Source organism: Corvus moneduloides, chromosome 14, assembly GCF_009650955.1.
Source record: "Corvus moneduloides isolate bCorMon1 chromosome 14, bCorMon1.pri, whole genome shotgun sequence".
Lineage (NCBI taxonomy): Eukaryota > Metazoa > Chordata > Aves > Passeriformes > Corvidae > Corvus > Corvus moneduloides.
This window is the reverse complement of record NC_045489.1, coordinates 20,276,875-20,413,114: the sequence shown is the minus strand read 5'-3', so window position 1 is coordinate 20,413,114 and position 136,240 is coordinate 20,276,875. Positions and strand designations below refer to the sequence as shown.

Below are 136,240 nucleotides of genomic sequence, written 5' to 3'. Positions count from 1 at the left end.
GAGCAGAGCTGGGGGTACATACAGCTCCACACAGCCTGAGAAGAACCTCCTCCCTGCTTGTGCCCCCAGGTCTGCCCTGCACAGGTGTGACACAGGGGACAGAGACCTGCGGGTTCACAGCACTTTTCCCTACCACACACCCAGCCCCTGGGAAGGAGCTGCCTGCTCACAGTTCCAAAAACACATCTTGGCTCAGCCAGGGCCATCCAGGGGGGACTGAACCCCCCTGCAAAGGTGGGGAGCTGCCAGGTTTTCCCAGCTGGGGAACAGCACCAGCCCAGCAACCTCACCAGTCCCATCCCAGCAAGTCCCAGCCTCTTCTCCAGTGCCATCACTCTCCCCCCTCTTCCCAGCCACAGACACACTTTGGGGCGCAGGTATATATAAAAAGTAGAGTTTATTGCCATTTCTATCTAGATTTACACAACAGTGTCACCGCTTCTGACATCAAAAGCAATGTCCCATCACGTCCCAGAGAACAGGCCAGGGACAGAGGGGAGCCCAGGAGCACGGGCTGGCTCCTCCACCCCAGTGGGTTAGAGCACAGCCTGGCTTGTGGCTCTGCCCAATGGTCAGTCCAGATCCTCCCCGCGCTGCTGCATGGTTCTGTCACGTGGGATGCCAGAGAGGAGTGAATCTGTCCCCTCCTTGGTGCCACTTGCAGTAGTTGGCTGCCCACTGACAGCCGCTCACCATTCCAGTCTGCCTCCGAATGCCCTAGCTGTTCAGATGGGCATGGCTGGCCCAGAGCAGGCACCCCACAGCCTCAGAGGCACCTCTCATGCACGTCTATACACAGATACAGCTACAGAAGATGCCCAAACTAACAAAACAAGCTTTTTTTCCTTGTAATCCCCACACTGCTGTGCGTTCAGCCATGGACTATGCTGCAGCTGCCATCCCTGGTGCTGCTCAGTCCTGGTTCGGTTCCAGCAGGCTCCAGGGTGGCTTGTGGGACATACCTGCTTCGCTCACTAAACATCGGTCTCCCTCCAATGTCAGGCTTTGCCAGAAAGAGACACCCCCCTGCAGAATGCAACCACGGGCTGGGGCTTGGCGTGCACTCCTTCCAACCGCAGGTTACCATCATGGTGCCAAAGACTGCCCAGCTCTGCTCTTCAGCAGAGCCCAGGACAGGTACACAGATCTCCTCCTGGCACCTGGTGGGTGGTTGGATGGGGAGGAGGGGTCAGCTGCCCCTGTCTTCCTTGCAGAAGAGCATCCTCATGAATGAGACGGCCACTGGCTCTGCGGGCTGGCCAGGGCTGCCCAAGGGGCACGGCTCAGTGCCAGGGTCTGGCAGTCCTTCGTGTGAGATGAAGGCGGAAACGATTTTGCAGGAGATTAAGTAGAAAGAGTTCTGTGGCTCTGCCCACCCCGAGGACAGAGCCACCTTACACCGCAGAGCCCCCGGAGTGCTGGGCCGGGGCAGCCACCCCGGGGCTCTGCTCCTCAGGGCACAGAACCTCTGCTGGGAGCCGGGACTGGAACTTCTCCAGCTGCTCAGGGCTGGCCAGGGTCTTCAGGAGGCTGTTCTCACGCTCCAGCTGGGAGTTTTTCTCCAACAGTTCCTTGATTTGCTCTTTCAGGACCTCCACCTCCTCCCGCACAGCATACATCAGATGATTTTTCACAAGATCCTTCAAAAGACCATGGAAGAGACTGATCAATGGAGAGTAATGCCCTGGGGGTTGCTCCCTCCCTTTCCCAAGTCCTGAGGAAAGTGCCACATGCTGCAGAAGCTTTTTCCAAGGACTATCCCTCCCCACACCCAACCTGGCCAGTATAGTTCCCTCAGCTGCCATCTCTCTGGTATCTCAGCATCCAGAACCACTCTCCAGCCCCCTCCCCAGCCCCGAGGTTTGGGGGGCTGGAGTTCCCGAGCACCCAAGGAACCCGGCTCGGTCAGAGACCCCCAAAGTCCCCCTCCATGACCACCCTCGCTCCCTGCGCACTGCGGAGTGGCTGGAGCCAATGAGCTTCGCGGCGGTCGCAGACAAAGAGCAGCTCTGCCTGGCAGCTGAATGGGGACTGGGGACCCCCGTGGGCAGAGGGACCCCCCGCCCTCGGCAGAGCACCCACCCGGGAGCAGGAAGCCCACCCCCGGGCATAGCACCCGCGTGGTGACGAGGGAAGGTGCGGGGGGGGGGCGCAGCGCTGCAGCTCACCATCGCCTGCTCGATCTTGTTGTCGATGGCCACCACGCTGGCTCCGGAGGCGCTGGAAGAGAGTGGAGAGGCCGGGGGTCAGCACCGAACACCTCCCTTCCACAGGGGTCCGTGCACCGCGACACCTCCCCCTCACCAGTGCATCGGGGCGTCCCCCTCCCCAAGGGAATTCATGACACACCGGTCGCGTGTGCCCTTCACTCCCGGAGCAGCAATGCCCCCCCACCTCATCAATCGGGGGTCGAGTGGGCCCCCCCGGCACCGGGACGCCCCTTCCCCGGAGCTCTGCGGCGAATGGCCGAGGCACCACGGCGCACCGGGGGCTGCCCCTACCTGTTGTCGAGCTTCACGGAGACCACATCCCCCCCGAGCAGGGAGGAGAAGAAGGAGATGGAGAAGTTGTGGAGCTGGTAGACAGCCACCTCCATGGGGGACTGGTACATGCCGGTGCTCATGGCTGCGGGCGCAGGGATGCACACACACACACACGGAGTAAAACGCACTGCGGGGCCCCCGCGCCGCCCCCGCTTATATCGGCGGCGCCCGCCCTGCGGGGAGGGGCGAACGCGGCCGGGACCGCCCGGCGCCCCGCAGCGCCGCGTCGGGGGCTGCGCCGGTACTGCCCCCCGGTACTGCCCCCCCCGGTGCAGCCCCCGGTGCAGCACACTGCCCGCCGGCACTGCCCCCCGGTACTGCCCCCCCGGTGCGGCACACTGCCCGCCGGTACTGCCCCCCGGTGCGGCACCCCCGCTACTGCCCCCCCGCTACTGCCCCCCCGGTGCAGCACACTGCCCCCTGGTACTGCCCCCGGTGCAGCACACTGCCCCCGGTACTGCCCCCCCGGTACTGCCCCCCCGGTACTGCCCCCCGGTGCGGCACACTGCTCCCCGGTACTGCCCCCGGTGCAGCACACTGCCCCCCGGTACTGCCCCCCCGGTGCGGCACACTGCCCCCGGCACGGCACACTGCCCCCGGTACTGCCCCCTCACACCGTGTACTGCACCCCTCTGCAGCCCCTCCTCCCCTTCCAGTTGAACCACAGCACGGCACCATCCCAGTGCAAGAACCCCGCGCTTCAGCACTGTGTCCCCCCTACTCTGCAGCCCCACTTCACATCCGTTGTCTGTTGCAAGCACAGTCCTGGCACCCCCGGCATCCTTAGTACAACCCCCCACAGCCCACACACCTCAGCATCCCCTTCCTGTGCTCCTGGGCACCCAGGATGGGGGTTCAGTGAGGGGGACACACGCACCTGCTTGGGTGCTCGCAGAAGGGGTGAACCCGGTCTGCATTTGTAGGTGCAGCCTGCAGGTCCCTCACAGTGAGGCCTCGTGATTGTGAAGTGGGGGCATGAGGGAAAGGGGAGCCACGGGCATTCAAAATACAACCCGGGGTGCAAAACAGAAACGGGAGCGAAAACCAGAAACGGGCTGCTAAAAAAACCGGGGCGCATAACAGAAACGGGGGTGCAAAACAAACAGAAACAGGAGTGATAAACAACAGAAACGAGAGCAGAAAAACAACCCAGGCGTAAAAAACAACCCCAGGAGGGGAAACGAAAACCTGCGTGCAGAGCAAACCCGGGGTGCAGAACCAATCCAGAGTACGGAACACGCCTCCAGGCTGCAGAACAACAACTGCGGGGTGCAGAACAAACGCGGGGTACAGGACAACACCTTCGGGGTGCAGAACAGCCCCCGCGTACAGAACAAAGTGAAGGTACAAAACGAACTCGGGGTACAGAGCAAAACAACTCCAGGGTGCAGAGCCAACCCGGGGTGCAGAGCAACAAATCTAGGGTGCAGAACAATGACTTTGTGGTGCAGAACAAATTCGGGGTACAGAACACGCCCAGGGTTCATAAACAACCGCGGGATGCAGACCAAACCTGGGGTCCAGAACAAACTCGGGAGCACTAAACACCACCACCCTGGGCTGCAGAACAGTCCCGGGGTACAGAACAAACCAGGAGTACAGAATAACCACACCCTCGGGGTGCAGAACAACGACCCCGGGGTGCCGAAGAAGCTCGGAGTACAGAACCGTCCGGGCGCCCTCGGCCGCGGCGGCCCCGCCCGCCGTTGCATAACCCCGCACCGGGCGGGGGGGCCCCCCCGCGGGCACGGGCGGCACTGCAGGCGCTGGGCCGGGGTGCACGGCCCGGGAGGGGTCTGCCCGTGTTCGCGTGCAGCGGCATCCCTGTGTGTGCACACGCGTGTGCAAGCCCCGGGGTCACGACGGGTCCTTCTCGCGTCCACAGAGCGACTTACACATAGAGCGAGAGGGTCTCCTCCGAGGGGTGGAAGCAGGGCCCCTAGAACGCCCCCCGCATCCCGGGGGCTGGGGTGGCACTGCCCACGCGGTGCTGCCCCACTGCCCTTGGCTGCCCACTTATCTCTGCCCTCTGGATATGGGCCTGGGGGAACTTTGCTCAGTGGCTGCCTGCTGCCTCTGCCTCCAGGGGCTCATCACCCTGAGGCTGATGCTGGATGGCAGAGCCCGCACACGGCATAGTGTCCAAGAAAGCGTTAGTGCTGGCAGGGCATGTGCACCCCAGGGATGCTGCAAAGGACACCAAATGCCCCAATCCAGGGGGGACTGAATGTGCCTGCACTTGGCTGTTGGAAGAGGCCAAGCAGCCCTGACTAGTGGGTGTGCTGCTGTGACCCTTCCTGAAGCGGGGAGGGGGAGCAGAGTGGAATTTCCCCATCAGAAAGGGAAACTGAGGCACAGTGCAGCACGGCTGCTGCTGGGAGCAAGACCTAGCCAGGCAGCTCTCCACAAATCACAATCCCCTCCCAGGGCAGGGTGAGAATGCTGTGCCGCCTGTGGACCACAGCCGGGCGTATGCAGGTGCCCCAGGACACGCGCGTTTGATGTGAGGACGTGAGAAAGCATTTTCTCCCTGGTGGGCCCATCTGGGACCTGTGGGAGGGATGATGCACATCCCCCTCTGTCAGCACTACTCCAGCCCATGCAACGCTGCTGAGCAGGGACTGAGCAGGGTGCTGGCACTGCAGAGAGTAGGCCGGGGTCTGTCCCCCAAGCCCCGGGGCTGGCCTGTGCTCCCCCCCTCACCCACACCAGGCCCTACTTACCAGTCCCTCCTTCTGAAGAGGCTCGGGGAGTACGGCGGTGGGAAGGCCATGCCACCCCGTGACCCCGTTCCAGCCCCTCTGTTCCCAGGGGCGATGCTGGCTCTGCCTGTGGCTGCGTCCCCCCAGCTTGCAGTGGCAGAGACAGCCTGGGTGTTGGCTGCATCCAGGGGCTCCAGCCACGGGGTAAACATGCTGGGGGATGACCTCAGCTGCACTCAATTGGCCCTTTCAAGGCCGATGGCCAGTGTGCCATCCCGAGCTGCGCGGGTGCCCCCCTCCCTGGGGGGATGAAAGGCCTCTGTGTGCACTTGTCCCCAGAGTGGCTGGTGGTGGGCTTGGTGGCAGCCCCTGGGACACAGCTTTGTTCCCTTGCTGGGACAAGTCCAGACCACCCACACCAGGGGTCCCTTGACTCAGTTTCCCACTGCAGCTCATGAAGCGTGCTGGTTTCACTGTGGAGAAGACAGAAGAGATGGGGAGAGCATTTTCTCCCACAGCTGTGCCACCTTCTGCAGAGAGGTGTCAGCAACAGGGAGGTGGGGTGGGCAGACCCCAGCCTGCCCCCAGCCCTGGCAGCTGTGCCTGTTTTCCCACCTCCTGTGATCTGGCCCCCTGACTCCTGGCTCAGCCTCCTTCCCAAAGGAAGCCCTAAATCATTAGTGGCAGGGACCAAGGGCTCCAGAATGGGCAGACCAGAGCCTGGCTGGTGGTCCTTGTCTCACAGCTTGAGGTTCCCGGTCCCTGCCTGGTACCTTTCTGATGCAACACTCAGGCACCAAGGACTGAGGAAAAAACCAAGGAGTTCTGCAGCTGCTGGAGTGAAGCTGGAAAATGCTTTGGGGGGGAGATTGCTTCAGCTCTGCCACCTCCAATATTTTCCCCATGGAGCTGGGTCTATTGCAAAAATAAACCAGAGTAAGTCACTGATTTCCCTGCAGTCCCCCTGGGTCTTTCCAGCCAGCCCTGCCCACATCACTGCTCAGGGCATGGACTCCTCAGTCTGAGGCTGGGCAGGATGCTGTCGGCCTTTGAGAGGCCACAGCGCGGGATGCTCTGGAGGGATGAAGAAGCAGAAGTTTCTTTCCAGGCACTCAGTAAATGAGGGATCCCTATGCAGCCTGTGGCCAGGGCAGGTCAGGCCGGGCAGGGGGCTGCAGCCCCCTCACAGCCCCACACCCTCACGTGGGGATGTGGCTCCTGAACATTTCGCTGGGTGCACACACCCACGGCACACCTTGCAGCCCCTACAAGCGAGTCCTGCCTGCACATGCGCGTGCACACGCAGCACGCCCACACCCCCTGCATACACACGTGTGTTTGCAGCCCACACGAGCGTGTGCCCTGCACACAGGGACACACCCTGCACATGCATGTGCACATTGGTGCGCCCTGCTCACACACATGTGCAAGCACATTAGTTTAGTACCTGGAGCTGACGATCTTGGGGGTCTTTTCCAACCTGAATGTCTCTGTGACCCTGTGACACACTCTGTGTGCCAAACAAATGCTGCTGTTCCGTGTGCAGATGCACGAGCGCTGCCGGCACCCCCTGCACATGCTGCCCTAACAGCTGACACACGGCCCTGCCTGTACTCCTGGTGTCAGCGGCACGGCGCAGGACAGCTCCGCGTGCCCCTGCATAGCGGGAGGGCACCCCCAGCCCACGGGTGTCACCTGTAGCCCTGCTGGCACCTCCACAGTGGGAGCAGCAGCTCCCAGCTCTGCTGGACTCTGCTTTGTGCCAGCTCTCCCCAGGAGCCCCTCTGAGCTGCCCCAATGCCCCCACAGCAGCAGGGTCCTACATGGGGCTCCAGCTGCACCCCAAGTGGTGGGGGGGCCCTTTCCTAGCACACCATGGCCCTGGCCTTGCCAGGCTCCTGTCCCACCACCTGCTCCTGCTCCTCCAAGCAGAGCAGGGTGGGCAACACACCACCTTGCTCTTCCTAAAGAGCAGGGCGCATGGACTCACAGTTACCCTGTGGCACCAGAGGCCACAGTCATGGGTGCTTGGAGCAGGCTGGGCGAGAGGGGCCAGTGCTGTGAACTGCATCCCCAAGGCAGCAGCATGGCAGCTCCTGCATCTACACACAGTGACAGGAGGTTCATCAGGCCGGGCCCAGCTCGTGCCTGTGGTTATTTTGGTAACAGCGACAGCAGCCGCAATACAGGCTAATTGTGACACTAATTGTTGTGCTCTCTGGGGGAAAAAAAGCACCCGTGGCTGTCATCGAGCAGTGAGGAGAGGTGGTGACACCAGCCAATGATGATATCACCCAAGCAGTGGCCCTGCAGGACACCCCAAAGCTGCCAGCAGCGCCTAAACCCTTACACAGCCTGTTCCTCAGCCCAGAAGATGCCAGCCTCCCTCCTGGGTGACATTAAATGACAACCCCCTCCTCAGCAACTGGACTTGGAGTTCGGCAGGCCCAACAGAGCTCTGCCAGGCTGGAGCAAGGGAGATAGGGAGTAGGACGAGGGGATTATCTCTTGCTGCCTGGCATCCCATACCTGCATAGTGCTGTGGGTCAGGGGACATGCCCTCTCCCCACAGCCCCAGGGACAAGACGTGCTGTTGTACTGAGCCCTGTGTGTTGGACCTGCACCAGGCACTGCAGTGCCACACACCAGAGGATGCTCCTGTCCTGGCAGCGGCCGATGGAGCCAGAGGGGTGGTTGGGGCTTCAGGAGCAGCCCTGGCTCCCCAGTCTTGGCTCTCCCCCTGCTCCAGGCTGTGCTCACAGCTCCGTGGCAGCGTTCCTGGCTTGCTCTCTCCCAAGGACTCAGCTCAATGGGAGGAAGGCCCTTCAGAGGGTCTGAGGCGTGGGAAATGTTTATAGCCTGGCCTCAGAGACACTGGAGAGCAAACTGGGAAAGGCGCAGAGCCAAGGCTGCCCAGGCTGCTCTGCAGAGCCAGATCTCCTGCTCCAAGGGTCAGAGCAGAGTGGGAGAGGAAAAGCTACTGCTTGCAAACACACAGCTAAGAAAACTCTGCCTGTCACAGCCCAAAATACTGCAACTGTGGTGGTGCCAGCCAAGGGACTGGGGATGCCGGTGCCAGGGCATCCTAGCTGTGCCCTGCAGGAATAGAGGGAAGTGTGGCTGGGGACACTGGTGATGGCCGGGGCCTATGGGAGACTATGGCAGGAAGGGCTGGGTGTGGGACAGGGCTGAGGGGCTCCAGGTCTTGTCCAGCACCTTTGTCCTGGTTCTGGGAAAGGAGAGGTAATGCCAGGGGCTGCCCACAGGCAAACAGGCAGCTGGGTCATCTGCCATGCCAATCCCACCATCCTGAACAGCAACTGCCTGCCCTATGGCACTGGCATGGGGCTGTTGTGCCAGTCCCAAGGGCTGTGGGCCTAGCACTGCCAAAGTACACCACACCAGTTGTCCGATCTTGGTTTCCTCCTCCTGGAGATTCCTGGCTGAGCTGCTCCCTGAGGCCTGGCACTACCCCCCACCTCAGCTGGTGCCCTCCAGGAGCTGTGTGGGACATGCAGAAGCCTCATGCAACCAAGAGCCCTGTGACATGGAGACCCAGGTCATGCCCATCAGAGCCTTGGAGGGGTCATAAATCACCCAATCCAGGGCATGTGCTGCTCCAGAGCAGAGGGCAACTATTCCCGGGCACACCTGGAAGTGCCTGGGTAGGGATGCACCCCCTGCCTGTGGAGCCGGTGCTGCTGGCCTTGCCTGGTCCCAGTCCCAAGCCAGGAGACATCAGAGGCATGTGTGGCCCACACAGAAGCGGTGGCCTCTGCCATGCTGGGGAATCCCAGGGAGGGTATAAGTGAGGGAAGGCTGGAGGGGAACCTACCCTTGGGAAGGCTGACAGAGAACATGTCCTCCTTCCCTTCATGCCCAGTGGAGGCAGAGTGAGCTCTGTGTCCATGGGCAGGGGACACAGGTGACCCACCCTGCCAGGCAGCAGGCATGGTCAGGGATTGTTGTGTGGAGACTCCTCCAACCTGTCAGGCTGGAAGCAGTGTGGGGTGGTGGAGGGAGCCCTGGCAGGCTCCTGTGTCCAGCTGTGGGGCTGCCTGCTTCCTCTGATAAAGGTACTTGGCTGTACTCCCAGTTCTGGTTTTTTTCTAGCCTGCAAGTGCACACCCTCGAGCCAGCCTGCTGAGAGCTGCAATTTTTCTTTAACTTTGTCACCAGACCCTCTTCTTCCTCCTTTGCCCCTAGTAGAAGTTGCCTCCCAGCAGTTGTGTGAGGAGGGGAGGTCAGAGAGGACCCAGTTCCAGCCAAGTCCTTCTCGCCATGTAGGAAGCCCTCAGAGTCACAGCTTCCCCAGGCATGCTGGTGTAGGAGAGGAAGAGGAAAAACGGCTCATTTGGTTGTTACCAGCCCTGGATCATGTGGCCAAACATCCCACCTTGCTGGTGTTTGTCAACACCAGCCCCATGCTGCCGCCAACCCAGTGTGGGCCCTGGGCACCCTTGCACCTCACTGCTCCCCCCAAAGGGTCCCACAGCTGCCAAACACTGAGGTGAGGGTGCCTGGTATGGCACAGCTCAGTGAAAACCCTGCAGCTTTCTCTGAGCATCGTGGCTGGCTGTTGGGGGAGTGCAGCTAACCCCGACCATGCTACCCCCTCCCATGGACCAGGGATGCCCAGCCCCAGGGAGGACGGCAGGCTGAACCCTTGGCAGAGCTTTAATCCACAAATCTGTCCGCAGAGCAAAGCGTTTCACACCCACGGGCCGGGGCTGGAGTCCTGTCACTGAACTCGCTGTTATCGCCTCCTGGTTACTCGCGCCCTGCCCCGGGGCTCCTGCCAGCCACAGCTCTGAACTCCAGAACTGTCCTTGCTTCTTAGCGTACTGTGTCATGCTGGACAGCCCCAGCTGGATCACCCACAGATCCTGGCTGCCCTTTTCTGGTCCAGTTTCAGGGGAGTGGGGATAGAGCATAGGTGGTTGCGACACTGAAGGGCCCCCCCGCAGCACGAGGGCCACGCGGCGCCCTTGAACCCCACGGCAGGCGGGCAGGGGGCTGCCAGCCTGGGTTCTGCCTCCCCCAGCCCTTCACCCAGCTTTGCAGCGATCCCAGCCCGAGAGAGGAACCCCAAAGCAGGGCCTCTGGCATCCTCCAAAAACAATCCCAGGCCCCTTTTCAGGCAAGAGCGGGCGCTCCGAAGCCCTGCTGGGCGCCGGCAGCTGCTGCCCTGCGGCGTGCGGGAGTGCCCGCTCGCTAATTGGGAGGCAGCTCGTTATGTAATGAGGACGGAGGCAGGGGAGCTGCGAGAGCTGTGCAGCGCACCCCACGCTACCCAAATCTGCTCTTCCAGCCCAGAATAAGCCCTGTTTATGGAACCCCTCAAGCCCTTCACTGGTCCCTTTCACAGGTCCTGGTGCTCTCCTGCCTGGCCGAATGCTTGGAGGGAGCCCCAGCAAGAGCCCAAGCAGCCCCACAAGGCCCGAGGGACAGCTGGACCCTGCTGGGGGTGCGAAGCCCGGACAGACCAGAGCCGGCGGGGGCCGGGGACACAGGAGCTGTGCTCGGCTGGAGCATGAGCCAGCACCCGCAGGAGGTCAGGCAAGGACATGTAGGGCGGCACAGCTTCAGCAGAGACGGTTATTAATACCCCGCCTGGCCTTTGCAAGGAATCCCGGGGCATTTCAAATCAGGGACCTTTGCTGAAGCCCTGCCGTCCCTGACATTTCAGAACAATAACAATGTGAAAGACAATCGGTTGCTGGCAGGATGTATACCTGTGGCTCTGTGTGTGCCCGACCTCAGCAGCCAGCCCTCACCTCGCCTATGCCAACCCTTGGGGACAACCTGAAACCATCCCCTGCCTCCAAACCACCCAGAGCAGTCCTGCTCCATTTCACAGGCATATCACTGTGAAGGGCTCACTTAAGGAGATGAAAATGTCTTGTCCTGCCCCATGGCATCTGCCACCCTCTGCCAATTCGGCTGCCATCCCCAGGGAATTGTGAGTGGGGCTGGCAAGGACTGGATACCACCCTGATCCTGGAGTCTGGAGAGCCCAGAGTTTCTTCTGTGCTGCCAGAGTCATTCTGCAAAGCCCCCTCAAATAGATATATACATATATATAGAACTCCGCACACAGACAGAGGATGATCTCCTGTCCCAAAGCCAGCCATGTGCAGCACCTGGATAAATACAACTCGCAGCTCATTTGCAAAGCATCAGGATGGGTTGTAGCCTCTCTCACCTCTCCAGCCCTCTTCTCCGGGGTAAAGTTGGAGATGATGATCTCAGAAGTCTTTTCCAACCTAAAGGGTTCTGTGATTCTCTGCCCTCTACAGAGAGGGTCTCAGTCCTTCCCAAGGGCAGGATCCACCTAGAGCCTCACTCACCTTGGCAGTCCACATAAAGTGCACGGACCCATGCACGGTCATGTCCTCTGGGCACACGCACAGCTGCCAGGCTCTGACAACATATATCCCAAGCCCTTCCAAGTCCCATGCAGGTCACGGTGCTCCCCCAAAGTACAGAGTCAGCTTTAACCCTCTTTGTGCTGGACAGTGGCCAGGGAGGTGGTGTCAGGTCCCAGCAGAGACCATCCAGGATCAGGCCATGTCTCACCAGGACGGGAAAGTGTGATGCTGGAGGGAGGGGGCATGATGCTGGGATCAGGGCAGACCCCTGCAGCCTCCGTTAGCTCCAACCTCTTCCTCATTTTTACAGTTCAAAGACAGAAAAAAATCCTGGCCAGCCTTTTCCCTGTAGGGAAAGCCTTTTCCCTGTAGGGCCATGCTGACATCCCTGGCTGACCTTGGGACACCTACTTCTGCCTGTGCAGAGCCAAGTGCCTGCCCCAGCAGATGGTAGTGCAGGAGAATCCCCAGGGCAACCAAGAGGACAGGCTCCTGAGAAGCTGACGTTGGCATCACCAGACTGGCTCGGCTGTGCCAGCCCCCCTTGGCCATAGCCTTGTGGTTAGGGGCAAATGCTTCCCACCTAATGGGCTGGAGGGGCTGAGCAGGGCTCTTCTGTGCTTCAGAGAATGTTGGGAATACCCTTCTGGAGGGAGCTGGGTCTTGCAGGAGCAGGCAGGGACAGGCAATGGTGCATTGTGTGGCGCACGCTGCTGCCAGCCCTGCCAAGCCACGCTGAAACCCAGTGTGCTGTGGCAGAGCCCCCCGTGAGCCTGGTCTGCCAGGACATGGCCCCCAAGCTGCTGGGATGGGGTGGGGTTCCCAAGCTGTTGGGATGCCCATGATGGAGACCACAGCAGGCTTTAGCTGGCTGCCTGCCTGACATCTTCCTGACGCTGGGAGGATTTGGGTACACCAAGGTTGGCACCTCCCAGCAGTACAAGCTACTCCTGCCACTGAAAACAAAATCTCTCCGGCACCTCGGTGGTGTGCAGGGCTTGCAACCAACACTGCAGGCCACAGGCCATGTGCAGATCTGTCCTGTGGGAGCAAAGCAAACAAAGCCCTGGTGCATTGGTTCTGGAGGGCAGGGGGGCTCTCCTGGCCCCCTCCCTGCAGAGTTGTCCCAGGGCCAGAAGGGGGAGAGTAGGACAGCTCGGTCCCCCACCCACACCTCTCTCACGCTCATGCATGGCCCCTCTCCCCATCAATGTGTTCTTGTTGCTCCAGCCCACTCGACCAGCTGGAATGCTTGCCCTGGCCCTGCCACCCTGGGATGCCCTTTATGCCCTGGCTCCCCTCCTCCTGCATTGCTGCCGCAAAGTGACACCCGACAGATGGGAACAAGTGGTGCTGTGACACAAATGCCACCCTGGTACTGCTGCCCAGGCAGCTCTTGCTTGCTGGCCTGACCTTACAGTGGGAAGGGTAGTGCTGCCCCTGCTTTGGCCCAAATTCATGCTTCCCTCAACCACTCACACAGAGCTTCCCTGTCTCCCTGTGACTCCCTTGGCTTGCCCAGGCCTGGGAGAAGGTGGACCCCAGCTCCTTTCATGGCTCAGACCAAAGGACAGGTCACTGTCCACCCTGTTGGATGGAGCAGCAGGTCTGGCAGTGACTGCAGACGACCTGGCTATGCAGAGGTGTCCCCTCAGAGCCCAAAGCAGGATGGGCACAGGCTAGCCAGGCTGCCAGGTGTTGCCCAGGAGAGGCTGGGCATGACTGGCCAATGTGGGCAAGCAGGCTGGCACATACCTCCTCTCCCCACACAGAGCCAGGTAGGGCCCGCTTCGATCATGTGCCAGTACACACCCGGGGTGCTGCTTCCCTCGCAGTGCTGACCTTCTCCCACACCACCGGCTCCCTTCACCCCCCTGGCCCAGGGAAAGGTGCCATGTGGCCATGGGCCTGCTCTCCCTGGACCACACACAATTGGGCTTGTGTCTGGCTCTGGGACGAGCAATCTTGGGTTAACGTTGGCATTACAGAGGGATGGCAAAGACCTTTCTGCCCACTTCATTGGCACCTGCAGGGAGAAGGTGTGCCCAGCGAGGGTAGTGGCAGCTGTCCTCCCTATACCTGGTGCTTCCATGTGAGCTTGGTCCCTTGGCATTGCTGAGATCTCCCTGGAGAGCAGTTTGTGATGCCCTGTGTGAGGACATGGCGGGGAGAAGCCCTTTCCACACAGGATCCCATGCACTCCTGGAACAGCAGGGTTTTCTGCAGGAGCATCAGCCCTGGAGGCAATTGGTCCAGAGCATCCCTTCCTTGTGCATCCCTGACAACATCCCTGCTGTGAGCAAAGGGTATGGAGAGTCTGGCAGGGACCACCCAGCCAGAGAAACCCCCAGAGACAGGCTGGACATGATGAAATGTATGTTGTCTGAGATGCCCAGCACTGATCTGACCGTGACTGAGTTGTCTCCAGCCAGCCCCAGAGCCAGACTCAACTCTGGGTTTAGGATCTTGGGGATCCCGTGCTGTCCTGGATGTCAGCCACACAAAGGGATGTGTATCCACGCAACTTCCCCCTCCTCCTGTGTTGCCGTAGGAGCACACCAGCCAAAACAAGGGGCTCCAAATGGTTTGGGTTCCCTGGTGCCATCAGCAGGGTGCCCTTATCAGGCACGTTATCGGGGTGTTCCTCTGGCACCCACAATCCTCTGCTGTATAGGCTATCCCCTCTTGGATGCGTTGGCTCATTCCCAGAAGTGAGAAAGTTCAGGCTGGAGCAAAAACAACTGCAAACACAGGTGTGGGCACACCTGGCTCCAGTGCCTGGGGCCGTGCACCCAGCTCCCCCATGCTGTGCCACCTAGGGGTGACGGGGGATCACCCAGGCAGCCTCCAGACCAAGGTGCCTGGACACTGGGTGGACAGAGGGACACGGCTTTGCACCACACCATGGCACAGCCTGTCACTAACACAGTGCCCTGGAGCTCTTGGGACACATGGAAGACAGGCAGCAAGGAGTGCTAAGGGGCACTGACAGGGAGAAACCCTTGTCCCCTGGCATCTCTGCTCACTCCCTACCTCAACCAGGAGCACCACAGGTCCTGCTCCACCAGGGATGAATTCGAAGCAGCCTGCTGTACCCATATCAGTGGCCTCTGGCCCATAGGCACTGTCACTGACTGCCCCAGCGAGCAGCGCAGGTGGCTTGGCTCTGACCCCAGCCCTGGCAGCCCGTACTGGAGACAGTGTCTCGCTTCCCTCTTCACCAACGGTGCCAACTTGCTGCAGGCCCCCAGGGAAGAGGGGAAACCTCTCACTCCCGTTCCTTCCCAGCTGGGTAGGTTCACTGCTCCCCATAAGGGCCAGGTACCGGTGCCTTGCGCGGGTGTCCCAGCTCCTCCCTTCCCACCTGAGCGGCAGCTCGGCATTATGTAAGTGCAGGAAGAGCGTCTCCGTCAAGGCCGGCTCGAGGCAGCAGCCTCTCGGCGTCAGACGCTGGCTGGGCGAGGGGGCGGGCACGCCGGGGTGGCTCACACGCGTGGGGCAGCCACGTGTGAGCCCACCCGCGCACAGCCCGGGAGCGCGCCCACGGTGCATGTGCGTGTAGGGTGGGAAGGGGGTGGCGAGGTGTCTCTGAACGCGTGGGTGCTGCTCCCCCTGCGCTTTACCCTCCCACGGCGGAGCAGCAAGCCCCAGAGCCGCTGCTTGCCGTGCCAGCCATGCAGACATCTGTACCTGTCGCACTGATGGGCCACAGGTCCCCCCAAGGTGGTGGATGTGTCCCACCCGCTGAAGACACTGGCAGCCTCGGGCACCTGTGGCACTACTGGCCCAGCTCGGCTCTCCCAGGCCGAACTGGGGAGACCCAGACCTGCTAGCCCCTGTACAGGCTGCGCCCCCACAGGGTTGTCACCAGGCTCTCTTCTGTCACCAGAGCCAGCCCCACACAGCGCCAGTGCAGGACCTGAGACAGCTCTGTCCACTCCTCGCCCCTGGGGCTCACCTCATCAGGGTGGGGAGCCTGCGGAGTGGTAGCCGCTGGGACCCTCCTGTTCAGTCTCCTCTGTCCTCACTGCTAGAGAAGGGGAGCAGGGCCAGACCCCGCGGTCCTGCCTCCTCAGTCCGCCAGGGAATGGATGGGAGCAGCCCCCAGCACGCCCGGCTGTAGGGGCACAGGCAGCCTGCCCAGAGCAGCCCCGAGACCCAGCTCGGGCAGCGCAGAGAGACACTTTCCAGGGATGGGAAGTACCACTCGGGCCAAACCTGTCTCCACGCCGGGAGGGCCAGGGGAGCTGCCGAAAGGGCAGGAGCTGGCACTGGGACTCTAGGGTTCCCTACCCAGGGCTCTCACTGTACGCTCAAGATGGCTTTCGAGGCAGCACAGCTGCTTCCCAAGGAACCTGCTGCGCTCTCCACACAGGATGGGGCCGATGCCTGTCTGTCGCTGGACACTATCATGCCCCTGCGGGCACTGTCTGTGTGGACAGAGGTAGCCAGGGAGATGAGCACAGAGTCCAGCGGCCAAGACACACAGCTGGGGGCTGTTGTCACTGCCCGGCACACACAGGGCACCACAAGACGGGCACGGCGGGCATGGCGGAGCAGAGCCACCCGGACTCGCACCCAGGGATGGGCTGGCACCACGTACGGGACTCCGCTGCCAGACGCGGCCACTCGTGCCTCTCCCCACCCAGATCCCACCGGCGCTGACACCCCCCAGCCCGGGGGTCACACAAGTCCCCCCTCTCTTGCCAGTGCCACACCACTGCCCAGCTCCGAGCTCGCTGCCCCAGGGCGCCCGGCCCCGGCGACTCCCAGGCTCCCCGGCGGTGACACCCACTGTGGAGAGGAGGAGGATGGAGAGCAGGGTCTGGTCGATGTTCCTGTTGCAGATGCCCTGGTTGAAGACGGTAGCAGGGGTCCCGCACGACGGGCTCCAGGGAGTCCTGGCGCTATGATGGAGCTCAGCTTGTCGGTGTTGAGGTTCTGTCGGACCAGCTGCTCCCGCAGCTGCCGGAAGCTGCTCACGGTGGGGCTGCCCGCGGTTGTTGTTCTCGCCCCCGGCCCCCTCCTCCAGCCCGCTTCGGTTGGCCAGGTCCAGGCAGCAGCTGCAGCAGTCCAGCCCCACGGGCGACCGGCACTCCTCCGCGGGCGACGAGGACATCCCGGGTGTCCCCGCGCCCTGGCCACGGCGGCGCTGCGCGGGCCGCTCCCGGGGCCGCGGAGGGCGAGCAGCTGCAGGACGCGCCCGGTGTCGAGCGCCGCGAGCGGCCCCCCGCCCGCCCCGGCCCCGTTCCGCCCGCCCCCCCGCCCCGCCCCGGCCCCGTTCCGCCCGCCCCGGTCCCGCCCGGTCCCGCCGGCCCCGCTCCGCCCCCCGCTCCGCCCCGGCCCGGCCCCGTTCCGCCCGGCCGGCCGCGCACCTCCCGCCGCTGCTCCGCTCCTGGGCGCTCCGCCCCGGCCCCGCTCCGCCCCGGCCCCTCTCCGCCCCGGCCCCGCTCCGCCCCGGCCCGGCCTCTCTCCGCTCCGCCCGCCCACCGCCCCCCACCTCGCGCCGCCGTTGCCGCGCAGCGCAGCGCGCCCACCCCACGCGCGGGTCCGGGAGAAGTTGGCGAATTGTAACATGGGGTGGCATGGGATGACAAAGGGCCACGGTGCCCCATTCCCGGTGGGGACTCTCGCTGCGCTCTGTGCTTTCCGGGGGCGGCGTGGGGGCTCAGGAGGCTGGCGCTGCCCGCAGCATCACTCCCCGAAGCACTGACGCGGGCAGCCCGGGTGGCTCCGGAGATGGGGCAGGAAGGGGAAAAAACGGGATGAAAGGTCCCAGGACGGGGGAAAAAGCTAGGAAGGATCTGGCTCCACTGCTGGGAACGTCTGGGAGCCGCCTCGCCCGGAGCCAAGCTAGGCATGCGTGGAACGCACGAAGGCTTCGGGCTATGGATGGGCGCGTTGAGACTCGCGGCAGGTGCCTGGGGCTCGGAGATATGCGAGGAAAAATGGGGATTTCTAGGCGGAGGAGAAGTGGCTTCCCGGGCACTGTTGCGTCAGGGTGAACATTTCTGCCACCAGTGACCTGCACTGGGGGGCTGGCGAAGAGTGGCTGGGGCATATGCTGCTGTCCTGGTGGTGCTGGGGCATGGGACAACACTTCAGAGAGGTGGGGACGACTGGGCTGGGACTCTCGGAATGGGATTCGGGAAGGTGACAAGTCCCGGCTTCGAAGCACACGCAGAGATGGGTGAGAGGGGGGCCGCAGGGCTGGGCTGCCGTCGCTGCCGGTCAATGAGTCCTGAGGACCAGCCCGGGGAGCCCTCAGCCTTCAGAGAGATAAACAACCGGGAGCTGGTGGGGAAGGGCTGGGCAAGGGTCCAAGAAAGCAGAGCTGCCGAGGGGAGGAGCAGGCAGGCTGGGGAAGCCCGCTATGGGCAGGCAGGACAGAAGGGGGGCAGGACGGTCTGTACAGCGGGGTTGCAAAAGGGCTGGTGGAAGGAGGTGCAGGAAGCAGCCATCGGAGGATTGCAGCGTGTCTGAAGGGCGTGGGATTGATAAGAGATAAACCGGGTCAAAATCGCGCTGGGCAAAGCTACCAGATCACTGGAACAGCAGGGGCCCCGGTGGCAGCGCAGTGCCCGCCGGGGCTGTTAACGGGGTAGCTGCTGCCACTGAAGGAGCAGCAGGAGTGGCCAACAAACATTCCTGTTCCCTGTTCAGCATGAAGAAGGAAAATGCATCCCATGAGCATGAAGCCATTTCCAGGCCATTAGTAACCAGGGGAGTGATGAGACAGCGGCCACCACAAATCCACAGCTGGGAGAGTGGCCACAGTGACCTCAGGCACGGCTTCCCATGCCAGGCCCCATCAGACCTGCGGACCAGCAGGATCTGGCTCTCGGTGGAGGTGGCATCAGCGTAGGGTCCAGGTGTGGGCGGGGGGGAACCATCAACCCTGGGAACGATGCTGAAAACAGGTGAATTCTTGAAGGACGGACGACCCACAAGCTGCCCCAGGTCCCCTCCTTCTGTGCACTGGTGGATGCTGAGTGCTGGTTTGAGCTCCTTCCTCAGGCCTTCTCGTGGGTGATGAGGGAGGGAAGGGTAATTGAGCCTTACTCATCTGCCCTGTGGCAGGGGCCAGTGAGGGGGGTCCCTGGTGACTCCACTGTTGCTAGGACCCACGGAAACAGGAGGGTGCTGAGATTTCTTTTCTTCCATCCCTCCGGATTCAGAGCGGCCCCCGAGCGCTGGCGCTCCGGCTGCGCCCTGGGCGGAGCCGAGCCCCACGCCGGGGCTCCGGGGGCGGGCGGCCGCGGGCCCGCGGGAGGCTGCTGCCACCGCGTGGGCACAGGGGGAAGGACACGCGCCCAGGGCTGGCGCCCTTTCCTCGGCCACGGCTCCCCCAGTGGCTGTGCCCCGGGCCCGTGGGGGTTCTGCCCGGCCCCGACGGCCGCCTGGAGGTGGCTCCGGGTGCAGCTCGCTGACTCCTCCAGGCTGCTTTGTGCCTTTTGGCTGTGCCTCTTCCGCCCACGGCCCTCCAGCTGCACCAGCCGGCGCCACACAGGGCCTTGGGGCTGCTCCCCGGCCATCAGCTCCTCTCTCCTCATCTGCAGCCGGTACACATCATCTCACGTGCAAGCCACGATGAGCTTCCTAAAGCCCCAGATCCGGGAGCCACATGGTGGTTCAAGGTGATCAGCTGGTGGCCGGCAGCTGGAAAGTAGGTTTCCTATGTTTAGCTCTGGCCTTTTTGGGTCCTGCTGTTCACGGGACTGGGACAGCGCTAGTTTCTGCACAGCCGCTTCCCTCAAGGGCACCCACGTGCTCAACACCCAGGAGTGTCCATTGCAGCCCTAAGCCGCAACCGGCACAGGGTGGCATGCTGGAAGGAGTGGGGACTCAGCTGGGTCTGAGGCAGACCAGGAGGGCAGGGACAGCTTTGGCCCCGAAGGGCATTGCACTCAAAGGGGCTCCCTCGGCTCTGAAAGGGATTCTCTATTCCTGGCTGAAATGCAGGGTGCTCTGCTCCCTAGCTCAGGGCAGGGACTTCAGTCCTGCTCCAACTTCTCCTCCAGCCCCCCGGACAAGATGAGGGTAGTGGACTGGGAAGGAGAGAACAGGGGGAAAATGTGTGGGGCTGCGGGGGTCTGGGTTCAGTCAGCTCTGTGCCAGCCATGTCCCCAGCCATGTGCATCTGTCTGTCCAGCGCCTGTCCAGGTCCCGCAGCCACAGCCCCTCTCCCCAGTGCTCACTTTGGGAGGAGCCCTCTCTGTGGAGTCTGGGAGAGATGATTGTCCTGTTCTCAGGTGGTGTCCAGATCACCTCCTCGTCCTCAAATACTCTGCTTGCAGCTGGGTCAGTGCCAGGCAGGGCTCTGGGTGCAATCTGCCTGTCCTGCCTTCCCCGTTCCTTCCCTCTTGGCTCCGTGGTAGAGGCTGGCTCATGCCACTGGGCCATCTGCTCCAGGGGAGCCCGCCAGTGCCAGGCCCCTGCCAGGCGACCCCCCCTGCGCCTCCACGGCTGCTAAGAATAACCAGCACCGTCAGCAACCGTGGTATTTGCAGGCACCGCTGGTGCCACCCCCATGCCAGCCTGGTGGGCACAGGATCCATCTGCTGCCTGACGTAAGCCACCAGCCATGGGGGGAGATGGGTGGGCAGTCTTGGGGGGCCACGTGTGGCTGTGAGGAGGGGTCCTGTCCCCTTCCCCCCCCCCCCCCCCCCCCGCCTGAACAGGAGCCAGGAAGTTCTGGTGGGACACAGAGGCATTTCTGCCCAGCACCCAGCACAGGGACCTGGGCAGCTGCCTGCCTTTCTTTTGTCCTGCTTTTCCCAGTGCTCCACAAACAGACACCCTGTCCCCAGTTCTGCAGCACCCCTGGGAGATCGGGGCACCCCCAGGGCTGGTGACTGTAGCCCCGCCTTCCTGCCTGCGGAGGGATGGGGACCCAGCAGGCTCAGTCACATGGAATGGGGTCTCCATTCAGGGAGATGAGCCACCCCAGAGCGGCTCACTGTGGTGAGAGCGGTGTTGTGCAGATGGGGCAGCTGAGTTGCTGCAGAGGATACGCGAGGTGGTGGGAGCCCTCCCTCCTCCCTGCAGTGGGCTTGGGGGACACAGACTGCCAGGCACCTGTGTGCCTGAACACGTGTGTGTGTGTGCGCTTCCCTTCCTCATCCTCACCTCTGTGGGGCTTCTCTGTGCTCCAACTGGTGTTGGCAGTCACAGCAAGTATCAGGAATGTCTTATTTTTGGTGGCATTTGAAACAATGTGCAAATACTCAACGAGACACTACATCTTTCCCCTGAAACTTGTGAGCTGCCTCCTCATGGCAATAAACTCCAGTTTTGAACATTTTGAACTGTAAGAAGTGCTTTTGGCTGTGAGTCCCTCTTTCCAGCCATTTTGGAGGGAAACGCTTTATCCAGATGAAAAGGCCCAAGTAGAAGGAGGTTTGTGCACACCAAGAGGCAGTTTTGTGACAACCTATGGGACAGTCCCATCAGTGCTGCCATTTTTCCTCGTATCTGCTGGCAGCTGTACTGGGATTATCCCAAGTTGGTAGTTCAAGGCACATGTTGACGTGAGGTCAGAGGTGGCCAAAGCCTCTTCTTTATTTGCCTGTGACTTGAAAGCACGCACTCATTCACAGGGCTGTGCAGACCCTATGGGGATGATCATAGCATCCTAGACTCATGGAATGGTTTGGTTTGAGAGGGACTTTAAGGCCCATCCAGTTCCACCCCCTGCCATGGGCAGGGACACCTTCCACTATCCCAGGTTGATCCAAGCCCCGTCCAACCTGGCCTTGGACAATTCCAGGGATGGGGCAGCCACAGCTTCTCTGGGCACCCTGTGCCAGGGCCTCATCACCCACACAGAGATGAGGTTCTTCCTAATATCCAAACTTAATCTACTATCTTTCACTTTAAAGCCACTTCCCCTTGTCCCATGTAGGCCTGGAGTGTGTCTGGACACCCCTTTGGTCTCTGTGGCTGGTGAGAGTTTGCCGTTGGGAGATCAACTCCTTGGGAACATCAGGAGAGCCAAGATCTTGTGGGACATGTCTGAGGGAAGCAGACCTGTGCCCTGACCTTGGCTCCTAAGGGACAGGCCAGGTCATGGCTTCTGCTTCTCTTCATAGGAAAATCACCTCAAAAAAGACTTTGGGGCTGGAAACAGGTCCTCATGCCAGTGTTTCTCAGGAAGGGGGAACTGGATATGTGGATGCTACCCCAGGGATTGCCAACACACCCACCCTGCCAGCTCAGAGCAGCAGCAGTGGATTTAGCCTGAGGTGCTATTGTCTGGCACCTGCTGGCCCTGCAGGTAAACCCATTACTGGTGCTGCCACAGACCTGGTGCTGATGTCCCAGTCCTCTGGCAGGGCTTCCTGGGGTGCTGCTGGAGATGCAAGAGATACATCCCCCTCCAGGCTCATCTCTGGGGGCTCAAGGGTCACATGATGGGAGCACATTGGGCTGCAGATATGTTTGTTTGGAGTGACCCAAGAGCTCATTGGACTCTCATGGCTCCTCCTGGCCAGGTACCAAGCAGGTCCTCTGTCTCTGAGACTTGTCTGGAGGGATTTTGGGGATACCACGTCACTCAGACTCTTTCCTCAGCCCATTTCTTCTGCCCAACCTCCTGTACCTGTCCTCAAATTGCCATGGTGGGCACACAGCAGGTAGGCAGCCTTGGAGACCTTCTTGCCCTGGAGATCTGTGGCAGCATCTCAAGGAGCAGTGCTTGATTCAGCCTTCGCTTGTGGTCACCCTGGAAGACTCAGGAGCTTCTCCTTCAGCCCCCATCCACCCTGTGCTCCCAGCCAGGGATTAGTGTTTGCTCAAGGCTCAGCCCAAAAGAATCTCCCCCACCCCTCTCCTGGGGTCGATGAGTGCCCCCATCCCTCACAGTCTCTCCCGTGAAGGTGGAAGAGCCGCAGCATCAAAAGTTGCTGCTGGAGGAGGTGTGACACAGCAGCTGGGTTTCCAAAACCACCTAATTTGGGATATTAAAAAATGATCATCACTGCAAAGCAATTCGTTTCCCTGGAAAGCCCCTGCAGTTTCGGGATCGTTTCTTCCCTACACTTGTTAATTTATGGGAGACATTATAAGTGTTAATTTACAGGAGAGATTGTAATTTATGACAAAGCAGAAGCAGAAAAGCCGTGGTTATAATTTCCAATTCTGCCTTTTAATTACACTGGTGATGGGCTGCCCAGCTGTGGCATTGCCAGGAGCTGCCACAAGCAGTAAATCCTGGCCTGGAACATTCACTTGAGTGACTGCAGAAATGTGGGCTTTATTAATATGAATGAAGTTTCTTTATGTTCAGTTGAACATAAAGCAATTGAACAATTTAATCATGCTCAACACTTACCCAGTTGATGCCCAAGTGGGTGGACAAAGTCTTGCCCTTGCCAAGTTTTTGCATGGTCAAGGATGGAGATGGAGGCTGGTCAAGCTGTGGAGGTGAGGTAAGCCTGCTGTGGATACAGGAATCAAACACAAACCTGTGGCTCCAGCTGCCTGCCTGAATATCCCTGGGTGACAGGGATCTGTGGGGACAGTTCTGCTCTCAGCCTGGCCAGGGAAAAGTAGACCTGTCACCTCCAGATCCTTACGTGATGAGCCGGCTGGCATGGGGCAACGCCATGGCAGAGTGGAGCTGGCTGCACTGGGGCAGTCGGGGGCTCCCAGCAGCAGCAAGGGTGGACAGTCCTTCGAGGTCAGATGGAGAAGGAGTTTGTACTAATTAATGAGGTCCCCGTGCTGTTTTTGGGGGAGGGAACGAGTGGGGCTGCTTGTCCCACTGGTGCTGGGGCACTCATCCCACCTCGGAGATGCCTACAGTCATACTGGACCAGGAACTGGCTGCCGTCCCCTTGGCTATGACACCAGAATGCACTCCTTGGAAGAGGTGGTAGGAAGCAGGTGCTGGAACATGACACACACTGAGCCCTCTTCTGGAGGGTGCATCCCAAACCCTGCATCCAGCTGCAGAGTTGCTGTGGAACCAGCTGTGCTCCGAGTGACACACCACATAGCTGCCCCTGCACTGTCCCCCATCCAGATCCTTCTGGGAGAGGACATTCTGCTCCTGTACCTCGCCTCCGCACCTCACTTGTGCCCAGATGCAAGTGGTGAGATGAGCTGGGACCTAAAACACCCAGAAGGGATAGCAGGTGCAGGGAAGGTCCCTGTACCCTGTGTTCACTGCTGCTGGGGCAGGATGTCCTGATGATGGAAGCCACCAGGTCCCTTGACAGCTCGCAGGAATACCAGAGAGGGCTCTGTGGAGCAGGACATTTGGAGCGCTTCCATGCCCAAGGGAATGCCGAGCTGAGATCTCCCTCTTTCCCCATCTCTGTGCCTACAGCTGAGTGGCAGATAAATGATGTCAGATAGAAAAGGCTCCTTGTCAAACACCATTCACTGCCGTCAGTTACATGGAGGGCTTGAGAGGGAGCAAAGATGTCTCAGCACCAGTGGAGCCATGTGCTTGAAAGCAGGAGTACAGCTCTCAGCAGTTGGAACAGGACTGGTTCTCCCAACCTTCTTGTCATGGCATGGTGGGCCAAGAAAGGCACAGCCACAGTCTGAACATCCCCAAGGCTCTGCAGACCTGAGAGAAGCATCCTGAGGTGGCTCCAGAACAGCCAGACGCAAAGTATAAGGCTGATGGGGGAGGGTGCTGAGCTCTGGGATGGATTCTGGCTGCCGGGGAGAATGCGGAGCGCAGCCAGGCCAGAGTGGGATGGGTCCTGGCTGCCAGGGAAGATGCTGAGCTCCAGGGTGGGTCCTGGCTGCCCTGTTCTGCTGCCGGCTCTGCCACTCTGAGCAGTGGTGCCACGTTTCCTTCCGATCCAGCCCTGCTTCCCGCTTGCGTGCGCTGAGGCTCACTGGGAAGCGCACAGGACTGGGCGTGTGACACTGTGTGACACAGAGCCACACAGAGGGGACAGGGCAGACGCTATGAGTGTGGCTGTGGAAAGCGACGTGCTTGCGTTGTCTGCCCTCAGCTGCAGCTCCCAGACAGGCAGATAGATGCCCGTGCACACGCACACGCTCGTCCTTGCGCTGGCTGCCTCAGTCCCTTCACGGGACCGTGTCCCCGCTCACGGCACAGCCAGCGCCCGCACGGGCAGACACAGACGCGCTCCTGTGTGCAGACACTGACACGCGTGTGTGAACAGCCACGCACGGCGACACGGACACACGCGCGAGTTCCCCGTGCTGGGGCAGCCGGAGCCGAGTCTCCATCTCCGCGGCAGCAGCCACTGGATGGCAGCAAGTCCCCGGCGCTGCCGCCGGAGCCACCGGCACCAGGAGCGCGGCTGGCGGCTGCCGGGCCCCGGGCGTGGGGAGCATGTGGGGACCAGAGAGGGGGATCTGCTCCTCGGGGCGGTAGGGCTCACCCGGCAGCCGGGAGTGCCCTGGTGCCAGGGTGTCCTTTAAGGAGACTGGCGAGATCTGAAGGTGAAGGATGACTATTGGGCAGCGATAAACTGGCAGAGCCAGAGAGCTGAGGCAGGGGCAGAGGCAAGGGGCAGCCCCGAGGCCAGGTCAGACGGGGTGGGACAGGTCCTGCTGCACAGCTCTGCTGTGCTGGACGCTTCCCCAGGGGCAGGGGCACAGCACCCACCTGCCCAAAGGCGAGGGGTACAAGGTACCACAGTGTAAGGGATAGAATCATAGAATCATAATTTTTGTTGGCAAAGACATCTGAGGTCACTGAGTCCAACCATTAGCCTAGCACTGCCCTGGTGCTATTTGGCCCTCAAAGCCTCTTGAGCCTTTGGTCCTAATTATTGTAGTCGTAATGAAGGCACACTGGCTGCCATCCCTGTGGTGGCCGCTTGTGCAAACACTGCGGGGAGAACGGCCCTAAGGAATTAATCTCTTCCAGCAGATTCTGTAGCAAACGGCAGATGCCCCTTGCACAGGAGGGTGCCTTTTCGCAGGCATGAGCACGACACCCCAGCCTGATCCAGGTGTTTCACATCTCTCTGGCACTTCGGGACTTGGCAAGAGAAAATCAAGTCCTGACCTGTTGGCTGCAGGAACCCAGAGGTACATGGAGCTCCTCTGGAAACGCTTCCAGAGAATGAAGGATGCTGCTGGTTCAGCTGCAGAGGGCGCTTTGGATGGGAGAATGAAGGCTCTGTATCCATTGAAATATCCTGGAGACAGTTCTGGAGTGATGAGGTGCTCCCACAACTGGGAAGGGTTGGGAAAGCACTCGGGGCAGCTGGAGCTGAGGACAGCAAGAACGAGAAGGATCCAGGGCAGCGTGGCACAGTTGGTCCTGCTGGCAGTGGGATCACTTGTTCCCATGCTTTTGAAATCAGGAAGCCAGCCCCAGGGAGATGATGTTGAGGAAACCAGTGAGGGAGCAGCTCTGTGAGCCACTGGACCTTTGCAAAGGGCTTCTTGTTCCCCCCTGGATTTCTGGTCCTGCTTGAACTCAGGGAGGTGCTGTAGTTCTCTTTCTCGGGCGATGTCCCTATGCCCCAGACAGGAATTAATGGGCTCATGAACAGAATGTGAGTCTGAGGGGATTAGAGAAGGCTGGGAAGAATGTCACCCCTAACAGCTGGCATGGGAACCAGATACATGAGTGGCTGCAGGAAGGCAGTGGGAGGAGAGCTGGCAGAGTCCAGCCTGGCTGAACTTGTGTGGGATTCACAAATGCCCCCAAAGTGCAGATGAGGTAACTGGGGCACTGGTGGGATTGGCACATTGATAGCAGTATGGGGACTACAAATTCCAGGGCAAAGTAAACCAGGTAGCAGCAGGCCATGCTGTGATGGGCCACTATTCAACCAGCTGGGAATTGCTCATCAGAAAGCTGGGGCAGAGCAAAAGAATAAACAGCATAAATATCTTAGGAATGAGGTAAAAGTTTGTTAAATGCTTAACGTAATTAAGGTAAATGAGCCATTACATAATGGTGAGACATGGACATGTAAGGATGCCCTTCGGGCGTGTCTTATGTGTGTGGCCTTTATGAGTAAGAGCTGCTGGGATCCCTCTGTGGTGTGGGTGGGTGCGAGAAGGGGGGAGCACCCGCACCCCGAGTGATCAGACTTGTGTTCCCGAGCACGGCCTCTCTCACTCTCCAACAGCCAGGCTGGGTCTCCTCGGGGACAGGAATAGTCCCAGCACAAAGAGCAGGCAAGGCAGGATGCTTTCCTGTCAAAGCCTCATTATTCAAATTCAAGCTCCTCTTCAAAAAACAGAATGTCAAGAAACAGCACGGCTCCAGCATCGGTGGTCTCCTGGGAGAAATGTTAAAAGTGGGATCTTAAGCATCCAGTTTCTGTAGCACAGGAAAGCCTTGGGTTGGTTGTGCCCCGATGGATTCCCCAGGCTGACTTCAAAGGAACCTCTCCCCCTAGCCCCCAGCTCATCACCAGTGTGGGGTTTCATCTGAGGAGCCAAACCCCAGGGGGCAGAGGGGAGCCCCTTAGAAGCTGGGGGCCTGGGAGGCCTTGGAGGGGTGGTTTTGGTGTCAGCAGCACGTGCTGAAGCTCATGCTCAGCCCTTTCCATTTGGAATGCCGTGTAACAGCCTTGGCGCTGCCCTGCTGCCAGGCTGGCCTGAGCAGCACAAGGGTGCCTGGCCAAGGCAGTGCCCCCTAAAGATGGGCACATTGGGAAGCTGGAAAGGACCTTCCTTACCCCAAAGAGCTTCTTTCCTTGAGCACTGCTTTGGGAGATGTGTGAGCTGGTGGTGGTCAGCATGAGCAGGGAGAGACAGCCCTGTCCCTGGAAGGACAGCCTTGGTCCCAGTCACTCTCCCTGTAAGGACATCCTGCCTGCTCCCTGTTTGCTCCCTGGCCTAAAAACAGCCCTGCCTGTCTGCTGCAGCCTGCCTTGTGCTAGACATATTGCAAGGCCTCAATTTAAACAATGAGGGACCACAGATCACAGCCTGACACCAAATAAAGGACAAACCTCAGCTGAGCTGAGCTGAGCTGTATGTCCATTGGCAGTGTCCAGCCCCTGGGAGGCTGCTTGGGAGCATGGGCGTTGGGAACAGCATGGAATGGGGCTGGCTCATAGGTGGATGGTTGTCTCCACAGGAGGATCGAGTTCCCAGACCCAGACTGGTACTGGCGCTGTGGCTATCTCAGGGTTGGGTCTGGACTCAGCACGGCTGTTACCCACAGGAAGGGCCTTGTCCCCAGCTCTCTGCTCCCATATTTCAGAGCTGCTGGCCTTTAAGCCCTTGCAATTTCCCTGTGCAGGAAATCCCTTGGCACCCTGATCTTTAGCACACCTTTGAGTGCTTGGCGGAGTACCTGGGGAGGAGGGCACCTGGCTGGGAAATGAAGGTGATTTTTCTGCACTGTATTCCTGTGGGCTCATGTAAACCTGTTCTAAATTCCCTGAGGGTCCAGAGACAGGAGTGAGGGAGAAGGGCAGAATTCAGCCCTACCATCAGAAAGGGCTCTTGCTTGGATACACTACCAAGCATCCTCAGGGCTCTTCAGGGGCGGGAGTAACCTGCTTTTCCTTCTCCAGTGCTTCCTTTCCATTAGCATCAAGCTTCAGCAGTGTGCTGGCACCATGAGCTTTGGCTGCTGCTGTCTGGGACACTCCTGAGTCCATGTGAAGTCCTGCTAAGGCTGAGCTGGAGGGGACTTACTGGCAGAGCATAAGGACATGGACATGAGGTGACAGCAGACATCTTGCTGGGTGAGAGCTGCCCTTGGTCAATGTTTGTTCAGCACAGATTGTTTTGTCCATTAATTGCTGGTGCATAACCAAGGCACGCTCAGCATCAGGTGTATCCCACACAGGGGAACTCAGGTGATGCTGATGGACCTGACATATCACACACTGAGCAGAGCCAGCCTGGTCCCTCTTGCCCCTGGTGATGCTGGTGCACACTCTGGGCATGCCTTCCCGGTCTAGGACTCCTCTTGGCTCTCCCACATCTTCTGGTGCTGAGGAGGGTGTCAAGGGCCACGCTGAAGCATGGGACAGACTCCCAGTCCCCTCTGCCTCAGAGCAGTCCCTTGCTATCATCAGAGTGCCACCCTGGTGTCCCTCCTGCAGAGCTGTGTGCCCCAGCTGTGCCCAGCTCTGGGGGCAGGTGCCCCTCAGGGATGGGCTCAGGAGGAAGGAGATGGTGATGCCAGCAGGGAGACACAGCTTGTGCTGTGCCTGTTGGACACCTCAGCACAGCCAGGACATGGCACCAGCTCCCAGCTCTGTGCCCCCACCTCATCTTCTGGCTCTGCTCCAGCCTTTCCTTACAGTGTAACTTTCAGGCTTTTAATTAAATGTCCATGAAACACCCATTTGAGATGCTTAATTTAAAGTGAGAGCTAATTAATTTTATAGGCCTTGGCCACGTCTGTTTCATTTCTGAGTTAATGCCTGGGCTGTGCTGGTGGAGGTGCAGAGAGCAAGGCAGCCTCTGGCTCCTGGGACTGTCTAGACAGTCCTAGCTGTGAGTGTGGCTCGTGGCCCTGTGTGGGGCTGGTGGCCCCGTGTGGGGCTGGTACCTCACTTTACCTCCTTGCCAGGCTGTCTCTCACTCCAGCCCAACTGAGCAGGAGGAAAACAGGGCTGAGCTGGGTCTCTGTCCCATCTGGTCCTGCAGTGCTGGACCCACATCCAAGCACCACATCCCAGGGACAGGCTCTGCTCCACAGCAGTGCCCCTGTTTCCAGGGACTGGCTCAGCATGACATTGCCTCACCCTGCGTTTGTCAACCTTGCAAGAACCTTTTCCCCCCACTTCAGAGTAGAATCAGGGCCAAAGATTTGCTTTCTCATTCTGGCCTCCCCAAGGCCCCCAGCACCACTGCAATGACTCTCACAGCCATGGGAGCTTGGTGGAGTTTCTCCAGCAGCATCTGCTCAGCTTGGGGATGCTCAGAGCACTCTGCCCACCCCTCCCATCCCAGGGTGTCCCTGATTATGATCCCACTGGGAAAAACATAGAGGGGCAGCCAGCTTCCACCTGCTCCCCACACCTGTGAGCCACATGGCCACCAAGGGACAGCAGTGGCACATGGCAGAGCCCCTTGCTGCTGTGGGGAGGCTGGGAGCCAGCACATGGGACCTGGAGAGCAAAGCTCCTGCCAGGAGCAGCCCTGGTCTGAATTTGGTGAAATGAGGAAGGGAGAGAATTCCCTGCTAGAGCTGATGCCGGCCCTGAGGCCTGGCAGGGGGACGGCGGTGTCTGTCTCTCCCATGCTTCAGATTCACTGGGAAGGGGTTATGCGCGGCCCTGGTGAAGGTCTGCAGGTGCTGGGGTCCAGCTGGGCCCCTTGGCACGGTGACCCCATCCCTGCAGAGCTGCGTGTGCCGGTGCCTGCACCACAGGGAACACAGATGGGTTGTTTTTGAGGGCCTGGCAGACCTGCAGTCTCCTGCTTTATGGCTGACTGTAAAGGGCCTGCTATAAACTGTGATTGAAAACATGAATCATCTCACTAATTAAACAGAGTTACTCCATGCCAGGAAATCTGTCTCTTTTGTCAGGATCTTTGTTTTTAAATGGGCATAAATCTCAGGCAAAGCTAAAGATTGGCTCCTGGACCCTTTATCACCATGTGGCAGTGATTTATCCTGTGATTTACCCTGGCACCAGAGAAGGAACAGAATTAATAATAAATATTCATTTCTAAGCCGCAGTAAGCCTGGAAATGTCTAAACACCCACCAGAGCAGCATTACCATTCCACAAACCAAGAGTGCTTTGGCTCTGAGAGCATCTTGCCAAGGCCAGCCTGGACTGGCGGGGGAGATCAGAGCACTTTGGGTACTGTCTGGCAGGCTTGGTCAGTGGGGGTTGTGTGCTCCCCCCACACCAGCTGGTGAGGATGGACAAGGAGGGCCACAGAGGGACCTATTTGTGCTTCAGGGCTCGTAGCCAAAGCATCAGTTGATGTGATACCCCACCCAGAAGTGCACTGGTTCCTGCTGAGACCAGTTTGAGCAAGGGGTGGCTTGATGCTCATAACCCTTCTGAATCATCAGGCTCTGGGCATGGCCTGATCCAAGGTGGGAAGGAGGTTGTGTGGATAGCACAGGCTTCAGGAGGGGTATGCAGGTGCCCCAAGTCTCCATCCTGGCCAGGTCTTGCTTCACTGTGGCTGTGAGCCCTCTCTCCTCCTGCCCAAGCAAGCTGGGACTCATGCTGTCCCCATCAGGGATGGTGCACCCACACTCTCTGCAAAGGGCCTGGGCACTTGTGCATGGCAGTAAATCCCTGAAAATGCTGCTTGCAAATTTCTTTCCAGTGTTGGGAGAGCTGGAGGACCACATCAGGATGTTAATGTCACAATGGTAATGTCAGCATGGCTGCAGCACTGTCCAGGTACAGTTGCCCAGGGTGGGCTCTTCCTGGTGGGGTCCTGTGGTAGGACCCCAGCTCCTGCCAGCCCCCAGCCCTAAGGCTGTGCCTGGTCCTGGCAGGTCCCAGGAACAGCCTCATCCCTGATTCCTGTGCCATTTGCTTGTGGTGCCTCACTGGTATTTACACAAGGTTCTCAGGGAGTTACCTCACATCCACCGATCTGTCAGTCAACATTGACAGAGCCTGCATGAACAGCAGAACAAGGCACCAGCAAATAGTGGCAAATAGTGCAATGTGTTCACCCAGGAAGAACCTCTGACCTATATTAGCAGCATCTGTGCAGGGCAAGAGCAGCTCAGAGCAGAGGGTGCTGCAGCTGGAGCCAGATGTTCATGTTACCACAATGAGGAGGAAGAAACCCCAGCCCTGAAGCTCCTGCTCCTCAGCCTCCTCTCTCTGAGTGGATTTATTTGCATTCATGTCTTTGCCGCAGCTCAGCCGCACGCTCGCAGTTGTGCAGAATGGACGCAGCAATGCCAGCAGAAAGGACCATTACAGTGGGCTGTGACTCTGGGATGCCAGAAGAAGCTGCTTACAACTGGGGCTGTGGCAGAGCTGTTGTGGAACACTTCCCCAGCTTGGCTTTTCCCCTGTAGATGTAGCCCCAAGGCCCTCGTCTGGATTTTCAGAGGGTACCAAGTAGGGATGTCACTGCCTCAGGACTGTGGGGCTCACCAGGGTGCTGGTGGTCCATCCTCATGCACTGCTGTGCCTGTCTCCATTGCTGCTTGAACACTGTGGAGTGACTGAACCACTCTCAGCTCTGTAGGAGGCTTGGGGCTCCATGAAGGAGCTGCAGAGAGGACTGGCGAACATGCTGTGTCCCCCGCTGCCTGTTTGTCCTGCAGCAAACCAGGTTGGGATCTCTTCCTCACAGCCCAAAATCCAAGCTCCTCCCCAGTTATGTTCTGCTGGCTTCTGGACACAAGCACTGGGAGGGAAGGATGGGGGCTTGTCATTGCCAAAATGCTGTTAAATTGGCTGCTCAGACTTCCTTCTGCAGCCCAGTACCCCTGAGCCACTCCAATCCTGATGGAGTTTGCAGGGAAAGCCTGGAACTACCACTCAACCCCTCTTTGGGACCTGGGGAACATCTCCATTCCTATCCCAGAAGGGAAGTGGGGAGCAGCCCCTTCTTGTCACTGTCTTGGGTGTGACTGGGCACCTTCAGGCTCGTACTGGGGTCTTGTTTACCAGCCAGCACTGGAATCAGGGAAGGTTTGCACCCACATCCACACACCCCCACATCTACACGTGCACGAGTGATTTGTGCAGTGACATGCCATGCCCAGTGCCAGGGACAGGGACAGGTATGTGCTGCTGGGCAGAGGGACGAGCATGTCTGGCTGCAGAGCGTGGCTGACCCGGGACTCTGCAAACCAGTTCTGCCATTCCAGACATGCTGGGTTTGCTATGAGTGTCTTTATCCAGCAGCAGCAAACACTGATGAGATAATTAGAGCTAAAACATGGAGTGCAGCAGGAGAGCAGTGCCCTGAGCTGCTGGGAGCTGTGATGTGTTTGGAGTTGCTCTTCCCACAGAACCAGGAAGGTCTCCTACATATGTGCTGATATAAAATCTGCTCCCTGGGTGATTTTAAGCGAGTGACAGGAAGAAAACAACTTTATTCTCTTGAAAAACTACCATTTCTCATCACTTCTGCCGCAAAGCAGATGGGCACTGCTGAGAGTGAGAACCAGCTCAGGAGTGAGCAGTGGTTGAGGGGAGCTGGAGAGATAGCTGGCAGTGCCCCGGGGCAGCAGAGCTGTCACCACCAGTGCGGGGAGCTGGGGGCCTCTGGGCTGTGCCTGGGCTCCCCAAAAAGCCCTTTCAACACCTTACTCCCTTTCAGCTGAACTACCCCCAATCTTCAGTCCACAATTTGTATCCCTGCCAGATGTTTTCTCCTGCTTTAAACACGGTATTTTCAAGGAGATGATTTTCAAAACCCAATTGTATAGTGAAGAGTAGTAGATGAGAGTATCACTGACAGTACAAAAGGCCTTGGGGAAGGGTGCGAATGGTGCTGGGAAGGTTTTTTAGGTGAGTAGACACTCAGGATTGCTTTGCCAGTGTTTTCACGGTATCTACCACTGATCCACTAGATGCTCTGGGTCACTTGTGATGGCCCTGAAGGGCTCAATTTTTGCCCCCAAAACACACAGAGGGATTTACTAGAGAAAGTTTTAACAAACACTTTTGATCATTTTAACAATTTCTTGCTGTCTGGGAGACCCGGCACAGCCAGACATCAGAGCGTGTCCTGGCCAGAGCAGTCAGACAACATGACCCACATTTTTTGTTGGCCACTACTAATTAAACAGCCCAAGAGACAGTTCAAAGGGTCACAGCCACCAGGGGGTCACTTGTGTTGCTCTAACATAGATCTGGGGTGAAAAGGGAGGTTTGGGACCCTGGGGTGACGACACCCTAGTGTGCTGGTGAGGGCTGTGGGGCCCTGTGGGTGCAGGGATAAGTGCTGTGCATGGCTGGCAATGATGCTGTGTGTGGCCAGGGAGGATGCTGTGTGTGGTGCAGGGGAGATGTGGCTGCAGAACCAGCTAGGCTGGGCTCCCTGCTCTCAGGGCACTGGCACAACAGGCCTGCCAGGTGTTTTGGGGATGTCTGCAGCCCTGTCCTCATTTTCCCCCCTTCCTCAGCACCCCATCCCATCTCTGCTCTGATTCTGTCAGTCTCTGGCTGTTTGAAGCTCTTTTCCTGGGTGGGCTGTCAGGCTGGCTGTGGTTTGAAGCAGAAGCTCCTGACACACCATTGGCACGTGACACATAGAGAGATTCTGCAGGAGCGCTGGGAGCTGTGGAGAGAGGCTGTGGGGAGCAGCTTGGAGCTGGCAGTGGGCTGGGAGCCCCAGGAGGGCAGAGGGGGCTCCATCCCCCAGCAGGAGCAAGCTGCTGGGATGCTGAGAGTCTGGGCTGGGGCTTGTGGAAGAACTACGGCATCCGTAAAACCCTGGCCCTGTCCTCTGCTGGGGAGACCCCTCACCCCTGCCCTCACCTTTGCCCTGCACCCATTTGTACTGCCACGGGGCCTGGTGGGGACAGTTTTGCCCTGAGACCAGCCCTGCTTGGAGGCAAAGTTCCTGCACCTGCAGTACTGGGAGTTTTGCTGCGCTGTTTTCTGTGCTCCCAGCAGGCACCATGGGCTCCCTGCAGCAAGAAGGGTGGCTTATGGTTCTTCTCATGCTCCTTCCCGGACAACAGCATGGATCTGGGAAAAGTGGGTCAGTACTGGGGTGAGGTGTGCTGGCTCCTCTCCTCTGGGCTGTAGCCCTTAGCAGCTGGGAAGCCCAGCATCCTCCAGCAGCCAGAGCTGCCTGCAGCTCCTTGTGGGGTGGGGGAGATGGAAGAAGAGCAGCAAGTTCCAGATTAATTGGAGGTTCAATGACTGTGTACATGAATATTTAATTATCTACATCTGTCATGAATATGCATGATATGCAGATGCGAGAGGGAGCCAGCAGTGAGGTGGGTGTAGGCAGGAGTGCAGAAGAGGGCTGGAGTGGGAGGAAAAACTGGCACCAGCAGTGCCAGCTCCCAGGGAACCCACTTGTCCCTGCACTCTGGCACACAGGGACCCCAAATGGAAGGAGCTGTGGGACTGCAGGGGACAGCCTGGGGCGGGCAGCGTGGCACTCGGGGTGCTGTGTGACACCCGGGGGGTGTGTGACTCCATCGCTGCCAGCTAAGAATAATCTTCTCACAGGCCTGTGAGGGTGGTGAGGCCCTGGCACAGGTTGCCCAGCGACGCTCTGGCTGCCCCATCCCTGTGAGTGTCCAAGGCCAGGCTGGACAGGGCTGCAGTGGAACTGATGCAGAGCAAGGTCTGGCAGGGAGAGCCTTCTCTCCAGTTCCTGTGGGATTGTTACAGTGATTAGTGTTGCTGGGGCCAGGCTGTCAGAGGCAGGTACTGGGGTGCTGTATATCTGTCAGCACAGAGCTTTTTATTACAGCAGAGCTTTTTGTAATTACAGCATGAAATAGAGCTTTTTTTTTTTTGGCATTAGGAAAAGCCATTATGATATGGGGACAAGGCTGTTACTCTCCTTAATTTTCTCATAAAGAACACTATCGGTGGCTGTTGGTGGCTGCTGGGGCAGAAGGGCCATGGTGGAACCACATCTGTCCACTGTCCCCTGACTCCTCCAAGACCACGCAGCACTTGGGCATCCCAGTGAGGTGGCTCTGTGCCAGCCAGGTCTGTGCCACGGGTGGTGCTGCTTCTCCTAACCTTTCATGAGAACAGCTCAAGAGGAATGAAATATCCCGCCTCAAATTTTCTGGAAGGATTATTTTGGTTTAAAACAGCATTTCACATCAAAATACATGAAATATGTACTCTAGATTCCTCCCAAGGAAGAAACAAATATTTCACCCGGCCCAGGCTTTGGTGTGAACATGATGGTGAAGAGCCAGTGTCTCCCCAGGTCGCTACGGATGGGGATGTGCAGGGAGAAGCTGGCTCTGTCCCCCTACCAGCCCTCGTGCTGTGGCAGGGGCTGGGCAGGTGTTCTTTGTCCATCACTCTGATGTCCTGCAAGCCTTGATGTTGCTGTCCATCAGCCTTCTCCCCAGCTGATGGAGCCGTGCCTGCCTCCTCTGGATCACAATGCTCTCCCTCTGGAGATGGCACACAGGTACCAGGTGCCCAGGCTGAGGGACACATCCAGCACCCCTCATGGGATACCAGAGCAGAGATAGAGGTTTTCTGGCTGTCACTGAACACTGATTTTAGAGTTGTGCATTCAGCTGGACATGCCATGCCCCTACGGGAGCCATGTCTGTGCTTTTCAGCTTCCCTCTCCCGCAAAAGGCTTTGTCCTTGTTATTTCTCATCTGGCCAAAGGCTGGAATTGTTGTGGAAGAGCCCTATTTATGTGGTATTTCCGATTTAAAGGGACTCACACAGATTCTTTCCTTCTGTTGGGCGTTGAAGAGACCAAGCCTGGGCAGTGGGTCCTGTTTGAGGCTCCTCAGTCACACAAGTGACATTTTCTCAGTCCTTCCCTGTGGGAGACGGTCACCCTTCCTCCCAGATGCGGCCCAGCTGTCCATGGCTGGTGGTCCCTGGCAGCTCGCAGGACAGGCCACAGCCCAGGTCCCTCTGGCATTTCCTCTCTGCAGAATTCAGTCATAGGAGTTTTCAGAGCTACAAAGTTACCCTGGATGCCATTTTTTACAAAATTGGAGGTGGCCTTCCAGCTCTTCCTGAGGAGATGTGCAGCCTCTTGCAGCAGGAGATAGCATTGACCGTCCCCTAATCCTCCTCAGACAGGGATTTGTCACCCACAGGCACAGAGTGTGTCCCTCCTGGTGATGGAGCCCACGTGAAGAGCGAGAGAAGCTCACTGGGAACTGGGAGCCAATTGCTCAGGGCTGTCCCTGAGCTGGTATTTTTGCTGGCAGCATTCCGGGATGTGCTGAGGCAGCCACAGGGGCTCCAGCCTCCCTCCACCAGCCCCATCCTGGCTTTTTACTCCTGCTCTGGTCCAGTGGACATGGAGAGGGGATGTGCTGATGTGTTTCCAGGACTGAAGGAAAACTTGTGTACCTCTGTGAAAGCCTGAGTTTCACATCCAAGCCGTTCCTAGAGGGTGGGAGGGGGGCTTGTCTGCCAACACTCCAACACGGTGCTGCTTTTCCCTCTCCAGCCCCTGTTTGAAAGGGATTAGCTTAAAACATCAAAAGCACTTGCTTTACGTGAGTGTTTGATGTTCCCTCGGGCTGGCTGTATTTGAGCATACAGAAGAGGGAACACGTGTGTGGCATCAGCCCCTTGCAGCCGGCGCTCCTGCTGGGAAGCGCGTTCACTCCACGGCATCAGCTGCGGCCACGTCCACTCCCAACCAACAGAGCACGGAGCTCAGGGCTCATTGGTGGGCTGCTGCCACGGCACAGGGTCCCACAGACCCCATCATGGTCACTCCTGCCATCCTCCAGCCCCTGTCCCTCCCCGTGCCGCTGGGGAAGGCGTCTGATGGATTGTTGTCAAAGGGACTCTTGGATTAGATCTCCTTTTCCCTGCTGCTTTTGCCAAGATGTAGTAGGCAGTATTGGTCCTGAATGCATTTCTTGGACTCTTTTAAACATTCTGTTCCCCTGCACTACACAGATTGCAGCAGTAATCCTCTGTTCTGAAAAGTCATTTAATACTTCTGAGCCCACCATTCCCCCAGATTTGTTCTCCAGTGTCCTTGTTCCTCCTGACGTCCTGTCACATACACATCACTTCTGTAGAACAACAATCTTTGAGAAGGAAATAAATTACATCCTTACAGTTCTTCAAGTAACAGGAGCTGCTCCGTGAGTTATGGGATAATATCTCCTCCTTCGAGGTTTATATGCAAAATGCTGTTGCTGAGGAATGGACACAAAGAGGAAAAGGCATTTGCCCACAGAGTGAGCGCCTGGCTCTGGGCTGGCAGCAGCAGCTCACAAGGTGAGCCCCAAAGGGCTCAGAAAGACCTAGCAAGCCCAGGGATGGGACAAGGGCAGGACCACAGCTGCCGGCAGCTCCATCCATCAGCCCTGTGCAGCTACAGGAGCCCTGACCTTCAAAAAGCCTGGAATGACTCCACTGTTGAAGGATGTGGGGCCACCTTCCCCTGGGGAAGTGCCTGTGTGACCTTGTAAGGACCCAAAGCCAGGAGACACTGGAAGCAGAACTTGCCTTTCTGCTTTGCCCAGTCAGCTTTAACCCATATCCTCCGCAGTGTTTGGGGGCACAGCTGCGCACCAGTGCTGCAGCAGCAGGCCACGGGGAGGGGACAGGCAGGAGATTGAATGGAGTCAGTGATGATGCTCAGGGGGAAACCTCGGGCCTGAACCAAGGGCCTGGGGTTTGATTCTATGTTTGATCTTTCCCGCAGGGAAGCAGGGAGGAAGGGCAGGATTTTGCAGCTTCTCCAGCTTTTGTAGCTTGTCTTCCTGCTTTTGCAGATCTGGGTTAATAAATAAATCAGTGCAGCTGATTTTCTAGCCCAGATCCTCTGGTGCCCTGGTTTGCTGCACGTTTCCATCAGCGAGAGGTGGTAGGTGAAGGGCAGTGCACCCATGGGAGACCAGACTCCCTGAGTGCCCAGGACAGCAGAGCCCTTGGGCCAGACCAGGGACTCGGGATGTGCTCAGGACAGTGTGACATGGATGAATGGCACGGTGGCACTGGGGTAGTGTCTGGAGCCATGCTGTCCTCTACATCCCTGCCTTGGGAACGAGGGTGTCCATGGAGCCCTCCAGCACCATGTGAACGTGCAACAATGGCACCTCTGGTGCTCAGGCATTGCTAAGAGGACAAACACAGGTGCTTCCCCTTCTGGAAGATTAGGGAAGAGGAGGACACATGCCCCTCACCAATCCCTTGCAAGTGGTGGGTGCAGAACTCCCTGCACCGGTGCTGCAAAGAGCCCACCTGCAGCACAGACACTGGCCCGAGGCACTCAGAGGGCTCACCACAGAACATGTCCCCCCGTTGGGGTGCACCCACAGAGTCCAGTGGCTCCCATCCATGTGCCCAGAGCCATGCTTCCAGACCGGTGCCACCAGCCCAGTGCCACTGGGGTACCAGAGACCAAATCCATGAGACCTTTCCCAGCTGGTGGAGCTTGCCCATGAGGCAGAGGGGATTGCACTGGGGGGACACACAGCAAGAGGACCCTCTCCTTGACTCAGTGCTGTCCAAGTTCTCTGTCAGTGAGCTGGGAGGAAAGAGGCATTCTCAGGGGGGCTTTCAGGCTGCTGGAGTTTCAAACATCAGTGGAAGCAGGGCAGGTGAACAGTGTGGTGGGGAGCCAGAGGGGAACAGGACTGGCCAGTGGTGTAGGTGCAGCTCCACCCTGTGCAAGAGGATCCAGCTGCTCCTGCCTTTGCTCCGGAGCCAGGATGCCTGTGCCTGTCCTGTGCATGGCAGGATGCTGAGGGGCTGGGAGAGGCTTGAAAGCCGGTGACAGGAGGGCGGGCTTGTCAGGAGGGCTCACGTCAGTGTGCGAAAGCACAGACGCACGTGGCGGGACTGATGTGCCGGGGCTGGCTGCAGCCCATCGCTGGCTGACCGGCTGCGCCACCGCTCCCAGGCCGTGTCCATTGGCGTTTCCCAGCGCCTGCTCCCGCGCTCTCACACTCACTGCCCAGTTCTGTCTCCTTGCTGAAGCTCCATGGGCAGAGGCCCCCTCAGCTGGAGGAGCACAAACCCCTGCTCAGGGACAGCAAGACTCCCCGGAAACCCATCCTCTGGAACATGTGGGGCAGAACTGCTCCCAGAAAACATGCCTGCGAGGAAGGAGCAAGCAGCCCACATGACCTTAGTGCAGGGAGAAAGGTTCTGCCAGGTCTGGGAAGGGGCTGACATGTGAAAAGTGCATCTCTGGCCCCCAGTAACATCACGTTCTCTCACAAAGGTCTTTAAGACCTTATATTCAGAGATTGGAGCCAGGTGGCTCAGTCCACTGTGCTGTCAGGGAAGGCAGCCTGGCGGGGCCAGGAGACAGACACTGGTGCTACTGGTGCCACTGGTGCCAGGCAGTGATGTGGGCAGCAGAGGAGCTCAGGGTGCAGACAGCTGCCCTGGGGCTGTGCCGTGCTCCTGGTGCCACAGCAGCACAAATGGTTGTCTCTCCTGCTGCTATCTCAAAGCCAGTCACCGTCATCAGAGCCACCAGCACCAAGAAAATCAAAGGTTTGGGAAACTTCTGGGGTGGGAGTGCTGGGGATGCTGGAGGGAAGGGTGGGGATGTTGTGCAGCACAGCCCTTGCTGCCAGGCTCAGCTGCTAACATGCCCCAGCACCATCCAGCAGTGATCAATGGGCCATTTCAGTGTCAGGTGAAGGAAGAAGAGGATGGGACAGAGTGCAGAGGAAGCTCCGCTTCCTCTCTTGGCCTCTTGTGGGTTAAATCGTGCCACAAGCCCTCAGCAAACCTCTGCTCCCACTGAGCATCTCAGCTGGGGACCTCGGTGGATAAATTGCTGCCCTAATGCTGCACATCCCATCACTTTTGTTCAGGAGCAAGGAGCGAGCATCTCTTGTGAGAGGCCATTAAGTACCTGTCAATACCAAAATTGTCTCTCCTCAGAAGCACACAGCACCTCTGCTCCTCCCATGCCAGGACTGACTGCCGGGTGATGTGGTGGGAAGAGGTTACAGATGACCAGGACTGGGCATCTGTAACCCATGAACTGCCCAGGTAATTGAGTCCTGTCACAGCTGCCTCTCCCTGTGGACAGGGATAGAGGTGACCCTTAGCTCAGGACCTGTGCTAGAGTTTGGCTCAGCTCCAGCCCAGGGGCAGCTCCTGGCTCCAGGTTCTGGGCTGTGAACAGTCCAGGAAGGGAGAGGATGGGGTCAGCCCAGAAAAAGCCCTGCTCACAGTCCCCATCTCCTCCCTGACCTTGGACTGAGCCAGTACAGGATGAACCAAACTGAGAAATCAGACAGCTGAAAAATAACCCCTCTTTCTTGCCTTTCTTTTTCTTTGGGTTATTTCTCAGCTGGATTTGTCCCTGCTCTGATTCACAATGCTTTGCCCCTGCAGCGGATCACAAAGGATTGGGGACAACAGAAGAACAAACTCCTCAAACTGTCCCTGGAGCCACGGGACGTCTGTGCCAAGCTGTGCCAAGAGGGTCAGGGGCATGGGCTGGGGGCCAGTGTGGTCACCCCAGCTCTTTCCAGCCCAGCTGACATCCAGCGTGTCCTTCAGACACCGTGGGAACGCAGTGGGAACTCCGGAAGGGATAGGAGGATAGGAGGCTCTGCTGAACTGGGGACATGTAATCTGGAGACAGGGGCAGCATTTCCAGCGGGCTCCTTGTGCATGGGGAGCTGTTCCCGAGGTTCCCTGCCCTGGCCCTGGCTCACGGTGCAGACATGTGGGATGGTCAGTCTGACACAGCAGCTCCACATCCTCCACCTCGCTGTGCCAGGACCAGTGCACAGTGAAACAAACCCAGCGTGGGTGAGCAGCAGAGCCAAGGCCAGCGCTCCTGGTTTTTGCCTTTGATGTGTGTTTATTTCCAAAGAACCTGCATTGAAATAAAAAACCTGGACAGAGGAGAAAATGTTTTTAACTGCAGTGGGTCTGCTTTCTTCTGGTACTACCATCACCGGCAGAGATTTGGTCTTCCATGCAGACTGCCCAGCACAGCCCTTCCTATTCCCCACTGCCGTGGGATCATGCTCTAGTTCCCAGCACCACTTGCCAGCCCAGATCTGTGTCTGGTTATGGTGGCAGGAGCTCTCCTTGTGAACACAAGGCTGAGTGTCTCAGCCCTGGTGGCATTAGCTCCCCTGTCCTCCTCCTTGCAAATATTCCTGTGTTTTCCCCTCTCCTGGGGCTGCCCTGCCCTCCCACGCTCCAGTGAGGGCTTCCAGGGCTTGAAACATTCACAACCCACTAATGAGGACCTTTTTCCCTGGCCTGGCTAAAAATCAGGTCTTTCTCCAATTAGCACAAGGAAGGTGAGCACAGCTAGTCGGGCCTGACCCTGAAGGCAGTTTCCCTGCTGGCACAAGGAGACAGGGATCAGGCACGCTGGGGAACCCCCTTCTCTCCCTGCACACCCTGCCCAAGCAGCGCAGGGCCCAGGAGAGGGTTGTGTTGACTCCCGCCAGCCCACTGGTCACAGCTTCCCTCCCCAGACCAACAAATCATTGAGAAATGGGCACAAATTTGTTTATTACATCAATTAAAACCCCACTTCCTCATATTTTTTTGCTTGTAGAGAAACAACAACAATGCCAGGAAGGTATATAATTATGGCTCATGATGGCAAATTTTACATCCCCAAATTGGAGTGTTCAATTCAATTTGGTGTTATAAAGCTCTCGTTATCCCCTTCAGATGTTAATAAACTCAAGAACTTACAACTCCCTGTATTTGCAGTTCTCGCCACCCCAAACTGCAATTATTTATGTGTTTCTAAGCTGTTTCTAAACAGAACAGATTTTTATTGCTTTCTGGCCATATGCCCAGAATGAATGGGCAAAATTTTGGGGAAAAAATTAAAAACTGGAAACTTCCCTTTCTGTTTTTCTCTCCTCTGCCCCTTTCACTGACAGAGGCTCCAAGATCCTATTCCAATGGCCAAGTTCCCTCCTGGTGCAGCTGGCGTGGCCAGGTGTCCTCTGAGCCCCAACACCGTGAGAGTCCTGGGGAGAGCCAAGTCCTGCCTGGGGGTCCTGACAGCACGTGCAGCTATTTCGATATGTGGTGTCCATAAAGGCACTGGGTCACTCCTATTCTCCCTGTTTTCCAGTGATTAACACACATGTCAGCTGTGGAGGGGCTTGTGCTTGGCTCCCTTATTTAGCAGGAGGGGTGATTTTCTCAGGTAGTTAAACCCCTGCAAAGAGCAGCTGTAAAGAGCAGCTTCATGCTGGTGTTAAAGGTGCCTTACTCGCTCTGTGAGGTGCTGACAGCTCCCTGAAAGGAGGGCTGGCACGACCTGAAGAACCCCCGAGTCCTCCCAGCTTTCCCAATGCTCCCTGCTGACCCCGTTCATTGCCCACCACCGCTGGGTGATGAGATCTGGGCTCCCACTGCCATTTGTTCAGCAGTGACAACAGTTTTTGTCACATCTCACCTGCCTGTAGATGCCCTGGTCTGACTGGGCTGGACAAAGAGCCACATGCTGAGCCCACGGTCCAGCCACTCTCCATCGCCAAGGTCTGTGAGCTGACCTATTCCTCTCCCTCCACACTCCAAAATCCCAGGGGGAATTTGCTCCTCTCAGCTGCCCCAAGGCCATCCTCACCACACACAGATGGTGCAATTGAAGGCTTGAGAGAACTCAAATCTGACCTGCCCACCCTGGTCCCATCATGGGGGGTCACAGAGACCCTCAGGTGAGTGTGTGCAGCTGGGCAGAGCTGCAGGACAGACAGACACAACCCAGCCCTGCCAGCACAGGGGCCGAGGCGTGATGGCAAAGTTCAGCGAACAGGATTGCCAAAGTGTGTGTTTGCTCACGCCGTCTGTGGATGTTGGCTCAGCAGCCAGATCCCACAAGGATTTTATTCCCAGAGTTCTGAGATGACCACAGGGTGATCTCTGGAGTGACTCAGAGCATGCTTGGCTGAGCCCAGACAGCCATGCCCAGCCGAGGTGCTGCTGTCATGGAATACAGCCCCTGAGGCCTGGTCACCTTCTTGCTTTTACTTGCAGGAAATTGGGTGAACTGGGGGAACCCAGGCTAGCAACCATCTGTGATGCTTCTGGAAGGCTCCCTGCCATTCCCTGTGGCTCAGGACACCTCAGCATGTCCAATCCCCTGGTACACACACAGCAGGATGCACAGGTGCAGGAGGTCTCCCCCCAGACTGGCACAGTCAGTCCCTCTGTCATTCCCGAGGAAGGGAGTGCTGCATCAAAATGGAAAGAGGGAAAATTTAGTTTGGATATATGGAAGAAATTCTTCCCTGTGAGGGTGGGGAGGCCCTGGCACAGGGTGCTCAGAGGAGCTGTGGCTGTGCCATCCCTGGAATTGTCCCAGGCCAGGCTGGACATTGGGGCTTGGAGCAACCTGGTATAGTGGAAGGTGTCCCTGCCCATGGCAGGGGTGGAATGGGATGAGCTTTAAGGTCCTTCCAACCCAAACCATTCCATGACTCTATGTCCCCAGAGGCATGTGGATGATGGGGGTTTTGGAGATCAACTGCCTCACAGAGATTTTTGGAGCCTGGTTGTGCCTGGTCCCCAAAGCCACAACCCTTACTGGCCACGTGTGACTCAGCGTGGCCTCTGGCTTGGTCTGTGCCTTAGAGCCGAGTCAAATGGTGGCACGTCCCAGGTCACTGTGGCCGTGGGCAGGTGTCAGGGCCGATAATGTGAGGAGAATCTGCCATGTGCCAGCGTGGAGCCCCCAGGCAGGCACTGCCACACAGCCCCATGCACACGGCTGGGAGCAGCGTCTGGCAGAGCAGGCAACTGGAAATGTTTTGTAACCAACAGCAGGGCAGGAGATGAGGAGCTGGACAAGCATTGTTTCAGACATGCTTCTGACAATTCTCTGGCTCCAGACTGTTTCAACTTTACCTGAAAAATGTTGAGCTATTAGTTCGTGGTGCAGAACAGAGCTGCCTGGGGCTGGGGAGGCCAGGGGGGTGATGTGAAAGTTAGAGAATTATTTTGTATGAATGTTCTTTTTTTTTTACTCTTTTCCTAAGTCCCTGAGGCTTTTCAACTTTTAAATCTACTCTTGTGTGGCAGCTGCATCGACCAGCTCTGTCATGTCAATAACCCGTGTCATACAGCCTCCTGGAGGGCTCATTGGCATTGGGGAACACAGCAGCTCATCCTGGGGCTGGGATTCACTTCCAGAGTTGTCTTCTAAATTAAACTGACTTGGGTGCACAGGATGAGAGCAGTGGGAATGCTGAGGACTGGAAAGAAGGTTCACTGTCAGATCAAGCTGAGGATCCATGTGAGCTGGAGCTTTTCAACAGAGCATCAGTACTGTGGGAACAAGCTGCAGAGAAAGGCCGGGATCCACAGAAGCAGAGGAATGTGTCAGTCTCGGCACAGTGAGCACTGAGACGGGCACTGAGCATGCCCTGGAAAGTCACCCCCGAAGCAGGAGGCACCTGTGGCGCCTTTGCACCCATGTTTGAGAGAGGGAAGTCTCTCTGAACCAGTTTTGAACAGGTTCAGTGAGAGCATCAGAGCTGAGGAAGCGCATCAGGACCGGTGATTTGTTTGATGAATTCAGGCAGCAATCCTGTCTGCAGGTTATCAGAAAGAAGTGCTTTGATTTGCAGAAATTCCTTTATTATTCTCAATTATTCAGCACGTGGTGCTGCCTCAGCACTGCTGAGGGCACAGTCTGTGCAGCATTGGCTGTGATGGTGGCCCATGGTCCCATCACGGGGTCTCAGGCCTGACACGGTCCCTGTGCTATGACTTCTGACCAAGACTCCAGTGCAGTGAGGGGAAGAGCAGCAGGATTCCATCCTGCCCAAAGAGCTTTCCTTGGGGATTTCTCACACCAGGGAGGTGTGACCAAAAGTGTGACAGATGGCTAAGGTGATGCATGCCTGCCATCACTCCAAATGGTAAGCTAGTGTGGATTTCTGAAGTGGGAAATCCTCTCTGAAGTGGGAAAACCTGCTTTTACAAATGTTTCACAGAAGGAGATTAGCGAGCAAGCTGGGGACACGAGGTACATCTACCTGTCAGAGCAGCTGTGGCTGCCCTGCATCCCTGGCAGTGTCCAAGGCCAGGCTGGACAGGGCTTGGAGCAGCCTGGGACAGTGGAAGGTGTCCCTGCCCATGGCAGGGGTGGAACAGGATGAGCTTTAATGTCCCTTCCCACCCAAACCATTCTGTGATTCTGTGATATCTGGGAGGGGGTTTTCTCCAGCTGCATGGTGAGTCCAATCAAAGCTGCCAGCTACAGCCTCAGCATCCACAGGGTGAGGAGATCTTAAGAAAACAGAATAAAATATGCAACATTTTCATCACCACTCCTGAATCACATGTCAGTAGCATGGCTTTGAATCTCAGCCTCTGCCAGATGGATGTGGGGCAACCTTGGAGGCCGGCACCACAGCACTCACCTCTGTCTCCTTCCTGAGCACCCATCTCGCACTGTGTGAGGTCCTGGCATTGCTTTTACGTTTGCAGAGATTTTGCTGAAGAATCCCTGGCAGCTGAGCACTACCCAGAGCACTGGGGGTGAGCGGCTTATGGGCACGAATTCCAATTGGCCGGGCCAAGGCACCCATGAGGGCTTAAGCCACCTGCCCCAGCTGCCCCACAGAGGGCTTGAGCCTGCCCCACCTGCCCCACTCATCTTCCTTGAGGGTCAAACTTTTCTGTTGAAGCCCAATCATTATCTATCATTTTCAACACAGCCATGAGGACATTTGAAAATGCTTTTCAATGAAAACAAAACCCAGGATTTTTGTTTAATTTCTTGGTCTATCAAAAGCTGCTCACTGCTCTATTTTTAGCTCCCCCAGAACAAGCTGCATGAGCCGGTGAAAGGAGCAGCATGTTGATGAGGGTATTGGGTTATTGCATCCCAACCTCCCACTGCTCCCACGCACAGGCTGAGCCCAGCAGGGCTCTCCAGATGCCCACACTGGGCATCCCCCACCTCGCAGTGCCCCAAATGAGGGTGCTGATTTCTCTTTGCTGTGAGCATGAAGTTCAAGTTGGCAAAGACCTTGGAGGAGAACTAAGACCTGCTGGTTCCTCAGTAGCATTTTCCTGTTGGGGCAGAGCAGCCCAGTGGAGCTCAGCATACCAGGGGATGCGTGGATGTGTTCAGTCCCTGCTGAATTGCTTTTGCCTTTGGCTCAAGGTTCGAGCTAGGCGTGCTGGGAGAAATTCCCATTGTGAGTCCTTGTTTGGGAAAGAACTGCTCCATGGGGAGTTTTGTCCCAATGAATCGCCCTGGAAGGAGATGGCAATGAAGCACAGCTGGATGTTGGGGAAGGGCAGCACTTTCAGCTCCCCAGAATCTGCTACTGAAGAAGGAATAAGCTTGACCCAGATACATGAAATAACACAGTCCCTGACAAAGCACTGCAGCAAGAGCAAGAATTTCACATTTATTAAAAAACCAGCTTACTCGCTGTCCACAGATACACACAGCCCGGAATTAGGGATGCACTGGGATAAAACGGCATCAGCACAGGCTGAACGCAGCTGATGCACTGCCAGCTCTGTGCCGGGGCTGTGCAGCAGCAACGCTGCTGCTCCACCTGCCCTCAGCAGTACCTGCCTGCCTTTTCCTGCCCTCTGAGGTCTCTCTGTGGGTCAGACAGCTCCACTGCTTATGCTCCAAAACCCAGAGGCATTGCTTTGGGGAACCCTCTGGCCCCAGGCACACCTGGCAGATGGGAGAGGGCAGATGGGTTGTGTCACACCAGCCACAGTGCAGTAGTGTTGGGACACTGGGAAGGGTGTGTTAAACCCCACTGCCAGCCGGAGCAATGGGACCACAGGGATCTTCTGGCAGCACCAGGGCTGGTCCAGCCTTGCCAGCAGCCTGTGCTGGTCCCGCCTGCTGGGATGGATCCATGTGCCCTGCCATGTGGGAAGGGGACACCACACTCCACAGGCCTCTGCAGAGTGGTGCCCGCTGTGTGGGAGGATAAGGAACACTGCTGGCCCATGGGGGACCTCTTGCCCAGGGTTTACTGGTTACTGGTAACTGGTTACACCATCACTTGCACACTGCTCCCAGCATGGTGGGAGACTGTGCCCACTGCCTTCACTGCTTTGGGACCATATGAGCTTTCCTCCCCTGTGCTGCAACAGCATGAGCTGGAACAAGTCTGCTCACGTGTTTTCCTCATGCCCTGAGGCAGGTAATATGGACCAAGGAGTATGGAGGTCTCTGAACCTCATGCCACGTGCAGAGTGTGCCAGGACTGGTGGAGTTCTGGTACTCCAGGCTCTCACTGATGTTGGGCACAGCCCCCCAACCCACCCAGGAGTGTGGGAAGCTCGATCACTCTCCCGGCACTAAGGATTGAGCACGTGAAGTGCTATCATGGGCAATCTGAGCACAGAAGTGGGGTAGGAACCCAGGCCAACATTCATTTGGGAAGCAAACAGAATTTGTGCAAGGCTGCCAATCCCACCCACAGCCCAGGGGCAGGTTCCAACAGTACTGGAATGACAGCGTGGTGGTCTGATACCAATGGTGCTGCTCTCAGGGCCATGGCTGGGGTCTGATCCCTCTTCCCTGATGGCACTGCAGCCCTGGGGCACCTGTGACCCATCCTCTGGCAGCTCTGCCCTGGAATTGGGAGGTCTCAGAGCCTCTCCTGCAGCACCTGCCCTCTCTGCTAGCTGAGGTGCTCTGCCGGATGCTCCTGTCCCACAGGGATTCAGTCAGGTTTTACTCCCAGCATTGCATCTTTTTTTTCTCCTTAAAGTCCAGCTTGGGCAGGAAGCATGGAAAGCACTTGGCATCTCCTGTGCCAGACACCTGACAGCCCAGGATTAGCACTGGGGACACAGACTCTGCACCGGAGCTGCAGACAAAAAATGCCTCAAATTAACTCCTCAGACCCCAAATCCTGGAGTTTGCAGCACCAGAAAGGTGATGATAATTCCTGAAGGCTTCTGCTCCAGGTCTGGAAGGGATGGGCTGCCCACAGCACGAAGGATTTCTGAGTGTTTCATCGCGGCCATCCATGTCTGGTGTATTCACCCGCTGTGCACATCCCCAGGACACCAACTTCCCCTGACCTGAGTCTGCTCTGTAATGACTCTTCCCCTAATTATGAGCCATAAATATGATTCTACAAAAATTTAGGTTAGGCTCCATGTGTGATGCAGGGAGGACTTTGTACGGACAGATCAGCTTTAAAGCTGCAGAGTGGAAAGGGATCTCTACAGCGATTTTAATCCTGGAATGTTTCAGTTCTTTCCAAAGAAAGGAGAGAAAGAAAAAGAGACGGGGAAAGAACCATCAACACGTGTCTTTTAAAGCCGCTAATGGAAGATTCCCCGAGGCGACCAGTCAAGCTGGAAATCCTCCTGCTTCACTTCTTGACAGCTTCCTGTCTCTGAGTTGTCAGCCCAGACACCTCTGTATTTTGGCACTCGAGACCTGACAGACACAGCAGGACATTGCCGGGCCGCAGCAGGACCCGGGCTCGGGGACCACGCAGACCCCCAGATCTGGCCCATCTTTTCCCCGGCTGTGCCTGGGACAGGTGAAGGTTTTCTCTTTTTAATGGTGTTAAGCCGGACTTGCATGTCTGTGGTCAGTGATGGAGTCAGTCCGACCGAGGTCTGTGCTCCATGTAATGCAGCCAGCGGCGGCCAGCGGGGCCAGGAGAGATGGGTGGGCCTCTGCCATCCCAGCACACCTGAGCTAACACAGAGCCGCAAACTGGGTCCTGCTCCTGCCTTCCCCTTGTGATGGATTGTGGGGATGTGCACCGACAGCTCTCCAAATTGCCAGAGGGCTGATTTTATGCCCCTTCTGCATTTTCTTGGAGGGGTGTGTTGGTCTAAAAAAGCGTTTTGATCAAAAGGTGTCGGGAAACTTGCAGAGATCAGCTGAGAGCCTTTTTATACCATGAGACACAGGTATGGGACAGACCCAACAGTCCCATGCTGCACCCATGGAATATGGGTACAGAACAGACCTGTGAGTACCAGCAGAGCAACATCTGGCACACTGAGCAGGTGTGTGGGTCCCAGAGCACTTGCTGCACCACAAGCAAGTTCATTAGCAAGCAAGTGGCCCATCACTTATTCACCTGTGTGGTGGCATTGACCTCGTGTCCAGCCGCAGGGAGGGAGGTCACATTGCTCTGGGACACTGTGTTTGAGCACTGGGAGTAAGGAGTAAAAGCCTGTGGTTGCTCATCTCAGGCACTGCCAGCCAGGCCCAGACAAGCAGCCTGTTGGTTCTTGTCTAAAACCAGAAATCTGGATGGAAACCTGAAAGCAAAATGCCCCAACCCTGTGAAACATGCCTGGAAGAGCATCAGAGTGTTTCCCTCTCTAAGGCAGCAGCCATTGGGAAACAGGTATAGCAATAACAAATGGAAGACGTATCCAAAAAAGAAATAGTTGAAGTTTGTTTTCTACAGCAGGGACCTCTGCCTCATCCCCTCATGAAGCCAGGACCTCATGTGAGGTGGCTGGTGGTACTGGCAGGTACTACAGTCTGCCAGGCCCAAAGGCTGCACAGAACTGGCATGGGAGGAGCCAGTGGTGATTAATGCCTCATATTTCACCCCAGAGGTCCCTGAAGCCTCCTGTTGGGTGAGTGTTCCAGCACCTTTGGTGTTGGTCTGGTTTTGTTCATTTCTGAGTTGCAGTAAAACTCCCAGAGAGGGTTCTGGAACAACACCCCTGGCCCTGCTGTACTGCTCTGGACTGTGTAGGGCATGGGCAGGGCTCTGGACCCTGTGGGGAGGCAGCACCCCTCTCTGCCATCAGGATACAACCAGATGTGTCTCCCGGGGAGCTGCCATGGGGAAGGATATCATCTTCCCATGTATTTCGGGTAGTTCCAAAAAGTAATTCCAAAGTGGTCTTTGCATCATTCTCGCTGTGTTTCTGAGAGGTGTCCCACAGCAGGGACCCCTCCACCATGTGCAGCCAGTACAGTGTGACCAAAGGAGTGAGGAGTGGTGACATTCCTTGATATCTACAGGCAGAGGAGCTGCACTTGGGGACCCCATCTAGCAGCTGTGGGAGGTGGTCTGTTCTCCTGGTCCCCTTTTTCAGGTGATTGAGCTGATTCCTCCGAGCTGTTGAACACACGGGTTCCTGTTGCCCACAGCTGGTCTTGTGGCATTGCTCCCTGTTCCTGCCTGTGCTGGGGCTCCTCAGGGAATCTCACAGCTGTCCTCCAGCATTGTGAGGAGTTGAGGATTTTGGCTAAAGGATTTTAACTGCTGAAGGCAAGTCATCCAAAAAGGACCACATCTCCTGGCCAGGTACCTGCACAAGCAAGAGGAAACAGTGTGTGTTCACATGTGCTGCCTCTGGAACACACTGTAGGGCATCCTCTGCCCAGAGGGCAGCAGGAGAAGGAGGAAGATGCTGTGGAGACCAGAGTGATGAGCCTTGATGGAGCCACAGACACTGAAGTTAATTCTTACACTGGGGTGTGTGGTTCGCTCAATGCCTGGCACCGTTCCCAGGGGTTAATGTGCCCTTCAGGTGGCCACGTCTGACATGGCTCAGCCAGGGGCAAAGAGTAGCCACTGCTGTTCATGGGGTAGGGCTGCTGGAGACCCTCTGAGCCCTGCATGCCCCCCACACACACAGAGCTGAGAAGGGAGGGGAGGGACAGGACTCACCACGGAGGAGGTACCAGACTGTTCTGGGGATCAGAGGTGCTGGGGTGGCTGTGGCCAGCCACGAGGCTGGTTTCCAGGAGTGAAACTCCTGTGGGCTGCAGGCTGAGGCCAGTTTCGGGGCTGGGAGGTGCTGGAGCTCATCCTGACTCGCCCCACACAAAGCCAGACAGTGATCCCACCTTGGTTCCCCTCAAACCACCTTTGGTCTGGGATATGTAGGATGTCCAACTCCCCCACTGGGTGCCGAAAAAAGAGATGAACCAGTGCTTCAAAGGCAGCCCAGAACTCCCTGGATTCTGCAGGTGATTCACTGCATGTGAGGATGCCCCTCTCCTGCCCCAGTGCTGGGACAGATTGCTCTGCCCAGTCCAGACAACCCAGCAAAAGCCATGCAGAGGGTCTCCAGGCACACTGAGCAGGTGGCATTGCGCATCCCCACAAGGAGGGGGGATCCTGTAGAGCTCTCACATGGAACCTCCTGCCCAGGGCTGCCTGGGCTCTGCTTCCATTGGTACCGGCCCCGACACAGAGCGGAAGCACCAGCTGAGCTTCCCCTGCCATAAGTGAACTCCTGAAAGCCCTGACAATTCCTGGGACCTCAGTGTCCCCGTCTGAGCTGGAGAGACAGCTCCTGCTCTGCCTTTGCTGTGGGGGGCAACAAGACAGGCTCTTTATGGCAGCCACAGTGTCCAAACAGAGCCAGGAAGGGCAGCTGCTGCCAAAAGGATCTGCTCCCTGTGCTCCTGGGTAGTTCCAGCACCATGGCAGCCTTCTCCCCTAAAAACAGGGAGCACTGCCTGCACACCCCAATGGCACAGCCACAGCTCCAGGGCTGGGAGCTTTGGCAGCAGGGCTGGTCCCAAGCATGGGGAGCAGAACCATGGCTGAAGACAGTGTCGCCACAGGGTCACAGGGGCAGAGTTTGGCCAAGTGCTGTCTCATGGCCACTTGTGTGCTGCATCCAGCCCCTGAACAGCAAATTGCATTGAAAAGGGACTGGCTGGGGACAGGAAAACTGTCACAGGGATGCATCTGTCACACACCTGGAAAACACAAAGCCAAGTCCCTGCACCCACGTTGCTATAGCTGGAGAAAACAGAGAAAATTATTTATAAAGGCTTATCCATGTTTATCCCAAAGTCCCCATGTCTGCCTCTGCCTTCCCACAGATGGGCTGTTGACAACACAACAGCATTTAGGGATGCATTACAGACCTTCCTGGGAAAACAAACTTAAAAATCCTAATCTGAGCCTTGTACTCATCTGACCTACTCAGCACCACATGATCTGTGTAGCAAATCATCTGGATACCGAGTAATTACAGCCTGGTGCTAATAAATGAGCAACAAACTCATAATTATCTGCAGAAGTTTTGATGAATGATTTTTGGAAAACCCTCCACGAATCTCGCTAAGTTTGTAAGGACTCAAATCTGCCTGTGCCTGCGGGAATCAGTGGGAAGGACGATCACCAGCGTGGGGCTGTCGCTGATGTCCTGGCTGGGGGCTGTTCTGTGCCCCATGAGGCCCCTGGAAAGCTCCAGCTGTTGGTGGAGCAGGGCACAGAGCCTGTGCTCTGTGTGCAGGGAGAGCCAGAGTCCGCTCAGGGACAGTGGCAGTCGGGCTGGCCTCGGGTGGCCTTGCACGGGTGATGGTGCGGGCAGCTGTCCCATCCAGGCAGAGTGGGCTGGGCAGGCACCGTGGCCCGGGTCAGTGGTGAGGGGCTGGCAGGGAGCTGCCCTGCAGTGCCCCACATCCGCCCTCGCCCTGCCTGGCGCCCAGCCTGGCTCCTGCCATGGGTCAAAGCCAGGAGAGCTGCCTCTCACCCGAAAAGTGCTTGGCATGACCCGATCCCAGCCAGAGATAACAGAAGCACTGGGTGGGAACCCAACCAAGGCTGGTTCTGGGGCAGGCAGCACCCAGGGCTGTGCAGCACTGCTCTGTGGGTGTCCAAGTGCATCCCTGCTGCCTCTGGGGGAGTCCTGCTTGGGCACATTCCACCAGTGACACGGAGGAGGTGAGGCCACCTTCGGCCTTTCCCTTGCAAACATCCACTGTGCAGAAAGGGGCTCTTCTGCTCATCCCTGCTGTGCTCAGCACTGGGTTGGGTTCCCTGTTCTGACAAGGTCCCACTAAGGTGACCCTTGGGCTCTGCAGCAACATCCCCCCAGGAAAGCAGCATCCCGTGTGCTGAGACAGCTCTCCTGCCCTCCTGAGCTGGTGGAAATACTTTTTTCAAACCTGTAAACCTTTGTGAGTGGCTCTGAAGTTGCAAGAACTCACCCAGTGCACTGCAGCACCTGTGAGGACTGACCCAGGTCAGGGCTGCCTGCTGGAGGGGGTGCCCGGCAGCGCAGCTCCGAACGCTCTGTCTGGTATGAAAATGAACTGAAATAGATTTTTTCCTCACTCTGTTGAGCCAGCAATGTGCTCCCCAAACACAACTCTCAGCTGGCTGATGGGTGTCTCGGAGGGCTCCTTCACTGACAGGATGAAACACCTGAAGCAGAAGGGCTCTCCAAAAGTCCTCATAGCCCTGATTTGTGATGATCTATCCTTGGCAGTGAGGCAGAAGCCATTAGGATGGATGTGCCTGTGAAGGAGCACATTTCCCCGCTCCCTGAGAGCTGCAATTGCAATAATGAGCTGTGTGAGAGTGAGACCAACTTTTCCAGCAGCAGCAAAGCAGCTCCATGAACCCTGGGATGCTCTACAAACCCCAGCACGAAGGGACAGTGTTGGGAAGTCTACTTCCATCAAACAACCATCAGATCTCCTTAAAACCTTCTACTGACGTTCTCCTTGCATCGGTGAGCTGCTGGAAAGGTGAGAAACTTGCCTTACTTTAAGTAGATGGTGAGGTATGAAAATCCTCCCATTGCTCCAGGAACTGGAGCTTTAAAAATAAAAAAATTAATGTGAGTTCCCTGCTCTGCAGGAATTTGGCGCCGGCTGAAGACTGAGATCCTCGGATAGCTGCACAGTGGGTTGGTCTAGCAGGAGCCTCTCTGGAAAACAAGGAGATAAAGCACCTCCATAACAACACTTCAGAGCTCTCAGATGTGAAGTTTTTACCTTTTATCTCCATCCAAATTAAAAATATTTTTGTTTCGCCATGTCAGCTGAATGGACCATCCCCAGGGCGTGGGGGAGCCGGGATGACCGGGCAGCTCAGCACACAGGTCAGCTCGGCTCTGCATCCCATTGCACCGAGAATGGAGCGTGGGCTGGTGGGCGTTCAGAGCTGGCGGTGGAGATCTCACCGCAACCCTCAGTAAACGGTTTGAGTAACTAATCACCCTCCTAATGAGCTGAGGGAATTGTGTTTCCCCTCTGAACTGCTGGGTGAGACTCCCAGCTCTGCTCTTGTGCCAGATCTGCGTTAGGTGAAAGAAGCTTTTCCCACCCAGCGTCAGCTCCCCACGCACGTTTTCATGGGCTGGGCTGGTGTCACCATGGCCTCTGCTGTGGGAAGTAGCTGAAGTTGAAGTCTCACTGCAGCTTTTCAGCTTCTCTATATAGTTTTAGCTCCCACATGGGATCTCCCTTCACTCCACCAGCCGCAGCAGCAATGGAGGGGGCAAGATAGTCAGTGTATGTGTGCACCTGTGCATGGCTTCATCCTCCACCTCCTCCTCTTCCTCCTCCAGACTTGAATTTTCCATCAAGCTTGAACATCACTTTAATATGGAGCCAGCACACACCACTCTGCTCTCGAGCCCCACGCCTGCCGAGGGAGGAGAGGAGCAGCAGGCAGTGCACCCTGTTGGACCTGCTGGGCCAGGTGCCTGTTCCACAGGGAATTCCTCTCCTGACACCGGGAGTCACACAGCTGGTGGGGGGAGGGGTGTGGATGGGAAGGGGCTGGAGCTCAGGGAGGCTTCACTTGAAGCTGGCATGCAGACTTGAGGGCTGACAACCTGTAATGAGTTGGCAACAACACTCATGGGTAGGGTCTTCTCGCTCCAGGCTCAGCCGTATCCATCCAAGCCACTGTCCTTGTCACCTCACGCAGCCTCGCCTGCTGTGCTCGCAGCTCTTTCAGCATCAGTTGCTCTCCCAGCCGCCTCTCATTGAACAGCAGCACATCACGTTATTTTTGAGATGAGCTTCTCTAGCTCTGATTTGCATTTTGTTCTATTCTGCATGGCCTGCCCCAGTCTCATCTGACTGGCTTGCCACAGCAGGACACAGTGGGGCAGGCTCCACTCTCTGGGCTGCCTAAAAGCTCTTGGCCTCTCTCTCTGCTGGAGACGGACCAACTCCCATCCCAGGGCTGTGTCCAGCTCTCTCCCTGGGTTTCAGCCGTAAGACAGACACAGTGCCTATTCCTATGGTTAGCTGCCTCCCAGGAGACCTGCCTGCTCCCACCACCCAGATAAACATCTGGGCTTCGCCCTCTGCAGTCTTGCTCATCCCCACACCTGTGCCTTGGCAGCCGCTCTGCCTGTGCCACCTCTGGGGAGAGACTGTGGGCAGCCAGCCGACGGTGATGTCCGAGTCCACGCAGCCTCTAATTTCACAACCTGATTCAGTAAACGCCCTCAACGTACTTTTTGCTCCCTGCTCTGCCTCAATAACAAAGACAGTGCTGTTTAGGAACACGGGTTATTTACTGAGGGTGGGCAGTGGGCTCAGGACAGCCTCATGTGCCCCACACATAGGGACAGGCACCTGCTCAGACAGAACAGGGATCCTGCCCTGGCAAACCTCAGTCCTGTCTCCCCAGTTCCCTGCCCAGCACTTGCTCCTACCCAGAGGTGCTACTGTGACCCCCAAGGGAGGATCTTCTGTCATTTGTCTCTCCTTAAATTCCCTCAAGCTCAGCATTCATTTTTTCTCTCACCTTCCAGCCGATGAGGTGTGAACAGGGAGGAGGAATCACTTGCTGGGTGCTGCAGGCAAGGGGGTGGGGGAATATATAAGCTGGGAGAGCACATCTTTCCTTTTCAGAAAGTCTTTGATGTCCTTTGAGTGCAGATGATAACTGTTGAGGAAATTTTGAGTCCTCTGGAGTGAGCATATTGCTTTTTTCTGGTTGTAAGCCTGACCTAGGTCTTACTAAGTGCATATTTGCTTTGTTTAATTGCTAAGGTAGCCTAATGCTGGGGTGGAAAAGCTGTAGCAGTGCAATACCTGTTACCTGTAAATGTGTGAGGCTCAAAGAAAGTGGGAGACTCACGTGAACACAGAAGGGCTGCCCTGGGTGTGTGTGAGCCGGGAGCTGGGAAGGGGGAATGCTCCTTGCAGCATGGTGAGTCAGTGCAGCTCTGGTGATGCCAGGAGCTGGCTGGGGTTGAAGAAGGCTGGCTTGGCTGCTGAGAGCTGGTTTCTCTTTTGCACAGCACAGGGGGTACCTGAAGCACTCCCTAAGCCAGCGTGGTCACTGTGGGAGCCCTGTGACAGCAGCCTGAGCCATCTTTGGCTGGGAGCTGGTGAATGCAGGTGTGATGTAACCTCTCTTTCCCTTTGTGCTATCACAGGGATGTGTGACTACAAGGGGACATTCTCAAATGCAGCTTTGGAAGTATGTCAGAGGAAGGAGAAATAGTCAAAAAAACGCTTTAGAAATCTCTGTGCCTCGAGAGCCAATGTTCTCCTTGGATGCTCCATTGAGCAGGTCCAGCAGCCTGAAATCAAGTTCACAGGGAACACTCCAGCAGCGCTGTCCTGCTCCTTGCAGTGCATGTCCCACTGAGGGTAGTGCTGCCTTCTGCAGTGTATGACCTTGGGAGTAACTTCTGTACTTCCTTCTCATTTTATTTCCTACTGAATTGATTGTTTAGGGGTCAAAATCGTGTCCTTGGGTGCAAGACTGGATGGGCTTGGGCCCCTTTCCCATCCAGGGGCTGGTACAGGTGCAGCTCAGGCCACCAGAGCTGGGGATGTTGTGGGGAATGCAGAATTACAGATGTGTGCTTCCTCTGGAGCCCAAAGCTGACCCCTAGGCTCCACAAGCATAATGAATATTTTTTCAACATGAATATGTGAGAGCAGGGACCCACAGCCCAAGGATGCCAGGGAAAAGTACAGGCAGCATGTCTGTCTGTCTCTGCATGCCTGACCTGAGGGACTCAGGATCCTTTTCCTTGGCACAACAGGACTTTGTGAGCAAATCTGCTGCTGAGCTCTGGCATGGGGAGTGCAAACAGCATTGGCAGTACAGAGATGTGCAGGAGATGGCTGGAAACCAGGCTGGATAGTTCTCGCCTGTCAAACCCTGCCTCCTTTCCCTCTTGAGGGTCCTGGGGAGGAGAGGCAGAGCAGGGGATTGCTCACAAACAGGGTGACACAAAATCCTGTGACCATTCTGAAAGAGCCGGGCTGGATTGGGAGAGCATCTGGGGTTGTTTGAGTGCAGAAAAGGGATGCACTTGGGAGAACAGACTTTCCTCTTCAGAAATCAGCCCTCAGAGCCCGTGGGACAGCTCGCCTGGCTGCTGGGGCTTCAGCAGGTCTGTCAGACCACGGGGCCTTAACAAAGGGCAGGACACTGCCACTGAGTCCTTGTGTGAGGATGTGAGGATGAGGCATTGCTCTTATCCAGCACAATAAATTCTGGGGCAGATGAGGACTCCACCTCCCTTGCCATGGGAGAGAGCTGGAGCTGGGATCAGGCTCTGAAATTCCAGGCCTCAACATGAGGTGGTGCACAGCATCCGCTTCTATCCCTGCTCTGCCGCTCCCTTTGCAGCAGGAGGGAGAGAGAGCAGAATGCCTTTGGGGAAGAACTGGGGATAAAGGAGGTGCTAATGAGAGCTGGAGGAATGAAATCATCAAAATGTAGGAAAGAATCGAGAAGAAATTCTTCTGGGGGAATTCATCCATTCCTGCTCATCTCCACACTGCCTGCCTGCTCTTCAGAAGGAGTGGGAAGAGGGATGCAGAACTTAAAAGGATGTTTTTCCTCTGTGCTTTCCACTGGAAGAACAAATTTGTGAGGGGGAATCCTGCTTTATAACCTCGTGTTATTCATTCAGCCGGCATCCCAGGCACGCGGCACAACTTGAGTGTTTCCATTCCTGTCTGTGCAATGTGGATGTGAGCGCAGACCAGCCTTGGGCAGGAAAAGCGTAGTTCCCTGAGTCCAAGCAACACGCTCACAGCCGTGTGATGCAGAAACCAAGATGGTCCCTATTCAAAACACACAGGTCCTAGAAGGGCTGCTGAGCACTTGCCACTCCAACACCAACACGCCTTTGTGGGCAGATGAAGACGATCTTCCCACCCTGGACTGCTCAACACATCAGCGTGAGGAGCTCTATCCTCCCGCTGTCCTGCAGCTCATTAAAGTGCCATTTGAACCCTACCCCTTCTGTGTTTTGAGGACATGCACAGGCACACCACCACAGTAATTGTAAATATTTGCCCAAGGCCACCTCCGACACCTCTGCCGATTAATGCAGGATCCCAGCTAATCCGGCACCCATCAGGCCTCGAGGAAGGCTGGCATCTGCAATGTTCCATGAGGAAAACTGTTTGAGGGACTTAAATATGCTGTGTCTCTGAGCTATGGTCCGGTGGGTGCCAGCCCACCCTGGGCCTTGGCACAGGGTCTGTTTGGCAGCTGGAGCCACAGCTGTGCACATCCACCACAGCCCCTTGGCTTGGGAGCGCCAGCAACAGCCGAACCCTGGAGGGCAGAGGAGGCACCGGGGCTGATCTCCACTGTGTCATCCCAGCAGCTGCTCCAGCCCCATGAGCTGATTCCCAGAGTGCAGAGGAGACACTGAGTGATCTCTGCTGTGTCACCCCAACAGCTGCTCCAGTCCCTGTGCTCCCTGGGCCTGCTCACTCACTGGGGCCGGCATTGGAGCTGGGAGCTGGAGGGACGTGGTCACACTATGGAGCTGCCGCCACTGCGCAGTGCCACCATCTGGGCTGTGTCCCTGGCTGCTGTGGGAGCAAGGCTGAGGCTCTCAGAGGTCAGGGCTGAGCTGCCACTGGTATCTGTGGCCCAGCACCATGGCGAGTGCTGGGCAGTCAGGTTGTCACCCAGAGCCTGTTGGTGGTGGGACTTTGCTGTGACCTCCAGCCATCTGCTCATTGTCAGTGGTCTCAGTTCCCTGCAGCCTGATGTGCCATGTCTGGGGGCTGCATATCTCTGCTGTTGCCCAGCCAAGTGCTCCGGCTCTGCTCAGAGCCTGAACCCACGCCTGGCTACCTGCTGGCTACTGAATTTGGAAAAGTGGCTTTAATTTCCTGCCTGTCCAAGAGTTAGAGGATGGGGCTCTGGTCTGGCTGTTCACTCATCTCACATCACTCTGCACAGGTGCAGAGACAAAGGCTGATCCCAGGACAGCTCTAGATTCTGTGATTTGGCCACAGCTGCCTGGGCTGCGCTTCCACCGCCAGAAAATCAGAGATGGGGTTTAATGCAAACAACATGGCGCATATTAACTCCCCTGCTGTCAGACCCTGCTGGGAGTAAGCATTTGTGATCCCTCTGTGCAGTGAACCAGGCGAGAACCAGGCCGGCCATGGTGGTGCTGGCAGCCTTGCATTTGTCCTGTCTCACTGGAGAGCCACAGCAGGACAGCTGCCGTGTGCTCAGTGTCTGTCTGTGTGTGTGTGCAGTGACGATGGTGCCCAGGGCACAGAGGGGACAGCTGCTGGTCCTGGCACACATCTCCTCCTCCAGCGCCTGCCAGCAGCTGGCCTGGCCTCACCTTAAGATACACCAGGAGCCCGGATGTATTTTTCCACGTTTATTTTTTAAAGATGGCTCATTTTACACTCTGGGCAGCCTTCAAATATAAATAACCTGTGCCACATGTCCCCATATTACCAAGGAATAAATTACAGTTCTGGGCTCCCCCTCCCGTGTTTCCCTTTGATGTTATTGATGTGGATACATATATATGTGCACTTTGCAAATAAAAACCCAACCTCACCCAGAGTTGGTTTGCTGTATGGAGAACACTGGGACATCCCTTTGTGGTGCTAAACCAGGTGGTGAAGACCCCATTTAATGCATTTTTCATTTTGAAAAAAAATAAATGTGTTGAAAGACTCACTGTCAAGGCACCAAGTCTCACCGTAAACACACAGACACACAGTGCCATCCATCTCATGGGAACACACTTTACATCCCATAGGGACACGCACTGCCTCCCACCGCCCAGGAACACACACGGCCCCGCTCCCACAGGGGCACACAGGGACACACAGGGGCACACAGGGGCACACGGTGTCCCTTCCCCACGGGAACACGCAGGGCCCCGCTCCCACAGGGGCACACGGTGTCCCTTCCCCACGGGAACACGCAGGGCCCCGCTCCCACAGGGGCACACGATGTCCCCGCACCCCGCGGGCTCCAGGCCCCGCTGCCGGCGGCGCCGCGGCCTCACCTGCGGCGGGGCGGGGCCGAGCGGGAGGGGCGGGGCCAGTGAGCGCGCTCGGCCCCGCCCCGCCCCGCCCGCCCCGCCCCGCCCCGCCCCGCCCCGCGCGCGCCGCCGCCGCCGCCGCCGTGTCCCCGCGCCTCCAAGATGCCCGGGCAGCGGCGGGGAGGCTCCCGCGGGCCGCCGGTACGTACCGGCACCGGGGCGGGCGGGGGCACCGGGGCGGGCCGGGCCGGGCCGGGCCGGGCCGTGTCGTGTCGTGTCGTGTCGTGTCGTGTCGTGTCGTGTCGTGGGGGCTCCCGCGGGCCGCCGGTAGGTACCAGCATCGGGGGGAATGCCGCGGCCCGCCGGTAGGTACCGGGGCGGGAAGAAGCACCGAGCCGGCCGCTCGGCGCGGCCCTTCCCGCGGGTTCGCAGCAAGTGCCGGGGCTGGGGGCTCCCGCCCCTCCCGGGAGCCGTTGCCGGCTCCCCCCGCTCCCAATCGCCTCCCCCGTTTGCGTCTGCCAGCCCGCCCCGGCACCTTCCGCCGTTTGGCGGGGAGAGCCGGGTGGCCTGTCCCCGCTCGGGGTTGCCCGCGGCCTTCCCGGTCCCTCGGGTCGCCGGGAGCCGTCCTGCTGGGGAGCGGCGGTGCGTTACGGGCGGAGTGGGTACGAACTCGCCGGCTCCCGGCTCCCTGCCCGCGGCTTTAGGGATCCCGCGCCCACCTCGCCGTTCCCCTCGCCGTTCCCCCTCGCCCCGGGTTTTACAGTGGAGAGTGTCGTATCCCTCCCGCCGCCCAGCCCCGTGCCCGCACTTCGGATCCCGGCGGTTCGTGGTGCCGGGCTGTCGTCGCTGCCGCAGAGCCGGTGCGGGGCCGGTGCTGCCCCTGGGCCCCCCCACGCCCCTTCCCCGAGCGCGGCTGGAATCTGATAAACTCCCGGGCCGTGAAGTTAAACAGCAGCGGGCTCCGTGGCCGCCGCTTCGGAAGCCGCAGGGGAGAGACACAGCCCCGTGCGGGGGGTCTGCCAGCGCTGCCCCCGGTGCCCCGGGGCCGGGAGACATTGCCGGGGTACTGCCCGCGCTTTCGGGTGTCACTGCTGAGCCGGCAGCGGAGTGTGTTCGCTTGCGCCGAGGATCTGTGGAGCTGCTGGAAAACGTGCCCGAGTGACACCTCTTCCTCGCGCTTTATTTTTGTGTTTTGCCTCAAAAAACATCCGAACCGCAGGTTTATTGCCCCTATGTGCACAGCTGGCAGGGCTAGAGCACAGCTGGCAAGGGCTGGAGTGCGGTGAAGGGCCGTTCTGCCCAGCGGTCTGCGGAGTTTCTGGAGAGGGCAGATGGCTCTGCTTGCTCCGTCATTCCCTCAAGTCCGGACACGCCGGCGTTAATGGCTCCTGCCCTTCCTGGCTGTCGCCCAGGTCTCCCCAGCCAGCCCGGAGGTTTCGGCTCAGCTTGTGTTGTCGGAAGGCGGCTTCAAGGAGACCGGCTCTGCCGGAGGAGCTGCCGCAGCCGGGTGGGAGCTGGCAGCCGAGCACAGGGCACTGTTGGCTCCCAGGTGGCAGAGGGGCTTCGTCGGGCAGCGTCTGGCAAACCCGGGAGGTGCCACCGACCTGTCGGCCTGCCTGCAGGGCATTGAGTGTGGGCCCGAGCTGCCCCTTGACCCTTCCGATGTGGTCAGCAGTGCCCTTCCCTCCTGTGCCCCCTGCTGCAGCAGCGTGTGGTGACCCTCGGTCAGTGCTGGGGGGCTGTGGTGGAGCTGCCTCCGCTCCCACGCGTGCCATGGGCTCTGTGCTGAGGTTGTTGCTGCTGCATTTCACCATCGAGGAGCAGACTCGAGGCTCCGTGCTTGGCTTGTGCCCCTGGCCAAGGGGTAATAAAAGGCACGGAGGGAGGGAAGGAGGGAGGCTGGCCCAGGCAGCGGTGCTGGAATGCTCTCGCACTGAGGGGATGTTCCCTGAGGATGCTCCTGGGAAAAGACAGTTAAGTGCAGTAGGAATATGAGGAGGAAGGATGAATTGATGCCAACGACAGCAGCAGCTGTCTCGGTTCAGGCAGGTGCTTACAGAGCCCTGGGTGTGCCGGCTGCTGCGCTCAGAGCTGGGTCTGTGCCCTGCGCAGCCTTCCATGGCGGCTGGGAGGCTGTGCCCGTGCACAGCCTGCATCCTGCCTGGTTTGGAAATGCTGCTTTGCAAAAGAAATGGAGCTGCAGTGGGTGATAAATCCCTGCCTCGCACAGCGTGCACCCGCTGAGCTGCGCTGGCCTCCAAGGTACAGGCACGGCTCAGGGGCGTGTGTCGGTGTGTGGGCATGTGTGTGAGTGGGGTGAGATCGGCCCTGGGACTTATGAGATTGATAAATTACTTACTTTTAAAGCCAGGATTACGTTGTCTCCTGCTACATCCCCTCTAGGGATGGATAGGTGTTTCCAAACCCACACTGTGACTCTCCTGGGGTCTCTGTGGGTTTCTGAGCCGTCAGTCGAGGCTTTTGTAGTGGGGAGGGGGGTGTTGAGCCTTTTAGCCCTTGGGTCAGCCCCTGGCTTTAGGGGGTTGGTGCATCCTGAAGGCTGGTCACTGGAGAGACCATGGCTGTCCCATCAGAGATGCTGGAACCAGAACTGTCTCTGCAGGCTGCACAGCTGGTTCATTAAATGAAGATGATGGGCAGTGTGATTATTTTGCTCCTCTAGAAGGAGTTGCTGCTGCCGGTAACGAACACACCTTCTGTAACAAACCTGCCTTGCCTGCTCGAAACCCTTCTGAGGCTGGTGCTCCTCTCACTGGGGCGGGAGGGTCTGTGGCTGCTCCCCTGAGCTCCCTCCTGGGGAGGGGCAAAGCCCTGGGGAGGCTGGAGCCTGTGTTGCTGCTTTCCCTTGTTTTCAGTGTTCTTTGCCTGGAAAGCGAGTGTGTGTTGCAGCCTAATGAGTGCCTGGCTGTACCTTCATCTTGTGCGAACGAGCGGCCCCTCCGATTAGCGAGCACACACGTGGGGATGCTGCTGACCGGCCTCAAGCTGCTGCTTCCAACGCCATCGCTCGCTACTGTGGAGCCTGGATCCCAAAAATGCCAGGGCAAGGAGGTCAGCAGTGGGAGAATGGTGTGTCTGTGTGGCTCTGAAAGGCGCCTTGTGCTGTGCGAGGGCGGGGGGCTCCAGCGGCATGCAGGGAGCATCTCACCCCTCGGATCCTGGGTGCCTGCGTGTGTTCTTACACAGTGCTGCGAACTTCGGGTTGGACCTTGGTGCCAGCGGCCCCGAGACCTGCCTCTCATGCATGAGTGCAGGGAGGGGCACGGTGCTGAGCCCCGAGGTTGTGGCTGTGTCATCCTTGGGAGGACGTGGGGCAGAGCTAGGCACGCTGCAGCCCCGGCTTTTGGGGCGCCAGTGGTGGGGCCCTGCCAGCGTCGGCAGGATGTGGTGGCTTCAGTATCTGCCCTTCCCCTGTCTTCATCCCAGCCCCTTCCCAGGGAGCATGGCCGGTGGCAGAATTGCCCCTTTTGTGAGCTGCACTTTCTCAGGAAACAGCCGATTGTGCTTGCTGGCAGTCCATCCCTCTGCCTCCACTCTGGGCCCCTGCCCTGGGGCCAGGCGGGTCCTGTGGCCAGGGTGGGGACACCCTTGCCCTTGTTTACTGCTGTGGGGAAGGCAGCCCCCAGCCCCCAGTAATGCCCGTCAACACAGAGGGGAGAGAAGTGGGTAGCTGGCCCCCAGGACCACCCCAGTGTGGGGATGGGGCTGGGTGACAAAAATTGGGGTGCAGCTGGGGCTGGTGGGGGGGTCAGGCTGGACCACTTTTTATCTCCTTTTCATGCAGTCTCAGCTCGGTGGTGCCAGTCAGCCTCCATGCAGCTCACTGGTCCCTGTGTCACTGTGGGTTGGCTTCCTCCCCCAGCAAACAAACCTGGAGTGCCCTGGGTGCCAGGAGGGCAGGGGACATCTCTCTGCTGGGGGCGTTCCCTGTGTTTTGGTGCTGCTGTCATCCCTCTCATGGAATCATAGAATAGACTGAGTTGGAAGGGACACATCAGGAGCATTGAGTCCAATTCCTGGCCCTGGGCAGGACACCCCAAGGATCTCATCATCTGCCTGAAAGCATTGTCCAAGTGCTTTTTGAGCTCTGGCAGCCTTGGGGCCGTGACCACTTCCCTGAGGGGCCTGTCCAGTGTTCAGCCACCTGCTGGGTGAAAAAACATTTCCTGATGTTCAACCTAAATATCATGTCCCTGTCCCCGTTTCCCTCCCCCGACATGATGTCCCTTTCTGTGTGCGTTTGCTCATAGGGGATGTGGGCTGTCCCAAATGTCCCCTGGTGCTACACCAGTGGCTGCTCCCAGAGCCCAGGACTGGGGAGGGGACGCTGCACCACTGAGGTGCCATCATGTCCCCCATTGCCCAGGTGTGTGGGGAAGCTCGGTGTGCTCTGTGTCTGCCCGCACCTCAGCCAGGGCTGCCCTGGCATGGTCCAGGAGCATTTTGGACTGTGCTGAACTGGGGGAGTCTCTTAAATCAAAGTGGAAAAGGCTTTTGGTGATTCTGATTCTGTTTACTGTTGAAGCTGTGCTGGCTGGGAGGTCCCAGTAAGGAGCTGCTGCAGGAGCCCAACGCCGCCGCCAGGTCTTCCCGGCTGGGTGGTGGCATCTGGTTTGCTTCCTTTGGGGCATTTCCCGTGGGATTTCCGCTCTCAGACAGGAAAAGGGTGTGGATGGGATCCAGTTGGAATGGAATCTCAGCCAGAGCGGCTTGTGAATGAATGGGGACGCTGCTGTCACTGTGTGGGTTAAACTGCTTCTGAGTTTTTTGCTCTCAAAAGACTAGAGTGACTGAAGGGAAGTGGGGGAGAGGGAGGGGAGGGGAGAGTTGTGTGGGGTTTTTGTTTGTTTGGGAGAGTTGGAGTTTTTGATTTTTCTGGGATTTTTTTATGGATGTTGCAGTTTGATGCTGCAAGCTCTCAGGTCTCAGAACTGTGTATTTTATAGGTCTCACTGTCTGGAGACTCTGCTAGAGGGGGAGAAGGAAAACCCAGAGGCTTGTGAAAAAGCAGTGTGAGAAATAAACGAAAACTTGCTGCATCACTGAGACTCTGAGGGCAGATGCAAGGGATGTGTGTTGCAGCCGTGCAGGAACACGTACAGCAGCTCCATGTGTCAGTTGCGTTGGGGTCCCCCAGCTTCACACACTTTCCGTGGGATTCAAAATGAAAGGGCTCCATGCCTCTGCGGAATGTCATTATTGTTGTTTATAACTGAGATTCGTGTCTAAGAGGGAAATGAACTGCTCAGTCTGCTTGCCTATTGCTCGTTCTGCAGATGCAGGAACTACACCACGTTGGGATAATGGCCTAGAAATTAAATTTTGCTTTAATACACAAACTCAATTTTGAGTTGGTTGACTGAAGGGGAAAAAATTACATTGAGGCAGGAGGCAGAGGCCTGGCTGGAGCAGGGTTCAGGCCCAGGGCAGTTGGTGTTATGTGGAGAAGATCTGTGGGGGCACAGGGGAGGTGGGGATGTGCCCGCTCTCCAAGGTGCAGCCCGCAGCATCCCCTGGCAGCACAGCAGCCATACTGAGGAATAAATTAGCTTTCTTTTTCAAAGAGACACAGAGCAGCTTAAATGCATTTCGTGGGTGGCCCTCAAAGAACCCCACAAACCTCGTTGTGTAACAGGACTAAGTGCAGTGAGGCAGGGAAGGGTGGTCTCAAGGATGCTCAAGAACCCAGAGCAGGGGTGGGCTGGGGCGGTAGCAGTGGCCTTTGAGCTCGTGGTATGGGGCTGTAGGCAGCTGCTCTCGTTCACTGCCCCCTGGGCCTCCTGGGGGTGAGGAATTTTGGGGGGTTTTGAGCTGCAGAGTGACCTGGCTCAACACTTCTTTAAGGAGCAGGCTGGGGTTTTGGCTGGATGCTGTACTGGCTCAGGCTGCTACCCGCCCTGTCGTGCTGATGCTGAGCCCCAGTGCGACACTGTGATGGTGGCACTGCTGGCTGTGTGCTTGTGCTGCCTGGGGTGTCCAAGGTTCTGGGGTATGTGGGAGCTGCTCTCTGGGTTCTTTCTCAGCAGTTTCTCTTGATCGCTGGCTGGAGGCAGATGGTTTGGGAATGAGGCACATGAGGGTGGCAGGGGTCTGCAGTCTCCATGCAGTGGGGAAAGAAGAGACACAGGAGCTTCACATCCCTCCTGTAAGTCCTCCAGAGCCCCAGCACTGTGCCTGCTTCCCATGCAAGAGAGCAGATGTGGATCCAGGCTTTGGAAGTCCCGCACGAGGGGTTTTACCCTGGTGGGACAGCCAGGAGTAGCCAGGGCTGCTGGTGATTGCTGCCCTGGTACTGTGGATTTGGACGAGGTGTGTGCATCTTCTATTCTTACCTCCTTGCATCTGGCTGAGATCTCATGGGAGAAAATGTGGGGTGTTTAAAGTGTGAGATTGGTGAAATGCTGCCTGGAGAGGCTTTGGAGTCTCAGTCTATGGAGGTATTTGGAACCCAGCAGGTCACGGTCCTGGGCAGCTGGCTCCAGGTGAGCCCCATCCCCAGAGCCCGCTGTGGACCCCAGTGGATTCTCACCCAGGAGCACGGTGTGCTAGCGCAGTGCCATGCTCCCTGGGTGCAGCAGGCATCCCACAGCTCTGGCCTGCTGCAGAAACACACTGGCTCAGGCCATGTAATGGCATTTTGTTTATCTTAAGCAGCTGATGTTGCAGCCGGCACAGGGGAGCCGTGGGGAGCACGTCCCCGGAGCAGCCTCTGCGCACGTCGGCGTCTCCCGAGCCCGGCTGGAACCCTGGCAGCACTGTGTTGCCTGGGGTTCTCTCTCCCCCCTCGCTGCCCTGCAGCACTGCTGGCGCTCCTGGCGCTGAATGCTGAGTGCAGGGGCTGGAGCGCCAAGCCAGGATCCCGGCCGGCTCAGAAACTCCACTGGGACCCGGCCTTGTGCTCTCTGCCGGTGTCTCTCACTGCCTGTGTTGTTTTCCCCTCTCAGAAACATGCTTTAAGGTTTTTTTTTAGCTTGAAGGTTTTTCCCTGGCTGCAGTGGCTCCTGCTCTGCTCCCTGGTGCTGGCAGCGTTTGTGTGCCTGCAGGAAGGAGAACAGGATGGGGTTTGTCTGGCAGAAGAGTGGTGAGTGCTGAGCTGCGTGACTTGGTGAGGAGCAACCCTCCAGAGTCTTCTTCCTTGTCACGTTCCTTCTCCTCTGTGGCTGGTGGGGGGATGTGTCCTCTGGGATCCCCACGGCCATGCCTGGCATTCTCCAGGATCCCCGCTTCTCTGTGCTTTGCCTCTCCGGTTTGCTTTTCTCCTGGGAATTCTCAGGTTTCTCCCTGATGAGGGCTGGCCTCTCCCAGGAACAGTCTCCTTGTTTTTATCCTCTGTGATTTTTCTTCTTGGCCCCCAAATCCAGATCGGATCCTTCCTGGCCTCCTTGCTCTCCCAGCATTTGGGCTGCCTTGTGCCAGCTGTGAGAGCCTGCAGACAGTGCGAAACCGAATTTCTGGGAAGGACATTGCTCTGGTCAGCAGCTCCGTTGTATTGGGAAGGGAGGAGCCCAGCTTCTGGCTGGCATCAGAGGAGGCTATAGGGGTGCTGGTGCTGTCACCTCCCTGTCCTGTCTCCACGTGACATGTTTGTGGTTTTCTGGCATTTAATCTTTGAGCCTTTTTCCATCACTTTCGTCTGATTCCTGAAGTCGTTTAGCTGCTTCATCTTATGAATAATCATCGCAGCATTACAGCTGTGCCCCTGCACGTTGGGAAGTGACTCAGATGCTCTGCGGGGTCACTCAGCGGTGGCAGGGTGACCAGTGTCACGGAGGGAGGTGCCACAGGGCTGGGGACTCCTCACAGCCCCTTGGCCATGCCAGGGCCACCGTGGGACCAGACCCAGCTCTGGCACTGGCCTCGTGTCCTTGCTGCGTGTTGGGGTGACAGTGGGCAGGAGAGGGGCCTTGGAAAGCTGCTCAGTGCTCCAGCACTTGGATGAGGGAGACCATGGGCCTGCCAGACTGAATGTATATCTGTATATATAATGCTATTCTTTTTTTAAACTCTTTTGCTCCTGTCAGTACTTTCCCCAGGTTCTGGCCACTGTTGTGGTCAGTCCCAGAGTGACCCTGCAGAGTGCTATGCTCCCTCCAGCACCCCAGGAATTTGTGTGCACTTGTCATTCCTCAGCAGCTGTGAGCTGTGCCTCTGTCCCTGGAGCCGCAGCGGTGTCCCACAGGGAACCAGCAGTGTCAGATGCTCTAGGAGGCAAAGGCACCTTGGTGTGTCAAACCCCAGCGAGGTTCTGGCATCATCTGTGATTGTGACAAATGCGAAATTCGGAACGTTTTTGGTTCCGTTCAGATCATTAAAGAACTCGTCAGTGCATGAGAGCAGGTATTGTCTGTGCCGTGCCTCTTGTCGTGCCTCTTGTCGCCAGAAGCCTCTGCCTCCCTCCGGCAGCCCACAGGGAGGGAGCGGGATGGCAGGAGGAAATTACCTTTGTAGTTACCTGCTTTGTCTCCTGAATTGCAGCTGAGCAGAGCTGAAAGGGATGGCAGGCAGATCCGCAGCTCCTGCGCGCTGCCAAAATTACCTTGGCTGCCCCTCAGAGCTGGGAGGAGAACTTTGGAGAGATGCAGCGTGGTGGGGCTGGCCAGGAACAGGGGTGATGGAGGCAACCAGCACGGTCCAGGTCCTCCAGGAACTAGGTGGGGACGGTGGACTTTTGTTTGGTGTGCTCTGGGGTGCAGCCTGTGCTGGGTTCAGGGTTGTTCCCTGGTCCATTGCCACAGGCTGATCCATGGGGTGCTGGGGTGAGCTGCATGGTTCTTCCCTGGCTGTGTGAGCTCTGGACCTGCCATCAGCAGTTAATCCCCATCCTGGCATGAGCCATGGGAATCCATGTCCTGCACTGGAACGGCTGTGCTGGTGTCCTTGGCTCAGGAAACCCCTCCTGGGTGGCTGGGGAGGGAGCTTGGGGCTGATCCCAGAGGATGCAGTGTGGTACTGCTGGTGGAGCATCCTTTGATGTGCTTCGTAAGGTGTGAAGGACACCGCTGTGGGTGTTGGTGGCATTCAGAGCAGAGCATGGGACATGGGGACCGGCAGTGGCTCTGCCTGTCCCTTCTGTGTGCTGGAGCCTCCTCCTCTCTCTCTAGCGATGCAGCCCCTTGGCAGGGGATATTGCGGGGGGAGGCTGAGTCAGGGGGAATTGGTGCCTTTTTGTTCATAAATGTATTTTATTTTGAGATGAAGGGCAGAAGTGCTCCTGTGCAGCAGTGGTGTGGGTGGGGAGGCCTTCCCAAAGAGATGCTAATGGTTTTGAGTCACCTCAGGGCGTGGGAGCATTTTGTCCTGAAAGGCTTTAAATGACCTGTGTAATGCGCTGGAAAAGTGTCCGGGGAGCACTCTGTCACTCCCTCTGTCACTCCGCAGTACAGGAGGAGGACTGGGAAATCTGGCTGGTCCACGGAGCACTCCCAAGGGACTGGGGTAGGAAAAAGGATTAAGAATTGCTGTGATTTGAAAACAAGCCCTAGTTGGGCCTTCTCTGGAATGAAGAGGAGGTAGCTGTAGGAACAGCAATGTGGCATCCTCAGGCTGGCTGCGGAGGGAGGCGTGGGGGTCCTGTCCCTGTGGCGCGTGGGGTGCAGCCGTGCGGGAGCTCTCCGCAGTTTGCCCGTGGCTGATCCAGAACAGCGCTGGCATCGCTGGCTGTGCCGTGCTGCAAAGGAGGCACGGCTGGGGCACGGGCGCAAGCTCCATCTCCAAACCTCCTGTGCTGGGACCCCCCCGGCCAGCTTGAGCTGGGCTGGCTCTGGGAAAAACGTGTCTCCAAGACTTGTCCTCTTGTGCCTGGAAGCCTGGAATGGTGAAGCCCCGGGCTGCACCCTTGGCAGCGGCAGCTCCCCTCATTTTAAATGATTTATCTCTTTTAGGTGGCCCAGTTACACCTGAGTGCCTCTTTCTGAGCATTTTGGGGGGTGGGGGGAGGAGGGTGTAAAAGTCCAAAATATCTGCATTGTTTCTGCACTGGGCATTAACACTAATTATTCCCCCATTGTCTCCAGTTCCTGCAGGAAGTCTTGTTTATCCTTCCAGCCTCCCAGGAATGCAGCCCAAGGAGCTGTGCAGATATATTTAACCTTGCACAGAGCAGCACAATGGCCCTTGGGTTTCCCGGCTCTGTGGTATCTGTCGGAAGTGCAGCCGATCTGTCGTTTTGGGGTGGGGAGGTTGGCGAGGGCGCCGGGTCGGGACAGCGACAGGGCTCCGGGCTGCCTGCACAGCCTCCATCCGCAGCGCGAGGCCGGGATCTGCCGGAGGTCGGAGCTGCTTCTGTCCTGCTGCTGCACTGAGCAGCAAAAAGGGACTGAAACGGTGGCATGGGCAGCATGTGTTCTCCTGGGCTGGGGGCTGGCGTGGTGCCGGGGCACGTGTGCCCCTCGGAGTTCCATCAGGACACACAGCAGCCCTGAGCCAGCAGGGATGTGACAGAGCCTTTGGTTCCGACAGCAGCTCCCTTCCCCTCCAGAGCCGTTCTTGCTCCCTTGGCCTCATTCAGTTTTGTCCCTTCCCAGCGTGGGTCAGGTGGTGCAGAGGGGCAGTGCCCGGAGCCGGTCGGGAGGCACAGTGGGGGGATGCCCCTCTCGGGCTCTGTGCCTTCGCTGGGGTGGGATTGTGCCGTGCAGGGGGAGCCCCCCTTCTTTGACTGAGGTTCTGTTGTTATTCCATCTCCCAGAAACACATCCCTGCAGCAGAGCTTTGACTTTTGCATGGCTGGAGGGGTCCTGGGGAGCACTGGTGAGGGGCCAGCTCCTTGCTGGGATGCACTGGCCCCTCGCTGTGTCATGCTCACGTGGCAGCAGCACGGGTACCTTCCCAGGTGTGGGTCCGTGTCCCCCGGCTGTTTCCCATGGTGGGCTTTGCCATGACCCCAACCTTGCCTTCGCTGTGGTCATGTCTCTGCACTTCTTTGAACTCCTCTCCTCTGTGGGTGAGTAGTGGCAGTGTCCTGCGCTGGGGCTCGGTGTCCTGGAGGAAGCACTGGAGTGGGGATAACCCTGGTGTGCCTCGTGGGGTGCAGGCCCTGAAGGATGCCAGTCCCCTGGTATGGCACTGGGGCTGTGAGCGCCAGAGCCAGCTGCTGCTGCTCCAGCCTCTGGAGAGACCGAGGGGTTTGCCTTGCAGTACGCTCCTCCTCATCAGGACCGATCTCTGTGCAGAGCTGGATGATCTCCGCAGCATCCATCTGGGGGATCAGAGCTGTGAGCTCTGGAGCCCAAAGGTTATTCCAAAGCACCAGCTGCTGCTGCAGCCATGCCCTCCCTCATCCTTGCTGGGCCTGGGGCTGCTGGCTGTGGTGGGATGAGCCTGGGCTGGAGCTGCACTGCAGGCGGTGGCTGAGGAAGAGGGGAAGGATGCGGAGCCACAGGGTGTGCCTGGAGAAGGGCTCAGATCAAAAGACTGCTGTCATGTGTGGTCTGGCAGGAGCCAGCTGGGAGCAGGGCTGCTTTCAGGAGCTGCTGGTACAGACATGAGTGCTGGGTCTGCTCGCCTGCCATATAGCATCAGCTGGAGAGCACAGAGCTGCAGAAGAGGTAAGGGAGGGGAGGGGTGGTGAGACCTGGAGCAGTGGAGTCCTGTGGTGAGACCTGGAGCAGTGGAGTCCTGTGGCAGGAGGGGAGGGACGATTTGCAGGGGATGGCAGGGCTGCCAGGGCTCTGTGAGTGCTGGATGTGCCAGTTTGGTGGCGTGCCCAGTCCCCAGCTGCTTTTCTCAGGCTGGAAGGGGGTCACTCACATCTGCAATGGCCTTGGGAAGGTGGGACTGCTCCCACTAAAGCCAGTGCCTGCAGCTGTCCCTGGCAGTGCTGCGGCCCCCCCTCCCAGCCCTCAGCATCGCTGTGACCCCCCAGCTTCAGCCAAGGTTTCAGCCTCCGAGCTGTGGTGGCAGCTGCTGGCAGAGGGACTGTGGGTTTGGGCATTGCAGGGGGAATGGGATGGATGGACGGGCAGACGGACTGACATATGCAGTGTGTGAGGAAGAGGGTTGCCATGGGCTGTGACCTGCCAGAGGCTGAGCCTGGCTGCTGCAGCCCCAGGTTTCATGGATTGGGGAGGGAAGTGCTGGGGACCCTGGGGAGCTGCTGTCTTCCCCAAGAACTGGAAGCAGCTGTGCTGTGCTCCAGGGACCTGCCACATCGGAGGGGCTGGAGAGGTGCCCTGGGCTGGAGAGGTGCCCTGGGCTTTTTGTGTCCTGTCAGCTCTCAGGCCACTGACGGAGAGGGCAGGGGAAGGTTCCTGTTCGGTGCACCATTGCTGCCTGGGGCATCTTCAAGCCCCTCCAGCTGATGAGGAATCCTCATGGCATGATTCCTGTTGTATGGCTGCAGGAGCCAGGGAGCAAACTGCAGGGAATCCCTTCCTGATCCACCCTGCAGCTCAAGGGCTCCAAACGCCACATCCCCTGGGAGTCCTTGGTGGACACGTGCTGTGCTGAGGTCCTCTGGGAGCACTCCAGGAGCTGTCACCTCCCTGGGCACTGTTTGTAGAAAAGAGGAAAAATCTTCCCTTGTACCAGGATATCACTGGAGATCAAACAGAGTTTCTTTCTTTGGTGCTTGCCTCTCTGACATCATGGAGGTGAATGAGGTGGAGACGTTGTAGGCTTTAGCCTGCAGGAAACCCAAGCTCCTGGAGCTGCTGCTGCTCCCTGGTCAAGATCTCCATGAAATCCCGATAATGTGCTGCAAGGCTGGCACCAGCCTGGGAGAACAGGGAGCACAGCTCGGCAATGGCTGTGTCCTTTTGCAGTCGTGACCCACTCAAATAACAACACATTTGTACCTCATCCTATGCTGCAATCCTGTTGGACAAGTTGATGTCAGTAGCTGATGTTTAGCATTGGGCCCAAAAACTGCTCCTACTGCCCAGCGCCCTCCCCATATCCCACATCCCAGCCCACAGGAGCAGGGCTCGTTGTTCCTCATCAGAAGTGGATGCAGGGGGGAAGGTTTTGTGGCATTGCTGGAACCAGTGGAGGATCCATGGATTTCTGCCAGCTGCGAGTGGATTATCAGCCGTTTACACCAATGGGAAGCATGGGGCTGCAGGGCTGGCAGGAGGGGATGGTCGGCAGCGCAGGCTGGGCGGGGGCAGCATCTTTGGGATGAGGGCTCCTGGGGTGTGTGGAAACCACTGGAATCCCTGCAGGAGTGGGTGGTGGGGTCTCTGGAGCTGGTCCATGAACAGATGTTATCGGAGAGGAGAGGGAGAGAAGTGGGGGTGGGAAATGCAGCACCTCAGACCAGAGGAGGGGCCCCCTGGGAGGGATTGGATCAGGGGTGCAGGGACCTGCTGCTGCAGGGAGGGGAGTGCTGGCTGGGGGGTTGTGCTGGACCAGGGTGCTGATGTGGCGCTGGAGCACCCCAGCTTGGATTCGTGCCTGCATATTAGTAACTGAGGCTGGTGTGGAGTTCACACATTGGGAAATAATTCCTTTTGTGGAATGGGGGGGAGAAAAACCCCATCCGAAACTAGTTGTGCAAGCAGTGAGGGCAGAGGTGATCAGGGCACCCAGTAGCATGTGGGGGGCTCCTCCCAACATTGGAGCCTGACAGGAGACATTCAGGAGTAAGGGGACTTTGTGATGGAGCAAAATGGGATCATCCCATCAGTGAAGGCAGCAATGGAGGTGAAATTCCCAGGGGGAATAAGGTGCTGTGCAAAGGAAGGAGTTAAAGAGCACAGGTGGCCAGGGCCGGGTGGGCTCTGGTGGCTCTTCTGAAGGGTTTACGAATGAAGCAGCTGAACTGCCAGCAGACAGGGATCTCTCATTGAAGGGAGCTGCTGCCTGGGAACGCAGCCTCTTGGCTCTGCCCTTCATTAAGAGATGCAGGGAGAGAAGTGGAAATTACGTGGAGGCAACTTTGCTGTAGCACCAAGCAAATTGGTTGGGAAAATAATTAAAGCTGGTATGGAAATGCTGCTTCAGTTTGATGGATTAGGGACAGCAACACTGGCTTTTCTACGGGAAATCCAGTTTAACTGCAGCAGGAGGTGTTCTTTTACTAGTACAGCAATAAAGTGATTGGGGAGGGCAGCTGGGAGATGGATCATTGGGATTTTCAGAAAGCCTCAGACAAATTTGTGGAGTTATTATGGTGGGAGTGGTGGGAGGACAGGGCAAGTTCTGTTGGGTGTGTTCAGGTGTGCTGGGAGGGAGGAGTAGGGGCGATGATGTGGCCAAGGGGTGCTCTGTGCTGCCCTGGCTGGGGGATGCTCTGTGCTGGCTGCGGCTTTTGAGCTTCAAATTTGGTGTTAAATATGCACAGCTGATGCAAATAAAGCACAGAAAAATTAGGTAACGCTGGATGTGAATGGCTGGAGGAGCCTGACGGCCCCCCCTCTCCCTGGGGTGCCTTCCTTAGGTCAGAAGCTGTTGCTGGTTGCACGGCGGGGTGCTGTGTTCCCTCCTAGGGCCCTGCTCCTCCTGGACAGGCCCGTGCCAAGGGCGGATTCAGGGAAGCTGGCTGGGAAGGCTGATGCTGGCAGGAGTGCAGGGTCACTGACCTGTCCCCCTCGAGCTCAGAAGGGGTCCGTGCTGCTGCGGGGGCTGCGCCGGGCTCCTCGGGAACCGATGAATGAGATGCGGCTGCTGCACGGGCTGTTCTGCCCTCCCCTCCACAGTGATCCAGTTTTGAACTAATTTTCCCGAGGACAACAAAAAGCATAGAGACAACTGCTGCCCAGATTTTGTATCCTGCTGTCGCTGAGCCAATTAAGGAAAGGGTTGCCATATTTTATTACTTTTTTCATTAATGCACGGGTGGAGCAGCATAGCTCTTCTAAAGCCTCATTCTTGGAAGGGGCTGAGCAATCTCTGCTGGAGCTTTTTAGCGGGAGGGGAAGGAAAAAAAAAGAGGGATAAAAAGGGGGAGGGGAAATAAATAAATAATCATACTTGGTGTGGAATATACCAACCTGCAGAATTAACATTTGTCTGAACAGGTCTGGATATCCTTATGTGGGACTCTGAAGGCTGGCCAAGCTCTGCCCAGGGTTGGTGCTGGGGGAGACCAGAGGGAACTTTATGTGGTAAACATAAAATGGAAGACAGGTAAATATGGGGCCTGGATGCTCCTCGAGGGGAAAGCATGGATTTTGGGTTGGCTGCCTGTGCCTCAGGTGATGTACACCAGGGTGTCCCTCCTCCTGGTTATGGATGGGGTGATGTGGGCAGCATCCCTCCTTCCATGTCTCTCCTTCCTTCTTCCCTTGGTGCCAAACCTCTGCATCTCTCCTGAGGAACCTCTGAGCTTGAGATGTTGATGAAGGGCTTCGATATTGTGAAAAAAATAATTTGGGGGAAGAGGTGGGGGAACCTTTGTATCCAGGAACCCTTGGTGAGCACCCCTGGGGATCACCACGCTCCTGTGCTAGGTTGGCACATAGGTTTTGGAGCCCATCTGGGCTGGAAGTAAAAGCAGCGGTCACTGTGTCCCAGAGGACCTGGCACTGGCCCTGCATTGCCCTCAGCTCTGGCCACCCTGGGCTTCACAGCTCTTCTGTTTTGTTAGTCATTGATTTTTTTTTTTCCCCCTGGGTTTTGGGCAAAGCTCAGATCAACACAAAAAATGGTTGGATGTCATGTGTTGTTATCCTGCTGCTGCTGCACATCATCATTACAGGCCAGCATGAAGAGGACCACTGACCCTTGAGCACAACTGACACGGGGCTGTCTGTAAACAGTGTTACTATTTTATAACTCTTATGTTTAGGGAGTTAATAACTCTAAAGAGAGCAGATTTTAATCTAATCAGCTATTCCTTGTGCTCTGTCAGTCCTGGACATCAAAGAGAACATCAAAGTGAGCAGCGTGAAAGGCTCTGATGGCAGCATGGCTGCTTTGCCAGGTACAGCACCATGAGCAGGGCTCCCCTCCCTCCTCCAAGGGGCTCCTGCACCTCTGGGCAGGCTCCTGTACCTGCTGCTCTGCTGCCTTCGAGCAGGCTCCTGTGCCTCCTCCACACCTCCGAGAGGGCTCCTGCTCCTGTCCCAGCCTGAGGCTCCTCTTGGATATGTCACAGGTGAAAGCTGTTGTCCCAGCAGGGAAAACAAGGTTAATATACAAATGTCCCTCTGTAACAAAAGCAAAGGCTGTTTAAACTTTTTACATTGTTTTCCCTTGGATAGCAGTGGAGCTGCATGTGAGGCTTAGTGCTGGATGTGGGAGCTTGTGGGAGTGTGAGACATTGCTCCACGGGACAGTTGGCTCTGGAAGGGTGTTGGGGAGCCTCTCACGCCAATCCTGATTTTTAAATTCTTTTCCCAGTCTTGGTCAGGCTATGAAACAAATCCTATTCTTGTCCTTCCTTTTTTTTCATCTTTGTGTTTGCTAACCAGAGAGAATCTGTGGGTGCTGTGGGGAGGTGGGAAGGGCTGTGCCCCCTCAGCTGGGCTGGTGCAGGGGGTGCTCGGCTCTCAGGGCCGGGCAGCTGCTGTGTCTCTGGTGCCCAGCACAGTGAGGGATGGCGTGGGAAGTGTTCCAGCTTGAGGGCCCAAGGGCAGTGCCGGGAGGTGCCCGGAGTGGCGATGGGGGTGTCATCGCCGTGCTTTGGGACCCCTCATCCTGCCAGGCGTGGGGGAGCCCAGGGGGCCTGGGGCAGGCATGGCACAGTGCAAGCAGCCAGGCACAGGGCCAGGAGCGTCTCCTCCCTGCTGCTTTCCCATGGCTGCAGTGGCTCCGACGCTTCAGGAACCTGCTGGCTGTGGAGAGGAAGCTGCTGGGAGCTCGTGTGCTCCTCTGCTTGTTTGGATGCAGCTACTTCTCCACTGTCTCTCTTGGGGAAAAGAAGAATAATTATAAAGAAAACGTGTGTGTGCGTGCGTGCAAGGCTGCATTTGGCCAGCGAGAGCTGCTGCAGCATGAATGTATCAAAATATCCAATGGATTTATTTTATAAGCCCCTTGAGCTGGTGCAGGAAGAGCTCAAGGCCTCCTCCAGGCACTTGCAAATCCTGTTTCAGACGATTGGGAAGAGATGGTGTGACAGGGTGGGTGTGATAGAACTGGTGCGTACGGTGGGATGGGGCAGGTCCCAGTGTGGCACCTGTGCCATTTGCAGCTGCTGGCAGCAGCCTGGGGCTTCCAGCAGCCAGACCCTCTCCTGCTGCTGGGTCATCCCCCCTTTGGTTACAGCCCTGTTTCATAGAATCCAGACTGGTTTGGGTTGGAAGGACCATAAAGCTCATCCAATTCCGATCTCCTGCCATGGGCAGGGACACCATCCACTATCCCAGGGTGCTCCAAGCCCCATCCAAGCTGGCCTTGGATGCTTCCAGGGATTCACAGGTTTACTGGGCAACCTGTGCCAGGGCCTCCCCACCCTCTCAGGGGAGAGGGTTTTTCCTCTTCTCCCCAAGCAGAGCCCGTGCACCACTCCAAGGGTGTTCCTGGGGTGGGAACGGGGCCGGTCTGGACACCACGTTGCTTCTCACAGGGTCAGTTCCTGCAGCAGTGCCAGGGTGAGGGGTCCCTGTGGCTGTGACTGAATGGGGCTCTCCCCACATCTATGCTGAGGGACAGCACCGTGTGTGTGATGAGGCATCACTCGGAGCCTGCCTTGCTGGGGCTGAGGGGACCAGGAGGTACCACTCGTGCACTGGGTTGTGGGTGAGAAAGGAGAGGCTGGATCTGGTTCCGTGTCACTACATGGCTGCTTGGGAACACGCTGGGATGCTGCTGGGTAGCACTCGGGGTGCAGCTCCTGGTTTGCTCTGCAAACTAGAGTTGGGAGCAGCAGGTTGAGTCGCCTGCTGGGAGCTGTTTTCCAGCCTCGTGCAAGGGAAGGGAGCTAAAAATACAGCTTGTTTGTCTCCAGCTGGAGTTGATTTAGGCATCCCTGGCTGTTGTGGAGTGCAGTGGAGGACAGCCAGTAGTGGAAGTTTGCTGACTGTAATTTCGCTGCTCTGCCTCCCCATGCTACTCCAAAAAGCAATGGCCAGGAAAAGCAAGGAGCAGGACGGCGTGTTAAGAGCTCCCGACCTGCTCTGCTCAGAGTTTCCACGACTTGATTTGCCTTTCCCCCTTCACCAGAAGCAGGCAGGCCTGGAGCTGCTGGAGGGGATGTTCAGAGTTTTATCTCTGCCATGCAGAGCAGCCCTTCTGCGTGGAACGCCAGCATGGCCCCGCCCCGCTCTTGGCAGCGCACACCAACCCAAACACGGAATCATGTGGTTTCTCCTGGTTTTGTGTCCTGTTTTTATGGTCCAGGTCCTGCTCTGGCTGGGCTGGAAGGTGTCAGAGGAGCTGCTGCTCCTCCTCTCCCGCCCCCTCCATACGGCTCCTGTCCCGCTGCAGCTCCAGGCTCTGTCCGTGTGCTGTGAGACACCTCAGTGAGAGGCTTCAGCCTGCGCTTGCAGGGGCCCGGCTGGGCTGGAGTTGACAGCGTCAGAGTGCAAAGAGCGTCAGGGTGCTGTGGGGGTGATGTGTCCAACCCCCCAGGCACCTGCTGCTGGAGGAGAGGAGCAGCCCAGGAGTGCAGCTGTAGCTGCTGTCTCACATCTCTGTGCTCCTTCCTTGCAGGTTCCTGACTGCCTTCCCTGGTTTTTGATGCTGAATCAGGATTGTGTTAACTAAAGATGGAAACACTGGAGTCAGAATTGACCTGCCCAATCTGTCTGGAGTTATTCGAGGACCCCCTCCTGCTGCCCTGTGCCCACAGCCTTTGCTTCAGCTGTGCCCACCGCATCCTGGTGTCCAGCTGCTCCTCCAGCGAGTCCATCGAGCCCATCACTGCTTTCCAGTGCCCCACCTGCCGCTATGTCATCTCCCTCAACCACCGGGGCCTGGAGGGCCTCAAGAGGAATGTGACGCTGCAGAACATCATCGACCGCTTCCAGAAGGCGTCCCTGAGCGGCCCCAACTCCCCCAGCGAGAGCCGCCGTGAGAGGACCTATCGCAACAGCCCTACCATGTCTGTGGCCGGCGAGAGGATCGCCTGCCAGTTCTGTGAGCAGGATCCGCCCCGCGACGCCGTCAAGACCTGCATCACCTGCGAGGTGTCCTACTGTGACCGCTGTCTGCGGGCCACACACCCCAACAAGAAGCCCTTCACCAGCCACCGGCTGGTGGAGCCGGTGCCCGACGCACACTTCCGTGGACTCACGTGCCTGGAGCACGAGAACGAGAAGGTGAACATGTACTGTGTTGCTGATGACCAGCTCATCTGTGCCTTATGTAAACTGGTGGGCCGCCACCGGGACCACCAAGTGGCATCGCTCAGCGATCGCTTCGAGAAGCTGAAGGTAAGGACGCAGGATCCCTCCAGAGCACTTTGAAGCTCAGTCTTTATGTGGGAGCTGAGGTTGCTGTGAATGCGGTGTGAACCTGTGTGGATGGTGTTTGACCTATATAAAGTTTGAAATCCCTCCCCGTCCCCCGTGCATTCTGAATGAGCTTGCAAAACACTTTTAATTCCTTTTTTTTTTAAGTGATAAAAACTACAGCAGGTCCCATCTGGGGTCATGCTGGTGAGGCTGTGGCTGTGGCAGCAGTCATGATCCCATTAGAACCCTGCTCACACCTTTCTCAGCTGCTGCTTCCTCTGGCCTTTCTCCCTTCATGTTCCAGGCTCATTCTGCCCCAGAAGTGCTTTTCTTGGATCTTTGACCTGTTCATGTTCAGAACAAAACCACTCTCTCTGCTCTCATGTATTTTGAGGGCAGAAGGAATACTTCATTACTCCAGCAAAAACGCAGAACATTTGGGGTTTTTTGTGCAGATCAGATTATTTTTTCCTCCTTCTTGTTAAACAAACTGATGCCTGGAAAGAAATCTTCCTAGATGTCCAGTTTCCTGGGCTGGTTTCCCACCTCCCCATCTCCAAACTCCCCTAAACCTGCTGTGAGGTGCCTGGTGCTGTGACTGAACACCCCTGATGGCAGGAGGAACGGGCGGTGGGATGTCCTAGGTGTTTCTTCCTTATGTTCCAGCCACCAGGTTTGGCTTTGGTTTAGTGCTGCCAGATGGGGCCTGGGGAGGCTGGGCTTTGTCTGCCCCTCTCCCATCTAGTCATGCCTCACCTAAGCTCCCCCAGTGTGCGGAGCTGCGCCAGCAGCCCTGTCCATAGTCCAGGACATTCTTTTTCCATGAGGAAATGTCTCAATTAGCAAATTGGAAACCTTCGAAAGCAATGACCGTGTACGTTTGCATGCAATAAAACCTGGACAGAGAAATTAAAACCTTGGAATATTCCTCCCCAATCCGACCTGTGCCAGCCAGGCAAATCCATCTGAGGAAGCCTCGCAGGCTGCCAGAACACTATTCTTTCCCCTTGTCAATACGAGTCTGAAGTGATTTTGGCCGTGGAGGGAAGCTCTCCTCTGCTGGAAGCATTCTTGCTGTGCTCTGTATCCCGCCCAGCTCTGCAGGGCTGGAGCTGCTTGGGGAGCAGGGGCGAGGGTGGCCACAGCTACCTGGGGAGAGGACCTCGATGTGTGTCCTTCCTCTGGTTCATCCTCTGGCACATCCCTGCCTCTGGCTGTGCATTGCTTGGGCTGGGTTTGGGTGCCTCTTTTGCTGACACTCTAGCCCCGCTGCAGGAATTGCTCAGGATTGATGCCCTGGCAGTGCTGAAAATTCCTGCAAGTACCTGAAATAGTTGAAATCCTTAAGTATGTGCTGATAGGATGCCACTGCCTGGGAATCTGCGGCCAGGGGAGCGGCTGCTGCCTCCCGTGGGCCTGCCCTGTGTCCCGTGCCCACGGCAGGGCTCTGCCCCTCGGTCCCCTCTTCAGGACGTCACTGGTGAGCTCGATGGCTGCTCCCAGAGCTCAGCAACACTCTGGGGCAGCCAGCAGTGAGCAGATGCACTTAATCCCTGGCTTTGATCCTGCAGCTTGAGTGAGCTGGGAACGCCTTTCAAGTTAGATTTTTTTGATGGAAAATTGGGTTTTTGAAGCGAGTAACTTCCTGTTGTCAGAAGGGCTGTGCTTTCCACAGAAATCTTTGGTGGGGAATTTTTTTTGTCTCTTTAGAGAGCTGAGTGCCTGAAACTGGACTGGTGTGTGTAAATGAGAAACCTTCTCCCAGTGCTCCCCTTTCTTCCAAGCTGTTTTTACGTCTGAAGTCTGCAGCGTGTGACAGCAGCCTGACTTCCTGTGAATGCTCTGCAGCAATCCATCCATACTGTATTATACACCTCCAGATGTTTCAGGAACCATCTTTAATCCCTTTAATGTATGTGATGGGTTTATTTTGTGCATGTTCAACTCCATTTGTTTATGTTGTAAATTACAATTCTGGCCTAAGTGAGCAGTTTTCTTGGTTTAAGCAGGGACCACGTGGATGCCAGGCAGGATGGGCCAGAGGATGGAGTGCTGGATCATGTCCAGGAGCTCTCTGAAGCTGGGGTGCCTGGGATGGATGCAGTGACATTCTATTTCCCTGGGAAGGTTCATGTCAAGGGTTATCAGCTGCAGAGATCCTGAGGGAAGAGAAAAAGCTTCTGGGGCAGGAGAGTGTCTGCAATGGAGCATCTGTTTCACAGTGCTGTGCTGGCACACCTGGAGAGCTGCAGGGAGAATGGGTGATGAAGCACTGGTGGTGTTTCCCACTGGTGAGGCAGACGTGGGATGATGTAAGGATGAGGTGAGGGGTGCCAAGGTGCCCTCAGGAAGTGCTCCTGAGTTAACATGGCACATTTAAGGCCAGTCCTGCTGTCCCCTGCAGCCCCTCATGTGGTGGGTGAAGCATCCCCCAGCAGCATGGACTGGGCTGGCTCCTTGGTGGGGTTTGCCTCCACTTCCCAGAGTTTTCTATGATGAGGATGGTAAAACACTGGCACAGGGTGCCCAGAGAAGCAGTGGCTGCCCAATCCCTGGAAGTGTCCAAGGAGAGGTTGGACAGGGCTTGGAGCAGCCTGGGACAGTGTAAGGTGTCCCTGCCTGTGGCTTTGAGGTCCTTTCCAACCCAAACTATTCCATGGTTCTCTGATTCCCTAGCCTGACAGCACCGATGCTCCTGCTGCCTGAGCTTGGCCGGGAGTGGTCCGAGCACATCGGGATGTTGGTGCTTGTTTTCCCTCTCTGTGGGTTCAGGAGGGGTCGAGATATTGAGCACAGGCAGTGACAGAGCTGTCTGCTGGCTCAGCTCACTGGCTGGAAGTCAACATTAAAGATGAAATTAAAACTCTGTGTAGATTAAGAGCAAAACTAATGGCCTGACCTAGATACAGCGAGTGCCCAGGACAGCAGTGCATTATCTGCCGAGTGAAATCTCAGCCAATTATAAATTCAGATTGCCTGGAACTTGCAATTAGCATCCTCTCTGTGGTGCCTGCCTGGGTCCTGCCCGCGCTGCTGTGCCAGGGCTGGGGCAGGGTACACTGAGGGACACAGCAGGAGTGCTCTGTGTGCAGAGCTCCAGCTGACTCCTCCGTCCGTGATTTCTGGTGGCAGGAGTATTTGAAGAAAGGACTTCACCTTAATTACTGGCCACTGCCTGTGGCTTTTCTGTGAGCTCTGCTCCCTTTAAAGAGACAGAGAAGGGCCAGCTCTGAGGAGGCTTTTCCTTTGCTGGTGCTGAGTCTTCTGTAGATTGCCAGGCTGTAAATATGCAAAAGAAAGAGAAAAGCGGTGTTTTGTAACACATCCGCTCTGTGATAGAGAGAGAGCCCTGAGCCAGGTAGAAAACCCATCCTCTGTTACCTGTCAGAGCAGCGCTGCCTCCCATGGGGCTGTGGGAGTGAGACCAGGATTAACAAAGCCTCCCTGTGCTGACAAACTGTGCAGAGAGCTGGTAGTGATTCCAAGGCTTTTAGGAGAGTGGTAGGGTAGAAAATTGAGGAAAACCCTCCATCGTGCTTCCACGTGGGACTTGTTCACCTGGGAGCTGCAAGTGCGTTCCCACTGGTGCAGGGTGAGTCACAGATCGCTGCTTGATTTATAATTTACTGCACTGCCATGGGGCTCAGAGGAATTTTGGTGTGCATATCTCTACTTCTTCACACCAAGAAGAGTCAGCTGAGGACAAGGGCTGCAGTTGTGACTGCTGAGACTCCCACACAGCAGATGGGGGCTGTTCCCAGCAGGAACAGAGCTCTGGTGGTGTCAGAGCTGTTGCCCCCTGAGCCCTGAACCAGGGATGCTTTTGCTGCTTTATTTCCAGAAGGGGAGAGAAGGGGATGCAGCCCCAGCCAAGGCTCGCTCTAGGTCGGTGGTGGTGGAGGCTGGAACCCCCCGCTGCTGTGGGGACCCCAGGAGGGGACACGTGTCCCCACAGGTGCCACAGCCTCAGCTGTGTGGGCAGGGGGGCTTTGGGCACCCCCTGCTCAGCTGTGAGCTTCTCCACAGCTCTGGGTGTTTCCAGTGTTACCTCAGGGCTAGTTTGTTATCCAGTGACCTCCCTGAGCAGGGGGACCTGTGCCACACACCAGGGTTGCCACCGCAGGCTTCTCAGCCCCGTCAGGGGCACAGCAGCGAGTGCTCAGCTGACACTGGACACCTGGAAGATCATTGTTATCCCTGCTTGAATATTGATTGTTTGGAGGTCACAGGGGCCAGGAATCAGCACTGAGGGCTGGGATCTTTGATAATTTTCTTTTCTTCCCAGAAATCATCTTTTTAGGGAGGGTTTGCCTTTTTTTTCTTACTAATAACTAAGCTATTATAGATACTGAGATAGCAGAAGTGCAAAACTGCGTTGGTTAGATTAATCTCTTGCTTTTTCCAAACCTACATTCGCCTCCAAAATGATTTCAGTGTTGCTATCTCAAGAGCAGCTTGAGCTGGAAAATGAAAGCATAAAACTGTGTGAAAATCACTTGGTGACAGTATGTTTGGGATGAAGCTGGAGGATTCATCTCTAGCCTTTATATCCTGGGAGATGGCAGGCCAGAACTGGAGTCCAAGGTCTCTGGAGGGAGAAAGATGGTTGGCAGATGAGGTTCTTTTTAAACAACAGGTATCACCTTCTTTGATCAAAGCCCCCGTGTTTCTGCAGCAGGGTCTGGTTACCTGCCTGCTTCTGCAGCTGCAGGTTGTTGAGCTGCTCGCCTCCCTTGCAGGTGACCCTCTTGCACTGAGGGGCAGTGGAGGGTGCGAACCTCCATCCTTCCCCATCCAATGGCTGTGGTTCTAGAGAGCTCACGGCTGCTGCATTTTCTATTTTATTTGGGTTTTTTCCCTCTTTCTGCTCCTGGCACTTCAGCCATGTCAGTGACAAGCCCTGCCTGAAGCCAGGCTGTGGTGGGCAGAGCTCATTGGGATGGGATGAGGGGTCTCGAGCTGCTTGTGTTGGAAGGTGCCACCCTGTGAACACCTCATTTGGGGGAAACAAAGTCTATTTTTGCTTTAAACAAATGCATAGCCAGCAGTTTTGGAGAGCATAGCCCTACCTGGAGGCTGGGCAGCAGCACTGGGATGCAGGGTTGAGTGGAGTGGGCCGTGCTGCCCGCTGTGCTCCTGCCTGTGTGCCCCTGCAGCTCTGGGGGTGCAGGGGGGCTGCTGCGAGGCCACCAGCCCTGCTCACCCAGCACCGCCTCCCTCGCAGATGGAGGAGCAGCAGTGCTGTCCCTCTCCCCACAACTGGCAGCCCTCCGTTCCCAAAGCAACTGGCAGCTTTCCTGAAAGATTGATATTCCTGCCCTGAGTAGCTGTTTAATATTCAGGATATATTGCATTTGGGCACAATGAATATTCACGAGTGGGAATGAGCAGAGCTCAGCTGATGCTCCTGGCTGAGTGTGGGGGGGGTGACGCTGCTCTCCTCAGGCTTTGCTCAGTGATTCCCAGTGTGTGCGTCCCTGGAAAATGGGTCCCAGCAGCCTTCAGTAGCTTTGAGTAATTTTGGCTATGTGCAGTTAAGTGTCAGATGAATTTCTCAGCAGGCTCGAAACCTTGCTCTGCGATGCTGAATATTGCTATTATTATCACATTAGCCTCTGAAACACCTGACAGGTGTAATTAAGTGATTTTACCTTGACAGCTGATGTGGTTTTTTAAAAAAACAACTTTGAATATCCAATCGGAGTAGTTTGACATGCCCTTTTGTAGAAATCAATATGCAAGAGCAGCACATTTGCTGATAAATCCTCCTGTGTCAGAAGTGGGTATGGATCTCGGGGACCTTGAGAAGGAGGAGTGGGGGGAGTGTCCCAGCTCCTGCTTTGTGCTTTCAGGATCTCCAGGGAAACCATCCCCTTGCTGAAAGGTGCTTGCTGGCTACTGTGGAGCTGGCCATGTCCCATAGAGCTGACAGACTGCTGCCCATGGGAGCTGTGACCTCTCACTTGACCTCAAAAGGTCTTTTGCACCCCAAAGGATTCTGTGAGCAGTGGCAGATCAGCCCACCGGGGTTTGATCTTTATCAACAAACAGGTAGATCTGTGATGAGGAAAGCAGAGGTGTGTCCCCAAAATTTCCTGAGCTGGCTTCCAGTTGAGCAAGTTCTTGCGCCTCTGATATTGTTTCTGAGCTCTTGGCTGGGTGGGCCTTGGGAGGGCACATCTGGAGCAGCTGGAGAGCCCTGTCCTCGCAGGGTGTCATGGCACTGTGGTGCTGTGCAGTGGGAGCATACAAAGTCCCTATGTGTGGGGTAGGGCATTGTGTCAGGAGGTGGAAGGGGGACTGTGCAGCCAGGCTGGATGGCAGCACTGGAACGGCACCAGTGTGAGTTCCTGCTGGCTCATTACACTAACGAGGCACTCAGTCCCCTGACCTGCCTGTCCCCTGCGCTGGGCTCTGGCCACGCACAGCAGGATTAGGGCTGTCTTGGGGTGCTCACAGTGTCTGTGAGAGCCAGGCGCCCGTTTTGGGGCATAGATTGATGTCCTTGGCTCCGCTCCTTGGAGCAAACGGAGCCTCAGATATGAGGAGCAGGGATGTTTCCAATCATCTTAGTCTGTATGGCATGGATTAGGCACTTCCTGCTCCTGCCTGTTGCCTTCCTTTCATTTGGTTGGTTTGGGAGCGTATTTTGCTTTGATGGCAGCATGCCCAGCAGTGTTCTTGGGAGGGATATCAGGCACCACCACCGGCGTGAGCTCCTCTGGCCCTGACCCCGTCAGCTCTGTGCACGTGGTGCTTCATCAAATGTGCTCCAGGACGGACAGACCTGGGCAGCCGAGGGCAGGATGAGCTCCTGCCCCATGGCCAGAGGTGCAAGCGGCCACGGTGGCCAGGAAATGGGTGGGGTGTCCCAGCAGGAAGCACTTTTTCCTCCTGAGAAAGCTGTTGGATAAATCTGCATCCTGCTCTCCCCTGCAGCCTGCCATCTCCTCTGAGCACTCCAGCTTTTCCAGGCATTCACATCTGCTTGTGAAAGGCTGGGATTTGGGCATTTTAGTGTTCAAAATCATCATGATATGCAGCCAAATTCTTGTGAGCCAGCTGAACCCCTTTGTGCTCTTGTGGCATCTCTGGTTTATGGGATAAGCTCAGCAAATAACGTGTGAAAAGGTGTGTGTCACGTGGGGCGTGCCAAAACAATAAATCCAGGTTCCTCCCTTGTTTCTCCAAAGGGCTTTTGGGAACCAGACATCCGGTATCCAAAAGAAAACACACACAGGTCGTCTTTCAGCATGAGTTCTTTGGCTTTGTTTGTTTATTTTTATGATGATGGTGATTGGAAGGTAAAGGTCGAGAGACAAGAGAGCCTGATGGATGTGCTTGCTGCAGCTTTGTGTCCTGCCGGAGCCTGATGCTTGTGGTAGAGTGATCCATAAAAATCTGGCCTATAATGGAAAACATCAAAAAAACAAGCCCCTTCTTTGGCCTCCCAAGGAAGGAGCCATGTCCTGCCTGAAGCTCTCCCAGTACTATGGAGAAGGAGAGGTTTCCAAGTGGTTCAGGGGTAATGGAGCTGCAGCATGACACCTGACAAAACCCAAACCTCTTTCGGAAGTGTGTTTGTAAAGTTTCATCTCAAAATAACTCACCCTGAGTATTTCCATACTGCTCAAAATGGTGTTTTTCCTGGATAACTGGTGCATGGAACCATTTTTTATTAACACTGGATGGAGGATTGTGGGTTTATTGGGTGCAGAAGTTGAAAGCTGGCTATTCCCTGATGGCATCTGCAGGCGTAAAGCTGGGCCAGTGTCTTGGGAAGCTGTGAGCCCATGGTGGAGTCAAGAATGTTGATGTTTTAGGAGACTAATTACTAAGTTAAAGGCAGGAGAGTCCAAATTTCTCTTGAGCCACATCTGTCTTCCAACAGCAATGCCTTTGTTAGCAAAGACTCCTGACAGTCAGATCCAGCAGGAGGCCACGCGGGCTGGAAGATGGAAGGATGCTTAGAGAGGCTGTTGTGGAGGAAGCAGCTGGAGCAGGGGGGAGTTAGGAATGTGTTTTAGGAATGCTGTTTGCAACGTGAACTTACTGGTCTTGTTTGGAATGTGCCAGGTGAGGACAGAGCAGGTTATTTATGCATTGCAGGGGTGGAGGTGGGACACGCGTGGTGGCTTTCCGTGGCATTCTCCTCCCAGGCACTCAGGCACCAGTACAGGGACCATGAGGTATTGTCCTCCAGTGATGGGGCTGGAGAAGAGGATGCAGTGGCATCTCTTCCCCAGCCCCTTGGCAAGCGTCAATCTGCTGACAAAAGCCAAGGGGTTGCAATTGCTGCTGTTCTCAGCCACCCCCTCCACCTCAGGAGGCTCTGGACACAGGCAAACTGAGTAAACCAAGGACTCTGCCCATTCCCACAGCCTTTGTGTATCCACAGTGTGGCTCCCACATGGCATCCACTACTGTGAGCCTCAGCAGGTCCCTGCTTTGATGCCATCCCAATGCCGGCTCTGAGCAGTGCATCAGAGGCAAGGGAGATTCACAGCTGCTGTGGGTCCCTTTGCAGTGCCACGGGCTCTGAGGGGGCCGGTGCTATTCCATCGGCGCTGGAAGAGTCCTGGGGTTTTGTTTTAATCTTCCAACTCATGAGAAGAAAGGGTGAATTTTTAGGATTTTGCCAGTAGAGCCGGGCTACAGGTGATGTGTGTGAGGCTGAAATCCCAGCTGTGAGCTGCGGTGTGCCAGCTTCTCTGCCCAAGGGGTCAGAGCATTTCCCACAGGAATTCCCTCTCCCTTCCCATAAGAGCATGCTCACGGACCGTGCTGGGTTTGCCAGTGCCAATGAGTGCCAGTTGCTGGGGACCAGAGCAGAGCTCAGAGAGGAATCTGGTGTTGGTCCTTTGGCTGATGCTTCTGCTGGAGACAAAGTGCTGGTTATTTATGGCTTGGTCTTCTCTGTGTTTTGGCTTCCTTGGGCACATCTCCCACGCACCCCTCAGGGGAAGCCCACCCTGCAGGCAGTGTCTCCAGCAGCACACCCCCACGGCACTGCCCATGGTTTTTGGGGGTGGCAAGTGCTGCCAGGACCTGCAATTGGGGCATCTGTGTTCCTCCTTCACCTCAGCACCATCTCGGAGCCCTGCAACCTACCTCAGGTATAGAGTGGTTGTTACGCCCTGGAAGAAGAGAAATTATTGTATTGAGCTCATTTTTATCTGTTTTACTTGATGAAATGAGAGGGAAATTTTTTGTTCCCCTTCCCACACAGTGATAGTGTGGTCACTGGAAAAAAATCCATATTAAAGTTTAGGACTGGAAGGAGGGTGAAGGAGGATGGCACCAGCCCTGGGGCAGGTCCCAGGGAGGGCAAGGGCTCCATCCTCAGCAGGGACCCCCTTCACCCCATGCAGTGCCCCTGCCTTGGGAAGCCCAGGCCTCTGCCCAGGACAGGATTTGCTCAACCCCTTCCGCATCATCCCCTGTTCAAACCCAGCATTTCCGTTTCATCTGATGCCACTCGGTTCTTAGAGCTGTGATTCTGAATTTCACAGTGTTCCTTGTCAGTCCCAGCAGGAAATATGTTTGGGACCAGTTGGGAAACAGAAGGGGAAAAAAATTACCAGAAGGGTTTTTCTCACTCCTTTGATCTGTCTCTATTTATTTATTTATTTATTTATTAGCAGAAAGCGCAGAGAGAGCACAACTCGTCTCCTGCAATCTGTTAGCTGCTTGCTGGGTATTAGAGGATGACACCAGCTGGGCTGGTAAAAAAGTCTTACAAAAAATAATCCCAAAGCCACATTAGCAATTAAACATGTCACTCCCTGAACTCTGGACTTCAATCCATTTTCTTCCTGCTGTTTCCTCTTCTTTTTTTTTTTTTTTTTTTTGATTCTCTCTTGCTTTGTTTCTGGGTTCTGGTCGGAGGCCATGCCAGATGGGGCTTGTGCCTCAGACTGATGCTCAGTTATTTTATATTCTCCTCAGGATTAATTAATGCAATGCATGAGCGACTCCTGGGCGATGGCTCCGCTCCGAGGGGCGTGGGGTGAGCGGCAGGCTTGGGTCAAAACTCTGAGTGCGGGTTGGAGACGCTGAATCGTGGACTTGCTAAGGTTGGAAAAGACCTTTAAGATCATCCAGTCCAACCAGCACCATCACCTTGTTCATCACTGACCCATGGCCTCCCACACCGTTTGTTTCATGATGCTAATACAGCAGCAAGGACAAAGCCCCTTTTCTATGGGACCAGAGCCCTGAGAGAGACATGGGAAGCTGATGTGGGAACCACACCCTTCCCCTGTTCGGGGCAGCAGGAGGGTGGGAGGGGCTGTTCTCCAGCCCCATCTGCCCCAGGTTGGACTGCAGGGGCTGGGCTGGGGGTTTCCCGTCCTTTCCTCCACCCTTGGTGTGAGCAGAGCAGGACAGGGGGTGCCTGGGGGGTCCCTCCTGAGAGGCAGCCCTGGCACCGAGCTCCACTCACTGCTGGGCTGAGGCACAGTGAGAGCGCAGAAAATTAAGGAGAATAGGGAGTAATAAACGTGACGGTTTTGGGATAATTTAAATCCAAGTCATGCCCAGCCAGGGAGTTTATCATTCAAGTTGCCCACAGCTGAGCTTTGTGTAACCTTGGGTAAGTGAAGGGATCCCACACACCTCTAGTACGATCTGTGGTGAGTTCTTTAGTGCTCAAAATCTACTTTTTAAGTGTTGTAAAACACTGCAATCAAAAAATAGAAATTAAATTCTAATGGGGCTGTTCCAGAGCCCGGGCCGAGGCCTCTCATGGAAGCTGTTGCTTGCAGCAGCCCTGCCAGCACATAAATCTGTGGCGTCAGAGGGAACAAAAAGTTCCCATTGGCAAAGATCGTCTCTAAAGAAAGATGAGGGGACTGATGGGGGGAATAAAGGGAAGAAAAGCAAATTAGATCAAGGTTCAGTGAGTGACCTCAGGGTTGGGGTCTGCCAGGAGGATCAGTGTGGGAGGGTTATTCTTGTGCCTTGACACTGTTCAATGTTGAAAGAGTCTTTTGACCCATCGGTGGATGAGCAGGAAAGGGGCTGCTGGAGCAGGATGGGGCTGGGAGCAGGCGGGGAAGGGGCCGGGGACAAGCAGAGGGAGCAGGCGGAGGGAAGGGGCTCAGAGTGGACAGGGGGAACAGGCAGGGAAGGGGCCAGGAGTGGGCAGGGAGCAGGAAGGGAGAGGGTTGGAAGTGGGCAGAGGGAAGGGGCTGGGAGCAGGATTCCTGTTTCAGCCTTTCCATATAATAACTCAGGATCTGCTGCAGAAAACGGCCCGGGTGTCTCGGCTGATGCAGCTGAGCTCCTGGTGTGCTGGCAAAGGGTACAGAGGTGAGGCTTTGATTTCCCTGGATGTGGGAATTCCTGTTGTTCCTTCCACGTGCACAGTCCTCCTGAGGCGTTGCTCCACTGATGAATTTCTTTGGGAGCTGCTGCAGGGACCTGTGGGCTTCCCAGACTCTCCCTCCCTGCCCACTGGGGTTGGGAATCAGTCCAGGACCCCAAGGAGCTGGGATGCTCCGTGGCAGCTCCCTGTGCTGGTGATGCCAGGCCTCAGTAGGACTGACTGGGCTGAAGGGTGCCTCTGGCTCCAGCACCATCCCAGCTATCAGGGATTTGGGAAGCCCCTCCTTTGGGAGGAGAGGAGATGTGAGAGCCTCAGCTTTCGTGTCAAATCAAGCATCCCAGGGCTGGTATGTGTGTTATGCTGAGACTTTGGAGGGAAGCTCAAACATTGACTCAAATCCACTCCAAAGGCTTGGAAAAAAAACAACAAAGCGAACCCACGAGGTGTTTGTTTATTTTCTGGAACTCTTGGGATTTTCCAGCCAGCCTCATGACTCCCTTGGGCTCTGACTCACTGGGATGAAATGGAAGGCCTGCACTGGGCAACTGAGGGTTGGTAGGCAGGGGGCTGAGGGGAAGGGGCTGCCTGGGGGCTGCTGCTTGCCCCTTGAGAGCCCTTGTCCTGCTGCTGCATCCCAGTGATGGTGGCTGCAGCCTGGCCCAGGGCTCTCCCAGGGCAACAGCTGGATGCTCTTGGTCCACACTGGGAAACCTTGTGTGTGTGGAGATGGTCTGCATGTGTGAGGAGGGGTCGATAGCGACGCTGCCCCCTTGGCAGCCCACCCTGAGGGTCTGTGGGTGGCCCTGGGTCCTGCCCCCGATGCTTCAGGCTCCCCTTTACTGGCTGTATCATAGAGCAGATCTGTTTCCTTCCTAGTGCAGAGGAGAGAAGGGAATTTTTCCTGGTATCAGAAATGGATGGGTTTTTTCTAGAGAAGTGGGCAGGGGCTGATGGGAGCTTTGCACTTCTCTGGGAGCAGCTTTAGCCAAGTTTGAAGCAGCTGGAGCAGGTTTTGGCATGAGCACTCACCCTGTGCTCAGCGGGAAGGCTCCAGTGGTCCCTCCCCTCCGCGCTTCCCAGATGTTGTAACTTTTGGTGAAGTCTGCCTTGGGTTGGTTCCTGGCCTCATTCCTCGAGGTGGTCTGCAGAGAGGCTTGGGCAGCCCCCATCCAGCGGCACGGCACGGGGTAGGGAGCTCCTGGAGTGCTTGGCGCCACTGGCTGGCGTATGGTCATGGTTTTGGAGGGACGAGGAGGGCACCAGGGCTGCACGTGGGCTCCCTGTGCGCTGCCCAAACCCGCGGCCTGCGGGCGCTTTGGGGCACCTGCCAGCAGCGCGCCACGTCCCCGGCCCCGGGGCAGCCGCAGCGGGCAGGGCTGTGCTCCAGGAGGGAAAACCTGTTCAGGCATTTTCTCTCGTGCCCATTGCCGTAAGACACTGGAGCTTGAGTAATCCACGGGGCTGGTGCCCGAGATCTGCTGGATAAGCCGGCACTGGCGTTGCGCCGGGGCAGCCCAGGAGCGTGTTGGGATGTGCTGGAGGAGGCTGTGGGCTTGGACCCCTGGGCTGGTGTGGGGCTCAACCCATCGGAGTCACCAGTGGTGCCCTGGCTGTGCAGGGGGAAGTGCAGAGGCTTTGCTTGCCCAGGGTTTCTGTGGCAGCCACGGTGCCACTTGGTCTGGTGGGACTCCGGGATACAAAGGCTTTGGAAGTGCAGTGTCCCCTCCACACCTCTGCAAAGTCCCCTAAAGCCCCCCAGGCACTGCCGGGGCAAAAGGAGTCCCCAAGCAGCACCAAGGCTCTGGCCACAGAAGAAACTCCGAAAATGCCATTTGTGCCATTGCTTGGTGATGGTTTTGATGACTTTTTGGTGGGTTGAGGCATTTTGTTTATTTCTCCAGAGGCAGAACAGCAAAGGGATAAAGGCAGAAGGACTGGGACTCTCTGCTCTCGCGTGCACAAGGAGTTAAAGCCTTCCCCAGCGTTGGCGCGTTCAGCCCGAGGCTCAGTTTGTACCGTGAGCGTCTATCTCAGCATCTCCAGTGCTGCTTTGAACAGTCTCACCGTGGCTTTACATAAGCAACAAATCAGCCAAAGTAAGCCCCATCCCAGGCAGTTGTTGGCGCGTTGGTTCCACTTCCCAGAGAAACCCGAGGGTTTGCGTCCTCCTCTGCGCTGTGGCAGCGCCCACGACGTGACCTGCGAGCCCGGGCGTGGCTGGGCTGGCCGGGCGGGAGCGGGGAGCGCTCCCGGTCCCGGCTGCCGGCGTTCCCAGGATCCTGCCTGCTGCCCCCGCAGCCAGGTGTGGGGCAGGGAGCCCGCAGCACCCGCAGAGCTCACCCAGCCGTGCAGCTCCCACTCCCCTCGGCGTGGCTCAGAGCCAGGCAGGGAGAAACTCGGGACAGGTTCCCCGGGAAATGTGGGATGGCCCGGCAGAACGTGGGGATGAACGTGCCCCCGGCAGCTCTCACACGCCGGTGCTGGGAAGGTGGAAATGTTGGTTCAGTGCAGGCACGTCCCGCAGGAAGCAGGAGTTTGGGAGGAGGTTATTTATGCAGCAGCTGTCTCCACAGGCTTTGCACTTCATAGGATCACAGAATATCATGAGTTGGAAGGGACTCACCCCTTCTGGCCAGCTCCTCCACTTTTTCCATCCAAATTTGTTCTGCTAGGGTAGGCAAGGAGGGGAGACCCTGGTTCTGGTGTCATCCTCCAGCCCATGCCTGGTCCTGCTCCATGCCAGCCTCTCACACCGGGAGACAGCTGTGGATGAGAGGGGAGGGTCTCCCAAGGGGCACACTGAACTTCATTGTCCCCATTTATTCCTGCCCTGCCTTTCCCAGCACTGGGATACGGGTTTCTAAACTCGGGGGCTCTTCCTGCTCCTGTGGGCAGGAACACAGCAAGGCCCCAATGGAAGAACATTTTCATCAACGGCTCCCAATGCTACTCTCATCTGTCTTCAAGGTATTAAGGGAAAGTAGCAGGTTGTTTCCTTCAGAGAGGCTGTTCCCACGTCAGTCCAGAACAAATAAGAATGCTGGGGCTGCGTGGGGACATGCTCCAGGATCATCCTGGCTGTCCTCAGGGTATTCAGGCATCTTCGGGATAGGGAGGACTTTGTATGGCTCAGTGCTGGGCTGTGCCTTCCTGTCGCTGCTGCCTGCCTCATGCCAGCTCCCTCCATCGGGGTCAGGTGCTGCCAGGTACCACCAGGAATCTCTGGGTGCCGTCAGGGCCTGGTGCCATCTCTTACAGCCCCGGTGCCCGAGTGCTGACAAAAGTGCAAGGTTTGCTGCTGCCTTTCAAACCCTGACACTGATGTTTTGTGACAATTAGTCTTGCTATTTTTATCAGTCTAATTAGCAGCGTTATTAATATTATCAAGGCACCACAGTGGTAATTATATGTCTGCTGAACATGTGCTATCAGTGCTGTTCCAATCCAGTGTGTTTCCGCCTGACATTATCCCACCATTAGCATTGTTTGTTGTGTGCTGCAGAAGATAATTTGATGCTCCTAAACACTGCAGTCCTCATTAGCAAACTGTCCCCATGTGGCCCAGCTTTTGAGAGTGATGCCATCAAGTGGTGCGGCTTTCTTAGGGATGTTTCTCTGGGAAATCTTCCCCGTTTTGGGGGTTTCCTGTCCATCAGACTCTCCCTCAGATGGGAGGAAATCCTTGGAAGATCCTGCCCCCCAAAATAAAGCAAGCAGATCTTTGCTCTGGCATCTGCAGGAGCTTTTCTGGTCTTTTGCCTGGAAAAGGTTTAAACTGAGAGGAATCCTTCAATATGGGACAGGTGAAGAGATGCGTGTGATTCCTGACATTCTCCCGCCTGCTGTTCTGCCTCAGCCAAATGTCCTGCGGCTCCAGCTCCTCCGGCTGCTGCTGCAGAGATGGGGGAAGGAATGAAAAAGGCTCCTGAGTGTGCGCAGGAGTTGGATCAACAGGGAATTAAAACCCAGCTGCTGGAGCATTTGATCAGCTCGTTTGATCATCGGAGCTGGAAGATGAATTTTCAGGGCATACTGGGAGAGAGAAGGCTCCGGAGTGCAGGCTCTGTTCCGTCATCAGGCGCTGGCAGCCAGCTCACTGCCCCCTCTCCACCACGAGCCCCTGATGGGCCTGTGAGGGGGGAAAGCTGTGAAAAAGGGGGGCTGAGGAATTAGTATTTAGGAGTCTTGCAATGACTCGCCCTGTGTCCTGCTGGGAGGGGCTCGGAGGGGGCTCCCTTGTGCAGGTGGTTCTGGTGCTTCTGGCTGCCCAACTCAGTTCCTGCTGGTGGGATGCACCCCAGAGATGGCATGGGTGTCACAGCCCTGGAGATGGGTGTCACATCTTCCAGACAGGTGTTTCAGCCCTGGAAATGGTGTCACAGCCCACAGATGGGTGTTGCAGCCCCAAGATGGGTGTCACAGCCCCAGAGATGAGTGTAGGCAGGGTGGTTTCCTTCCCTTTGAGTTTCTTACTGAGCTTTTCCTAGCTCAGGTGTCTGTCCATCCTTGGACGTTGTCACCCAGCACAACCTCCTCCTCTTCCTCCTCAGCCCTCATTCCCCATCTGCCTCTAGCTCTCATCCCTTCTAGCATGGACTGTCTGATTTCAGGCTCTGCCAGCTCCTGGATGGAGGAACTGAGAAAGAATCCATAGGGACAGGAGCTGGGTGCCAGTGCTGTGGCAGGTAACAGTGAGGGGGTGATAGAGGCTGTAGAAGCATGAGGAGGATGAGACACCAAACAAACCCTCAGTCTGGGACAAACAGGCAGGCTGGAGCCTGAGCCACTTGCAGATATAATTTATGCATTTATTGCCAATTAATATTTTAGATTAAAACCATGTTCTGCACTGTAACATTTTAGATTAAAACTGTGTTCTGCAGTGTTTTGGCTCAGTAATGCTGAATCCTGTGTCATGCTCACGGCATAAGTCAGGCTTGGTGTCACCCGTGTCACTTGTCACTGACCTCTGGTGCCAGGTCTGGCTGATCTCTGCAGAATTCCCTATGTCTCCTGCCTTAATTTAAATGCAGGAGCTTTAGCTTCACTCTCCAGCTAATTTTGTATTTGTAATTCAAACCATTTCTTCCCGGTGTTTAGGCGTGAATTCTGCTTCGCAGCCACTTTATGTGTTTCCCATTCAGTTTGGGAGCAGCCAGAGCTCAATCCTGACGTGCAGCCTGGGTAGTGAGGAGGTGGGGAGCAGGTACCTTCTTCAGGATTCTTCCTTACTTCTTTCTTGAATTTTGCTAATTTGGTTTCAGAGGTGAGATAGGAATTGAATGAAGTGATTAGTAAATCTTTGATAAACCCATTATCTGGTGAAAATCACAAAGTGGCTCTTTTGATGTTGAATGGAACCAGATGTTCTTTGGGAATGTATGAATCTTCCATGAGTTTCTCTCTAGCACTGAACTCCCTGCTCAGTGCATTCCCTTTGAATTGCATCTCTTCATTTCTGCCACAGACACTTGGTTGTTTATTAAATGCAAATAGGAATTTGCGTAAATGACTTGCCAAACCCCAGATTTCCTTTAGCAGCCTCAGATGGGCATTTGTGCTCCTGAGATGATACCTCTGCTTGGAAAGGCTGTGGGAGCCTGTGGAACCCAGGCCATGGCCTGAGCCAGGTGTCACTGGTGCCTACGGGATGGTGCCGTGGCTCCTGAGGACATGTCACACCTCACAAGGTTTGCCTAATGAAACTTTGCTGGTTGTGAATCACACAGAGAGCCTCAGAGGGTGAGGAGGAAACTTTAATGGAAAAAGTTTTTGTTGATGCTCTTTCCGGTAGTTTGTCCTCTTCTGCCTTGAGTAATTGTTGGTGACACTGAGTTTCCTGCTATTCAGATGCACCCATGTACCTCACATTAAAATGTGTCAGGCTTTTTCCCTGGAAATTCCATCTTGGAATTCTCACACACCCTGTGAGTATCCCAGAGGGCTCTTCACAGCCACACAGTTACCTGCAGCCAGAGCAGTTAACACGATTGCAGGTCCTTAGAGCACCCCTGACAACTGCTGTTCACTGGAGTTCGTGTCATTCCTTGCCCTGCCCTGCCTTTCCCTGCCCTGTCCTTCCTTCCTTTTACCTGCTCTCCTCTTCCCTCCCCTCCTCTCCTCTCTTTTGAGGAAAACTTTGATGGTGTTCTTTGCCTACCGTGTATTCATAGAACTCCTTCAAAAGGTGCATCTTCTTTCCACCAGTCAGCTCTTCCATGAGGATATACATATTTATGGAATGAAGCATTACCTATCTTTTATACTGTGAAAGGATTTTGTTCACTTGGGCTTCAAAGCCAGCAGTGCCAGGGTGCTGGCTCATGCCTGACAGTCGGTCCTCAAATGTGGGGCTCTCAAGATGTCTCACGGTCTGATCTCTCCTCGAGCTGTGTTGTTGTTGGTTTGTCCTCTGGTTATCCCTGTGCCTTCTGACAGCTCCTCCAGGCACTTGGTGTGTTCTGGTTTCTAATCCTTCCCCATGCCTGAGACTGTTGCTCTGTGTTTCAGGCCATGGGTTGTGCCTGTCCTTTGGAATCTCTGCCTTCCCAGGGTTGTGGGTGACTCCTCCTTGACCTTGCCCTAGGGCTTGCTGGGCTTCTCTCCCATCAGGCTTCTGAAGTGCTGCTGGTGGAGCTCTCTGGGCATGGGACCATGTGAGCTGTCCACACCTGGGGGTCCTGCAGCCCCCAGATCTGACAGGATGTGCAACAGGGGTTTGTTCACCTGGGCGTCTTTAGGACACTGAGGATCTTGGGAAGGATCTGCACTGCTGCCAGCCCTGGATCCTCCAGCTCCAGCAGCAGGATCCCCAAGAGGTAGAAGGAACTTGTTCCCTTGCAGCCTCCACAGAGCGATCCTCCTGTGTAGGGAGGGCTTTGGGCATCATCCCCAAGGCCACAGTGACCCAAAAGGGTGACAAATGAGTCATTTTTGCTGCACAGGAGAGACAGAAACCTGAGAGGATGGAAGGCCAGAAGGCTGAGACTGAAGGAGCAGGTGGACATCCGCAGGGTCTTCTTTCTTTTTTTCTCTCTCTCTCTCCTCAATTTTTGTGGTTTCCTCACTGTGGCAGAATAAAATAGGGCCATTGTTAATGGCTTACTTTTCTGATAGAAGGGATTTTTCAGGGAAGCAGGAATCCCAGCAACATTTGGCTCCACTGGGGACAGCAGACCTTCTTCCTGGGTTCCTCCCAAAATGAGCCCTGGGGATTTCTGGGGCCAGTGTGGGGGGACTGCGGCTGGTGGAGAGCTCTGGGGCTGCTGCCAGCACTGGCTTCTTTCACTCACCATCACCCATCCTGCAGGGAGCTCAGAGGGGGAAGCTGGGGGGCTGTTCCCCAGCCCTTGCACCCCTCGGGCTGTGCAGCTGTGGTGGTTCCTAGAGCAGAGCATCAGAAAATGACCCCTCTATAACTCCTGGTTTGGAAGGAGCCGGGAATTACTCACTAGAGAAAAATTCCTGGAAAAAAAGGCATTGCTTGGAGCAATGGAAATCTTTTCCTTCCACTCTGTCTTTTTAAAGGAATAAATAAAAATAGTGGGAAATGTGCAAATAAACTCAGGACTCGCTGTAGTTTGGGATTTTTTTATAGCAAATGTAGCACATTTAATAAGATGTCTGAAAATCACATTCTTTTAAGCTGGAAAACACACGGCCTGAACTGAGAACTAAAATCTTGGTGTTTAACTAGGACAGCTCCAACAAGCAGATCATGCTTAGATGACTTCAGGAATGAAAACTGGCTTGTCACAGTCTGGACGAATTGAATAAAATATTTGAACAATTTTCAACGCTATTGTAATGATACAGAAAACCAGGATAATATCCAAGCAGAGAAGAATTGTTTTGGAGAGATTAAAGGATGCAAAGACTGAAGGACCTAAATCAGCCATATGCATTTCTGCCAGGATGAACCTCTGTGATGCCCAGAGGCTGCCCCATCCCTGGGATTGTTCAAGGCCAGGGGCTTGGAGCAACCTGGGATGGTGGAAGGTGTCCCTACCCATGGCAGGGGGTGGAACTGGATGAGCTTTAAGGTCCCTCCCAAACCAAACCATTCTGGGATTCACTGGTTCTGGTGAGTGCTGGGGGAACTGGGGGACCTGCCCAGATGCAAACAGCTGCCATGGGTGTGCTGGCACCATCTGCCCATCATCCCCATGGAGGCAGCAGGCAGTGCAGGGTGGCACTGAAATGTCCTCTTGGGGCTGTTGGTTGTCCTGTTGCTGCCCCATGGCTCGCTCACAGGAGTTACCCCACCCCGGGCTGGGGGGATGCCCTGGTCCTTCAGCAGCCCTGTGCCTCACGTGTGCCTCCTGACTGCTGCAGGGACTGGGGCCCAGGGCTGAGCTGCCACGTGTCCTGCCTCTCCATGACCTGGAAGTGGTGTTGAGATCTGTCCCAAAAAGTCTTGGTTGATAATGAAGGATGCAGGAGAGAGAACACCCAAAAGCTGCTGTGCTGTGCCCTGTCGTGGGAATGAAGGGAACCAGCCTCTGCTGGAAGTGTATTTGGTGGAAGTGTGGCAGCTGAACTTGTGTTTGGGCAGCTCCTGGTTTTCCCCTCCAGTTCCAGGAACTGCAGGAGTGTGCTGTGCTTTGCTGGGCTTCTGCCTTGTGCTGACTTTCTGATGGAGCTGCACACTTACAATGTAGGAGAAGGTCTGGTCACCCCGTAACAGGGAGGGTGTCAGCTGCCTTATTCCCATCCTTTTTCTCATCTTAGCCAGGAAAATAGCTGTTGGGAAGAAGGGGTTAAAACTGGAAGATTTGGCGAGGAGGGATACTCTCGCTCAAAGGAACCTTGCAGCTGGGAATGCTAAGAACATCTGTGTGGGAAAACTCCATTTATTATGCCTAATGCTGTTCATCCTCTGCCTGTTTTGAGAAGTAGAATTCCTGTGTAGGGTAACCCTCTCTGACAGACGTCCTGGAGCCTCCTGCTGGGCAAGAGAGAGATGATAAAAACACAGCCTTATGATAAACTGCGTGTGCACAAAGCCCTCGGAGTTACTGGGGCAGACAGCCCTGCCTGCTGGGATGAGCCGAGCCTGGCGGAGCAGTGTCCCCGTGTGTCTCTGGCTGCTGGGATGAGCCGAGCCTGGCGGAGCAGTGTCCCCGTGTGTCGCTGCCGCCCAGCACTGCTAGCGAGGTACTGAAATGAATCCACTCTTCGCATTTCCGCCGTGGTTTGGTGTCACCCTGGTTACCTGTGTGTGTTGGTTCATACAACAGCCCATTGTGGCTTGCCAAGGAACAGCTCGTTCCATGGGAGACATGCGTGTGTGGCCAGGCTCCAGCAGCAGAGGTTCTCCAGCACCACCAGCCATTCCTCTTCTCCCTGCAGTGAGGAGGACGGCCTGTGCCAAGGATTTCCAGGTGTTCGGGCTCTTACAGCATTTTGCCTGAAGGAATATTTTTGGAAGCAAAGCCCCTGTTGCTGTTAAGTAGCACAGGGACGGGGGCAAACAGGGGACAGGGAATGTGCACCCTGGAGCTGCACCAGACAGCCAGACACAAACCTTGCCAAAACCATGCTCAGGCCAAGTCTGCAACTAATCAGTGACTTTGGAGAAACAACAACACTAAACTAGTTTGTGTGACTTTTCCCCCTTGTGACTTTTCCCCAGGACAGCTTTGATTTACAGGAGAATTAGCGTCACTCCCCGGTCCTCAGGTTGTCTGCAGGAGCAGGAGCATTTGGTCACATTCCTGGGTAGCAGAGGCCAAAGAGTGAGGCATTGGGAGGAGGTGAGTGGGACCCCAGGTCGCTCTGTTGGCAGGTGACAGAGCAAGTTTTACCCGCAGCCATTTCTGTCCCTCTCATTTCTTCAGTTGAGATGTACCCCAGAAAGGCAGGAGCTCTGCAGGCTTGCGTGTGTGTGTCAGGAGAAGCTGAGGTCTCCACCATGGCTGAGGATGTGCTTCAGTTGTGTCCCTGGCGTCTGCAAGGTTGTGCCACAGGGACAGGGCAGTGCTGGGGACAGTCCCAGACCTGGCAGCAGTGTGACTGTGCAAAGCCTGGCCATGTGCCATGTCCAGAGGGCTGAGCGAGGCTGGAGATGGCCCCGGACCTGGCGGCAGTGGGACTGTGTGAAGCTCTGGCTGTGTGCTGTGTCCAGAGGGCTGAGCTCCAGGAATGTGCTGAGCTTCAGAGAGAATTATGTCAGTGCAGCTGGAGCCTTGGGCTCTCCAGGAAGTGCCTCAGGCAGAGCAGGACCCTGTGGGCAGAGCTGCTGCACCGTGGGGTGCCCCACAGGAGTGTGGGTATGAGTGGCACCTCACCATGAGCGAGGCAGCTGCACGGCAGATCCAGAGTGTGCTTTTAGCTCATGTGCTGGGACAAGCAACAGGTTTGCTCCCCAAAATCAGGCAGGTTCGGACGATGCTGGTTGGCTCAGCCCAAGAGAAGATGCTCCAGAAGAGCCGACAGGACACAAATCCAGTATGTGCTGAGTCGGCAGCAGCACGTGCAGCAGCTGCAAATCCCACACTTACTCTGGTTTTTCTGCTTTATTTTTTTCTCTTCTCAATTTAAATTCCCAAGGAGACACAAGACACAGTAAATGCTGATGCAGCCCGTGCTGGAATGCTTTGTGGAGGAGCATGGATCCCACCTGCCTGCCTCTGCCCTCCAGTCCCTGCCCAACCCAGCACAGCTGCTCCTATGGGCTCTAGATGGTTCCTTCCTGCTTTCATCCCGTTTACAAATTGGAGCATGGCCACTGAAATGGTGGATTTACCCCACCGTGAGCAGGATCCAGCCCTAGGTCTCACCAGGCTGGGATTACCCTGTGCTTTCTGTGAGGTGAAGGGGATGCGCTGGGAGCACCCCCAGGCTGGGCACTGGGAGCCCTGGCTGTGACAAACCTACCCCTGTGTCACCTGCATCCTCAGCCCTGCTCCCCATAGGGAGCTTCCTTCCAGAGCTGCTTCCCAGCTGAAGGTGAGCATAGAAGGAGACAGTCAGGGTTGAAACCTAATAGATCACCAGGGATTAAACCTGATGAATGGATTTGGAGCTGCTCTTCTATTGCTCAGACTGATCAGGGTACAAGGGCCATGTCACCCTTAGGTGTGTGTTGGTCGAGTGCATCCCCATGTCCCCATCCCCTCCGTGCCGGGGGGTCACTGCCAGCACCCCTTTGCCTGGCTCAGGCTCTGGCTCTTGACTCTTCAGCACCACCAGAGTCCCCCCAGCCCCATGCCGTGCAGAGCCACTTGGTTTCTAGGTCAGCTCTGCCAGTGGGGTGACAGCAGCCCCAAATGCTGGCAGAGGTTTCAGCTCTTGCTCAGTCTCTTTTGCTCCAAAGCGACTTAAAATGCATTCGTGTCACACGCAGCAGCTCAGTCCTGTCTCTTTGTCACTTGTCCCACTGTCTAGGGACATTCTCCGAGCGAAGCCCAGTAGCTGACTGGCTTTGCATATTTTTCCCTGAAGTTTTTTTTTTTCTTGGTGGTGGGAACTGATTCTAAACACAGAATTGTGGAATCACAGAATGGTTTGGGTTAAAAGAGACCTTAAGCTCATCTTGTTCCACAGTTCTTCCTGGGCAGGGACACCTTCCACTGTCCCAGGCTGCTCCAAGCCCCAATGTCCAGCCTGGCCTTAGACACTGCCAGGGATCCAGGGGCAGCCACAGCTGCTCTGAGCACCCTGTGCCAGGGCCTCCCCACCCTCACAGGGGAGAATTTCTTCCACATATCTAACCCAAATTTCCCCTCTTCCAGTCTGGATCACCTGGCTGTGCCGCTGCCAGGGCTGGTGGTGGGCAGTGCCGTGTTCAGCCCTCTGTGCAATCTGTGGGAAGGGGAGGTGGGAGTGGGAGCAGCGCCGGGCTCAGGACCTGCTGTGGCCACTGAGAGGAGCCTGATCTGTGCAGTGCTGTCAGTGCCTTGGAAGTGTCCAGGGCCAGGTTGGACAGGGCTTGGAGGAACCTGGGATAGTGGAAGATGTCCCTGCCCATGGCAGGGGTTGTATGAGATGAGCTTTATGGTCCCTTCCAAGCTATTCTGTGATTTTAGTTTGGCAGCGCAGAGGCAGCTGCCAGTGGAGTGAGAGGATGCTGCACGAACCCCACTATCGCTGTCCTGCTCCAAAATCCCCTCAGAGCAGATGGGGTTGGACTGAGCCGGGGGGGGGGGGGGGGCTACCTGCAGGTCACCCTGCCCAGCTGCTGCTTCCCCAGAAAGCTGCCCCAGCATTCCTGAGACAGACTACATCAATTCCATCATCCCCACAGAGCCAGTGGGTGCCTGGGGCAGAAGCTCAGTGCAGAGCAGCATTTTGGCTGGGAACAGGGACACGGGTGGAGGTTCCCAGGGCTCCAGTGCAATTACAGCTGCCTCATGCTATCAACAATTTTGTGGTTTTAAAAAATGAGCAGCTCCCTCAGGAGCTCTGTGGCAGACTCCTGATGCCCTGGGCAATGTCCTGGCGACATCTGGCTTCCCTGTGCTGCTCCAAAACTAGTCAGAGGGCAGCCTGCAGCAGTCCTGCTCTGTGCTGGGACCTGGCAGCGCATCCTCAGCCCCGAGGGCTTGACTGTGCGTCCTCAGCCTGGCAGCAATCCCAGACGGCCGCTGCAGGTGCTCGTCCCCTGCCCTGTCCAGGTGGGGCTGGTGAATAGTGGTGGCTTCCAGGAACTGGTTTTCCTGCTGCTTTGGCATCCAGGGTGCATTTTGGAGTGGGTTTGACTTGGTGCCTGTGTGCCTGCGCGTGGGTTGGTGGATGCACACGTGATTTGTGTTTGTGGCGTGCAGGAGGATCAGGGCAGGGATTCGCCTCCATTATTGGAAGTGATTATAGATGAACAGGGGCACTGAGAAAAGCCCTGAGTAAATCACTGTATCACTCTCCAGTCTTGGCTGCCTTCCCGTGAAGATAAATGCAGAAACCTGTCTGTGATAAGGCAGAGCCAAAGGACACCCTCTGTGCCGTCGTGCCAGGCTGAATTCCTCGCCCCTCAGAGCAGCGCTGAGAGACAGCAGCATCGACCAGCAGCCACCCAGAACCCCTGCATTCCTGTCCCTAGGGCTTTCCCAGCTCCAGGGTTCTCCAAGTCCTCTCGTCCCACACCCACAGGTTCATGCTGCTGGAGGAAATCCGAGGCTTGCGTGGCCCAAACCCCTGGGGATTGGACCCCCTCAGCCTCAGGCCTGTGTGATGTGTGGGGACCCTGTTCTTTGGCCACCTGCATGGGGCTCAGAGCCTGCTCTGCTCCGTCTCTCAGCTGGTTAAAGCCACAAGGCTGATGGCTTTTCCCAGTGTGAACCAGCCTCCAGACTGGTGGATGGGCTGGGGACCGGCCATGGAGAGCAGCTCTGGCCAGGCGCAGGCAACGCTGTGTTTGATGAAGCACAGGGACCAGGAGGACACCATGTATTTATAGTTCCTGAAGTTGTCTTGAGCCTGGAGCCTTGATGCCTTCTTCAAACACAGAAATCCATGTTCAGTTCAACTGTTTGTTTGGTGTTTGGAGAAAAAGGAAAATGGAGTTGTTGCCCGTTGTGCCCATAACTGAACAAACACGAGCATTGGTGCTCGCAGGTCAGTGCTGTCTGGCTGCTCTCCTCTGGCTGGGTGGGAGGGGATTTAGTGTGCATCTGGTCACTGGCAGGTAAAGAGTGCACGTGCTGAGCTGCTCTGTTGGAGTTGTGGGAGGATTTGATCCTGTGGGTCTCGGGATGGGGGAGGTTCAGCCCCTGCCCCACGGTGCCCGTGTCCAGGCACTTCCCTCTCTGGTCCTGCTGTCCATAGGTGACCCAGCCCCTTCTCCCCATGGCCCTTTTTCTCACTTCTTTCCCCATTTGTAGAGAAATCACCTATTTGTATTTCAGGACAGAAGGTGGAGGTTTGGGTAAATGACAGGCATTTTATAAGCAATTAAAACCCAACCTCTGTAATTGCTGTAATTTATATACACCTACAAAATAACCAGCTGGTGTGATCCAGGCTTCAAGCCCATTTTATTTGTTTCAGCATGTCAAACAGACGGAAATGTTCCATCTGTGTTTTCCTGGGATGCAGAGGGGTTGGCAGCGAGAGTCCGTGGGTGCCCCGAGTGGCAGGGGAGGAGCAAAGGGCTGTGGAAGCATCAGTGACACCAGTAAAGTGCCACCACTTGCCTCAGCATCGCCCCAGAGGATCTGTGATGAAGGGATTGATGCTCGGGGCAGTGTTTATGTGTGTTTATGGATGGAAGGAGTGATGCCATCCCCGAGACAACTTGGGATGCTGCAAATGGGGTTTGAGCACAAAGCTGTGTGCTTCAAAGCTGTACCCCCAGCCCCCACCCTGCCCTCCATCACACCCTGGAAGATTAAAGCAGAGTGGTGCGAGTTCAAAGCTGCAACCTCAGTGCAGCCACGCTGGTGACGAGGGAGGTAATTAGCAAGTGAAATGTTCGTTGCTGTAGTGAAATGATGTTTATAATATTGGGCTGTGAGGAAAGGGGGGCGGGAGCAGCTGGCTTTGCCATTATCCATACAGCCCCACTCTGTGAACCCTTCCAGCATAACGAAGGCTCCCTGGGTTTTATTCTATTTCTCCAGCCTGTTCCTGTGTTCTGCCTTACTTGCCCTTGGCCAGCAATTTTCAGAGTTGCAAACGAGCTCAGAGTATTTTAGGAGCCAGTGGTTTTTCAGGAATGAGTGCTCTGCCTGTGTTCCGTGCCTGTGATTCACGTTCTCCTGGCTCAGTAGCCCCCAATTACCCATCTGTGCGGAGGGGGGCTGTGTTTATGGGTCTGCTGGAATCAGATCAAAGCCTCAGACTGCAGTTCCTACCTGCAGATAAATGAACCACCTCAGGGACCCTCTTCCAGCCCTGGAGTTTAAAATATTAATAGGGTATCATTTCCTGACAAGTGCTGCAACAGGTAGCGAGTGCTTTGTTGTAAAGCATTCCTGGTAGCAGAGCACGTGGAGCTGGCAGTGCTGTGTCACTGAAGTTGTTAACAGCCACAAACTGTGTTCCCCCCATGGCCACAGATATCGATATCCCCTCAAATGGGGTTTTCATTTGTGCTTCACTGGATCCCCTCCTTCTCCCAGAACATTGCAGCCTGTGGGCACCAGAGCAGGCCCAGGGATCCCCATCCTGCTCAGGTCGTGCTCTGCTGGCAGAGATCTGCTGCCCATGATCCACTGGTCATGACCTCCTGGTCAAGATCTGCTGGCTGGGATCCACTGCCCATGATCCACTGCTCATAATCTTCTGGCCGTGATCTGCTGGCTGAGGTCTGCTCTGGTGAGCAAAGGGCAGCGTGGCTGGGGACTGAAGCCAGCACAGTGCAGCTGAGCTCTCCCTGCCTGTGCCATCGTTGCTCCAGCTGAGGTGGTTGGCAGAGGAGACATCCCTCTCCCATGGCTCATCAGGCTCTTGTTCATCTCCCTCACCCTGTGCAGAATAAAATTGGTGATGAAAATAGCCAAAATTTGCTCTCCAAAGGAGTGGCAAAGGGCAGACACCCACACTGTCCTCTCCAGCTGGTGACACCACTGGGTCACCGCGGTGCTGGGCTCGGTGTCTCCCCCATGGCAAAGCTCCCTGGCATGGGCAGGAGCTGCCAAGGACCCCCAGAGCCTTCGCCCAAAGTTGTTCCAGTGTCCCTCCCTCAGGCAGTGTGCTGGGTGGCAGAGGGTCTCGGTTGCTGGCACGGGACTGGGGACACTCCAGCTTTGCTGATCTCTGTATTTTTCTTCTTTCTCCCATTTCTGGACCTGCAGCAAACCCTGGAGACAAATCTCACCAACCTGGTTAAACGCAACAGCGAACTGGAAAACCAGATGGCCAAGCTGATACAGATCTGCCAGCAAGTGGAGGTGGGTGAGGGCCAGGAGGGGGCTGGGGGAGGTGCCTGGGGCAGCTCCCAGCGCAAGGGAGGCAATGCGTGGATCATCCCAGAGTCCTTTCCTGGGGGCTGCCCTGGGAGCAGAGTGAGTGTGGGGGGTAGTCCCAAGCAGTGGAGGACACAGGGGTGGTTCCCAGGGGTCTGAAGGAGTTGGCATGATTGGGAGCCACTGAGAAGAGGCGTGGGCTGCTGAGCTGGCTCCAGGCAGGAGGGCCTGCCCACTGCTCTGTGCTGGGGGCAGCAGATCCTTCTGGTGGAAGACAGTGACACGAGCATGGAAACAGGGCTCAGCCGGGTGACACTGAGCCTGTAACGAGGCTCATCAACTGGGTGACACTGAGCCTGCAGAGAGGCCTCAGCTGAGTGACACCGAGCATGCAGCAGTTCCTTGAACCACCTTCCCACAGGAGTAAACCCCAGGCTGCTGCCAGGATCGAAGCCATGGATTCAGGGGGAAGATTGCCAGTGCCTGAGAGAATGCAACAGTTGTTTTACTTCACCCTCGGGCACCCCAGGCCTTGTGGGGGATGCAAGTCCTGTGCCTCCCCTGCACCTCCCCCAAGCCATCCCATGGGCCCAGCAGGATGCAGGAATGCTGTGGTGGGATGTGGGGGTGTTGCCTCAGGATGCTGCAAGTGAGATGGAGGGATGCTGTGGTGCAGTGCTGTGGCAGGATGCAGGGATGCTGCAGCAGGACAAGGGGTGCTGCCTGTGCTGGCTGGAGCCGTTTGCCCAAGCAAAGTGTCTGGGATGCGTTTGCAGCTTGTCCTTCACCACCTGCGTCTCAGAGCAGCCGGGGCTTTGGGGCCCTGAAGGTGCTTAAATCCCCACGGTTCCTGCAGGCAGCATCAGCACTTTGTTCTTCACTCCCTCAATAATGTCCTGATGATCTGGCAGGAGGAAGTGAGTGCAGAAGCCCTTTCTGTGAGTGCCAGCGGGGCCAAGTGTGCCGCCAGCAGCTGGCAGCCAGTGTCACAATGTGCAAAGAGAAGGAGGAGGGGGCTGAGATGCTCTGAACTTCCAGCCAAAATAAGGAGCAGAAAAATCCCACTTGGCTCTGCAGCACTGCTGGCCTTCCGTGCCAATGCTCTGTGTCACTGGCGTTGTCCTGCTTCTCTCTGCCTGTGCATCTCCCTGCAGCAGGAATGGCTTTGTTGGAACTGTCTCTCCTGGGCTTCCTTTTCCCCAGAGCTCAGTGGGCTTGGAGTGAGTCTGGGAAAACAGATAGCAAATGGATGCTTGGCAGAGAGAGAAGGAGCCAGGGTGCCCTTGCAGAGCTCTGGTGACAGTCACCAGCCCTTGCTGCTCTGATGGGCCATGCTTTGGCTCTGAGAACGCACCAGGGATGGAGCAGGGATGTAGCTGGATGTCCTTCCAAACCTCTTCCTTTGAATCCAGCTCCAATGTCTTAATGACCTGATGTAGGATAAATTGAAAGATACTTGGTATTTCTGTCTGATCCTCGGAGTCTGAGACCTCTAAGCTGTCGTTTTTGACAGAATTTGGGAGTTTTCAGCTTTGTCAGACACTCTGCTTAAAATAACAGTTCCAAATAACATTTCTCAGCTATGCTGAATGTGCAGCCGGGCCCTCGGAGGCACCTTCGCAGAGAGCACAGTAAACTGTGAGGCAGAAAATATCTCTGCTCCCCATCAATCTGATTCCAGGGAATTTTGCTTTTGAGCTATTTGTGGACATGGCACACAAGCAGGCACATGCAATCCCCAGGTACTCTGCCCCTCAGACACGCTCACTGTAAATCTCATGGCATGTCCAGAGAATGGTGCCACCAACACCTCGAGGAACAGGGGTTCACCCCGGACAAGGGCACTGCAAGCGTCCTCAAGGCACTGGGCCTGTGCTGCTCCTCAAAGTGACTCTGCTGCATGGGGGGCTGCACTGAGAGATGTTGGAATGGCCAAATCCTGTGGCAGTAAGGGAAATGTGCACCAAGGAGAGCAGATAACGACCCTGTGGAGAAGCTGAGTTTGTAACACAGAGATGGTACCAGCCCAATGTCCCCATTGTGGGGAGAGCAGAAGCTGCACATGCGCCGTGGGGCTGAGGCCTCTGTGTCACACCAGCCTCCGTGTGAGCTCCTGGTGTCCCCAGGGCACAGCTGCTACACAGCCAAAAACCTGTTGAGGATCGTGGAGGTGGGATGGGGTCCTCTGCTCCCTCCCTGAGCTGCCGGGGCGCTGAGGAGGAGGTTTGCCGGTGTATGAGTCAGGCTGTGGGCTGAGATGCTGTTTCACATCCCCATGAGCTGCAGGACAAGCTTTTCCCAGAGCTGAGTTTATTCCAGGACTGTTGTCCCTAGCACATTCTCTCCCAGCACTGAGGTGGGTGAAGTGTTTTTCCCTCCCTTGTTACAACTAAAAGCTGCCCAGCTTTCCTGCAGCCACAGCACCTGCTGAGTCTTCACCCCCAAACCCAGCATTCACCTGGGAACTGGTTTATCTCTGCGGAGTGGTTTGGCCAGTGTCCAGGTGTTGTTGAGCCAGAGATTTGCCTGTGGAGCACTGCTGGTCTGCAGTACCCTCTCCAAGCTCTGCTGGCCCCTTGGGGGAACCCCAGCCTCGAAAATGCTCCTTTTTGGGCAGAAGGCAACTGGGAAAGGGACTGTGGTATCCTCTGCAACTTTACCTGCCTTCAGCCCCCCAGAACATGAACGTGATTGAGGGCAGATTTCTTGCCTTGGGCAGGTTTTCAGATTTAGGCTGTGGATGTCTACAGATTTACATTGTCCTGTAGCCATCCTGGAAGGGGAACCCTCCAGGCTGGGCTGTGGGACAGCAGCTGAGGTGCCAACCTCCCCTCCTGTCCCTTGGCCCAACATTTCCTTCCCACCACAGCAGCTCTGTCACAGCGGCACTGTCACAGCAGCTCTGTCACAGCAGCTCTGCCACAGCAGCTCTGCCACAGCAGCACTGTCACAGCAGCACTGTCACAGCAGCAGTGCCACAGCAGCTCTGTCACAGCAGCACTGTCACAGCAGCACTGTCACAGCAGCTCTGCCACAGCAGCTCTGCCACAGCAGCACTGTCACAGCAGCTCTGTCACAGCAGCAGTGCCACAGCAGCTCTGCCACAGCAGCTCTGCCACAGCAGCACTGTCTCAGCAGCTCTGTCACAGCAGCAGTGCCACAGCAGCTCTGCCACAGCAGCTCTGCCACAGCAGCAGTGCCACAGCAGCTCTGTCACAGCAGCACTGTCACAGCAGCTCTGTCACAGCAGCAGTGCCACAGCAGCAGTGCCACAGCAGCACTGTCACAGCAGCAGTGCCACAGCAGCTCTGCCACAGCAGCACTGTCACAGCAGCACTGTCACAGCAGCTCTGTCACAGCAGCTCTGTCACAGCAGCAGTGCCACAGCAGCTCTGCCACAGCAGCTGTCACAGCAGCTCTGCCACAGCAGCACTGTCACAGCAGCTCTGCCACAGCAGCTCTGTCACAGCAGCACTGTCACAGCAGCACTGTCACAGCAGCTCTGTCACAGCAGCAGTGCCACAGCAGCTCTGCCACAGCAGCACTGTCACAGCAGCTCTGCCACAGCAGCAGTGCCACAGCAGCAGTGCCACAGCAGCTCTGCCACAGCAGCACTGTCACAGCAGCAGTGCCACAGCAGCACTGTCACAGCAGCTCTGTCACAGCAGCTCTGTCACAGCAGCTCTGTCACAGCAGCAGTGCCACAGCAGCTCTGCCACAGCAGCTCTGCCACAGCAGCAGTGCCACAGCAGCTCTGCCACAGCAGCACTGTCACAGCAGCTTGCTGCAGGCTCCAGACCCTGGGGCCGTTCCCTGCCCCCCACTACATGCAGCAGATTGGGAAGATTTTCCACTGTTATTCCTCTGTGGAGCTCTCTGTGCAGACCATCAGCTGTCTCCCACTCCAGTGTTTCATAATCTGCTGGCCAGGTTTAAAAAAAGATCCTGTAGCAAAAATGTGGTTCACTCAAGGCTGCCTTTGGACTGCTCTGTGTTTCAGAGGAATTTGGGAGAATGAAATGAGCAAAACTGGTTTCTGTCCTGTAGTGTGCTTTAATGAAGTGCTAGGGCTTGATCCTTCCTCCATAAAGTGTATTCCCCCCTGTCCTGTCCTGTCCTGTCCTGTCCATCCTCCCATGGATACTGGTCTTCCTGGAGGCAGAGGACTGGAACCTCTGCCTGTGCCCCACTGCACTCTGTGTGTGCACCACTGTGAGCACAGCCATGGGAGTGTGTTGTGTGTCCCTGCCAACACCTCTGTGTTGTATGTCCCTGCCAACACCTCTGTGTTGCTGTTCTGGCCAGGTGAACACAGCCATGCACGAGGCCAAGCTGATGGAGGAGTGTGATGAGCTGATGGAGATCATCCGCCAGCGCAAGCAGGTCATCGCCGTCAAGATCAAGGAGACGAAGGTGAGGGGTCCCAGCTCATGTCCCTAGTCACATGTCCTGTGCCCACGGGGTGGCCACTGCAGGGTCTGCCCCGGTCCAGGAACAGCACTCCCGCAGCCAGGGAGTGCAGCGGGGCTGCAGCAGTGTGTGTTGCCTCGCCATGAGGGGTTTGCTTTGGGCAGCACCGGTGCATCTCCTTGTCCAAAATCTGGGTGTCCCTCACTGCTGCTGCCCTCCAGGCCACCCCACATCCAGGTGTCCGTCACTGCTGCTGCTGCCCCAGGGCTCCTTTGCCAAGGACAAAGCATGTGCTGGCTGAGGCTGGAGGAGGAGCAGTGTGTTGGTTAGCGTGACAAGTTGGTGCAGAGGCTTGGATCACTCCAGACAGCTTCCTCAGGGCTCTTCACCACTGTGGTTCTAATAGAATAATGTGGAATTAATATTGAAGGACCACAGTCCGGTGCTGCAGAGAGAGCAGAGGCTGCATGCTCTGCATTGCAGCACAGCTGGGGGGGAGCTGCTTCTCGCCCTTGTCTTTGTAGGAGTGTTTGGACCTTTCCTCCAGTGGTTCCAGGTGTTTCCCAGTGGTTTCTATATGTAGCATCCCACCCCAAAGGGGAAGGGAGCACCCAAGATTCACAGATGCTCATGGTTGAAAGGAATGACAAATGTCAGAAGGTCAGCAAAAGCTTATAGAGTTTTATTAGTAAATTGCTCCTGGGTCAGGATGGGGTTCCCTCTGTGCCTCTCAAGCTCCTGAGCAGTTCTGTCTCCCTCTGCTCCTCCAACAGGTGATGAAGCTGCGGAAGCTGGCCCAGCAGGTTGCCAACTGCCGGCAGTGCCTGGAGCGCTCCACGGTCCTCATCAACCAAGCCGAGCACATCCTGAAGGAGAACGACCACGCACGGTTCCTGCAGACTGCCAGGAACGTGGCTGAGAGGTGGGCTGGGCTCGGGACGCTGGTGCTGGAGCTGGCCCCTGGTTGTAGGTCCCTGTCCAAAGATGACCCAGTCCCCCCCAGTCACTTCCCCGGACATCTCGAGCCATCCCTGCAGCCTCCCACTGTGGTGTCCTCAAATAAACCCTGGGGTCAGGTTCCCATCCCTCACAGGACAGGTGCTGCATGGCAGGTCCTAACAATACTGTGCAAGCAAGCCCCCTTCCCTGGGGCAGGAAAGTGGTGGAAATGCCAATCCAAAGGGAGTTCAGGGGCCAGTCAAAGCTGGGAGCCCCAGGGATGGAGCCCCCCCCACTCTCAGGGGACCTGTCCCCAGGCTAGGCCACCCTCCTGGGTGGGGGCAGTGGTTTCCTGCCAGCAGGTGAGTCAGGGTGAGGCTGCCCCATCCCCGTGCCTCCCTCGCCACGCGCACCCCGTTGCGTACTGATGGTCCCTTCTTTCCTTCCAGGGTCGCCATGGCAACTGCATCCTCGCAAGTCCTGATACCAGATATCAATTTTAATGATGCCTTTGAAAACTTTGCTTTAGATTTTTCCAGAGAGAAGAAGCTGCTGGAGGGGCTGGATTATCTAACAGGTGAGTGCACGGGTGTGCACCACTCTGTACCTTCCCCTCAGCCCCCTGCCCTGCGCCCCACCAAGGGCTGGCAGACCTATTTTAAGACTCAACCAGCAACAAGCGCCAGGTCAGCTGTGGCAGAGCAGGGGCTGGGCTGTCCCCAGGCCAGTGACATGTCCCTGTCCTCCTGTTTCACCCTGCTGCTCCTGGAGGACCATGGAAAAGTCCAGAAAGTTTAAAAATTATGTTTTCCATGACCTGGGGGGGGAGGCTGATGTCCATAAGGATGCAAGAGGGATAAGGATTACATAAGGATTACAGAGGAGGAAAGATGAATTAACCAATTATTGTACTTCTAAGGCACTCTGTGCTTTAACATTTCCCTTTCCCTGCCCTTTTTGTGGGTCACTTGATCCAAAATTATGAACTCTGCTGAGCAGGACCTCGCTGGGCCCCTCAGTGCTGCCCTGATGCCACAGCACAGACTGATCACTGCCCTCAGGGGTCTGGGAGCAGCAACGGCTGCTGGAGCAGCCTGTGCTGGAGCACTGGAGGGATGAAAGCTCCAGGGAGGCGAGGACATCCTCACTCACCCAAATCCGATTTTATCATCATGAAGCAGATCAGCTTTCAGTGAAAGATTAACACAGCCATGTCCGGATCAGTTATGGGATAAAATACTTATTCCACAACCAGTGCAGGGAAATAGGTGGATTTGGAAGTGGGTTCTCAGCCTGTTTCAGGGTGAGGGTGTTGGACCTGCTGGAGGAGCAGTGGAAACACTGTGCTCTCTGACCTCCGGATGCCTTGTCAAAGTAAAAAGTTTAGTTCAGTGGGAAACACAGTGACTGATAAAATGAGGGAGTTCTTGGTGTTGAGAGACTCTACTCCTGCCACGAGCCCATCTCAGTCCTTATACGAGCAGAAAAGCCCTGGGTTTTTAAGGGAGGAAAGCCCAAAGTGACCAAAATCTGTGGTCTGTGCCATCCCACAGCACCGAACCCGCCGTCGGTCCGTGAGGAGCTCTGCACTGCCTCCCACGACACCATCACCGTGCACTGGATCTCAGAGGACGAGTTCAGCGTCAGCTCCTACGAGCTCCAGTACACCATCTTCACCGGCCAGGCCAACTTCATCAGTAAGTGACCACACTCCCCTTCAGGAAGGAATCCCAGGTTGCCCAGAGAAGCTGTGGCTGCCCCTGGAAGTATCCCAGGCCAGGCTGGACGGAGCTTGGAGCAACCTGGGATAGTGGAAGGTGTCCCTGCCCATGGCAGGGGTGGGACTGGATGGGCTTTAAGGTCCCTCCCAACCCAAACCATTCTGTGATTCTGTAAGGAGAAGATTCTCGGGTTCATCAGTGCCTTTAAAGGCTGGGTATTTGTGGAGGAAACAGCAGCAAAGGATCCTCCAAGGGCTGGTGGATCAGAGTGCTGGGGGGGCCATCCCTGAGGTGCTCTGGCCTGTACTTGGTGTCATCAGCTGTGACTCAGTGAAGCACTGGGAACACTGGAGGCTCTTGTCCATCTCACAGCTCCCCGATCCGTGTACCTGGGATCGTGCGTGGGGCAGCGCTGGCTGCTCCGTGGCTGACAACTAACATGGTTCACAAACCCTCTGGAGCAGCTCTGAGCCGTATTTCCAGGTCATTTTTCATGAAAATTACCGCCATACCTAATTGTTTTTCCACACTGCCACAGATTTGTCTGACAGGAATGGGATTTGAGGACTGAGGATGGATCTCACTGATGGCCTGTGGCTTGTGAGAAAGTTTTATTCCTGGTTTTCCTAGCAGCACGTGCCATTGTGAGAAGTGCTGACGAGGTTCCTCAGAGGGGTGTTCTGGGCTGCTGTCGGTCTGTCCCGCTGGCAGCACGGTGTCACAGCTCCGGAAGGCTGTTCAGTGCACTCTGAACTCTGCAGGAAGCTGCCAGAGAAAGTTCCCTGTGACTTTTCAAGCTGGATCTCACCTCCCCAGCCCCGGCCCAGCCTTTGCCCTTGTTTTGGAAAACAAGGTGATGCTTTTCCTTTTGGTTGGAGGCTGTTGGGTGCCAGTGCTGCCGCAGCCAGGTCCGCCCTGCTTGGCTCTCCTCTCCTTCCCAGCTAGAACATGTTGTCTCCAGCACTTTGTCCTCTGGAAGCCTGCAGAGCTCAGCCACCTCTCTGGCTCTGCTCTTGGATGGCCACCAGCTCCATGTCCTCTGCACTTCCAGCTGCAGACAAGATGGGGACTTGCTGGTGTCACCGAGTGGTTTTGGTAGGGAGGGACGTCTGAAGGTCCCTGTGCCAGCTCTGTGCATGCTGGGCTGACAGGTTGCTCAGGGCTTGCTCCTTGAGGAAGAAGGACTGTCCAGGGATGGAGCATCCAGTGCTTCCTCACCCTCAGCTAGAGGGATTTTGCCCTTTTCCAGTCAGGATTTCCCCTGCTGCTGCTTGTGCCCTTGCCCTGGGACTGTGCCAGGGAAGGATCTGGTCTCACCTTTCCCCACATGCCACTTTGGACACACATGGCTTGGAGTCCCATACACCGAGGGACTTGGGAACGTGTCACCTGCCCAGCTGTGGGGTCTGGCACAGACATTGGAAAAGGAGGAGCTGCAGAGGGTGAGGAACAGTGAGGGCAGTGCTGGAGGAGAGCCCTGAGGGTCACATGTTAGAAGTGTCCTCCTTGGCCAGCCCACAAACTCCAGGTTGCTTTTTGTAGGAGGAGTGAAGAAAACATCAGTTAAATCCCTGAGAAGAAAGTGAATAACTTACCGTCCCTTGGAATAGCGCAGTTTGGGTGATGGGACCATGTGAGCCCTGGCTGAACTCGTGTGAAGAGACACTGGGACACTGAGCAGGAGCTGGGAGGCTGACCAGGAGAAGAAATACCTTTCCAAGGTGCACACAGTTGGCCTGTGGAACCCATCCCCTTCACGCTTCCATCGAAGCCAAGAGCTTGGCAAGAGCCAGACATTTTTATGGATGATGAATGCTACAGTAAAAAGGATTTTTTTAAGCTTTGGCGAGGGTAGGAGCGAGGAGGCTGGTCTTAAAGGCCAAGCTCTTTGAGGTTGTTTTGGGAAAGAAACCTGCTTGGAAGGTCAAGTCCTTCTCATTGTCATGTCTCAGCCACCGTGTTCTTCCTGATGGAGCATCCCCAGCTGGTCGTTCCGCAGGAAGGTGACACCGACCAGTGCCAGGCTGGAAGCTGAGCGCTCCAATGAGAGCAGCTCTGCATGCAGGCTGCAATCAGGATCACATCTGTTTTATTTTCCACTTCACATCACACTGCTCTGTGCCCCTCAGCCATTCCCATGTGTATCCCAAACCAAATTCAGGCTGACAGGGGCTGCAACCTGCCCTTGTCCTGTGGCTGAGCCAGCCACTGCAGATAAATGAACTGGAAGCCGTTGCAGAAGAGGTGTGGAGCGTTCCCAGCTCCTGCCTCCCAGCCCTGCACATGTGGAAACGCCCCCCTCCAGTCACCCCAATTTCACAATGCACTCCTCACCTCTCACCAGATCCAGGAAGCCTCCAGCTACTTCTTCCAAGCTTCCTTATTCCTCTTTCGGCTCAAAGCCCTGGCCCTGCGCTGTGATAGCTGCCCTGCTTTCCCCTGAGCCCTACAGCCTCCTTGTCCCCCAGTGCCAGCTACTCAGGTGCTCATGCCAGCTGCAGGTGATCCTCATCCCAGTCATGCTGGTGGCAGGAACAGCCTCAGTGACACCGAGTAAGGCTTTTCCCCTTTCCTGTGTCCCCTCATCCGAGGTACAGCACTACCTTTCCATACATGCTAGGCCCTGCAGCTCGGACGCTGAAAATCACTGCAGCAGTCAGCTTGGCGCCTCCATGGTCTTGGATTCTTCATTCCTTCCCTTTCCAGAAAGAGTTCAGCCTCCTGAATGATTTCCAAGTATCTGGATCCCTTCACTGGGAGCTCATTTTCTTTGAACCACTCTGCAGACCAGTCTATTCAGGGAGCCAAGCATCAGCATTCCTTAGCCATGGATTATTACTTCCCACCCTGGAGCACTGAGGACTGGGCAGGAGCAAGATTCAGTCGCAAACACATCGATTTGGGTGCAAATACATCCCTTTCTGCTGCTGGAATTCCGTAATTGTGGCCCTGGAGCAGGAGGGAGGCTGTCCTGCGGGAGCAGAGGCATGGGAGAGAGTGACAGTGGGGTGATGGTGGGAGGATGGTGGGATCATCTCTGGCAATTTACCTGCGGACGCTCTGAACTCCCAGGCAGGCGGTGAATCCTTCCGAGGGACCTGCAGTCCTGAGCTCTGCATTAGCAGCACAGGGGCTTTGTATGCTGTCCCTCCCTGGGAATAAATCTCTCCCTGTCTCGCACTGCAGGTCTCTACAACTCCATGGACAGCTGGATGATCGTCCCCAACATCAAGCAGAACCACTACACAGTGCATGGGCTCCAGAGTGGCACCCGCTACATCTTCCTGGTGAAGGCCATCAACCAGGCGGGCAGCCGGAACAGTGAGCCCGCCCGCCTCAAGACCAACAGTAGGTGCCCAGGAGCTCACCCAGCCGTGGCAGGTGGGGGGGGAGGCTTCCCAGGGCACTGGGGTGCCCGGGCTATGGCCGAGTGCTCCTGATGAGTGGGCAGTGGCCGGCAGCGGGATGGACACTCCGGGCTGGTAAATCATTGGAGCGCCCGTCTCCCTTGGTGCCTCCGTTCCTTCCCTGCCTCAGAGATGGTTTCCTGATACCCCATGTGGTGCCAGGGGCTCCCATCAGCCCTCTGCTCCTGTCAGCACCCATCCCTGGGGTCTTAGGTCATAACGGTCCATTCTTCTGGTGGTTTTACATCCCTGGGCTTTTTGGGGCCGGTGCAAGAAGTCACAGAGCAGTTGTGTTCTGGTGTGTGGCTTAGTGTGCAGAGGGTTGTGATTTGGAGAGCCATAAGGTTGAAAAGTGTATCCATGGTGGCGGGTGGGGCTTTGCAGCCACATACAAAGCAGAAGTTTTTCTTTCCAATGCCCTGGGGATGCCAAGGAAGGTTAAATGTGTTTAGGGAAGGCTGAACGCTGAGGGCAGTGGAGCTAGACCTGTCCTGGCACAGACAGAGCTCCGTGATTTGTGGTGGGAAACCTTTTCCCATTGAAAGACAGCAAAGACAGCAGAAGCACTGGCACCTGTGGCCTGGAGGGTGACACAGGAGGGACAGTGTGAGGTGTTGGGGGAGGAATAAGTTGGCTCTCCAGGCTCCTGCCTGCTCCGTGCCCACACCTTTCCAGAGCTCGCACTCTGCGTGGTCCTGGTGAGCACAGCCCTCCCATCTGTCCCCTTTCCCAGCCATTGCTTCTGCCTGAACCGGGCTTTCACGATGATTTATCACCTCACCTCCTCCTTTTCTTTGCGCGGCCTTAAGCTGAATAAAACAACGTTGAGGCACTGGGGCTGAGGGAGCTGCTGAGGAGCAAACTCCAGCCCAATCTTCCTGTTCATTAAAAATTTATCCCTCCTGCAGCTGCTGTTTTTCAGCGCTTCCCCGGCTTTGAAAGGCGCTCGCTCTGGGAATGGGGAACGGGCGCTTGGGAAGCTGGGAGCGAGGGTGGCTGGCCGTGGCAGCGGCTCCCGTTGGATGGGGTTTGCTCTCGGTGATTTTAGCTGAGTGTCAGTCACCAGAGCTGCCAGCGCAGCTCCGAGTGCTCCTGCTCAGGGATGGACTGGGTTCCAGCAGAGTCCAGTCAGGTGCTGAGTCCCCCTTGCTGCAGGGATGTGTGTGCAGCAGCTTCTTGCGTGTGTGAAACCTCGAGCAGCCCCACCTGAGACACTGCACAGGCTGTGTGTGATTGGGGTTTTGCGTGTGCTAAAGGCCCTTCCACAAGGACCTATCCCTCCCTTCCCGCTCAGGTGTGGGGCAGGAGGGCCATGTGGCACTGATGGGCACATCCATCTCTGCCACAAGTTTGGTGTTCCTCTGCCAGAAAAACTGTGTTTGTGGAGACTTCTGAATTCCTGAAAGTTTGATTTAGCAATATATATGGATGTAATATATATTGATTTCTTCTGTGGCCAGCCTTCAGGGACGAGGGCTCCTTTGGGTGTCCAGTGGTGCTGCTGCCCCGTGCTGCAGCCCCAGCATGTCCCCACTGGCTGTTCCTCCTGCCGGTGTTTGGCACCAGGGTTTCTCCTTTTCCAGTGGACAATATGCAGAGGATATCACACCCATGCATTCCCACTGCTGTAACCATGGTGGAAGTGTCAGCAGCTCAAGACAGAAATGGCCCATTAGCATATTTCACAGCCCGTTCTGTTCCTGAAGCGATGTCTGGAGAGATCTCTCCATCGCCAGAAGGTCAGTGTCAGGACACATCGATTTCCGCAGCGTCGGCGCTGTCAGTGCTGGCACTAAATCTGTGTCCTGAACAGAGCAGCTTGGGAGACCAGGTTTGGTTTAGTGACAGACCATCCTCTGCTGAGGCTGGGCCTGGGCAGGACTTATTTAGGAGCAAGTGTCCAAAAGTTGCTGGAAGTGCTGGAATGCAAGGACAGGCCCAGCTCTGGCCATAAATAAAGTGCAAGGAAATGGGTTTTACAGTCCTTGCCTTGGCTAATGCATCCTGGCCTTACTTTCCCTCACAATTCTGTCTTTTCCTGATTCCTGCATCTCTTGGCAAGACTTCAGTGTACTACAGGATGGCTCCATCCACATCCCATGTGAGATGTCAGGAGTGGGTTTGATGCCCGAGCAGTGGGCTGCGGGGTCACTGCTACTGACTGAATCGTGTTAGTGCAGGTGTTTTTAAGGATCAGGATTATCCCTACAGAAGCTTCCCAGCAAGGAATCTGTGAAAAGAGTCATAGATTTAGATGGATTTATGGCTTTCCTATGACTTGATGACTCAGCATTACTGAGTGCTGCATCTTTCTTTCTTTCTTTGCAGAAGATAATGTCTTCAGGGAGGACAGGGTGGTGCTGGCAGCCGTGCTGTGTGGGTGTCCTGTGCCCCACAGGTGGCATCTGGGATGGCTGGTGGGAGCAGGGACACTGCCACTGCAGGCAGAGAGGAGAGACAGAAGGCAGGAAGGCTGGCTTTGTGTCCCTGTGTCCCTGCAGCTTGCTTTGCTCTCTGGGCAGAACGTGGTGGATGCCTGCAGCATCCTTGGGAGCAGAGTACATATCCATCCCTCCTTTCCACACGTTTCCAGCCAAACGCAGTCCCCAGCTGTCCACTCTGCCCCGTCCCCGTGCCCCTGCAGCCAGAGGAGTGGGGCACACAGGAGCTGCTGTGCTGCAGGGCGCCGGTGGCACCGCTGGCACCCCTGCACTGACCCCCCGGTGGCGTGGGCTGCTGCTCCCACATTTGGCTGAGTGTTGGATGTTGTCTCCTGCTCCTGGGGATCTCATTCCAGTTATTTCCGCAGCTGTTATGTAAAGCAGCAGGCAGCCTGTCCTCGCTGTCCCTGTGGGTGGGTGACAGGAGCGTCCCAAGCCGGTGAGCCCCTGCTCACCGTGATGGGTGCAGGAGCACTGTGAGGGCCAGGGGAGCGGGGTGGGTGTCTGGGGCCCTGCAGGGTGGGGATGCAGCTCCAGCGCACGGCTCCCTCTGCCTGGCTCCATCCCTGCGTACCACTGACCTTGACCGTGTTCCTGGCTGCCTCCTCTTTGCTCCCACACACCCAGTGCCAGACAGGATTTCCTCTGCTCCGCTCGCTCCAGCTCTGCCGGGAAGGGAGGGATAATCCAGCTGATAAATGCCCCAGGGGTGCAGCCGGCTGTATCCAGTCCCGAAGCCGGCTGCTTCCCCACAGCTCCCTAGCCTCGTACAGGGGTGACCAGCAAAAGGCTGTCGGGAATATGCCAGCAAGCTGAATTCGTGGGATAAAGGTAATCTGAGTGACCAGCCCAGGACATACATGCTAATGATGAGAGGAATCATTAATGATGAGAGGAATCGTTGCAACCCTCGGCTCTCTGCCGGGCGGGGCTGGGGAGCTGGAGAGCAGTGACTGGGAGGCCCAGAGGGTGGTGATGGTGGGGAAGCAGGGAGTGAAGGCTGCTCTGCCCTCTTACACAGTCAGAACCCCCCTTCTTCTGCCAGCCCCCATGCCGGGGGTTGAGGTTGGGACTGTCATGACCTCTGTGAAGCCTGTATTTTTTCCCAGTGCCAGAGTGGGAAGGGGATTGATGATAGCAGGTGCCCGGCTGTGTTCTCTGAAACACCCTCTGACCCATCCCAGCCCACGTGCTGCTGCCTCCCAGCCTGCCCCTTGCACACCTTGCCCATGGATGTGGCTCGAGTGCTCGCTCCAGGACACACCAGCACAAACCAGTGACAAGGGCTGGGCTCCAGTTCTTCACACTGACCTTAGCAAGGGGTCGACTTTGAAAACAGGGCTGTGAGTGTCTCTCTCCTGATGGAGCCAAGTATTTTTATACCTCACTTCCTCAGAGCTTGTCTCTTTGCATTACTGCCAGGAAAAGATACGGCAGAAAGATCAGAGCAGCCAGAAGAAGGAGGGGGCAGGTCACTCCCAATTCGCAGCTTTACTTTCAGGCTTCTCAACTCAATTATTCAGCAAATTGGGCTCTGAGGAAAACCAGCACAAGCTCCCATCAGGTACGGGAGCACAGCAGGGATGAGCTCCGCTCTGCAGCTGCCCGTGTCGCTGATGTTGCAGCTCTTTGCAGAGGTTCCCAGCTGTCCTGGGGCTCTCCTTGTGTGTCTGTTTGCAGGGTTTCCTGGCTGTTCTGGGGGTCCCCAGCCCAGGCTCAGGACCCCGTTGCCGTGGTGGTGTCGGTATTTCTCCTTGCTGGGACTCGGTGTCTGTAGCCAAAAATGGGAGCGTGCAGGAGGACACAGCTAGTCATGCCCCGAGCCGGGTACCAAAACGTGAGGGTGAAGCTGTTGGCAGGACTTGGGATGTTCTCTGCAGCTGTCATTTGCTTTGTCCTGAAGCAGGTGAATCCCTATGGAAATGCTCTCCGGTGTCTGTGTGCTCTTTACTTCATCTCACATGAAGACACCTCAGCAAAACCCACCTGAACTCAACTTGCTTCTTTGCAGCGTCTTGGGGTTTTGTTTGCAAATCCAGGGATAGTCTGAGGACTTCCAGAGGGAAATCATTGACAAACAAGGAGTTGGTTGAAGCTCTGGGACACCACCCAGATCTGGTCTGGTTTTGGGGAAAACACCCAAGCAAACCACTATTAAATATGCCAAGCTGAGAACATGGGATATGAAGAAGCACCTTTCCTGCACCGTGATGCTAACAACACAAATCCTAATCCATGTGTCTCCTCCCCACAGGTCAGCCATTCAAGCTGGACCCCAAGATGGCTCACAAGAAGCTGAAGATCTCCAATGATGGGCTGCAGATGGAGAAGGACGAGAGCTCCTTGAAGAAGAGCCACACGCCGGAGAGGTTCAGCGGGACAGGCTGCTACGGCGCGGCCGGCAACGTCTTCATCGACAGTGGCTGCCACTACTGGGAGGTGGTGGTGGGATCCTCCACCTGGTAAGGCACCACTGGTGTGAGGGGGGATGCTTTCCCAGTCCGGCCTCTGCCAGAGATGCCCACCCTGTGTCCTTTCACGGGCAGGTGGGCTCTGAAAGCACGGGGTGTCATGGCCATCAGGGCTGGGCCTGGTGCTGTGCCGAGGCTGGAGGGTGCTGAGCACAGCTTCTCTTCCCTGCAGGTATGCCATCGGCGTGGCTTACAAGTCAGCCCCCAAAAACGAGTGGATTGGGAAGAACTCCTCTTCTTGGGTCTTCTCCCGCTGCAACAACAACTTTGTGGTGCGGCACAACAACAAGGAGATGCTGGTGGAGGTGCACCCACAGGTGAAGCGCCTCGGGGTCCTCCTGGACTACGACAACAACGCGCTCTCCTTCTACGACCCGGCCAACTCCCTCCACCTCCACACCTTCGAGGTCTCCTTCATCCTGCCAGTGTGTCCCACCTTCACCATCTGGAACAAATCCCTGATGATCCTCTCGGGGCTGCCCGCCCCGGATTTCATCGATTACCCCGAGCAGCAGGAGTGTAACTGCCGGCCCCAGGAGTCCCCATACGTGTCAGGAATGAAAGCCTGTCACTAGGCTGCGCAGGCCTGCCCGTGCCCCGTGACAGCACTGGCCGTGCTGGCGGGTGCCGGTGGCCGGAGCTGCCTGCTGGCAGCCGTGCTGGAGAGCCGCTGTGGCGCCCGAGCGATCGAGCACCATCCGCACCCAGCTCCATCTTATTTTAATGGAAAAGTGGAAGAACCTCAAACCATGGCTGGGAATGAACTGCTGTTGGTGAGCTCCAGAGTGCACAAGAGTGGCTGGAGCAGCTCCTTGGCGGTGGCTCCCATCACTCCCTGAGAAGATTGTCACCTGGATGGTTCTTCCCTTGGGGGCTGGAAAGGCTGGGGCAGGTGTCAGGGTGACCTGAGGTGCCGTGGTGGTCAGGGAATGGCTCATGCGTGCCATGAGGCGCAGGTTGGGACAGGAGGGTTGGGCTCTGGAGCCCGCTGACAGCTGAGTGACAGCTCAGAGCACTGAGCAGCACTTTCCAGGGAGGACTTTGCGTGTGGCTCGGTAGCTTCCCTGGTGGGGTGGATAAGGCCTGGAGCCCTCGGGCTCGGCGAGCACTGGGTGGTTGTGTGGTGGGTGGTGGTCCCGTGGTGGTCCCATGGAGGTCTGTGGGAGTGAAGATGGCACTGAGTGTGTTCCGAGTGGCTGTCCATGCTGTAGATGGCATAGTCCTGATGCATTTTCGGGGTCTTGCAGTGGAGAGCCATGGACCCCCATGCCACCACCTCCTCCTTTGAGAGCTGCATCCTTGAGGAGCTCTAGCCCCTGGCGCAGAGGTTTTGCAGCTGCTCCTTCCCAGTATGGGATCTGGCCAGTAGTGCCCTGCTCCACATAGGCCTCCATTAGTGTCCTGCCTGGTGTCCCAGCAGCAAAAACTCATCTTCCTGCTCTGAGCCTGCGGTAGAGTCCTGCTCAAAGACCACCTCTATGCTCTATGACCCAAAATCTCAATTTATGACCCCAAATCTTGACTTCTGGTTTGTTCTCCACCATGCCAGGGGGTTGGACTGGGTGCATTTTAAAGATCCTTTCCAGCCCAAATTATTCCGTGGTTCTGTGGAGGTGTGGGTGTGGAGCCATCCTATTTACTCTGTGGCAAAGGACCGAGTCTGTCCCCGAGGCTCCTGGTTACTGCGAGCTCTTTGGCTGTCACCAGTATTCCCAGTAACCACCAGCATCAAGCCCTCTGGCCAAGCTCCAGTGTCTGGATTTATTTGAGAGGCCAGGAGGAGCTGGGCTGGCACACAATCCCTGTGTCACAGTGGGGGCCTGCGGCACGGTTTGGGGCCAGTGGGCATGTGAGTGGCTGGGACATTGTGGGGGCACTCTGCGCCTGGGATGGGGCCATCCTGATTGCGTGTGTGGACTGGGGAATGAGAGGCTGGAGAGCAGCTGCAGGAAGGGACCTGAGAGTCCTGGTCCATGGTCAGTTGGATCTCAGTCAGCCAGGAGGGAAATCCCTGTCCTGGGGGCATCAGGCCAGGGAGGGCATTGTCCTTCTCTGCTCTGGGGTGGGGCAGCCTCACCTTGAGTCCTGGGGGCAGTTTTGGACACCACAGTATAAAAAAGGCATGAAGCTGTTAGAGAGTGAACAAGGAAGGGCCACAAGGATGGAGAAGGATCTGAAGGGGTCTTAGGAGGAGTGGCTGAGGTCACTTGGTTTGTTCAGCTGGAGAAGAAGAGCGGAGAGGTCTCTTTGTCATCTTCAGCTCCTCCCAAGGGGGAGTGGAGGGACAGGTACCCGTCTCTTCATTCTTGTGACCAGTGACAGGACTGAGGGGAATGGCTGGAGCTGAGTCAGGGGAGGGTTAGGTTGGATATCAGGAAAAGGTTTTTCCCTCAGGGGGTGGTCGGGCTCTGACCAGGCTCCCCAGGGAATGGTCATGGCCCCAAGGCTGCCAGAGCTCAAGGGGCATTTGAATAACTCTCCCAAACACAGGGTGGGTTGTTGGGGTGTCCTGTGCAGGGCCAGGAGCTGGACTGGATGATCCTGATGGGCCCCTTCCAACTCAGCCTGTCCTGTGATTCTAAAGCCCAGGCTCTGAGAGTGGCTGCCTTGGACAGGGCAAGAGCCCCTTGGGGCTCATCCTGTGGGGGCTGGGGAAGAGACTGGTTGAATTCATGTGGAGCCAGTTCAGAATTCATCTGGTGACCCCCACCAGTGACCTGTCCAAGGGGTTTATGTTGGTGAGTCTGGTGGTGACAGCTTTGCCCAGGAAGAGAGTGTACAAGAGCCTGTTCCCAGCACGCCATCTCTCTGTGTGTCTGGGCTGTGGGTTTGGAAAAGGGAGGTGGGCAGCTCCTCAGGAAAGGATCTGCTGCCTGTCCTGCCAAGCTGACAGGGGTTTCCCTCTGATCCAGGCTGCTTTCCCATGGTGCCTGGCAGGGCCAGCGCAGGGGATCAATCCCTCCTCCTGAGCAGGCAGAGCGGCTCCATTTGCTTCTCCCAGCCCCGGGGTGTAGGAGCACAGGGAGGGTGCAGCAGGGGCACATCTGCCATCCCCACAGCCTGCCTCATGGCCCCGTCTCACTTTGGGAGGTTAAATCACACTTTAAGTTGGATGTTTTTAATGGAAAAGTCTCATGGAAGTCCCTTCCCCGTGTGCCGGTGCCGTGGGGCTGCTCGTCCTGTGCCAGGCACTGAGATGCTGGCACTGGCAGTGCCGAGCTGCCCCACGGCGCCGGCACTGCCGAACGGGCTCAGGGAGGACTCAGCGTCCTCAGCTCAGAGACCACGAGCCCTTAACATGACATTTGCACCTGATGAAATTGCACTAATTATGGGACCCCCTGGCCCCCGCACGTGTCTCGTACCCGGCCAGGCGGGGGCTGGGGGAGCCCTGCACCCCAAATGGGGCTGGGGGCCTTTCCCAGTCACCCACATTGTCCTCTTGTGGTACTGAAAGCAGAGCCCACCCAAGTGTCACCATGATTTGGGGAGCAGCTGCCCCATCCCTGGGCCCTGCTCGGGACATGGAGGGGGGCCCAGAGTGCTGCTGCTGGTTCCTGTGCTCCTGGTGACACCAGTGTACAAGTTCGGGATGTGTGCACTCCTGGCTCCCCTCAGCCTCCCCTTCCACCTGTAACATTCCTGCTTCCGTTTTGTTTGGGGGGAGGGTTGTTTTTCCTGTTGGTTTATTTTCCCTTTTTGTTGGTTTTTTTTGCAACTTCTTTGTTAATGTGTGTATATATATATATATATATATATAAAATATAATATAATATATATACGTTACTGGCTATGTCTGTATGTGGGGGAGGCCATGAGGTGAGGACAGCCCTGGGACCTTCTTATCACAGCATTCCCCAAACCTGGCAAAACGTATGGCTGTGCATCCACAGGAGCGGAGGGGATATATGGGACCATCCAGCAGCAGCTTTCCTTGTGCTGGCTCAGCCCAGCCTGGAGAGCTTGTGGGCTGGCTGGGTACAGGGTATGCTTTTAAAGCTCCATCCAAAAACATCTGTACACATAAATATTAAGCACCCTGCTGCCAGCCCCTGGATGATGTCTCATTATCCAGAACACTGAGTGTGCCAGCCTGCCCTTTCCCCGGTCTGAGATGGCCACGGGGATTCTCAACATCTCTGAGTGCCAGCTGTGTCCTCCTGGAGCCCAGGGTGCTCTCGCCTCCCCAGTGCCTTGGAGAGGGCGGGGATGGAGCTCGTGGTAGGGCCAAGCTGGTGATGGGACTCCCCATGCTGGAATGGGGCCACTGGGCAGAAACTGCTGGGGAAGGGGCATCGGGGGCAATCTCATATGAGGGAGCACAGACACAGAAACCTGCAAAGACAGAGCCCATTTTTTGGAGCGTAAGTGCCTAAAATATTTATTAAGTGGAAAACATACGGCGCAAACCAACACTGTGGAATTAAATATTTCTTACTTTATGCCTTTGCTCCAGGCTTTTTCCTGTTAAAGATTAACCACCAGCACATGGAACCTGCCTGGAGAATGAGTTGCTGCTTCCACTACGAACAAACCTGTGGCATTTGTGCTGCTCAGAGCTCTGCCCTTGCCGTGGGGTGTCTGTGACAGGCACAGCACTGACGGGCCACAGGCTGAGTCTGGTGCGGGTGCTCCTGCTTCTGCCGTGAAGACCCCACTGCCCAGAGCCCCCCACCGAGGAGTGGGGGGCTGCAGTCCCCAGGGCTCACACCCTGTGTTTCCAGACCCGTTATTCCCTGGTCCAGAGCCTGGCAGGGTAGCCCCAGACCACTGCAGCTTGCCAGGGGGTTGTCCCAGCCCCATCCCCTTCACCCGTCCCATCACTCTGCTCCAGCCTGGTTTGCTGCGTGTCTTGGACAAGTGTGTGGGGTCTGGCAGGGATCTGCAGGTGCTCCTGGGCTCTGGCCACTTGTCAAGGAGATCGTGACACAGGTCCCAAAAGCCAGAGGTCACCCCAGCCCTGGTGAGCAGCCCCCACGACGGGAGAGACCCGGAGCCCTGGCACCCAGCCTGCCCTGAGCCCGGTGAGCACCCAGCGAGCAGCAGGGACACAGTGAGAGCAAAAATCCCAGTCTGTGTGAGGGGACACAGATTCTCTCCTTTCACCATGGTCGTCCCTGGGAGAGGACGCGCTCCCCCCTCCATGGGACTGGCCCAGCGTGGGAGCCTTTTCTTTGAAACGGAAAGATAAAACCTTCCAAAGCAGAAACATTTCCCGAACGGCCGCAAGCGGGCATTTGAACAGCAGAGCCTCGGCGTGCGGAGGTGAGCACTGCTCGGCTCTGCCGCCAGGCCAGCCCGAAACTGCCGTGGAAACGCCCCCCGTGCAGCCCACCAGAGTCTGGGATGAGCCTCTGGACCCTCGGGGGTTAATTGCGGGGGCTCACCTCGGCTGCCACAACAGCTCAGCAGCATGGACCGTCTGCTCAGTGCAGCCAGCGCTTCCAGAGGGACTCTGCGGTGGCGGAAAAGCCGGAATTCTCTGCATGGATGTGTCTGACACGCTGCTCCCCCCGTGCTGCTGGCAGCATTCCTGCCTCGGTGGCTCCGGCTGGCAGTGGGTGTAGCTGTGAATCACCAGGATGGATGTTAGCCCAGTGTCTGGAGAGTGGGGGGCTGGGAGTTGCTGGGAAGGGCGCACCTTGGCAAAGCAGGGTCCCAGGCGTGCCGGAGTGACCCCCGCCCCGTCCCTCCTCCCTCCACCCCGATGGAATGAGAGGAAGCGCCACACTCGCTCCGGAGATTGCTGCACTGCCCGCGGAACGACCGTGTGGAATGGGGAAATGAGTCCTGGCAGGGGAGGAGGCGTTTTCCTTTGAGGCTTCCCATGGCTTCGCTTCATTATCCCAGCCCTGAAACCATCTCCAGAGCAAACCACAGCCCGAGGCAAGGCCCAGGGGGATGAGGAGCGCTGGGGCAGCAGAGCCAGGAGCTCGTCCCTGCTGGGGCTGCTCAGGCTGGCTGGGCTCAGAGCCCGCTTGGTGCAGCCAGAGGGACCGGCGTGACTGGGGCTGCTGGGCAGGGGGAGAGCAGATGGCAAAGGATCCGCCTGTCCTGAGATGGTGCCAGGGATGGAACGCGGCAGTGTCACCTTTGTGTCCTCTGGCTGTGGCTAAAGCCCCCTGAGAGCCATCACCACCTTGGGACTCCTCCGTCTTTCCCTCCAGCCAGTGCCGGGCGCAGCCGCCTCCGCAGCCCTGCCGGTGCTGGCACGGCCCGGGGCTCTGTCACAACGCCCGCAGACCGGGGGGAGCTGGGCAAGGGCTGCAGTCCCGGGTCGCCCATTTCCCCGGAACAGCCAGTGCCAGCAGGAGCCCAGCTGGAGCATTTCCCTTTCGCCTCCTGCTTTATCTGGTGCCTTTCTCTGTCAGCCTCAGGTTTCTAGGAAACGGCATCCCTTGTTGTGAGAGCCAATTTAAAACCATCACTCACATGGCAGGTTGTTTCATGGAAAGGGAAAGGCTGCTCTGAGATGATGGAATGAGCTGTGCCGCTGCTTTCCAGGAATGTGCTTTAAACACAAGAGGTTTCAGCGTCACAAATACTGAAAATCAAACCAGAAACAGATCCCTCACGTCAGCCAGGAGGGGAAAAACAGCGTGTGGCATGGGCTTGGGAAGGCTAATGGCAGGCTTTGGGGGGCTGACGGGAAGGTTGGTGTTGGCTTTTTACTTTTCATTTGTTCTGTAGTTCATGAAATAGGAAATTAAAAAAACCCTCCCTTGACAAAGCTTAAAAACCCACTGCCTGGGAACCCTGGGGCTTCCCCCCCTGCTCTGGGGAGCTGCAAAATTAAGAGGTAAGAGAAATCACTGGGTTTATATAGTGAGTGACATCAAGATGTCTCATCTGTCCTGTCTGCAGCAGCAGTGGCTTGCACTGGGATGGGATAATCCTCACTGGGAACACATGCTACAGCCCTCCCATCCGGGAATGAAAATCCCTTTAACTGGTGATTTCGCTTCAGGCTGGAAAAAAAACCCCAATAGTTAAACAAATGGACAGAAAATTACACCCTGAGGTGCTCACAGACTGCGCAGGGCAAACGAGTTAAGAGTCTGAGCTGGCCCAAATTAATCTTTGATGGAATTTGAGATTTTAAACACTCATCTGAACAACCAGCCCCTAAAACTGAGGGTTCTTGATCATTAGACACATCTGAGCATTCCTAAATATTCTTGGCCTGGCTGTGGAGCGATGGACAACACCGGGAATGAGACCAGAAGCCTTTGTTGAAGAATTTCTGGGTTTTAAGACATGTGAAGGGGAGGGATGGAGGCGGGAGGGAGGTGGTGAGGCCATCAGTGCTTGTGTCTCAGACTAAAAATGGCTGCAGGGGGAACCTCAGGAATTCTCCTGAGCTTTAAGGAACCCATCCTGAGCTTTAGGAACCTGTCCTGAGCTGCAGGAGCCCGTCCTGGGCTCCAGGAGCCTGTCCTGAGCTGCTGCAACTGTCCTGACCCACCTGGGACAGGCAGCTAGAAACTCCAGCCCTTCACTGACCCTTGCAAATCCCACCTGGCCCCTCTCCTGAGAACATCCCATCCAGGCTCACCACTGCATCCCCCAGCCTCGGAGCCAGGCAGGAGCAGCACAGGGACTGTTAATGGAACTGGGTCCAGTTCTCCATGGCAACGAGCAAGAACTGGGTCAGAGCAGGATGCGAGGAGCCGAGCACTCCCAGGAGTTTTAAAAGTAAACACCAGCCAGAAAATAAAGCACAAGGACCTGGGAGGCAAGGGGACCCTGGGACCCCCAGAGCTGAAGCAGCGCCCCTGTCACCACATGTCACGGGGAGCAGTGGGGTCCCAGTCCTGCCCAGGGAGGGGGGCTCACGAAGGCTCCCGTGGGTACTTCTGCACGAGACAGTGGATCTGGGGCTGCACAGAGCAGGGGCTGCCTGGTCCCCGAGGCACACACGGCTCTCTGCAGCTACAGTGAGCAACTGAGCCTCAGAAATTCCCTCAGCCTCAGCCTCCCTGCCCCCTATTTCCCACCACTGTGAGCCAAATGCCTTCTCTCCACGTGGCCCTTGCTCTCCTGCCTCCCTGGCTCTAATTTGTCCTTGTTTATTTACGCAGGCGAGCAGGCTGACATCCATCACTGGGATTCTCTGTGCAGAGGCTGTCTGCGTGAAAATCCTCATTACAGCTCCTCGCTGACAGGAACTGTGCTGGCTCGCTGCCTTTGATCAGCCAGATGCTTGGATGGAGCTGGATCTGCGTGATGCAGCCGCTGTCTTTGCTCTGCGCTCCAGCACCGTCCCATTGCCATGCACAGGTGCCTCTGCCACCACAGCCCGTCAGGAATTCCCTGAGTGATGTGGCCACTGCTGAGCTGTCAGGGCAGCAGCCATGGGTGAGGTGGTTTGAGGGGGCTGCAGGGCAGAGTGGGAGGAACTGGGTGGAACTGGAGGATGGAACTGGATCATTTTTAAGGTCCCTTCCAACCCAAACCATTCTATGATTCTAGGAAGCTAAACACCAGAACAATGAGAAAATGACCTGCAGAGTTTCCTCAAAGCCCATCAGAGCCATGAATTCAGCTGCCTTGATTACTGATGGTCACAAGGAACCATCACCACCTTCAGCCGGTTTGATGATTTAATTGATACCTGGGCTCTGAGCTTTCATGTACCAAAATATATGTCCATCATTTGGCAGACCTTTGCCCTTCATTTGTCATTAAAATCCCTCTGTTCTGTTCCCTGTGTGTCACCCTGATGTGAGTAACTTCTCTCGAGTGGTGTCTTCATTTGTAAAATGGGCTTTTTAATCCTGCTCCCCCTGATAATGAATTAAACACGCTCTTAGCATTCACACAGCACCTGGAGGATGGGGAGAAGTGCTGCTGATGACAAAATTACAGTGTTATTTTATTTCACTCACAGCACAAATACACAGCAGCATCCTGCGAGCCCACTGAGCACCTTCATCCTCATGCCACAAGGGAGCCTGAGCCCCGTCCCCTGCGCAGCCACACACTGCCCCAGCTGCAGCCACAGGCACTGCCCACTGCGGTCACCACCAGCAACAGCGCAGAGGTGGCCAAACCCTGCATGGCCTGGGCAAGTGGCCAAGGGGGGAAGTGGCCAGGTCGGGATGCTCCCTCTGTGTTACTGCATCCCTCACCTGCCCGGGGCCGGCAGCGCTGGAGCAATTTGGGGCTGGTTAATGGCCGGGGAGCCTTTCACCCCTGATGACATGGGTACATCAGATGTCACGTGTGAACACCCATATTCTCAAGGCTCCTCAGCCAGGTGGGACTTTCCCCTGCATCAGTCAAGGTAATGTAAACCAATCTGACCATGCATGGTTCCATGGGAGCTGGGATCTTCCCCCTGTGCCCTCTGCACAGCCCTTCCTATGTATCTGGGCCTGCCCTCGCACTGTATTTAACCTGGATTTCCCCTCAATCCCCTTGGAATCATAGAATCAGAGACTCTCCTGAGTTGGAAGGAACCCATCAGGATCAAGTCCAACTCCTGGCCCTGCCCAGGACACCTGAACAATCCCACTGTGTGCCTGAGAGCGTTGTCCAAACACTGGCTCAGCAGGAGCCAGGTGGGAGAGAACCACTTCCTGGACCTTTCCAGAAATCCCTCTGCTCCGTGCCCAGCTCCAGGCCGGTGATGCCAGGTGACCTCAGCAGAACCCAAGAGCTGCCCAAGCAAGCCACGGACCTGAGCGACCGGAAACCAGGGTAGTGGAGGAATTTGTAATTAAATTGCCATTAGATGGGTAACAGATTGTCTGGCAGCTGACAGTGAGTGAAAACGCTCCGTTCTGTCATGTTTTATCAGCATGAAAACCATTTGCAAGTGCTCTAATTACATTCCTAATTGCCAATGTGATTAGGGACCTGCAGCTGTTCATTAAGCGTGTGTCACCCTCAGCCAGCAATCTGGAAGAGAGAATATTTAATTAATTGAATAGCACATTGGATGAGGAGATGGCCGGACCTGGAACTGGGAGCCTCATGCTGATCAGAGCTGGTGGGCAGCAGCCTCCTCCTTGCAGCTCTGGGCACGGTGTCACACAGCCTCTGCCAGGAACCCAATAATCATAAAAACGCAGCTTTCTGTCCCCAATATTCCCACAGGATCTCTCCTGCCCTCATGTCCGGCCAAATTTTTATCTTCTGAGCAGGTCATGCTTCTTGTCGGTGGGACAGTGTGATCCATGTGGCTGCTGCTCCAATGACCAGGGCTCAGCCCCAGAGAGGGATAGGTGCCCCATTCATCTCCTTTCCCTGACACTCCATCCCTCCTGGCCACTCTTCCCAGCCCTCTCTTCTTCCCAGCCTTCTCTTTGTCCGTTCTTTCTCCTTCCTCAAACACACTGACAGCTCACATGGGGTTTCCTGTTGGAACAGGGTGCCCAGAGAAGCTGTGGCTGCCCCGTTGCTGGAAGTGTTCAAGGACAGGCTGGAGGAGGCTCTGGGCAACCTGGGATAGTGGAAAGTGTCCCTGCCCATGGCCAAGGGTTGGAACAGGGTGGTTTTTTAAGGTCCCTTCCAACTCAAACCATTCCATGATTCCATGTTTCTGTGGTTCTACTTCCAGCTCCCCCCGCTTGCCTGAGCAGCCACACGGAGAGAGGGAAAAACACGAATGCATCTAGATCAGCTCATCTCTTCAAATTTAACATACTCCTGTGCCTTAAAATATTCCTGGTCACAACAGGAGAGTCTTAGGAGGCTTCACCTTAATCCCTGTTTAATTTCCACTTAAGAAAATGTCACTGCAGATGTTTAATAGGAATTAATTCTGGGTTTTGCACAGTTACTTTCAATTAAATAGCCCCAAGTGTTTCATGACTCTTCAAACAGACACTAAAGCACATCAAATCCTGCTCCCCATCCATTAACTCCAGTGCTTCTGTCCCTGCAGCCTGGAGCTCCCAGCCCTGCAGTCACTCCAATGCTGAGGGATGATGAGGGGCTGCAGCTCCGTGCTGGCTCTGCCCTGCCAGGGGTCCATCTGGGATGATGACAGGGTCCCTCTCAGCCCAGGCATCATTTTATCCCAAACATTTGAGCTTTCTCTGGAGCGTGGGGGCTGCCTGTGGTCACAGTCAGGCTGTGAAATCATCCATGCGAGGGAGAGCAGGGCCTGGTATTGGGTCAAGGTGCTGGCACAAGGAGGGACACCCAGGGAATGTCCCAGCCCCTCTGCACACCCCCTGGGATCCCCACGAGTGTCCAAACCTGTCTCTGGCCCTGCTGCCCCAGCTCTGGGAATTTGCTTTGATAAAAAATGGGCAGTAAATAAAAAAATAGGGAATCTACTGCAGAGCCAATTATTCCTCCTTTCATCTTCTTGTGTGTTTTTTTTCCTCCTGTGTAAGTGCAGTGCTTTGCACTTGTTATTACTGAACTTTCTATCATTGATTTTGTGCTATTTTTTCAGCACATGGAGATTATCCTGAATTCCAAGCCTGCTTCTCCTGCTGCAAGCCTGCAGCACACAGGAACATGGAATCATTCAGACTGAAAAATTCCTCTGAGACCTTCAATCCCAACCATCCCCCAACACCGCGAGGCCTACCACTAACCCATGTCCCCAGGTGCCACATCCCCAGGACCCATCCCCAGGCAGTGCCTCTCCCCTCTGCCAGGAAATGACCTCATTTCATTTTCAGACCCTTTTGGGGTGCAAGTGCTGACAGTGATGCTGATCCCTGCCCAGACTGTTCCATTCAGCAGCTGCAGCCCCAAGTTCCAGAAAACTGCCCCCATCAGCCCCCATCCATCTCTACCAAAGGTACCCATGGGAATTTGGGCACCCCAAGGAACCTTCTCTGAGCTGCAGTGCTTCACTGGGTGAGTGGCAGCAGGAGCACGTGATAGGAGGAGAAGGAAACAGCAGCCTGATCAGGATGCAAACCATTTTTATATCCACTGGTGAAAATGGGTTCAATAAATACCTGCCCCACCACAGCTGCCAAAGCCATTTCCCACAACAAAGGCCTCCCTTCTCTCCCACTGTCCCCTCCCCAGCTGGGAGGATGTGGGTGCCAAGAGCCACAGCTCTGAAACCTCGGCTGCAGAAGAAGAACACCTAAAGTCACCTTTTCTGCTCATCCCCTTCCCCCCCACGTAAATCCTGGGAGTTTGATCTACGGAGCTCAGTGGAGCTCACTGCAGCCCCTCAGCATGGGGTGAGGCACGGGAACCACAAACAAAAACACTGCTGGAGAGGGAGATGGGAACACACAATGTGGATTTGGCTGCCTCATCTCTGATGTCTCCTTTGGGAGAGCCTAACTGGGCTTGGGCACCAGGCTCTGGACCCAGGGCACCCTTGCTCTGACAAATCACCTCCAGGACACAGGGCAAGGAAAGGCAAATGGTGATTCAGGTGTTCAGACCATCCTTGATCCTATTGCTCCATGGGATGGGCTCTTCTCCATTGCTTCTTGTATCCTCCCCCACTCCCTGCTCCCAATTCCTCTCCCTCTCTGCTCCATCACCTCTGGTATCCTCCCTTGCTTCCTGCTCCCAGTCCCTCTCTCACTCCCTGTACCTCTTCCTGCTCCCAGTGCTTCTCCCTGCTCCTGGTCCTTCTCCCTCCTTTCCATCACCTCTTGTACCATCGCTCGGTCTCTGCTCCCTGTCCCTCTCCCTGTTCTCGGTTCCTCTCCCTGCTCCCTGTCCCTCTCAGTTGCCCCCAGCAGCTCTCAAACCCTCATTCACGCCCTGCTCCTGGCCCTCTCCTTGCTCCCCATGGCTCGAGCATCCTTTGCCGGGGAGTTGCCCCTCTGCTCCATCTCCCTTTCCATTCCCCTTCCCTCACAGCTCCTGCACGGAGCCAAGTGGCCCCGTGCCCTGCCCCAACGCGGGATGACCCAGAGGCGTGGTGAGTGTCAGACACTGCCTTGGACCGCGTGTGCCGATTTCCCACCTCCCTGCAGGCACCGGAGCTCTGCAGAGCCGCTTCCCGGGAGGCGGGACAGCAGCCCCAGCCCACTCCTCCTCCTCGCCGGCAGCGCTAATTGGCGCCAGGCGAACCCCGGCTCTCACTGCTGCGGGCTGCGTCGTCCCCGCCCGTGGGTCACTGGAGTCAGACAGCGAATTCATCACAACCGCAGGGATGAAGGAGGCAGCCTGAAGCCTCCGGCTCCGCTCAGTCCCATCCTCTCCAGGGCTGGGACCCAATTAGAGCCCAGTGCCGCAGGCATCCGTCCACCAGCGCCACACTAAATGACTGCTCCTGTTCACATTAGAGTGCCCGGAGAGACACTGGTCAACAATTACTCCCTCTAATTAATGGCCAGATTAAAATAGGGCTCAGTTCTACCCAGTAATTTGAAAATGAGAGACTCCATAACCATCCCCAGCACATGAGAGCATCATCCTCACAAAGACCTTTAAATTAAGATCTTTGAGCTACTGTTACGCAGAGGCCATGAATTACTGTCTGTGCTTAAAACAGACACATTATTTATTGAACTCATGGAATTAAGCCTTTCTAGTCTGCTGGAGACGACCTCGAGCGGATGTGATTCAGAGCCCGGCGCTGGCAGCCCTGGCCGTGGCACGCGGCTCGCCGGGGCCAGGCACCGCCAGGCTAATTCACAGCTCCAGGCTGCTGCAGTGTGACACATCGTTAACCAGTCCAACTTCAGGAAATCCAGATTTATATTGTTTTAATTAGACCGGTCCCTTTAATCTCCAGGTGTATGCAGGGCTAATGGTACGCGGTGGCACACGGGGGGGGGTGTTACCTCCCCCTCACTCAGACCCACCTCGCAGGTTGCCATTAAGATTCACACCCACAATGACACCAGCAAGAGCAGCCCTCGTTCCTCCCGAGTCATCAGTGAGATCCTTGGAATGATTTAGAGAAGATAAACCTGAGGCTATCAGAGAAAAGACCTTGAACTGAACATGTCAGAGACTCTGCAGCATGTTTGGTATGCAGCATCCATGCTGGAGAGGGAACGTTCCTGTGCTGGAAAATGAGTCCAGAAGAGGAACGAGGCATTTGGAATATGTGATCAGCCATTGTCTTCCTCGAAGCAGGGAGGATGAGCACAGGCCGACCCTGTCCCATGGAGCGAGGGAGAGGAGGCCTCTCAGAGGCAGTGAGAGCTTGAGGGATGTCCAGGACATCCCCAGCATAGGGGCTGGGAATTCAGATGAACTTCTGCTAAGAAAACAGACGATGGTAAAATAGTTCAGCACAGCATTGGGCTGGTAAATAGAACAGGCCTGCACAAACGGAGGAGCCAGGGAAATGTCCTCTTTGCGTTATTATCCTTCCCCATTTCCAAACCCACTATGAGGTTGCAGCATGCCGTGCTGGCTGCCAGGGA

General features: G+C 56.4%; 2 protein-coding genes across 4 annotated transcripts; one reads left to right on the top strand and one right to left on the bottom strand.

Moving 5' to 3' along the window:
- Positions 1-378: 378 nt before the first annotated feature.
- On the bottom strand, positions 379-5,407 carry TSC22D3 (TSC22 domain family member 3). Of its 2 annotated transcripts, none has more exons than XM_032123855.1 (3): positions 5,267-5,407; positions 2,169-2,220; positions 379-1,640 (listed from the first exon to the last, which is right to left on the bottom strand). In XM_032123855.1, exons 1-3 carry the CDS (start codon positions 5,314-5,316, stop codon positions 1,395-1,397), a joined length of 348 nt encoding a protein of 115 aa, XP_031979746.1. In that variant the 5' UTR covers positions 5,317-5,407; the 3' UTR covers positions 379-1,394. The 2 variants fall into 2 exon arrangements, with proteins under 2 accessions (XP_031979746.1, XP_031979748.1); XM_032123857.1 differs by lacking the exon at positions 5,267-5,407 and adding an exon at positions 2,502-2,704.
- Positions 5,408-60,182: 54,775 nt separating this feature from the next.
- LOC116450910 (probable E3 ubiquitin-protein ligase MID2) lies at positions 60,183-124,035 on the top strand. Of its 2 annotated transcripts, none has more exons than XM_032123887.1 (10): positions 60,183-60,265; positions 78,617-79,338; positions 106,423-106,518; positions 110,839-110,946; positions 111,717-111,865; positions 112,332-112,459; positions 113,436-113,579; positions 116,790-116,951; positions 121,706-121,913; positions 122,095-124,035. In XM_032123887.1, the coding sequence occupies exons 2-10, from the start codon at positions 78,673-78,675 to the stop codon at positions 122,495-122,497; spliced, it is 2,064 nt and encodes a 687-aa protein (XP_031979778.1). In that variant the 5' UTR covers positions 60,183-60,265; positions 78,617-78,672; the 3' UTR covers positions 122,498-124,035. The 2 variants fall into 2 exon arrangements, with proteins under 2 accessions (XP_031979778.1, XP_031979779.1); XM_032123888.1 differs by lacking the exon at positions 60,183-60,265 and adding an exon at positions 60,311-60,391.
- Positions 124,036-136,240: the final 12,205 nt, after the last annotated feature.

Coding starts and splice junctions, on each gene's coding strand:
- TSC22D3 (XM_032123857.1), bottom strand. CDS start 2,623: ATGAGCACCGGCATGTACCAGTCCCCCATGGAGGTGGCTGTCTACCAG. Junction 2,221..2,501: donor TCCGTGAAGCTCGACAACAG/GTAGGGGCAGCC, acceptor ACTCTCTTCCAG/CGCCTCCGGAGCCAGCGTGG. Junction 1,641..2,168: donor ACAAGATCGAGCAGGCGATG/GTGAGCTGCAGC, acceptor GGTCTTTTGAAG/GATCTTGTGAAAAATCATCT.
- LOC116450910 (XM_032123887.1), top strand. CDS start 78,673: ATGGAAACACTGGAGTCAGAATTGACCTGCCCAATCTGTCTGGAGTTA. Junction 106,519..110,838: donor AGATCTGCCAGCAAGTGGAG/GTGGGTGAGGGC, acceptor TGTTCTGGCCAG/GTGAACACAGCCATGCACGA. Junction 110,947..111,716: donor TCAAGATCAAGGAGACGAAG/GTGAGGGGTCCC, acceptor CTCCTCCAACAG/GTGATGAAGCTGCGGAAGCT.